At 39.8% G+C, this 118,732-nt stretch overlaps 3 protein-coding genes and 2 long non-coding RNA genes across 10 annotated transcripts; 4 read left to right on the top strand and 1 right to left on the bottom strand.

The window, feature by feature from the left end:
• Nucleotides 1-2,987: 2,987 nt before the first annotated feature.
• On the bottom strand, nt 2,988-56,361 carry IDE (insulin degrading enzyme). Of its 5 annotated transcripts, none has more exons than XM_068197688.1 (25): nt 56,247-56,361; nt 47,332-47,516; nt 45,747-45,954; nt 44,755-44,924; nt 43,737-43,859; nt 42,205-42,317; nt 41,847-42,009; nt 41,139-41,231; nt 40,511-40,602; nt 38,834-38,914; nt 36,724-36,827; nt 30,020-30,122; nt 28,949-29,071; nt 28,235-28,317; nt 24,048-24,192; nt 21,458-21,568; nt 20,045-20,165; nt 18,443-18,534; nt 16,071-16,182; nt 14,841-15,008; nt 12,016-12,288; nt 10,042-10,103; nt 8,579-8,651; nt 6,847-6,914; nt 2,988-5,661 (listed from the first exon to the last, which is right to left on the bottom strand). In XM_068197688.1, the coding sequence occupies exons 2-25, from the start codon at nt 47,489-47,491 to the stop codon at nt 5,566-5,568; spliced, it is 2,937 nt and encodes a 978-aa protein (XP_068053789.1). In that variant the 5' UTR covers nt 47,492-47,516; nt 56,247-56,361; the 3' UTR covers nt 2,988-5,565. The 5 variants fall into 5 exon arrangements, with proteins under 5 accessions (XP_068053789.1, XP_068053786.1, XP_068053785.1 ...); XM_068197685.1 differs by lacking the exons at nt 24,048-24,192; nt 56,247-56,361 and adding exons at nt 23,381-23,525; nt 55,791-56,156; XM_068197684.1 differs by lacking the exon at nt 56,247-56,361 and adding an exon at nt 55,791-56,147.
• Nucleotides 24,933-53,322, top strand: LOC137478122 (uncharacterized). Its single transcript, XR_011001414.1, has 3 exons — nt 24,933-25,286; nt 32,759-32,848; nt 48,690-53,322. It is a non-coding gene; the product is annotated as an uncharacterized lncRNA (long non-coding RNA).
• Nucleotides 55,938-80,630, top strand: KIF11 (kinesin family member 11). 2 transcript variants are annotated; one of them, XM_068197683.1, is made up of 24 exons: nt 55,938-56,086; nt 56,688-56,844; nt 57,325-57,470; nt 66,517-66,649; nt 66,752-66,849; nt 66,931-67,009; nt 67,350-67,535; nt 67,616-67,740; nt 69,111-69,201; nt 69,459-69,701; nt 69,813-69,908; nt 70,544-70,632; nt 71,132-71,219; nt 71,994-72,182; nt 73,342-73,549; nt 73,798-73,970; nt 74,243-74,365; nt 75,359-75,517; nt 75,915-76,054; nt 76,696-76,975; nt 78,084-78,306; nt 78,529-78,683; nt 78,997-79,113; nt 79,791-80,630. In XM_068197683.1, the coding sequence occupies exons 3-24, from the start codon at nt 57,445-57,447 to the stop codon at nt 79,911-79,913; spliced, it is 3,144 nt and encodes a 1,047-aa protein (XP_068053784.1). In that variant the 5' UTR covers nt 55,938-56,086; nt 56,688-56,844; nt 57,325-57,444; the 3' UTR covers nt 79,914-80,630. The 2 variants fall into 2 exon arrangements, with proteins under 2 accessions (XP_068053784.1, XP_068053783.1); XM_068197682.1 differs by lacking the exons at nt 55,938-56,086; nt 56,688-56,844; nt 57,325-57,470 and adding an exon at nt 62,735-62,893.
• Nucleotides 58,250-60,570, top strand: LOC137478121 (uncharacterized). The gene is made up of 2 exons (XR_011001413.1): nt 58,250-59,897; nt 60,270-60,570. It is a non-coding gene; the product is annotated as an uncharacterized lncRNA (long non-coding RNA).
• An 18,235-nt stretch (nt 80,631-98,865) lies between the features above and the next one.
• Nucleotides 98,866-104,408, top strand: HHEX (hematopoietically expressed homeobox). Its single transcript, XM_068197681.1, has 4 exons — nt 98,866-99,521; nt 101,153-101,331; nt 101,559-101,609; nt 103,182-104,408. Exons 1-4 carry the CDS (start codon nt 99,143-99,145, stop codon nt 103,413-103,415), a joined length of 843 nt encoding a protein of 280 aa, XP_068053782.1. The 5' UTR covers nt 98,866-99,142; the 3' UTR covers nt 103,416-104,408.
• The last annotated feature ends 14,324 nt before the right edge of the window (nt 104,409-118,732 follow it).

Raw genomic sequence — 118,732 nt, 5'->3', positions numbered from 1 at the left:
TCTTATCTGGAAATAATCTGTGAACAGAATTATTTGCATAGATTTTTTTCAGACTCTTGAAACTTCCCCCTTAACATGTATGTGCCAGTGAATGATATGGGTATCTCCCAGTCAAAACAAATAACTTCACTTGGACTAATGGGTTTTAAGAAATTGGTTGTTAAAAACACTTCTATGCCTCTGGCCCTGCAGAACTGTTAGCAGGCTAAAAGTTACTGTAATGCCAGTGGGATAAAGTGAGGAGGTGCTGAACTTTTTGACAGCCGACTGACTCCAGAGCACTGATGGGCACTAAGCCTGTAAACTTCCCTGGCTTTCACATACAAGTACAAATAATCGTTTGGGTTGAAATCTGTCCTGCTAAACTGACTTCATTCCAAAGCCAGCTGTAAAGTTTAAAAAAGATTAGGTGGACCATTTTTGAGCACTATTACTGTGAAATGTTTACATATTTCTGGTGTTTTAAACTAGTTCCAACATTGCCCCGTCAAGTGCACCACTTTTAGTACTATTCAGGAAATTTCTAAGATCTCTGTACACTAAAAGGGATCACGCCTAAAATCTCATCTTCAAAGGGCTGCCTCAGTTTTCACTGACATTTGCACAACCAGATTTTCTACATTCAATACCCCACAATACCATTTTTGCACATGCTCTGAAATGACTCAGCCTTAACCATCTAAAATGCATTAGTATTGGTCTCCTACATCTGCCTGGAATTCACAAATAGCTCTTCTTCTTCTTTCTCTGCCATCACAGGAGTCCATCCTTTACAACAGACTCCATATTAAACATATGCTCTTCTATACACAACACAGTGGTTAGCTGAAGTTACCAAAACATCAACCTCATTTCCATTTTCTATTAGATTCTTCCCTAGCCTGTTCTTCCCATTTTCCAGGTTACTAAGATAGGCTGAGGACCTCCTCATTCCCCTCTGTGGAACCTGTGCTGATTCTGTAAGTGTTCCCCACCAGAGCAGATGTGTGTTTGAGCCTACAAGTACCACAGGACACCCAGTTCTGTGTACGGGTGGAGGGCAGGGCTGGAAAGGGTCCTGAGTTCCAGCTGCTGCTCCAGTGAAATTTTACATGCCCTTGGTAGTCACTGGACAAGTACCACAATTCCTTGCTTCCCTTTTTGAAAAGGAAGCTGAGCAGACAGTGAAAATCTGTAATAGAAATCCGATGCAGAAGGAAGCACATCTAACACCCAGTAAAGTGGTGGCAAATCCTCAGAAAGATGTAGCATTTAAACTTGGCTGCCTCTCTCTGGAGTTTCCTAAAGGCTAAGCCTGGTCACTTCCTTGCACTTGGAGCAATCCCATCCATTTTATCTTCCCCCATCCATTGCACAGTCAAGGAATTTTGCACTGTACTACTAAAGACAGCCTTAAAAATTAACAGTGCCAAATGCTCATTGCTATGATGTCTACATCTTTTAATGCTGCACGTGGGCTTAGAAATGTTAATTTAGAAAGCCATAAATATTTTTCTTAAATTCTGTTTAGATGCTTGAGTTCAAATAAGTTGATTTAATTGTGACAATCTCCTGGGCCTTAGGCCTTATACACTTTGATCCTTTGAACTGCAATTCAAATTTCACCCACTATTACCATTATATTCCACCCACATCACATACTGTAACTTATATTCTTTGAATGGTAAATAGAAACGTTTCAAATAAAAGCCTTTCAGTAGAATCTATATAGGCCAGGCTTCTTTTAAAATTCCAAGGTACCAAAGAGGCCTGACTTTCTGATCTCTTCTGGCTTTAAAATACCCAGACGTGCCTTGTATTAGCAACAATATTAAAAACTGACTTGCAAACCAAATATTTCAGAGCTGGATTTGAGTATCACGTTAGGTATGAGCTCAAGCAAAGGCCTCAGTGTCACTGTGGATGACCATGTCAGCTCAATGGTCACCTACTGAAAAAACATGGAAAAAATGTACAAAAATTTAAAAGTTTTTTCACTTTACAGCAGACCTACAGTAAAAGCACACTAACCAGTTAAGTAGGAGAGAAAAGGTAAAATTCTGCTGATCCTGTTTTAAAACAAGAGCTAGATAATAATAAATGAAGTTAAAAAGATGTATAACACTTTTGCAGATGCTATGATTACACTGTGGAACACATTATCAATAAGGGCTGCTCACATCCAAGAGCTTAAATAAACTGAACAAGCTCAAACATTCTTTTATGGCTAATAGTATTAAAATAGATTTGGACAACTTGAGTTTTTGTAAGACAGTAAAGTCAGTAAGTCAAGACTTACACCAACCCCTAACAACTGGGAGTGGACAAAGCCCTGGTGTTGGGGAAGTTATTTTCCAGGTGGGCTGTTGGAATTTCTTTCCCCCCTGAGAGTACCAGCCACTCTTCCCAGTGCCAAGGACAAAACCTGTCTCTCTTAAGGCTGCTCACTGTCATGTATTACTTCAAGGAGTCCCCTCAGAAGAGCAGGAGGGCCTGCTGACTTGTATCTTCATACTGTCAGAATTGACATTATTTACTACTTTAACAATCACACACTCCTAACCTTTTGAAACACAGTCTTTTGGTGTGCATAGAACAAAGAAAATGACCAGGCAAAGTAATTTCCTCCAAACCAACACTGTAAAGCTGCACTAGGCAAGATTCAGTCTGGCTGCAGCCATGCCCTAAATTTACAGTTTCAGATTTGATAATTAGAATTCTGTCTTGTGCAAATATTTCTACCTTTATATTACTAAGTTTTTCATACACTTAGAGGGCAGCAGAGGTGGATCTACCTAAGAGGTGTGGGATGCCACACCGGGAAGTCCTCTGAAACTCCCCGAGAAGTGCCTGGGAGCACTTCTGCAGCAATGCTATTTGGCTTAAACTAGTCCAGCTGGATAGCAGAAAGTCCCACTTAATGTCTAATAAAAAACATGCACAGACTGATAGATGTAACAGTACCAGTATGCAAAAATTAAAATGAAACAAATTAAGAACTCCAAACATTAAATTCAGATTGTTTATTGTAAACAGAATAACTCTAGCACTCTGTCATACTGGCTGTGTCACATGCACCCAATTCCACATCAACTGCTTAAAATAGCACTTGCAAAAATTACAGTTATGTAATAATAATTTATGGTTTCTTACATAAACTAATTAACAAGCACTAAAATTGAATTACAGTGTATTCTAGGTAGTTCTTTATTGCTTGTAGACACTGCAGCTTTGGATCCACTAGAATGAACCCATTAGTATGCCTGAGTTTATCAAAATTTACTGCTATATCAAACTCAGAAACTGTAAAATGCTGGAGAACACTTAAAAGCAATTAAGAGTTGCTGGAAAACTACATGGGTTTCCACATCCAGTCACAGAACTTTGAGGATATACATTTTTTCCTCTGGAAAACATGATTTGTGAGCTGAGTGTTAGATACACTTCTATTCCAATTTATTTATATAATCTGTTAAGAGTTGATAGTACTTCCATGAATATATATATATATGTATATATATTTATTTTTACACACAATAGGAGCCATTTCATTATATTCACCCTAAGAGTGGTATGTTTAAATACTAAATCCCAAAATATATATTTTTATAGTATGTTGTCAAAACTTTTATATATAATACAAATACTTTTACTAAAGGAAAACTATAAACAAAAGTGAAATGCAAGAGGGCAAAAATCCTCATGTGGAGGATCCATGAAAAATGTGAGCAGAGATATCTTTACTGGTTTTGTTTAGTCTGTATTTAATTTTTTCCTCTTCATCAGGCTAAAAAAGATGCTAGTGGCCTTCCTTGGCAACAGGTTACATCACAAATTCTCACCGAATTTATTAAAAAGATACCAAAACATGTACCATTAACCTTTAAAACAACTTTTAAATGCACCATATCTATTCAGTTAGAAGAGACTCTCAGATAAACCCAACTCAGGGCCCTTTCCCTGTCAAGCATTCATTTCATTTGGCCTCAGAGCCAATGTAAGAACCAACATTAATTCAATCACAGAACAGCCCTATTGACTCTACCAGGACTCTGATGTTTGACACACATGCCTGTCACATCAGGCCATTACTTTCAGGCTCTTTTAATAAGAAGCAAATTCTCACTAACACCTCTGATGAGCAGATTTTATACCTTCTGTATAAAACTCTCTCCTGTCTGAGTAAGTGACACCTCTCTTATGTATTACAGAGGTAGGAGAACTTCATGCTCCTTGCCTTTTCCTATTTGGGTGCTGTCCCACGCACAAGACTACTCTGCAGAAGTCAGTAAAGTTGGTGAGACACCTTATACTGTTTTATCATTTTGCTATGTTATGGAATATCTATCTATCTATATATATAAACATTATTTCAGCATCATTCTTGATCCTTCTGAGTTCTGTACAGCCTTCTTCCCAGAAGCAGGAGCAAATCCTTTGTGATGTACCCTGAAGCACAGGATGTGCTGTAGCACCACTACCCCAGCACTGCACTGTCACAAACACCTTCCTGAAGGACAACAAGGACCCATACAGGTATCAAAATAATGATGTATCTGACTCATTAGAGTGCCTCTATTTGACATGCAGCTGTTCTTGACTAAAGAACTCGTGTGTTTTTGAAGTTATTTGCACTACTGAGTGCTTTGCTGGACTGAGACCCAACAAAACAGCTGAGGCAAAAAACAGACTGAGTTCTCCATCAGCACATATGCAACTGAAAACAAAAAATGACACCAAAACAAGTATTCAAGATACCAAATGGACAGTTCACAGTAATGCTGTAAAACTGAACAGGATGTTGACAGTATCACGAGACTGGGACAACACTGTTGTTAACAAAAGTAAGATGCACTAATAAAGTGTTTCCAGCATTTTACTAGTTTTAATATAAAATGTCCCCAAATTTGTATAGAAAGATTAAAATCATGCCCTTATCTTCAATTATTCTCATTAAGACAATTCTCTCACCTATTATTGTGTTGTCAAATTTCCTTTATTTCAGTCCCACTGGTCTTCATAAAACTTAAATAGAAAATATGTTGGTTGCATTAAGGATCAATTAAAAAAGTATCATTCAACACGTCACTTCAAAAAAATGTGAAAGTCTCTATTTTTAAGAAAAATTGTTGACCCCATCCCAAAAAGGACTTACTTATCTCACCCCCTCCAAATCCCAATAAGATAATTATTGGGATACTAAACGGTGTTTTTCAGGAGTAACAAGCACATTTCAAGCAACTTCGTTTGCTCTGGAGGGTTATTTCATCAAAATGAAATTCTGAAGGGATATGTTATCTTAAAAATATACTGCATCTACAAGTTTTTTATTATTATTGTTGTTTCAGTTGATTTTGGTTTTTAACAGGTTGTCTGTAATATAAATGACACATGACCACAACTGATTTTTATATACCCTCTATCCCTAACACACAGCTAATGTCAAATGAACCAAGAAGGAATTCGGGACTTTCACAATGAACAGAACCATTTATCCCAATGATCTTTAATAATTTTGTTCATCACGAAGTCCCCTGAAACCATGTCAGTACTGATCATTTGCATGTCTTCATCCATTGGGGCTCTTCACAGTTTTGCAGCCATGAAATTGATATGTGGTTTCACCAGTGGGAAGAGCGGCAGACTGCGCTTGAATTCTGTCATATTTTCAATCACACTTGGCTGCAAAGAAGTGCATGCAAGAAAAAGTCTGCTCAGAATCTTTTATCAGAAAAGTGGCAAATTCCTTGCTTTTCATTTTAACTGCTGCTACAGCTACATATAAATATACCTGTCTTGCTCTTTTCTACAATATTAGTGATTCATACTTCATTACTACATTACAGGAGCCTCCAAAACACGATGTTATTTCTTATTAAACAACTGGTTTGATATTTATACCATTTCAAACAGCTATAATGCAGTAACTGCATTGCTAATAACATCAGAATCTCCAACAAATGCAAAGCTGATCTTTTCATTTTCATTCTACTTCAGAGCACCCCACCTGTCCTTTGAACATCAGAGTAAGATCATAACCACAATAGCTATTCTATGCACTATTACTTTTAGATGTAGTAACAAAGTAAGCTAATATTTCAGTCATAATGGCTAATATATCCTCATACTATTCATACAGTAATTTCTGCTCATGGCAATTATTTCACCTGTAAGGTCTGATGAAGAACACAGACCTACCACACTGTGAAAAGTTAATCACCTTGGGACAAACACTGCCATCCTTCAAGACAAGTCACTGAAGGTCCAATAAGGGCCCAGTGCTGTCCTATCCAACCACAGAGAAATCTAATACTGTATGAACAGAATTTGCCAAATTGTTTCCTCCACAATTAAACACATTGACAGGAATGTGCATTAATATTTTAGGCTTTAAGAAAATGACCAAGTAGTTGGTTTTGCTGTTGCTTTGGGGTCGGTGAGTTGTTTGGGTTTTTTAAACAAAGATGATAAATTTGTTGATGCATATGCGTCTCTATCTTGACACCTGATTCATCTGATCATATACAATCAGTGTTTTCAGACAATAATCATCTGGATTTAATCCACAGTGCAGATACCCAGTGCAGTTTACTACAACTATTAGCTTTTGTTTCAGAGGACTAAAGAGAATCAAGGAAAATGGTCAAATTGATAAAAAGAAAAATCAGGAAAATCCCCGTTATTAGCGAGGACAAAAATGACTGTAGAAAAGAGCTAAAACATCAGCCCCATGACAGCAGCAATTTCCAGAGGTCTGTTTCTCCCTATAAATTCTTATTTAATGATACAAAAGATTCAGATTAAGAATCTAGATTCTCTAGATTAAGAATGTAGGCTAGGAATTTTTTTGTGTGCTGTTTCTTTTACCTGCGGTAGTGGTGGTGCTGGTGCCAGGTTCACATCATTTTGGCATGGAAATTCTCCAACAACAGGGCCTATTTAACATCAGCAAAATTAATTTGGGACCATAATTTAATGACTGTCTTTTACATAATTGCTAAATTGTTTTCTCTTATAAGACAGGTATCTAAATAAAGCACCTTTATTTAAGTATTTAAAGTAAAAAAATAAATATTTAAATTTTGAAGTATCACTAAATAAGGTTTTATAAACATTTTGCTTTTATATTACAAGTCTCTTTAGAAATACAGGTATTAATCAATTATTTTATCTGTACACATGAGATGAGGCTTTTATTCATTTTACTTACACAAAATGACAATGCAGAAATAAAAATTGCCAATCTGTTGATCAGTCAATACTTAAAACTGCTTCTCAATACAAATTATGAGAACAGTAGCAAATGCCAGTGGTACGTACAAGAGCAGTGCAAGAACAGCACATCATTTGATAAGGACATGCCTACAGAAGTGCACAGGTTTCTCCAGGTACCAAAAATCTGGAAAGCAAACCCAAGTATTCCCTGCCTATAACCATGTACGTCCTATTCCAATTACCCCAAAACTTATTTCTGCATTTCTAGTATCTCTTTTTTTTCATGGCATAAGAGAGGCTAAATGCCAGATTAAAAGATTTAGGACTGGGGAGTTGTTTTAGGACTTGTTATAATTTCTGTAAGTAACCACTTGTCAGGTTGTCTTGCAAGCTCACCATTTTCTTGGGAAGGTACCATTCCAAGCAAGTAATACCCAATCTGGCAATGCAATTACTACACTTCAAGAAGTCTCCTCTAGATAGGAAAAGTTTTAGAACTATTTCTATTTAGCAATTACCAGTCATGAAAACTGGAAAGGTGCTTTGAAGCAAGTCTTCCTTACTCAGCTGCAAAGCTGTAATTTCTACACTACCATAAAAACCAATCCTTCTGAGGCAAAAGGGAGTTTTCATGACACACACACAGTATCTGCTTCTCTCTGTACTACAGACAAGCTTTTAATATTTTTGACTTTGCAAACAAATGCACGTTGGAATTTAAGTCCAGTATAAAATGGTGAAAGATTTGCAAACAAAACCATAGAAGTTTTTCCTCTCAGTTTATTCAAATTAACCAGAAACACTTCTAGCCTTTTCCTTCTTGAATTCTAAAACTGAACAATACAGTTTAGAATGCACAACCAATCTATACTACTTCAAAATAAAACCTAAATAAAAGTTGACCTTCTTAAGTTTAAATAAAATGTTTTACATTCCCAGTGGTTTTGGTTTTTGTTTGTTTTCCCCTCTGAGGGTGCTTGAATACTATTGTGGACATTCATTGCTAGTTTGGCAAAAAAAATGCTCACACTGGATTGATAACTGCACGATGTAATTTTGGGCTTGTTGGGGGTTTTTCTCCCCTGCAGGACTATTACAAAGTTTAATGTTTGTTTTAAAATATCTGCTTGAAAACAGAAGTGTTATTTTAGGACATATTGTTTTATTATCAATATACTTCAAAATATTGGTAAGCTGAACAACTTGTCTAAAAAATGAACAAAAAATCTCAAGCACCCATGTGAAGTACACCTTCTTCCCCTAAAGAGTATAGCATCTCCAAAGCTGAGTTTCTCTTACAGTGGATTTGTATGATATGGCTATCTGTAACTATGACTTGCAGGAACAGAAATTGATTAAATATTATATTCAGCACAGTACTTACAGGAATCCATTTCCCTTGCAAGGACATGTACTGATACCTTGTGTCTTCTGGGAGCATCTATTGCCAACAGCACCTACAGTAAAAAATATCAAGTCCTTCAGGTGTAGAAAGTATTCCTTAGACATTATAAAATAGTAAAAAGAACAAGAGCATTTAAGTTTTAAGTTAAGCCTTAAAATGGGGGATGAATTTTGGGATGTACCTTCAAGTATTATTAAAAGTCATCCATACAGTACTCCTGAATCATTTTACAATCAAGTTAAGCAATTCATGTACTGCTTTGGAACTCAGAAAAACTGTAAGTAATAGAAATTCAGCCATTAACTATCATAGTACCAGGAATGCAACCTAAAATCTCTGCAGAACTTTCAATCCCTAGCAGCCTCATGGAAGCACATCACCCTGAACATAACCATTAAATTCAGCTGGACTAGCCCACCAATCAAGCCTGTTATTTCTGCTCTGGAATGCTGGATAATCGTGTATTGAGCATTTGTGTAAGCAAAATAGTATAGATTCCTACAAACCCAGAATATGCATACTCATCCAATAGTTCTCATTTATTAAACAACAGGTACTGAAATTCCATTTGCTAACTTTGCATTTGTTGCATGACTTCAGGTATGCTACTGTACTATTAAAAAAATTAAAAGTAAAGAAACCCCTCTGCCCAGCAGAGGAAAAAAGAAGACAGAGACACACATGCCCATGCTTCTTCACGGGCAGAAATTTTTCCATCCAATAATAAATTCTGAAGACATTAAGTCGATCTTATTTTCCAGAGAACTCTCCAAGCTACCAGCTACTCCATAAGTAATAAAACTCCATGAACACTTTGCAATATAGTGAAATACCGTTGTCTACTACACATAAAAATCCAGAAAGAATGAGGTCCAAATTTTTTTAATAATGGCCGGGGGGTGACAGGGCCAGGACAGGGACAACTTTGAATCACTTATACTGGATATCCATCTGAGTTAAAATGTACAATTACTGCATCATTATGCTGTTCCTTTGCTCTGCCTAACCATTAGAGGAACAAAAAACCCTACTGATTTACATTTACAGTGAACAAAGCTTTAAAAATATCTGTTTCATTCACAATTCATGCCTGTAAAATAAGCTGAATCACTGACTGGTTGAAGAAAAAGATAAAAGAAAAATTTTTGCAATTTTGTCCAGGCTTGGTCATAGAGCAGCACATTTTATATCCATAAAGAAAAGATAAATGAAACTAGAATAAGAGCCAGCAAGGAAAAAACCACAACAAAACCCTATCATTCTGTGCAATTTTTACAGCTGCTACTAAACTAAGTAATATTCAGGAAATAAAAGATACCTGCATTCATTTTATCATCTACCTAAAACAGGTGTCAGTATATACCTTCAGAGCATGCACAAATAAGATCCAGTTGTACCTCCATCTCATTCTAAGGAGCACTTTAGCTGCATGACTAACTTACCTTGTAGAACTGTATAATGTCATCCTTGGTCAGGGTCTTCAGATAAGCCACTTCAATGTTATCTGCACAACAATACTACAAATTAGAGTAAGCCTGCAGATCACAGCTGCTTATTAGCACACTGCTTATACAAAGTATACTTCTTTCAAATTCAGATGCTGTAATTGACTGCAAGTGAAAAGCTTTTCATTGTTATCTTTCAAGTTAATACTTGCTTCACTAAAAGTGTCAGTAGAACCTTGGCAGAAAATTATACTTCAATAAGTCTATTTGATTTGACTTACTGAAAAATGCACATTTGAAGAATACTGATTGCACTGTGGGATATTCAGTAGCTAAAATAGATATGCCTACTCTTGTATATTATCTTCAAATCAGTTACACATTTCTAATGGAGACTGCTTATAGATGGCTTTTATTCACAGTTAGGAAACAGGATGGTAGGACGTGCTTTTACAGAAATGTAAAGGAATGGTGCCTACATACCCCTTAAGAAGTAGTCACACCTTTAAGATATCTGGGGACAATGTGTTTCAGTTGCTACATTCCTTCATATTTAATTAAACTGTCATGGACTAATCACCTAATATCATTGCTGCTTAAGCAAAAAGGTTTCCTGTAGGCGTGCTTGCTTTTCTTAGGATTAGCAAGAAGATCAAGGAAGAAACACGTGCAGGAGAACAGAGAGCGAACAAGCCTGTAATGCAGGCTGTAAGTAATATGAAGTTCTATATGGAGGAAATAAAAAAATCAACAATACAGTTTGGAAAACTAAGTAATATTTGGGAGAAAACAGTAAAAGTAGTAATATTTAAAATGTACGAACAATAAAATCCTTCCACTTCTTAAGGTTGGAATACGAATTTCGGATTTTGACAATCCTAGTCATATTAAAATCATTAATGGTATAAAATTTCTCGTGGGCAGAGGGGAATTAAAGATATAAAGTCAAGGGAAATAATAAGTGGGATTTAGGTATTAAAAAATATGGCTACACTTAGCAGTAAGAAATTCCAGAGAGATACTACTGATCCAATTATGGTATAAACAGAAACACTTAAGGCTGAGAAATACCACACTATTTCATGAGACACAAAAAAAAGTACGTGGATAATAAGTTTCCATTTCACTTCTTATGCTCAGGCATGAAACTTTTCAGTAGTTCTTATTCTCTCTACACCAAGTTAGATGACGAGTCAAAACTCTTCATTATTAAACAGCTCAGTGAGTCATCGTGAAGCAAAAAGACTGTATTTGCTATCATGGAAAGGCAATATGGTACACATAAAGCAGAAGAGAAGTCACAGAATACAGAATGAGTTTTATGGAGGAAGCATATTATGCATGAAGACAGAAAATTACAGCTGTGATTAAGAGTCGAGACATTAAACTGTCAGGAAAAACTGATCTGTACCTAAACTGATCTTTTTTTTAATGTTAGAAACTGTATTACTAGTGTGTCTAACAGTATTAGTAATGTAGCTCAGTATTTAAAAAAAAAATAAAATAAATTTTAAAAGTATCTAAACAAATACAACTTAAATACTATGTAGGACCACACAGTAAATAAATGTCAGTCTATTTTCAGTAATAATACTAGAGGCTGGATCTCATTTGGTCTCCTACAAACCTATAACCTTCAAAGCACCATAGATCAAAAAAACCAAAAGAAATTAGTGTTTCTTCAAATCCACTCTAAGCTGAGAAAGACTACATGTTAGTTAAGATACCTGCTGTTGCCTCTGTCAGCACTCCCTCAAAACAACTGCACAGTGCAAAGAGAAACAGGTTTCATACGAATGTGTGTACTGTCAGGAATGTCAGTGTGTATCTGACTGCACCACAGGAAATGGACAGTAAATTATGTATAGGCTGTATAAAAGTTTAAGTTGTTCCCAAATGAATGACACTCAACAGTCACAAATGCAGCCAGACTGGAGCATTCAGTTATAAAGGAATTACCATTTGTCTTACCTCTGTCAAAGTTATACTGCTGGGAAATGATTTCTCCCCAGTATTTAGCACATTCTGCAGACAGCTTCTTTGGTTTGTCTAGACGACGAATTGCTAAAGCTTGGATGTGTTTTTGGAAGGCCTCTTCTGTCATGTCTTCTATGCATTTCTCCATAGTTTTTAGGAACGCTTCAACTCTGCTCTCTAAATAGTGTGGTGGCTTTTCAGATTGGATAATAAATCGCAGTCCTTGGATGCCATTTGCCCGACGTGGGCCACTGAACACAATGTAACCTTGCCAAAACAAGAACAGCCACAAATGAAAAGAAATCCTTTGTCACAGCCTTAAATTTGCCAAATGCAGCATGTTTGGCAAGAAGGCAATGCTGTGCTAACTTAATACTGTGTTATAAATAAAATAATGCAGGTTTTCAAAACATGCCACTGAATTTTTTTAGAACATCTTTATTTCACTGAGGTCAATATCAATTTAGGGAGGGGCAAGGAGGAGACAAGGCACACTTAAACAAAACAAAAGCAATTCTGCCGTCTGGATCAGGTTACAGTCTTCGTCTACCCTTTTAATAACAAATCTATCGCATTTCAGTCTTTTAAATGCTGTTTTATAGTTTTCTTACAGTTTCCTGATGCTCATGTCAAAACTGGTTACAGTATTTCAAAGTTTTTACCTCAACTAGTTAGGAGTATTACTGTGAGTACATCTTGAATGCTTCCATTTATACATCCCAGCATTTTACAAAGCAGCATGACACTGCTGATTTATGTCCTACTTCTGATCCACTGTACCCTGCAGAGTTTTCTACAAAATTGCTACCTAGCCAGTTGCTTTCTGGCTTGTATCTGTGCCATTGGTTGTTCCTGCCAAACTGTTCCTAACAAATTGCATCTTGTCTTCATTCAAGTCATATTTCCAAAATGTCAAACTAATTTTAAATTCTAACTCTAACTTCCCACACACTTGCAGCCTCTCCCAAATTAGTATTATCTGAAGATTCAGTGAATACCCTCACTCTTCTGTCATACTGAATTTTGATGAATATAGCATGGAACACTGGATCACAACACAGCTCTGTAGAACATAATTTTCCAAATTAACTATTCTCTATTCTTCAGTCATGACCTTCTATGTACCCAAATGTGTAGTTCTTCGACCTAGGTACTTCAGTAACAGTCTCCCAGTTACATTCTATGAAATTAGAACTAGCTTGAAAATTTATTCCATGTTTTCTTGGAATTTGAATTAAACTGATTGATCTATAATTTCCCTGCTTTTTCTCTTTCCTTTTTTTTTTTTAAAGGCAACATGTAGCATTTAGCTGTGTCTATCTTTCTAACACCTTATCATCCACAAATTTTCCATTATAAGACTTTTAATTCCAGGATTTCCTAATTTCATTCTTTAGAATAGAATGCAAAGTTCATCACACCTTGAACTTTTTTAAAGCTTCTAATTTAATCTGATTAATCTGTTATTTTCCCATTCAAAAGTAAGACATGAACTATGATTCCCAGTGTTTATTTTGGAAGTCATCTGGCCACAGCTGATAAATTTTAAGTGTAAACTAACTAAGCCATCCTGAATTTTCTGATGATTTGAACATTTTGATTTTAATTATTTCAACACTTTTTTTCCATCATTGCCAACTTTTCTCCCCCACTTTCTCATACTCATTAACCATTTATTGAAAGAATTCTTGTTACTACTCCTACTGTTTAGTAAACTTCTAACTCTAACTTCTTTTTCCCTAAGCTTTCTCAGAAATCTTACTAAGAATTCCATGAAATTTACTGCATTTTGATGGTATTTCTACTGTCTCCTCTCCTAAGTCTCGTGAGCTCTTTTATTTGGCAAATATGAAGTGCTGGACTAAACTAGTTCTTCCTCAGTTCCCCCCCCTTCTTTAGCTGTTACTGCCAACTTCTATAAAAAACTTGCCACCAGCACATTTCAAAAACCTGTTAAATAACCTAGGTTCTATACTATTTACAGCAGGTATATAGGCAGTTGAAACTCCTATGATGAATATTGTATGGCTGGTTCTGCTAGTAGCTCACGAAAAGCCTAATCTTGCCTGACATCTCTGGCAGTCATCACACTGAAATATTTGTCTGCTTCTCACCTTTGGAAAACCTGTACTCCTCCTCACCAGTATTACAATCACATGAGCTGTCATGCAAAGTCTCTGTCTCTCCTTCTTACTCTGTTTGGAATAATCTCCCCAGTTCTCAGCCTTACTGGTTCAGGTGACAATTATTTGTACTTACTGGTGAACAGCTGTAGTCTTAAAAAGCCTGAAACGTATTTAGGTTTTCACCAATACAGTAGTTTACCATTACCCACACAGCAGTATTTCCAAGACAGCGCTTACAATTTAACAGTTGGACTCAGTGATCTTAGATATCTTTTCCAACCTAAATGAAGCTGTGATTCTATGAATCATGAAATGCACCTAGAAGTAGGGTCACAAGAAGGAAACATCAAACTACTATCGATTCTTTAAGAAGATCTAGAAATTTAGGGGACTGATCCTCCTTTTGGTGAATTCTAACATGAAGTTTTCTGTACAGAGATCGCACTTTTTTGAGTTGGAGCTGATTTCAGGTATTTCAGACATCTTAAAAATCATGCCTGCTTGTTCTTATTTTAGACTATGCGCAGTAGAATTTCTTTGAGTCATGAGCAGTTAAGATGATTTACATTTACCAAGTGCCCTTTAAATGGCATTCACTAAGCAGGGAGAGAACACCTCCTCCTCAGGTCTCGTGTGAGCGCGTGACTGGGACAGCTCGTGTGCACACAGACACCACCACTCCTGAGAACTCACCTAACTGCTCCTGGGTGCGCAGCGTATTGAAGCACGGCTCTGAGATAATCTGGCAAAAGAGCTCCAAAAACATATTCTCAGAAGTACTCTGCATGTCTGTCTGGTAATATATTTCAATGCCACAGTTGTTATGAACCTCATTTCTCTGCTGATATACAAACCAACCTCCTAAAAGACAGAGTTAAAACATTGAAGTTCATGAAAGTGTACATTCCTACTGCTGACAATTAAAAATATAATGGTCTAAGGTTCGTGGATTAATATTAAGTGGTTTAGGACTGTTAAAGCAGGATTTCCACTAGGAGCATACATTTCATGAGAGAAGAAAACAATGTATCGTTTTGCCATCAAAATGTTGCCACTTGGAAATATTAGAAGGTAAACTGAAACTCGCTGCTTCTCTTCAAGCGAGTATTTTTGGAACTGCAGTGAAATTCTACATTGGCGCTACTGTGTAAACAGTTTCTAAAGACAATCTGCCAGAAATTATTATTAACATTAAAAATAATTCAGCATTTTAATACCAACAACTTCGTTTGTATATGGTAGCTTCCACAGACAATCAGCTAGGGGTAATTTATCTTGCCTGTACAGCTACATATGCCACCACTCTGAGCAATAGCTTGAACCTCCTTTTTACAAAAGACTTTTTTCACCATGGAAGTAAAAGCATACAAGCACTACATGACCAAAAGAATTTGTGTAAGGAAAAAAAAAGTTATTTGTGTAAGAGCTTTTGGTTTTTGCAAAGAGTCATTATATGCAATTCTTAATGGTCAATTAATACTCAGAAATGCTCAAAGAATGGTGTTTACTCCAATGCATATACTCTGTGTAGCAGAGACTGGGATAGGGCTCTTATTTCCACGAATTATAACAAGTGACTTGGAACTGAAGTGCAGAATTGTATGATTGTAGAAGGGCTTTGGATTGACAGTCACCAAAAAATCGTCCACGTCATCCCAAGAAGTCCAATTTACATACACGAATTAAAAATGAAATCAAAGTAATTGTCAAGTATACTAGAAAGGTCATGTATTAGTACATAAATTTATCAGTAAAGCCACACCCTAACTGTATTTCTGAATTTTAAGTTTAGAGTAACTTGAAGTAAGTTTGACTTCAAAACACACTCCTAGCAGCACAGTAATATGCATTTTAAAATGCTGTGAGCAAGGGAAATCTCAATTTAATGTGACTTAAATATCATGAATCAATCACTTAACTTACTGTCAGGAAGCTGCACTTCTCTGTACCTCACTAGCTGACTGGGAAGGAGTGGCTTTGTATGAGCATGCTCAATGAGAGTGTCCTCAACCATCTGCATAATTCCTAATGCAGCCTGGAAAAGAAAACATAAGAGGATTTTTAATGATCATTAGTTATTCTGTATTTAACAGCAGCATAAGACTTTCCAATTACTGATGGTGCTGTGAGAGAAAATAAAAAAAAAATCAGAAATAGAAAGTAGGGATACTGTAATTCAATACAAATACAGTAGAAGTTAAGTAGACGAGAGGAAGTGGGAGTGTGGAGGGCAAGAGGTTTTTTTGTGTCTTCTTTATGTTTAAATTGTCTACACATTTAACTACTCCTACTTCTCCCCAGTGCTTCTGAAATTAAAGCTGAATGGGGTCATTTTTTTTTCACTTTCCCTCCATCACTTGATGTGCTCTTTCAAAGTGAAAATGAGATATCTCAAATGTATGTCTGAAAGCAAATGGCATTTCAGTAGATGAAAATTTTAAGGAAACAAATGGTTAAGGTCAAGGATGCATTTAATTGATGTGTTGGTGGTGTTAAGACTCATTGCCCAAATATTTTCTTTTATTTGATGGATTACAGTAATAATTAAAAAAATACATAAGGAGTGAAAAAAATCCGAAGTCATTACTTTCATTCAAGGATTTAGCCTCAATAGCTTCATCTCTTAAGGGTTATGTGTTCTTCTAGCCTGCATACTGGAAATTACAGGAACTTGCTACACAGTAGCTTTGGCTGAAAGCTAAAATATCTAATTCTGCATTGCCATAAACTCACAACACAAGTGATTAAAAAAAAATGAAAAAGGTTTGAAAACTTAATAAAAATACACCCTACCAACACCTCCAAAAGCCCCATGCAGTATCAAAGACAGAAGATTGAGGTCTAAAAAACAACAGTTTAAAATTTAGAGAAAAAGACTATTTATTCTTTCAGTCATCATATTAAATTATTGACAACATGACTGCTCAGACATGTTCTGAACAGGATTACTTTACTTTTCATCCACTTACAGCAAATAAATAAAAGAAATTGTCAAGAAAACCCAAGTATCAGAATGAAAATAAAGAAAAAATAGGAATTTTAAGCAGCTAGATAAATCTCATTTTTCAAGTCCAGATTCACGGAAAAATTTTTTCATGACTGAAAGGTGTCACAAGACAACGTAAATTTTGATTTAATTTAGTTGGAAAAAATTCTAAGGTCCAGGTTAAAATTGCTGAGTTTTACCAGTGATTATCACATCATGGGTACTGAAGGACAGACAATTTTTTCTACTTTCTGTTCAGAGAGGTTTGCAGATAATTTCTAAACATTACACAGCTATTGGTATACCAGGACATCCTTCCCAGTTCTTTAGCTGTAGGACTTTCGATAGCCACCCATTATGCCAAGTAAAGAATACACTTCTCTGACATAACTGCACCCTCATGGATATCTAAAAAAATCTGGGCATTCAGTTCTCTTTCCAGAAGCAACTGACTTTTGTATACAAACAAGTAAGAAATAAGGAAGGGAAAAGAGACTATTTTGAAATTTCTCTGCAAGAATAATACCCTCTAAAAATGTTTAACAAGTACTTTAGAGACATTCTTGACAAAGAAAAGTTTGTCTCTCCAAGGTATTAGCTCCTTCCTATCTTACTTTTTCCTTTACAAATTAACTTTCTCCTCCATACATCCATCAGTCACAAGCAGTGTCTATAACAGCTCTTGCTAGTAAACTATCCCAGAGCTGTTCTGACACAAAATATTGTAAACCTTATGAAAAAAAGAATGCAAAAACATAGAAAAAAGTACTAAAATTTGTATTGATACACATATTAAAGTATTTCTTATGACTTCATATGCAAATGCAAACTGAAGACAAAACAAATGGTTTCTGAGTTTTACTCCCCTGAGAGCTGACACTTGGCTTTTTCATGGTTCGCCATTCCTGTTTAGCTATGTGCAAACTACTTCATTTGGAAGGATACTGGATTCTTAAAACTTTGCTAGTTATTCTGAAGGTTTTCAGTGGAAAAAAGCAAGATCTGCAGCACATTATTCCTTCTGCAGCTTGACCACAGTAATGACATACAACACAGACTTTCAAATACATAGATCCTAAGTTGTCTTTATTAAGTTTCCAAGAGCAATATAGAGGCAGCACTTAGCCTAATAAAGCTAAAGTGGAAAAAATTATGCTGTCATACTCTTATAAAGATAAAAAAGTACAAAGTTAAATTATGAAATGACATTTGGCATAACTGCTTCAAGATCTGCAAAGATTAAACCAGTGCTCCATTTTTATGCTGCTTTTAAGTAAATAATGTTTTATTAAGAAAGTATCAAACTAACCTGTTTTGTTATATTGCCATGGAGAAGAGCTTCAATGTGTAACCGTGACAACAGCTGTGCTATGAAGGCCTTGAGACGGGGAAGGGTGACATCTACAATACATATTTAGACAGTTAAATCACTCAAATGCATTTTTAAATTATGAAGGACCTAGGCCTAAATCATCATTCGATACAGTGCATTTCTCAGAGGAAGAGAAATCTGTCATTATGAAGAAGTGAAATCTCTCCTTAAAAATGCAACAATGGAATGCTTCCAGCTCTAAACAGCGGCACTCATCATATAGTTTATTTCACTTAGAATTCACATGCTGTCTTGACCCAGATTCAAAAAAAAAAAAAAAGTAAAAAAAAGCTGCCTTTCCAATCACGCTGAACAAACACTCATTCTCCAGAGAAAACACTTGCAATCATTCAGGTGGTGTTCCAAGGAAAAGCCTTAGTTATTTACTAAACAAGCAGCATGTAGTTGATAATGCTCAAGAAAGACTCTGTGCATTTACCATCCAGACTAAAAAAAGAACCTCAACTCAAATACAGTGTTTTGATATTAACTCTGGAACAAAGGCTACAGAACAAAAATATTTTGGCAATATATCCTAGAGGACACATGCACAACACATACACACACATTCCATCCAGTCTGTCCTTGCAAAGCAGTTTTCATATATAGTGCAAAATATAGTTTAACATATAGAATCAATGGAGTAAGAGGAAGGATGGTTGGATGGGGTATTCATGAATGTGTGTTCTGAATCAAACCCCTCAAATAAATACAAAAGTCAGGTATTCTTCTTGAAAAGAATGTTAGTGTATTTCAAGAAGATATTACAAGACATTTTGCAAACTGTCCCAGAAACAGCCTTTTAATACAACACAGTAAAATACAGGTGGGGAAAAGTTCTTCAGCTATCACTACAAACACAGAATTACCACTGAATGGCATGGGTTGAAAGGGACCTTAAAGACCATGTAGTTCTGACACCCCCGCCATGGGCAGGGACACTGTCCACTAGGCTCATTGCTCAGAATTCCATTCCATCTGGACTTGAAAAATCATTTCAATCTCTTAATTGGAAATTTCTTCTTCCTTCAAGTATACTGGGGCACCTACTTTGTGTGAGCCACAATGTTCTTTATTATTGTTGTCATTATCTACAGAAAGTACGTATTTTTTCTTTATTTACTACAGCTCTTTATTATCTACAGAAATATAAGCTAGGATTCCCCAAACATGGAAAAAACAAAGTAGTTTGCACATTGGGAAGCAGAATGCAGATACACTCCAGTGTGCCTGTAAGATGTCAACTAGAGCCAAATAATTTTACCAATGTTGATTAAATACTGGATTCACCATATCCAGGTTCATGTACCCCTGATGTTAGTAAAGTTTTGCCTGAACTTTTATCTGCAAGTTTTGCCATTTGAGGCTTTTTCCATGAACTACTCTACTTCCTTGAAACTGGAGGGCAAGAGCAGCACGGCCAGCATCAGCTCAGGCCTAGCACTGCAGGGGCTTCCCTTGAATAGTGAGCAGAGTTCAAAACAGGTACTCTTAATAGTTAAGTAATATAAGAAAAAAAATTAAGTGGCAGAACATTACCATCTAGAGCTTCTTTTAATTCATCTTTGGTCCAAGCAACTTCGGTCATCAGGAGTCGGAGATAATACATTGCATGCTGGTGAGGCTGTTCAGCCCTGAAGTTGTTAAGCGATCTCATGTACTAAACCAGAAAAATCAGGCTCAAGTTAGAAATTCAGAAATAGAGTTCTAAACATATAAATATTGTACTCTCAACTCTGTTTCAAAAAGATACAGTTCAAATATTGAGAACATTCCCCTGCTTGTTAGAACTCTTAAAAGAATTGTGTTATATCACCTTACTAATAATGTGGGCTTCTGAGCCTTTGGAGTAAGCAGAAACCATTAAGATGGTTGAAATGTGCATGAAATCACACTTGTCCATAAAATTAATGCCTAGAAATTAAATTATTTCAGTAAACAAGAATTTAGATCAAATTTCCTGGGTAGTTGTTCTACCCAGGAAATTTGCCTTCTATGATGATTGACCAGAGGGTGGGGGAACACTGCTAATAGAAAATGTATTTTTCTCCCTGTCACCTACTTTGGCTGACTTGTTTACACAAAATCTGGAGCATGTGGGAAATTCTCTGCATGTTTTGCATGGATAAAGGATGTTTGAGAGAAGAACCAGAGAGCTTCTGCAAAAAAACTCCTTTCTAGTCCAGCTGCGCTTTTACAAAGTAAGCAAAACCTTTTTCCTCTACCAGAGAAACTGGAAAGTGCAAACTAATAGTTTTGGCAAGCTGCAAGCATTTCCAGCGCAGGAAAAAAAGTAACCCATTTCAGGGCACAAGTGAGCAACAGCACGCCTCAGGTTGCTGAGGATGTATCCTTCTGTCTGCTCCAAACAGAAGCCAGAAGTTGGTATCTCCCTTATCTGTTTGGCATAGACATGGGGAGAAAACTGCAATCTCCCCAGCTGATGCTACTTCTAGAAATCAGCATGTACTAAACCAGGTGGTTACACTACACCAAAGGATCAAGGCCCAGGAGCCAAGATAAATCCAGGGAAAAGAAATGTTGCAAACTTTTTCAACGCTTCCTTTCCTCCTTCACCTATTTCCCACTTCTTTTATGGCTAGGTCCTACTGCAGCCTTTCCAAATTGCAAAACAGGATTTAAAGCTAAGATTTTCCCCTCCATCCCCCTACTTAGATTTCTATTCCTACCACAGCAAGCTGTGCTTCCTTGATACATCATAAGAAAGACTGACTAAAAAAAGATTCCAGGACCAGTTATTTTTAACCAAAGAATGTTACATACACAACTCTGAGAAGCTCACAGCCACAAAAAAGAAAAAACCCATCTGAAGTCCCACTAACGCAGAATTTCACTCTCTACTTCCACAGATTGTCAGCCCTCAGATCTCCTATCAGGGCAATGCATTCAATTTTCAATTACTCCAAAATGTGAAATTCTCATGCAGCTTACCGCTTCCTTGATAATTTCAAATCGCTTTTCATCGATCTCAAAAGTAGCCATTTTCTCAATGATCTTCTTGAGCAAGATGTGTTGCTTGTCGTTATAACCTTTTACAGAGAGCTATGGAAAAAGTGCATAAGTTGCTTTAAATGTGGACGATAAAAGAACAAAACCCTTACCAAGTCTTGTACAATGCACTGAACAATGCACTTCTCAATACTTACGCTAAATTCACCGCTATGGAACATTTAATCATTCTAAACTTAAATCCCTTTATCCATCAAAAGGTAACTAACTGACAGAGTATTGCATATTTGCACAGGAGTCCTAAATGCACAGAATTAATGTAATTTCATGTTGGTGTAAGTAAACTGTACTCAGAATACAGATTTTTAATGATTACACTGCTGAGTCTTGGAGTACAGAAATGGTTTTAATGTAGGTTTCTCACTTTAGTAATGAAGTCTGGATTCACAACCTTCTAAAATATTCTCTCCAATTTACTTTAACCCTGGGTTCATAGCTATGTTGTCGATCAAAGAATATTTAAAGGGAAGTAAGCAATACTACAAAAAAGGGGTGCTATAAACAGCAGCACACCTTATAACCAGGATGCTGCTGAGCTAAAACATCAAGGTAGTCATCCTGGAATTGTAATGACACATTGATCTGATCATACGTATTTCTGACAGTATAAATTAAACAGGCTTGCTCATTTAAAAAATAACATAAAACTTTAAAATTACTATATGATTTCATCAAGCTACAGAAAATTTCTCTCACAAAAAGGCATTAAAAGTTCTTTTTTTGCAAGGAAAAACTTCAAAATTTGGTATCTTGAACCAGGAATTTTGATTTGTGCAGTTTAATTAGGAGTAAAACTAAACTTTAGAACACAAACCAACATACACAATTCCTGCTTTTCAGCAGGAAGAATTTTTTTGTTCTATAGTTGTTGAAACATAGCTGAACAATGAATTTGAAGAAAAAGTTATCATAATTAGATTTATGACAAAAGCTGGTATCCTAAATTAGCATAGGAACCCAAAGAGTTCAACAATCACCATAGGTGACTTCTCAGAGTACCATCTGCCCTTGCTCAAAGCATCAATATAGTCATTAGTAAGTTACACTTATTAATTATAAAACTTCTTACAATACTGAGGATAACCTAATGTTTGCAGTAAGTCAGGTGAATGAAACAAGAAGATTATATTTGTGTTTGATTTTATAAAAATGCAGCACTCTCTCACATAGAAAATGTAAAGACAATATACAAAATGCTTTGGAAAATAACACTTCTACAAGAAATTTCAAAACACATTCTGGCATATAACAGTGGTTAACAAAAGCTTTTAACAAAACTTCAAGAAAGACTACTAAAATCTCCTATCATAAATCTCATAGGAGAAGCTGAATAAGAAATAAGAATTTATCATAATATCAGTATTTATCAAGTAATGTCAGTGTTTTATAACAGATTATAAAACGTGATAAAAACAGAAGAAAAAGCCATAAATATCCAGCATTGCATTCTAATGAACACATGCACAATCCATCTCCACAGCTCACTACAGTAGAATTAGAGAATTATAAAGAAATCTGTAAAGCTGAGGATTCATTCAACAGAAAAGTTAATATTTTTATACAGAAACCAGCAATACTACTTTCCAAATTATCATGCAAGCAAGTAAAAATGTGAACCAGAATGCAACAATTGCACTACACACATGTTCACAAGACACTGCAATCTTAAACAGGTCACTCAGCACTGATTAAAATACAGTCTTGCATTGCCTTCAATTCATGAGATATATGCAAGGAAAAAGAAACATTAACCATCTCATATAGAAATGCAGAAGTCCAATGTTTTCTCCAAGCTCAACAACTCCCAAGCTGTTTCATTTCCTCCTATGTTCTTTTCTTACTTACAAGTATTGCATTCATTCCTGATGCAATGCCATAGACCAAACCTGAGAGGCGTGCTGCATATGTATACTCTTTTAAATCATCCTTCAATAACCTGATAAACAGGTATGTCATGTTGCAATGGAGAGGATCAGCATAAATGTAGCGACTAACAAAAAGAAAAACAAAAGAAATGCTTTGATACCTCAGGCAGTGACAAGGTAATGGATGAAGAAACATGACTGAAGAGTATGTATATGCAGCCTCATGATCAGTAGTTCTTGAATAGGAAAGCAGAAGTATACTATTTATTTAATAGCATGAAAAGGGGGTCTTTTACCCCATCAGTCAGAAAGTTTTTAGTAGACATCTGACCAACAAATATATAAGCTTGGATTAGGGTTGTGGTTTTTTTTAATGGAGGAAGAAATCTTACAAACTAATTAATTTCATGAATGATATAGAAATAAAGAAGAAAATTTGTTTAATGTGAACTAAAAGACTGTTGAAGACTTTAAACAAAATTCAACTTAAAATTCAAATCAAAGAAAGGATGGCTAATAACCAAGATCAAAAGGACTAACAGCCTTTATTTTTTTATTTAAAAGTCCTTCCAACAAATCAATATAAAATTGTTGATGAGTGGAAGTAGTTTTTAGGCTCTAAGCTTTTCCTTGACTTGGGTACTTACATACATCCCATAGATGGTATTTTGGAGATCATAGTTCAAGCCAGCTAGTTCTGCTGCATATGCATACTCGTTGAGGGAGTCTTTGAGTAGTTCAAGGTACAAATAGGCCATGTTACAATGCAAGGGATCCACGTAAGCAAATGGGCTGGAAGAAAATGTTGAAAGTAAAATATGCAGTTTAAAATTATTTCTCTGTTTCTTTTGGCCTTTTAAGTTTGATCTGAAGGAAACAGTATTTTCTGTGTGTTTCTGGTGATGGATCCCATTCTGAAGGACTCCTATTTCAAAGCCAAATAGGAACACATCTGAAAAGAGTTACTTAGCTTGCATATGGTTTGATGACTAAATACCCTCAAGACATATTCTATTTATGCTCATAAATCAAGACATGTTTTATTTACTTGGCTGCACAGTCAGAATTCACCAGGAGTAAAAGAAACTAAATATACCAACATAATTTAACAGACCAAAATGAAAGTCCATGTACTGAACATTAATTAATTAATACTCATACACTATCAATTTCTATTACAAAAATTAGGATATCAACAATTTTTGGTATGACAATATGCAGTACATGCCAAGGTCAGCTCAGAAGAGAAGTCTGGTGTATCCGCTTTCTTACTACTGTTATTTTTTTAATGGCAACAACTCTCCAAAATCTACTGATGCATTAGAAGCAGATGATCACATACAGCACTGTTGTAAATTTCTTAAAAAGAGAAATGCAACTCAAGGATTCAAGTCATGCTTCAGCTGTGCTGTTAAACACCTGTCTGTTTCAAAGATTTGAGAAGACAAGTTTTTTGTACTGTATGCATTGCTAAAATCTCTGAAGTGCACGTAAATTCATTATCAATGTCACAAAAATGATCACCAGTATCTGAAGCATTTGCTAACAGGAGGATATGGCTTACAATTCAAACCTGACTTTTTCCTTAAACAGCCATATATTCAGGCTGTTATATATGTTTACACCTAAACAGCAGTGTATTTCACTGCGTATATCAACACTAATGTAGCAAAACAAGACGGCAACACACAAACTGATAACTAAAGCACATGGCAAAGGTATTTTTAAGAAGGTTCCTTGTAGCTTTTAACTTCTCCTTCCTTTAAGGTTAAGAAAATGAAGTACAGGAAGATATTTTAACAAACTAAAGTAATAATTTCAAATATGTACATTTGAGAAGCAGAGTCTGCTACAGTCTGAAATCTTAGCCCAAATTTAACAAACAGGTCAGTAAAAAAGACAAAATAACTGGTATTTGCATTTCTCCCTACAATGAGAATTTCCCAAAACTGAGCAATTTCAATATGCCAAATGATATAAATCCAATTACTACTGAATTTTTTAATTAAGACCAAATTCAAAGTGAGATGTAGGTCAATTCTATAAACCTTCCTTCAGACTCATTATATTCTTTCCCATTTTGATACTAGAATACAGACTTAATGAGTTTGAGTGATTACTATGTCTGTATCAGTTTAAATTCTGTATTCTCGCTTAGCTGGCAAAGGCCAACTGGGAATTTTGAAAAAAATCACAACTACTAGATCATTAATCCTCAAGTGAAAAATAACAGAAAACAATTATTACAACACTGCTCTGGGAGTTGCTTCCTCTTATTGACAGTTTTGTAAACAAATGCTTATTTGTTTACATGCTAGTTCACCCTTTTTTTACTAGACTAAAAGAAGTAGAACAATTCAATCAGTAATGGTGCATTAAAAAAATGAAATCTAGTCCTTTCCCCTTTCAAAGAGCTGTGACATATCTGGAATCAACACTGAAGTGCTGAGTTGCTAACTACCTTTAAAAGAATTTTCAAAGCATCACCACATCACATGGATGTTTTACTTCCTTTTAAAAAAGGACACTTATTCAGTTCTTATGTTGCAATTCATACAAATGCAAAAGCTTATCATCCTCTTTTAGGCTGGACAATATGTCAGATGTTTTTACTGCAATGCTTCTTTAACAAAAGGATGACTGTAAGGATTTTCAGTTTTGGAACAAGGTGATTTCAAGAGGCTCATACACATATTGTTCCTGTGCAATCTGTATATTTAAGGGAGAAACCAACCTCATCAACCTCCTCTTAATTTATCTACACAGCAATTGCTGCTAAAACATCTGGACCGGGATTCTTTCTTTGCTTCATGTTGATCAGGGCTGCAGGCAGAAAAAATCCTCCTAGTTTTTTTAATCAAATCAAAGCAGTCTCTAGTGTGAACAAACTCTTGTAGTCTACTACAAGGCAGCACAGACTTCATATTCTGATCGAGAACTGAGGCTTAGACTTTTTATGAAAACTTATGTCATAAAGGTGGCTTTATTCACTAGCTAACTTGGTCCCATGAGATATGAGTGATTCCATCACGTCTCATGAATAAACACTTTACATTTCACCATTTCCTTCAATGACCATCAGCATGACCACAGAGAGACAGATTCTCCAAGAACCTTTTTTAAGTATAAAACTAGACAAACCTGCTTACAACATCTTTTAGAGGTGATGCACCCAGTATTGTCAAAATCTCCTCGCTCCTGCTCATGTACAATTACCATCTCATTTTTAAGGAAAAGGGAAGAACCCTTGCTCCCAACCCTAAGAAAAAAAGCCAGCTCTCAACTGGAACTGTTCCTAGGAGGAAAGAGGCAAATCATTCCATTACAATGGTCAGCAAAGCTCAAGTAACTCTGGCTTTTTATAAGAGCTCACTGAGACGAAAGCACAAAGCTAACTGGGAAATACCATCTCCACAGGTCTAGATAAGATATCTTTGCTTGCTGCAGGAGGGCTGGACTAGACCTTTAAAGGTCACTTCCAACACAAACGACTCTAAGATATTGTGTGTATTGCATACACTTATACCTTTGTGTGCTTTACATAAACCCAATTATTATCTTTTATTCATTCACAGATTGTTAGATATTATAGTTCACGGGAATGGATTTAAAAAACCACCACAACTGTAAACTCAGTGTCCATCAGTAAAATCCCATTTTGGATTTTGGCCAAACATAGCACAAGGGAAAGCCACCAAGAATTAAAAGGAAGGCAAAGCATGCAGCTGCAATTGCTGATTTTTAAATAAGAGATGGGGAGTTCCCATTTTGATCCTCCATTTCCTGACACTTGGAAGTTGAAACAGTTGTAACATCTGGCCTGTGGTTTCAAAAAGCAAAAAGAGAAAATGCCCAGGCAACCTATTTTCCCCAATTAGTATGAAAACCAGTACCAAGACATGATACACACTGAAAAAAACCTCTGTATAATATCCTGCAAGAAAAATTTCAAGTGGTCTCTCAAAACAAGAATTCAACAGTGTATCTATGGGAACCCCCACAATGGCCCTTTCACCAATATCACCAAATAACTTCATTAGGCAAAAGGAGAGTCCCTGAAATTTTTCTAGCTTTCAGTAGCTCAACACAGAAACAGCTGCACTTTTAAAACAGCAGTATTTTTTTAATTCAGAAGTTAGAAATTTATTTCTTGAAAGGAACATTAAGAAAGTCCATCATTGTCATGCTCACTTAAAAAAGATTATCTTCCTATGATGAAAGTCATGCAAGAGCAGAATTAATATTACATCATTTTATCATACATCTTGAGGTCAGAATCAAACATTCATTGGTAATATAGACAATGCTCTTCTAGAAAAAAAGTACAATCAGTTATGGGTGTCAGTTAAGTAAAATCCCAAAATTTTAAACACGTTTTAAACTGATTTGCATTATGCCAATGAAAATAGAATTTGAGCCTGAAACTATTATCAGAATAGCATTTCATAAAGAAAACACATGTTAAAATAGCTGTGATTTAGTAATTAATTTAAAAATACACGATTATTTTTAAAGAGGGATATTGCAATATATGGTGGGTTCTACTGGCAGGTATATTTCAAGTATAGCAAATAAAATAAAAAAATTTGGTTTAAAAGTATTTTTAGGTAAACTTTTCCTTTTAATATACAAGGAGCACATAAAATTTCTTGCTATGCAAATACTGCATATCTTAGATGTGCCTTCCTGCATCTAAGCCTTATTACATATTCAAAGTAAGGACAAAGACTCTAAAGTCTCAACACATGCAAGAAAGTGTTTGCTGCACAAATGCAGATTCCCAATAAACAAACTTTTAGAGACAACTTTATGCAATATACTTAACATTGCATACCTGAAAAATTCAAAGTTGAGACAAGCTTTTGGCAAAAAAAATTTGTCATCTTGCTTGAACCATAGTTTGCTCATAGCAGTGTCCTGTGTCAAGAAAAGAGGTTTTGTTAAGTCATTTGACTTTTAACTGCAATATATGCCACTACTTTAAAAAAAGTCTCTTCACCACTTCAAATCGCCATTTAGAATTATGCCTAAAATTCAAATTACTTGAATTGCTATATTCAATATATATAGTGAATACAGATAGATTCAATATATTGAATATATATTAACTGTATTTTGAGATCACTAAATGATACTTCTCTCATTTTTCCATGCAATCACAGTCGTTTTCTGTACATAGTTACAAAACAATAGCCTTCCCTACATCCTCAACTTACTCAACATTGGTCAAAAAAATATAAGAGCAACAATGACCCTTCTGCTGAATAAACAGCTCTATTGCTATTTTTATCAATTGTTGACACACTTTCAAGAGGGGAGAGAGAGTTCAAGCTGTATCTAGATTCCCTTTCCTAGGAACACAAATTGCGACAGTCCAAAGTTCAGCAAGAATGAACCTTCTACTGTCGTTGTAGCAAAATATTCAAGTTTTGTACTGTTTTGTTTTCTATACTTTGGAATACGAGATGATCTGTATTTTAAAAAACAGAGGAATTAAATTCTAACTTCCCAGGTTAGGCAGTAAACAGGACAAATATAGACAGTTTACCTTGACAAGGGCAGGGTACTGCGTTGCATCTTTTTCCAATGGCAAAATCTCAAAGTTTGTAGGAATAAACTCGTTCTTCATTGGAAGCTTGAATTTCCCATTCAGGTCAGCATTTTGCCATTTCTAGATCAATAGGAGAAACAATGAAGCTATGACAATTTCTGCTTAATTAAAGCATATATGGGCTTATTTATTTTACGCTAGAACAAAAGATATAAAAATGTATTCCAGTACCTTCTGTGTAAATATTATTAAGATAACAGGAAAAGAGAGAAATAGCTGGGAAAAAAATAGTTGGAGTAGGCTATCAGCAGGATGAACTGCTCTTAGAAGGTGGATGACAGATAAATAATTTTGAAAAGTTTACAGTAGAGAGAAAGGCGGGTTTATATCTTATATTTTCAGTTACTGTGAACCGTAAATGAAGATAGTAAACTAAGCATTTAACCAAGAATTCTAATCAAGAACACAGGTATGGTCAAGCTCAAGGAACTGATCCAATGCATTGTCTGTTCAGAGCACACCAGAAGGTCCAATTCAGCCCTAAGGTAAATTTTACAGCCATCTCTTCTTAGAAGATCAGAACAATAACAAGTTTCAACAAGGATCTGCCCATCTCCTTTTTTGAGTTTTGATTTTAACAATCTCATTTAACTGGCAAAACATACTTACTTTCTATGTTGCAAAAATCAACTTCAGAAACAGTTACATAGAACAGTTTTTAAAAATTCCTTTTTTAAGTACTAATCAGTTCATTAACATATAATAAAGAGTTTTAAGTTTTTAAAAGTTAATGCTTACATTTTTACTCAGCCACTGCATAATAGGGATCTTCTACATTCCCTGCACTTAACATGGTTTATAACCATTAAATATATCCCTTCTATATAATAAATATTTGAAAATACAACATTCTTACTTCCTTTAACATTAAACAGACTCACTGTATGATTTCATGCTATGAAAAGCAGTGGATTTACGTTCCCCCTTCAACTACATGGAAAATTGGACAAAGACTTTACCACTGACTTTTCATTTGCAGATATTAGAACGTTACAAATTTTAACATGCCTTAATAACTTCATCGGAAATTGCTTCTTGCTTGTACTGTGTTCCATACCACTCTTCCGTTCGATCAGTTTTTCCTTCAAAAGACTTGGAAACTATTGCAACTCTGAAAACAAAGAGACACTTTGGCATGAATGTGTCTGAGAAAAGACTGAGACATTATTCCAAGCACTGTTTCTGCTCCATCACCAGAACACCTTTTTTTCTGCAAACATTCCATAGACAATTACAGGGCAGAAGAGCAAGTGTAAGTATACTGAACTTCATGCTAAGGTTAACCATGAAATCAGGTTACCACAGTCATTGAATGTCACTGTTTTTCTGAAGTGTTACAACCTGGGGTTACACATCGGTAGTGCTGCATGCAATTTCTATTTTTAAAATTCTGTTGTTGTTACAGAGAACAAAGCAGTTCTTGCAGTCTTCTAGAAAACTGATGAAGTGATTACATTTTCTAAACCACCTATGTGAACATACAAGTATGTGAAAATACTGATTACAGAAATTTTATTCCAGTCCTAGTGCCATAGCATTGTTGATAACCTCACACTGAAAGGGATTCATACGGATCACCTCACGTTCAACTCCCTGCTTCTTGCAAGACTACCTAAAACTAAAACATGTGACTAAGAGCATCATCCAGGTGCTGACTGAACTAAAGAACACACCTAAAGAAGAAGAAATACAGAATAAAGAATATTACAAACTTATCAGTATTTTGTTAATAGCCTACATGATAGGTATCAAGAAAATTCCTTCAATTCTATTGGACAATGTACACCACAAAAGACTATTAAATGGAAGTGGCTAGCTTCAAGAGGAAATAGATGTTTCTAAGAAATTTGAAATGGTCAAAAAAGGTAGCACAATTCTGTATCTCAAGCCACGAGTTTTCCAGCTTTTACCCTTGCAATTCTCTCCCTGATCCCACTGGTAGCTGGGTGAGCAAGCGGCTGTGTGGGGCTTGGCTGCTGACTGGGGTTAAACCACAACACAGGTACAAAGTTGTTAAGAGATTACAAAAACTATAAAGTCTCTTAGAATTTCAGAGCAACCTGCCTACCAAATCTTTTTGTGCAGTAAATAAATAAAAAGAAGAAGTAAGAGTCCTAAGTGAAAAAATTATCCTAATAAAATTCCAATAATCATATGGCTAGAGCAGCAAGACAAAGATGTTTAATGTTAGAATATACTGTTAGAATATGTCTGTTATTCACCATTTCCTCCTCCTACCCTTCTCCAATATACTGACGCTCAAGCAGTAGTGACAATCCAAGCACCCATACATTTCCTACAGGAGCATACTAAAATTCAAGAACTAAAAATAATTGTCTACTCACTGTACTGAAAACAAAATTGTGTAAACCAACACTGTAATTCTTCAAGCAGTTCTGCTTCAACATATCCTCCTGCCTTCCCTTTATCCCAAATCACTATTGGAATGATTAGTGACATTTTGAGTTGTCAGAAACATACCCACAACAACTGAAACAAATCAAAAGGCATTTTGTCTGCCCAAGAATTACAACTTAAGACCAAGAGGAACGAAGATCAGGACACAAAAAGAGGGGAAGAGAAGCACAGCAGGTAGAAATACTATGCCATGCAGGTATTTCAATATATTGTAATCCATCTCTAAAGTCACCAGTTATGTAACATTACTTTTGTTTTTCATTTCTCTGTTGTGCTGTATAGCATTATGAACATCCCTGTTTTAGGACAGTGTGTAAATGCACTAGGAAATCAAGACAGGCAATCAGGTAATCTTCAATAGGACCTGTTTAAGTAAATTCGGGCTTGAGCCATTAATGGATAGGGAACACAATAAACTATAAATGTATTTACTTCTCTATATACATTCCTGTACATGCATACTGTAGTACTCAATTTCGGAAACACTCACAGTTTCTAGAATGTGATACATATTTACTAAATACTATCCTGTTTTTCACCCTCCTGAAATCTAAATTGAAGCTACAGGTGAGAAGTCCACAGGACAGTGTTACTTGGGAAGAGAATGTGTTCTGTAAAATGAACGTACATCCACAAAAGATTATCAATTATTATACTCCAGATTTACATAATGAAACTCAAGCTTCAAAAGGTGGAAAAGTAATAGACTTAGAATACTTTGTCAGTATTTGTGACATTAGTAACAAATGTGTCAAAGCAAATCTATTCTTATAAAGGATTAATTTTTTTTGGACCTAATTTAAACTTTGTCTTCCAAACTGTGATACTGTCAAACAATGGGAGAAATTACTTTTCTCTCATTCAAACACATAACACAACATGACTGAAACAAAAATAACAAAAGCCTACATTTGTTCCTAAGTTCCCTCAGAACCATCAGTAAAACTGATGTGAGGCAACACATGCTACTCAAAGGCCCTCTCATATAAATCTCCTCAGAAACCAGAGTAAGGGGAAACTGCACACAGAGCTGCTGCTGCGGTGCAGCACTCTGACCTGCTGAAGCACAAGTTATTTCTTAGTGGTCAGTAACACTAAGTTGCTACCAAGGATTTGTGGGGGGAAATAAGTGAACAGATTGTGATTTTCAAAATGGATGCTCAGATCCAATGCAATTAAAAACAATCAGATACATTTCTAGCATGTTTACCTTCAGAGTGAGCATCACCAACTACACTGAGGTAACTCTGCTGAGAGTCTGTGAAATTCAGTAGTTAGATATTTCTCTGTCAACACTTTTGGCTGTCATTTTATTTTTCTTCCCTCTAGGACAGTACTAGTGCTGCATTTCTGCTATCAATAGAGGAAAAAAAGACCACTTACTATCCAGGGTAAAATGTTCTTCAGCTGCTTAAAATGGTGAGTCACTATCTTCTTAAATTTTAATAAGAGCATTTATTCTGCAGATGTTGAAGGGAAAAAATGCCTTGGAAATGATAGGAAAATTACATTTTTCAGCTAAGATGCCAAGACACATGCCAAGTCTATTCCCTTATCTTCACAGATGGCTGGTAAAACCCAATACAGTTGGAACAAGTAAAAATAATACTTACATTTTAAAGTTTCTGTCTTGGGGAAATTAAGGCAGTAAATGCAACAAGTAGTGTGTGGAGGTGGGAGGAGAATACGAACACTTTCTGTTATGGGTCAGTCAAATGGAAGCACATGCATACTTATATGCATACCATCTGTGAGTATGATTTTTTTTTCATACTTTTTAAACTCAAAGTTTGTTAAGAAAATAGTAGTTGAAAAGCTGTACTTTTGAAAAAGACACTGAATGCAGTTACTGCAATATAGCTATGCCAAGTGGCATATAGGTGAATGAAATAGAAATTATAAGTAAGAAATATAGGTGAATGAAAAAGAAATTATAAATAAGACCACAATACAAAGAAAGAATTCAAATCAGTCCCAACTAAAGCACCTCAAGACAGACTGTATGCAAGACATAAAAAGAAAAAAAAAATAAAAACAGGAAAACAATGCCAAATGACAGGCAAAGTTAGGATGTGGCACATAATAATTATTTCATAAAAAGGGAGAAGAGAAAGGTAAATATAAGCATACATATCAGTAAATGGTAGATAACCAAACAATATAGATATTGAAAGCAGATGTGCACAAGTTTTTCTGTAAGCATATAAAATTGCTCAAGAAAGACAAAAGAAGGGAGCAGGCTATTGAATTGGTAATTAATTGTATTCATATAGATACAAATGTAATTTTTAAAAAGTGTATCACGAACAGACCCTTTTATTAACATCTGTAATCTCAACTCATTCTTTTAAGAGAGCCCACTAAAAATAAATCCACAGTGGCTTTTTTGAATCTTCATCATTTACCATGTAATCACTTTTAGTGATACTTAAGTAAATTTCCCCTCACCCAAAATAATGCGTCTTGCCAGCAATTTAAAATAAAAGATACTATAAAATTATATTCCCTGTTATATTATATTATACTTTGAAGGATCTTAGTTAAATAAAAGATTTTTTTAAATTGCAGTGCATTTCATTCTACTTCTAATTTCACAGGGTAAGTGCTTAAAATATATCTAAAAGGAATATATATACAAGTTAGTATTTTCTTTCATTCAAATGAAAGTAGGAAAGTCTGATTAGCTCAGAACATTAAACATCTGATACCCCAAATAAATTTAATTCCCACTGAAATTGACTTATAATTTTAAATCCAACAAAAATCAGCTTCTAGTATTATTACAGAAGCTACACAGAAGCGTAACCATAACTTTTTCGTCTACACTGAAAAGAAATGTATCATCTAGGGCAGCAAGAAAAAGCAACATGACACTTGGGAATCCTAAATCTGGGTTGATGTTGTGCATTTCTTGAGAATACAAATAGTCTGAACATGGAGAGAACTAAGATGTGGATGTACAGCTGTTGTGGCAAACACAAACCAACCCAGTCTTAGTCCACACGCAATAAGCAACACAGTTACCATTACTGTGACCATCCACCACTCCAACTCAGAGCATGCCTGCTGCCACATCCTTACAGACCTCCTCCTGCAGGCCTCATTCCATCCTTGATAGAATTGCACTGCTCTGCTGAATCTGGCTGCTAGAACTGCGTTTAATCAGTCTCTGGACAGACTCTAGTTTGTACATATTTATATTTAAGCTTTAGTGGGACAGCTGTCAGCATAGCTGTGGGCACTTAAACTTCAGAGAAGTAACCCACTTGTATTTATTATCTTCAAGCCCTACTAAAATCCCTGCAACAAAGACAATACATAATATCTTTAACAGTTAACTGAAGAGGCCATAAAAACAGGTTTATTCCAGTTCTGAAAGTCCTTTTTTTATCCCAATATTTAGCACCTTTTTTATACAAAATTTTAAAATTACACTTTTCTTCATCTATTAAATGACATCTGTTTCTTAAGTCAGGTAAAGTGAAGAGACAACATAATAAGTCCTGAAGGAAGATTAAACATAACATACAGTACCAAAAAGCACCAGCTAGAAGAAAGGAAGGTGAGACACACGACATTTGAAGCCCACAATTACAGAGACCAACAGAAGTTACTGACCAGTGACCAATTCTGAAACACCTATCTCCATTATCTGAAGAATCAAACTATTATTAGTTGCTTAATATACTAAAGTTCATCTTCAGTTCATACTTTTTCTAGATATGTTCCATCTTGAAAAAAAATCTAATTTTTATTTAAAATTAATCCACAATTACGAAGTGTGGAGAAAATGTCCCTTTACCGTAAGTCACTTCATCAAATGGGAGAAGACTGATGTAACCCTACAAAAGTACTATAGGAAGATACATACCATGCTAAGCTGTTATCTTCTTTGCTTACTAATGTTTCAATCATGCTCCACCCAAATTCTGCATCTTTTAAGAATTACTTTTTCATTTCTAATTAGATTCTTGCTCATCTTGTGCTCTTCTTGTCCAAGCCCCCTTTATTTCAGCAATGGACAAAGAAGAATGCAGAACTACAAAGTGCAGATACGGGCCTACATTACCTACAGCAAGAATACATTGTGAAATAGATGTTTGCTATGTCAGTGAAAAAACCACACCACATTCTTCTAAACACCATCACCACTATTCTTATGCTTCCCTCTACTGGGATCCTCTACACTTTCCTTTCTCACACTAACAGCTTTTGAACTAGGTTCATTATGGCTGTCTTATGCTGAAGTACTGACAGCAGGAAAGACTGTCAGAAGACTGGCACAGCCAGCAACAGGAGTAACACAGAAAAGTGGTGAGTGGTCTGTAGCATGCAACAGCATCTGACCAACTAAAGAATCTATCTATGTATGTACCTGTACTAATTTCCTCCAGCCATTTTCCAGTGTTTAAGTAGGAAGATGCTTTGGAAGTCCTCTGGGTAGTAACAAAGATCCAAATTACATTATGAATCAGATAATATTGACTATTTTCTTGCAATGTTAAGAGCTACACATCAAAGCTATGTGAAGCTATAATAAACATCAGATCTCATTAACACCTGCAGCTTCTTTACTACATCGGCATCAGCTCAGGTTTACCTATTGCTTGTAAGCAATCCTAAAACCAATTAAAAGTTCCCATTCATGTGGAATTTGGTTAAGTTTTCTACAGAGAGCAAATAATTACATGTTCTCCATGTTCACTACTAAAAACAGTAGTGATATACAATATATGTTAGAGGTATCAAATTTTCAAGAACCTGGGTGGTAGAGTAAGATGAAAATACATTCAAAACAGAGAAGTATTAAATACTTTGGGAAAGAGAACTGGAGATTTTAATTAAAGTATTGTTTGTTCAGAATATGATCTTTCAACACAGTCAAGCTTCAGCTGAAGTATCCCACACACATTACACAGAGATGCACACCCACACACAAAGATACAGGCCCTTCTTCAAAGGGCATTAATTACTATGGCAACTACTGTTGCTGATATAGGCAACTCCAATTATTCTATCATTACTTGCATATCCCCAGAAACACCACAACCCCATGACATTTGCAAATACAGTTCATAATTCAAGTTTATCTGACTTTACACAGTAATTATTTGAAATACATCAACCTTTGAAAATAAATTAACATATATCTAAGACCTTCTCATATAAAGAAAAATAGTGAAGATTTTTCCGTCCCATTTACTTTGGAGCTGCAAGAGACACCTAAGATTTTGTGTTTCCATTAGTTCATCTGCTTTCTTATGATGTTTGTGTTAAAATACAGTTTAACTTACCGAACATTTTCTGGTCTCAATTTATCCAGTACCATCTCTATTAAATCAGGCCTGAATTCTTCAAGCAAATACTCGGCAGCCAATACTTCTTCTATAGGATAATACTAAAAAACAAAACCGAGGAATATGTAGATGAATTTAACAAAACTAAGCATGAAAAAGCTATGATTCAGTAGAGGAAACAAAAGCAAACACTTCTGGTCACTAAAGCTGTATTACCTTGCTAATTTCAAATTAGGAATGTGTAGGATGTTTAAAAATCTCCCTCAAAACTAAACAAGAGGGAGTAGCATTCTAACTATGCAATCATATTTCTCAAGTATTAGGCAATTTTACATAATTTATATTTATTCTTCTCTCTTAGAATATTTAATGTCTCAATATAAAAGTCACCCACCTTTAAATGTTATTTTGATTAAAGTAAAAATAACATGGTAAATGCTGACCCCTGCAGGATATTTCCTAACATAGAAGAAAACCAAGTACTCACTAGAGTGCATTTGGGGAAAACAAAACATAAACAAGTAAAATAAAACAAAGAAACAAAAAACCTAGGTTTTTTTTAGGACACTCGAAAAGTTCAATTCTTATTTACAGTAATTTAAAGCAAATTATATTTCAATATCTAAAAGTGTAATAAAAATTTACACATTTAATTCTAACATTTTTTATTTAAAGTCAAACTGAAAATCTCTTAAGGTACATGGCAACTTAAGAAGAAAAAAAAAAGCTAAAACTCATCTGAAAATGATTAATGTGGTTGACAGGAAAAAGTTCTTGATAAACACCTGTTTACCAAGGGAAAATTACCAGGTGACATAAATGCTGAGTTCTTGCACTTTGCCATACCAGTGTACTTTTTTCCACCACAATTATTATAAAATAGCTTTCTGAATTATATATTATATAAAAAATTACAGTGGAATGACTTCCAGAACTGAGAGTTAAGTCACAAAAAGGATTCTGGAAAAGAGAAAGGGTGGTGGGGGGTGGAGATCAAGGACAATGAACCAAACCTGTGTTATTAAAAATTCAAGTGTGAATGCTAAAGATTCAGAATTTGATGGTTATTTAACTACTAAAGCAGAACAAAAATTACCATTCACACTGCAGAGCAAAGCAAAGGAAAGACAGTTTAAAAAAAATAGTCCTGATTCAATACCCTGCTCTTTGGAACACGGCTGGCAACTTCCTGGCCTGATTTTTGGAGACAGCAATTGTAAGCAGAAATAATCCAACAAATACTGAAAGACTGTTTCAGAAGTCAGAAGTCCATTTGTTAGAGATTTTAGGCATTGGACAGAACAAAAGCAAGAGACAGCATGCCATGCAGGAGCTCTTTAAATATCCATTTATATGTTTTCAGCCAAGTCTAATGCTTTTTAGCGTAGAGAAAGAAAATTTGAAAATTAAACATCATTATTTTAGACTTTACAGATTAAAGGTCTACAACCAATAAAAGTAATTCCTGCAAAGAAACCAAAAATTTCTCTGAATAGATGCAGACATTAGCTATGCAATGAAGAATGGCTGCACTGTATAAAAGTTGCGTAATTTCACTAGACAAAAAAAAACAGAGCAAACCCCCCAAAATCTTCCATTAGCACAAAATGAGGGAATTTTGCAAGAAGCAAAGACCAAGTAAAAGCTACATGATTCTTTCAGTACCAATATACAATCACATCTATGAAGTCAAGCACTTGTAATTTGCAATCTTAATACAAACATTTCTGCTTACTGCAGTATTTCAACACTGTGAACTAAGGAACACAGAGTTATGATAAAATATTCTTTGTCTAATATTTCCCTAGAGAACACTTAGCTACTAGGCAAATGCAATGGCAAGGTACATATGTCTTTAGAAACACTGAAACAGATCAAATCGCACCTCCAGTTACTGTATAATCAGTTCTAGCAAGTACAGAAGTATAAAATGGTAGACTGAACAGAATGTGACTTATCAACTGCCAAAACAAAGGGCTATGCAGCATACAAGAAGTGCAAGGAACCTTCACAGATGCCTGTATTTATTAAGTACATAATCAAACACGCTGCTTATATTATTATTAGAAAAAACAATAACCAAACAAAAACGACCCCCTCCACTTACATGCAACATTCCTCCAAGCTTTGATGTGTAACCTCGTGGTCGTTCCTTATCTTTAAATCTGAATGCCACAGCATTTAGATCCTAGAAAACAATGTATGAATGATTAAAGATCGTAAATTAAAGGCTATTTTAAGAATAATTACTGGCTCCATAATTCCTTTTCATAATGAAAGAAAAGGAAGCACTTTTGCTGTATCCATGCTATAGCAGACAAGTATCTAACGTAAGTTTTCAGTAATAGTCAAGTTGCATCAAACTCACAAGCAATTTGTGACAGTCTCATAATGTGAAGCATTACCCAAGACTTTTAAGTCCTTTTCATACTAAGAGATCTGCTTCATCTCTCATATATTTAAATTTCCTGATAATGTGAAAACACACCAACTCTGATCCAACCAGTACACAGTGTTCCAGTGCAATTTGTCATATATTAACGAACTGAAGCCACTCTCTCTCTTCCCTTTCTCTTCCTTTTGTTCAGTCAGCCAAGAGTAAGTTTAGAGACAGAAAATGTGTGGGTTTTTTTGCTGTCTCAGCCACAGAAATAGAACACATAATTCTTAGGATACAATGGCAAGGGTGAATTAAAGAGATCTAAGACTTTAAAGCCAGTGAAAAGGATAGTCTATCCTTCCATGAAAGCATGCAGAGAGACTGATTAACTCAACAATTCAGCTGAAAGTAAACTCAAAGGTTCTTTTCATACTAGTTTGCCAGCTCTCTGATTCACCCCACAGTCTCAGGAGTTCTGGGACTGAGAGAAGAGAGGGAAGGAAAAGGCACAGGGATGAAACAGAAGGATAGAACTACTTTTTCCAAACCTTGTATCTGCTTACTCTGTCAGTGAAACAAATCCACTGGGACTTTTAGCAGAGGATAACAAGACATGAGACTACTTTCAGAGGTATATAGTGTCCAAGTGCACGAAACAAAGCTAACCCAGCTGCAGAATTTCTACTTTCAGAGAGACTCAACAGTTTGGATCAAAGCTGAGATGGGAAAAGAAATCCTTACCCAAGCATACGTACTGAACCAAGGAGACTATAAATATATATGTAAATAAAACTGGGTTTGTTTCACACTGACACTGAGAAGAGCAGTGCTGTCGAATAGGACACTACATTTTTGCTCTGTGCATACAGAACTATCCAGACCTGCAAGAAGCATGAACAGTTCAGCAAAGATTGACATGTACTGCCAAAGTACTTTATGAAAAGCCTTCAGCTGACTTTTCAAAAAGATGAGGGGAACAAACAGTAGATTCAATGTCCTATTGCCTTTACAATCTCAACTATACAATTTGACACATGAAAGAAGGGAGGGGTAGAATAGCAGCCATTTCAACTTCCAGTTCCATGTTACTCCTCACAGTAAATGTCTGCCCCCTTCTCCAGTGAAGACTATGCAAAGTTATGTAAAATCCTTGTGGACAGAGCAAGACCTTCCTCCATCTCCATTATGCCATTGTAACTCCCAGCTCTATAAGAGCATTCCACACCTACGTTAAGACAACGTATTCTGAATGTACTTGTCATTTGTGTCATGTTGCATCTTAAAAATTAATAAACTTAATTACCATGTGATTATTAAATGGTAGTTACAAAGTCAAATAATCTAATAATAAAAAAAGTTTGTAAAAAGATCACCACCACATATGGTACAACCCCAATTACTTACCTTGCACTCTTGGAAAACCCATTCTTGAGGTCCTTCTGTCCGTAGTTTTTGAATATATTGAAACATGTGCAAAATAATATCTTCAACATGCACTGAAAAGAAAAAAATACTTAATAATTCACTCAGTTCTGCACAGAGAAGAAATTTAATGAACACAAATATAGTTTTATTTTAATTACACTTTGATACATCAAGATCTTTAAGTACATCTGCAATCCCACCAACGAAGTTAACTTGCTTTTCTCAGACATGAATTTAAGGTGCTTATGTCCCCAGCTAATTCCAAGAACTGCACTGAACATGTCTTTATGTGAAATACTGATTTACAATGTAATTTAACTCAGGTCTAAATAGTATGAAAAAGTAGCACACAAAGGTATTAAAAGTTCTTCTTTTAAAGAAGTTTATTTAAAGAATTTAATTAACTAATATAAGCTTAAATAAGTTAATTTCTTGTGTTAGGTGAAGTGTGTTAGCATACTTAGAGGAACTAAACACAGAATAATAACAACTTAATTAAAATACACTGGCTTTCAAGCTATAACAACAAGTAGTCTCTTCAGATACAACACAAAACCATTACATCAGCAATAACATGGAATACAGACAGACACAGTGCTTCACTTACAAAGTCCTTCTTCTGTCAAGTCCACATTAATGATGAAAAACATGAAACCTCTAGCACCTTCCTTCTGGCCTCCAACAAGAGTATTTACCCATCCTACGTCATTAAAAAGAAACTATATTACATAAACAAATCTATAACAATTTATGCAACTTTTTGCATGCTTCAGCAACATTAAAACCTATTTTGATTCATTTACATGTTTTTCTTTATTTCATTAATGCCTACAGCAACAGTGCAAGTTAAACATAACCCAAGTCAGCTCCATCTGATTTTGTACCCAGACTGATATGACAAACTCAGGATCACTTGATTACTGGATAATTTACTTCTGTTTGGAACAGAATGACGTAAAGTAAAATAGCAAAAGATACACCATTATAATCTTCCAGACATTAAGGGACCTGACAGTAACCTCAAAGTTAGTGACAGAATAGAGACAAGATCATTATGCTGAAGTTCAAAAAACTCTCTAACAAGGCACATAAAGGGGAATCAAAGAAATAATAGCCTCAGCAGCCTGAGTGACTGTTATCTATTTATTCCTACCTGGTGCAGAAACAAAAATAAAGCACAAAATTACTTTGAGTTCAAATTACTCACACAGATAAAGGCTTTAACATATAGAGGTCTATTTTAAGTGAGACATAGTTAAACTTTAAAAACTGTGTGATCAAATATTTTTCAATTCTCTACCCTTGAAGGACTTACCTTTGGCTTTAAGCTCTGACAGAAGACTCCCCGGGCCTTCATGCCCAATCAGATGGCCAAGGTAATGGCCAGGGTTTGATTTATAGTACTTCTGAAGGTCTGGTATAGGAAATGTGACATAAAGATTTCTAATGTCCTTAATGGGTACCACTTTATAAAGTTGCTGAGGAGAGAAACAAGCAAGGAGACCCATAAACAAAGGGAAACTCATTTACTGTACTCATCTCAGGAGCATGTATCATGGAATTTAACAGGGACATTGATAAAAGAGTAGTGAAGTGCACAATGTATTACTGAAACATAAAAAAATCACATTTAAAATATATACTTTGGATGGAAGACGTATCTCTATACGTACCCGGAGATGCTCTTCTTGGAAAGGGTGTTCAGGAAACTCTGGTATAGGGACATTTTTATTCTCTACTTCTGAAAATAACTTTACCACTAAGCAAGTGAGCTCATCCAAGGATTCTAGAATAAAGAAACATTAGGAAAAACACAGTTATTATATAAGGATTCCAACAAACTTTTTTTTTTTTTTTATTGTTTGGGAGAGTCATGAATTATACAGAAAAGTAGTGTTAATGTTGTTATGATTTTTAATTTCAGAAAGAAAACAAATATTCATCTTTAAATTTTGAACTGTAACATGCTAGAAGCACCATGCTTATTAAAGGAAGGCTTCAATCATGAATAAAATAAATCCTGTAACTGAAAATGTATCTTTACAGTTTGCTATTTTGCTATTTTACAGATTAAACAAAGCTAGAACTGAAAGCTACATCAGATACTGAACAGCTACAAAAAGAAACATTCCACAAAATTTTAAGAGACATGGAATTACACTCGCAAATCTTCTAGAGCGAAAGTAGCTTTGCCAAAACTTGAATTTTCTTGAGCCTCAGCTCATGTCCAGTACTTCAAGTACACTGTGAGCCAGGTCTGTCCTTAGCACCCAAAACACACACACCTGTGACCTTTTTAAGCACTTCTAATTTTCCATCCATTCTAATTTCAGTCTGTGAGTGCAGTACTTTGCAAGAATGAGAGAAGACCTTTTGCAGAAAGAATATGATGATGTGCATTAACTCACCTAAACTGACCTAGACAATTTCTGTTGAAATTCTGCCTTCAAAATTGCTTTCTGCCTCAAGAAATGCATTTTGGAGCACTTCCCACAGTGAGCATAAGATAAAAAAGAGTCTTCTCACAATTTTTTAGGGGAGGACTTCCAAGGGTGGACATTGGAAGAAACAAAATATCAATTGCTTGGATGTCTCAAAGTATAACCTTAAACCTTGAAAGACTTCTAAAGTCTTGCTATCCAAACAATCCCAGTTAGACTGAGAAAGTACAATCTTTCCTGCCCAATATATGCATGCTCCTACACTACACTACCAGAACTGCGCCAGGGAAAAAAACATACTAACAGTGTAAACAGAGAGGGTTCACTAGATACTAAAATTTTGTGAACTGCATGTTATTCTATTAAAAGCCACCAATTTTTATGCATATCAGCAAAATAAACATTCATTTAATCTTGCAGGGACGGTTTTCTTCAGTACAGATTTACAATTGCCAATGTGATTCTTACTGAAAAAGTTTCCATGTAAAATTCCTCAGTGAACTTGCTCTTGATCAGATAAAAAGCTCACTTTCTCCCATTCGTACTCACCATCAAAGCATTACTGTGAAACACCAAACAAATACTAGTCTGCCAGCACATTTTCAAAAAGCAAACAGCTTGTTGAAAACTGTGTGTGTTATTAAGCTTTTGGCAAACCTATGTAAAATATCATCTCAGCTGCAGAAGGTTCTAAGCAGTTGGAACCCCCATTTTTTTTTCAAGTATACACATAAAGTCTTACTCGACTAAGAAAACAAACTCACCTCTTCCTAACACACAAATAGCCATTAAATTTGATGAATAATAAGTAGAATGGAACTTCAGTAGCTCTTGCCTGACATCTATTCCTTCTTGGGTTGGTCTAGTTTCCAGAGTGAATTTGTTCCCTGTAACAAAAACAATTAACAGTATGTGATGTTTAACAATATTTAATATTATGAACTTACAGATCAAAAAGAAATACATAATCAGTTTGCTTTCCTTTGGATAGATATTCATTTTTAAAATAATCAATATGCATTATAAGAAAACTGGCTCAATACCGTCTTGTGTTTTAAATATTTTGTCTATATTCCTCACCATATGCAGGCAAATGGTGAAGTTCTAGACACCCTACTCTGTTTACTCCCACAGCATCAATACATAAAATAAAGTAACATTGTTAATGCTTCAGTCAGTAACTGTGCTGTTACAGTACTGGAGGACATTAGGAAGCAACAGTCAGAAGACACCTTGCAGCTGTAGGAAAATGGACACTGGCCAGTACAGAAGTACCTGGACACTGAGGGTAATGATGGAGAAGAATCACCATCACAAGCATTAATTCAGGGAGATCAGTGAAGGATATCTGGGGAAAAATGCACACCCTTAAAAAGAAAATGGGAAGATGCATTTGTCCATCCTTTCTATGGACAGACAAGGAATAATAGAAGATTTGCTGACCAAACACGGTGCACAGCAATGAGGAGTAACCTGAAGCATCAAATGCAGTAATTCCCATACTCTGCTAGATTAACATAATCTCATCTGGTCAAAGGGAAACACTCTCTGCAGTAATTATCAGAATCATAAAGGTTGCTTCATCACTGTACTCCAAGTCTTGGATCACTCTTTTTCCTATGCTATTGTCCAGTTCTGTTTGGTCTATGATGTGAAAAATGCCATAAAGCACCATAATAAACATTTATGGAGAGGATAAATAAGAGAATTGTTACAGTCTGTCTTTAGCAATTTTATATAAATTGCTAAAGACACAGAATGCCACTGGATATTCTGACAAACCTGTTCCAAATTTACTGAAGGGATGGTTGGGGTTTCCAGTAGCCTTCTCCAATTGAAACAACCTCCAGGCATCATTCATCAGATTCTTCTCATGCTCAGAATCAACAGCATTCACTTCCCTATCTTTGCAACTTTCGTCAAACAGGGGACACAGGAAAAACTGGGCAAATCTAAAGAGAAAAAAATTAGTTCAAGTCAAGAGTACTGTACATAAATTGTAACAGAAAAGTATAAAGCTTGGTTCCCCCTGAAAACAGATGAATACATTATTTTTTAATGCAGAACTTATGAATTCTTTAACAGTTTTGACACTGATTTAGTACCCTTATTTCTCAATTTCTTTCTTTATAAATGCAGACAACAACATGTTCATCATGTAAGGTAGTCCAAGAATCAATGGCCTTACATCACAATTCCCACAGTGAAAATTTCTCCTATTCTGAGGTTTAGCTGCAAGAGGCTCTTAATTTCACCAAGCAAGTAAGTCTTCTCAGACATCCAGGGAGAAGCCAAAGACAAAACTCACTCTTCCTCACTGACTACATACCTTTCAATTTCTGTCCCCTCCCACAAAACACTGAGATTTCAGCAAGTTCCCTCTACTAAGAGCATCCTTAAATATTTCTAGACTTCACCCTTGTTTTGTCGTCAACAAGGATCCCATGGGAAGCACAGTATTTGATTGCACCATCCCAGTATTTGCACAATGTGTAAATTCATGATCATACTCTGTGCCCTGCATTTCCAAAAATATTCAGTGTAAACACAACATTTAAATTTCAAAAATTTTGCCTCGATTAAGAACTCTCCTAGATGAAAAAAATCTGAGTAAGACTTTCAAACTGAAAAATATCTGGTTATCAACTTCAACAAAAGATTTTCTTTACCTTTTTTTAATATCACAATGATAGAACTATCAAAAAACTTTTACACTAATAAATTCAAGTAGAACCTCTGTAACAAAAAAATTAAATACTAAAAAATGTGTTTACCTGTCCAGTGCACCTTCTAGATGTTCATGTGACACATCAAAGTAATAGTTGGTATGTTCACCACTGGTGAAAGCATTTGAGCTCCCAGCATGCTCACTTAGAAACTGGCTGTACTCATTCTCTTTTGGGTATTTCTTGGTTCCCAGAAACAACATATGCTCACAAAAATGACTAAGCCCAGCAATGTTGGGGGGATCAGACAAGGATCCTGCAAGAGAAAAAATTTCATGTAGCCATTCATAAAAAGTAATACTAAAACATTAAGTCTTTTAAAGTACTCTATATTATGTTGCTTCGGGCAATTATATCAATTCTGTGGCTGTAAGAAGACATTTGTACACCTACAGTCAACTAAAATTAATCTTTAAAAAAATATTTTAAAATTTAGAATTAGTAACTGAACCAATTAGTGTCTCAAATTGCCTCTCCAGATCAGCTTGCACTTCCTTATAGAGATGATTTTAAATTGAAGTCCATTACTCATAATCTGTAAAGACCTGGCAAATCACACTGTTCTGAAATCTATACTTTGACTTTAATAAATGCATTGTGTTAAGAGGCAGCAATTGCCAATCATAATTAAAGAGGTATTTATCCTGTGGTTTATAGGATGAGTGATAACCTGTAATTGCCTGAACACACACAGCTATGGATGACCAGCTAGTAGGTGTGAAGGCAAACAGATTAAAGGACAACAATGATATGGAAGAATGGAAAACAGAAAGGCAGAAGTCTGAGTGGCAGTCCCGCCCCTGAGTGTGCAGCAATGTACAGTGGGAGAGTGGAGGTGAAGGCAACAGATCCATCTCCTCCAGAACATGTGCAGGAACTGGACAGGACCTAAACAAAACCACAGGACCTAAACAAAACCACATTTGGGATGAAGTAGATAATGATCTGGGACAGCCATCCTTTTAACAAAAAAGTACAGAAGTTTTACAAATCCCTCTATTACTTCTGTCCTAATACAAAGAGCAGCAAGAGCTCCCAACTACAGACGTAGCAAGAGGGTGTTTAGGTTATGCACACATTACATCTTACTTTCCAATCCACTGAAGAACTACACAAGCTTGAGATATACCTCAGATATAAGAAAAGGCTTCCATTATTCCAAAAGTCAAAGCAATTGCCTTCCCCTTCTATTTCCCATATTTCTGTTTGCACACATAAGCACCACTGAAGTTAGGGAGTGCCTCTCCAACTTCTCTAGCACTACAGCATTTTCTCACCTCTACACATCAACAACTTAGCATGGAAAAAAAAGTCTGACATGACAGATGGAGCTGTCTGAAATAATTGCACTTGCACCCAACCCCTTTTCTGCTTACAAAAGATCTTTCATAACATAAAACTTAATGGTTAAAAGCAGTCTTTCAACTGATTGAGCTACACTTGAGTAAACATAAGAGTACAGTAAGAGCATTTAATAATTTTGAACTTGATGTGTCAAATAATTGAATAAACTATAAATTACATTAAAAGGCTAGGCTGCCAACTGCATACCACTCCTGTCAGTTTGCATCAAGATACCAGAACTTGAAGCATTTTTATTAATGACATAATTAACACAATATGAATTGAATACCTATGTGGACATCAAGTGCTGCTGAGGACTTATCTGTGGTGGGGTCACTAATGAGAAGAGCTTTGATGCCATTTGCTAATTCCAGTCCACGATATTCCCGTTTATCCTCAGGTGATTTAATAATTTCATTTGTTATTCTCTTAATAGCTGGATTGTTCATTTTGTTGGTTGACTCCTTCTGAAACCTTAAAGAAAATAGAAGAAATTTCTCATTATTTTCCCTTAAGCCTTGCTAATTTTTTAATATTATGTTAGACAATACAGGGTAATACCAACAGCCAGAAGTTCTATTACATGCAAAATTCACTGAACTTGTCTAAAATTCAGATCCTGAAAGATACTCCTGCTAAAACAAAAAAGAAACGTTGAAGACCAAGAAACACAATAAAGACGTAGATCACTTAATTGAATGCTTCAAGTATCACATTAACTGTAATTGAAACAACCCAAACTTAATGAATTTCAACCCCTTATTAGATTATGATAAAAATTAAATCAAATTAAGCATATACTGCTAGCTCAAGGATACTTTCAAACTTCAGGAAAGCATTTCATGTATCTGAATTGTTGATTATATTACGAGTGTTGTAACTCTGATTGTCAAATAAACAAAACTGTACTAATAGACCACTGGATTTGTACACTCAAGCAAGAAACAGTAACACTGTTTGCAATACTGCCATAAAAATACAAAGACTGCAGAATTGCTATGATAAATAGGAATAGATTGTCTCACCTATTTAAACTTCTACCATTAGTTTAACAGATGCTGGAAGATACCCTTCTTTAAAGGCATAATTCTGAAATGCTAAGAAACTAAGTGCAACTGATTCAGAAACTGAATGTCTCCACGCAAAAGCTATAAACAATAGCAAGTAACTTTTTAAAATGTGCGGTTCAATGCATTTTAGAAGGAAACATATAAACTAGTAAAACATGGTTCTCTCACTATTAAATACTTTAAAAAACAAAAGTGCAGTCAAATGTAATCACTAAACAGTAGCTGAAATGCTGAATTTAAATTTAAATGTGTACACTCTCATGTCATTTATCCAGTAGTTTAATCCTGTGCTCAGGCTAATCCTGCTTGGAATGTCTATGGGCCTTCTTCCATTGGAAAAATGCATATACCATTGAAATACAAAGATTATTCCAAGTACCACATCTCTATTTCTCTGCATCAACAGCACTGATACAAGCCAGGCTAACAATTAAAAGATGCCTCCATGTTCAGAATTTTAAGAAATACTCTACTAAACTTAAGGTACTGTGTAAAATTTTTGAAGTGAGTGTAGATACTTTTCGAATATGAAAATCAGTAACTAAACTGCTCCTAGTTGTTTTTCACTTGCATACAGGTTAGATTGACAGATCTACATATGCAGGAGAACAAGGACGTCCCTTAAGCTCCTGATTCCATACCTGCCAATGAACACCTATACCTTGGTGATCAGCTACAATATTCTATCTCATTAAGACACTAGCTGCCTGTCAGAAGACACATATATACGATAAACTACTCGAGTTGTGGGGTTTTTTAAAATGTTCTACAATTTCCTTATCATCTGATATCTCCTTGTTATTTCTATACCACATCACTAAGGCACAGAACTTTACTGTTTGTTCAGATGACTCATCTTTCCAATGTGATTCATCAAACTACACAGCTGTGAAACCGTATGAGATTTCAACTGGTGTCTCGTGAAGCTGTACACCTCCACTTCACTTTATTATGATTCCCTACTTCTGCCTCCTTCATAGGCTACTTCCAGCTTGGTAGTGAAATTCCAGTACAGGAAAAAGCTACAACTTTCAAAAGGACAACATCAGTAATTAAGCCTTCAAACCAAGGACTGAAATTTGTATCTCCACCTTCACTGTTATTTCAGTGGGAATTGTGAATACAACATTCTCTAACTTCAAATGGGTTTGCATGATTACCTACGATTATTTTGCTGCAAAGTGAATCATAGTACCAGACAACTCAAATAAAAGCAAGGGCTGATCAACTATGCAATACTTCTGGAAGGCAAATACGTTAAGAGGACAAGAACAACACCTTCCTGCTTACGTATTGTACCTCCTGCTGATATGTTACTACAGTACAAAAGTGAGAAGAAAAAATTTCACTTTAGAGAGAACTTTTATACCATTACATTTTCTTAAGGAGTAAACTGTAAGACCCATTACTAAACATTCCCTCCTCATATTACTGTTTTCCTGTGCAGCTTTTAAGTAAGTGCAATTGCCTTATAAAATACCACACTCCATTATTTCACACCAGAATCCTAAAACTCTATAAATCACTTTTTGACAATAGAACTGCTTTTAACCACAGGAAAAAAAAAAAAAAAAGAAAAAAAAGAAAACCAGAAATCCTGTACTTATTGAGAAGTAGCTTAATTTCTAAGGCCATGTTCAGAAGCTGTCCTGAAGTCCATGTGCTACAGCTACTTGCTGTACTGTCATTACAGCGAGCAGTAGCAAAACGATTCTTCCACAAAAGAGGTGCTATGTTTATTGCAGAGCTAATAGCCTAACAAAAACATTAAAAGAAATATTGCCTTACTACTTTCACAAAGCGGAAGCAACAGAGACAGTTCCGATAAAGCCAAGACAGCAGGAACCATACGAAGCATTACTGTGGCAGTGGAAATTCTTCCACTGGCTCAAAAAATTACAGGTGGAAAGATTACAAAGGTAGAAAGAAAACAAGAATAGGGATGTCTGAGCTGAGAACAGTGTCCCTATTCAATGAATAGGAAATATTCTTCCTCCTCATCAAAACTACTTCACTTTCACAAGAAAAGTATCAGTTAAAACCAACACTGAATTTTCAATTACAGCACTTATAGTGAAATTATATTCTATTCTTTGAGGTTCCATTTTTGTAATAATTTCTAGGCAGGCAGTCCCTTGGAAGCAGCAAGGCTCTCCGGGGGATGCCAGGTTTCACCTGCAAACAGAGTATTACAGAGTGGGATTAAGTGATATATGATTCTGCTTCACTATTTTAATCTCTCAGAGTTATTTTAGCAAAGTTTCTTTAATTAAAAATTAGCCTGTGTAGTCAAATCTAAGTCCAATGTTTGAACAATTAAAGGACCATATTTGAAAACCAATTAACAGAAACTCCTGAGGGTTGCTTCAATGCAAGAATGTGACTAGCTAATAAAAATATGAGCCCCAAGGCATAAACTCCAAAGTGCTTCTCAAGTTTTTTTTGTCATGACAGCATGCACATACAGAAGTAAAGTACTAGGTACACAGGTCTGCTCCAGATGAAAGGCAAGTTACCATCTCAGCAGGTTTTGATGCTTGCTTTCTATCAGTTCCCTTAAAATTCACGCTTGCTTGAAGTTTTTATGCAACTAATTGCTTGCCATTTACCAGAGTGAAGTGAAACCTTCATTGAGTGAGAACTCTGTTCTGTCCTGCAAGGGAGTTACCATTGGTAACATGTTCTCTGTGCTTTTTACTAATCCATCTTGGTTTACATGAAGACTTCTCCAGCTGCCAATGCATGGAGTGAAAGAAGTGCTGAGTGCTTTGGCAGGAGGCCCGGTGCTGCAGAACTACCAGCCAGAGTTTTCTCACCTCTTACAAGGATGACAGCACCATACTGAGCACTCTGGAGGAGTCCATGAACTTCTTCAGTCGCAAGCTCATGGCTTTGCAACAGCCAAGTAAATCTGCATTCTTGCACAGGTCTGCACCCCTCTTCTTAGTCTCTTGCACCTACTTCTGATCATGACAGCAGTAGAATTATGTTACCCGTAAAACAATCAAGAATCTACCTACTCTCTTAACATTTCCATTCACCTGTATGTTATAATAATTTTTTTAGACTAAACTGTAGTCAAGAAAGTGAAATCAATTCATGCTGAACATTACCAAAAGGGATTCTTCAGGAGACTATACTCTTTCAGGTTACATGTTCATCAATCGTTCTTCAGACACTTAGAGATTAAAATACCTCATGATTCAACATCCATAAAGCATTACTCTTGTGTGAATTTGCTTGCCATGAAGCTAGAGAATGTACTGATATCCCAAAACATTCCTGATACTGATCTAAATAATTCTGATTGCATGCACAGGCAGACAGACTGTGTAAGTAGATAAACTGCTCAAAACACTAACATGTTTTATCACTTTTAAACTCATCAGGAATTCAGCATACTACTTCATACACAAAAGGTCCAACTACAAAGCCCCACAATGATTTCATCAATGTTCCCAAGTTATTAAGAACAACTAATCATGCCAAATCAGGCAAGTCTGAAGATGATGAATATTTATAAGGTTTTGTTATGTAGTTCATTTTGAAGAAATTCTAAAGTCTTGCTACAATTAAAGCATTTTCAGAACCTCAGTCTGAAGCTTTTTGCCAAGTCTGTAATTGACTCAGAAAATTCCCTCCTAATGATGGTGGCCAGGGCAGATGCCTGCCATGCTCTTGTTTCCCAGAGTCCAAGTCTACAACTTCTAGATCACAGCAATAAAACTTGGTCTGCCACAGGCTGCACTGCCAACGTGACAGCAGAAACACTGGTGTGTAACACCGGTGTACAGGAATTACCAGTAGCATTAATGAGACCACACCACGTGTGACCTTGGCAAAAACAAGGGCCCTGGTAGTTTCACATGTGAGATCAGGCCCCAGCTGAGCAACTGGCCTGATAATTACAATGATGTGCTGGCCAAACGAGATGGGATATACAATCAGACACCATAAAGCTAGTTTACTGCCCTAAACCTACAGTCCTTAACTTGACCACTCCACAGTTTCCAAAGCACTGGGTAAAAAAAGTCAAACAAAAAGGGAGGACCTTATACAATTTGATGTTACACAGAGCAATAAAGGATAACAAGGTTTTTTTAATCTCTAGATTACTTGAGCTTACTTTCCTTATGTCCTCAAAAATTGCCCCAAACAAGTCATCCAAACCTCCAAAGTAAACAACCTCTAACCACATTCACCAGAAACAGAACAATTAATCTTTCCCTAACAATTCTCTGCTTCAATAGTTTACAAAATTCCAAAAGTGTTTTGAAGCGTTTGATTATTTGGAAGATGTGGGAGGCAAGGGGGTAAGTAAAATTATCTGGTTTTAATCTTTAGATGTCATTAAAATATAGTACCATTAAAATTTTCAAAGATCTGGCATAGTAATTTGGCTTACATCAGTATTTTCAAATTGCATGTTAAGAACATGAGTGATCAGACTAGTTTCTGTGCTATGTGACCAACTGCTTCAAAGCGTATTTTACAGGTTTTCCTAAAAAAATGTACTCATTAATTCAATCAATTGCTTCATTCACTGAATACTTGCAGAGCAGGGGTTCTCATTCTCTCTTCCTCCCCGTAACATTTGTCTTCCATCACCCTACAGTTGCAGGGCTTGCCTCACAACCCCAGGACTGTGCTGGTGCCTACTGCGTGGCCCTGCACACACAGTGGGAAATGTTAAACTGGATGCTACAGGAGAGATCTCTGTGCTTTATTCTGTGTTCTGATGTGTATTGCATAGATTTTATGTTCAAGTAGCACATCAGATTGCCCAAAACTCTCTGTAAAGCCAACTCACTTAATGTTTTATGCTACCATCTGTCTTATACCCTCAAAAAGAAAAACTTTTGAGATTTGAATTAAAAAAAAAATCAAACAAAAAACAAGATGAGACTACAACTTCAGTTGTACTGCATAACAACAAGAAATTCACAGAAAGATGAGAGAACTGGTAAGAAAATCTGATCTAGCAACAAAAACAGAGAGAATTCAGAAATCTGAATCATTAAAAGCAACTGTTTATCTAACACTAGAGCTTTGACATGAGCAACAAACCCGTAACAATGAGCAGTTTACAAGAGTCAGCGGTGTGTTTCAACAAATGAAGTCCTGGCTGTTCACCTATTCTGTCATTTAGTTTTTACATTTGGACAATTCTAGTTCTACTGTTAAAATTATAAATAAACTCTGAGCTCTACAGCATTCTTTTCCATATCAATTGTTCAGGCAAGCTATAGTTCTTACTCATTCTAAAAACAAGCAGCAGAAGGTAAGATTTTAATAGAAAGCTGTAGTGAAGCAACTTTCAAATAGGATCCATCAAAAATCACATTATATACATACAGTACTATCTGATAACATTTTAGCAACTTACAGGCATCATAAAAGGTGAAAGCAAAGATACTCACTGACAGATCATGCATATACAAATACACAACCAGACACAAAACTGATTAAACCATTTCTCTAGATTTTTATTACGAACTTTTTTATTTCTATGCTGTTAGAAAGACTGGACAGCAAAGTTACTATGAAAGCATCAAATACAATAGAATGAATATATTAAAAGTATCAATCCCACATGCCATTTTTCAAGCGGTCTAACTGTATTTTTTAGTAAATTATTTCTACAAAAACCAGCAGTGACCCTTACAGCTAGGAGCCTAATACCTTCCAGTACAGTGAAACACCAGAGGTAATGAACTTCTTGTCCCTTCCCTCTTTCTTCTGGATCTAACAGGGGAGGGGAGTGCTTCTGCATTCACGTGCAAAATAAATTGACACTTCAATCAATTCCCAAAGGTGCTATTTCATCCAAGGGATTAGACCACAGCCTTATACTGACTGAAGACAAAAAGCAAGCAAAAAAAGCAGGCAAACATAGAAATAAGAATCCTTCTAGGGACTTCCCAAATAGAATAGATCATTTTAATGCTGTACATCAGATGAAAAGGATGTCAGTTGTAACTGAGAAATTATCTTGCTATTTGACGTAGAGATGAAGGTTAAACGTGTTACAAAAAGGAAAAGTTCAAGCATGAACAAAACATAGAGATGGTAACAGGGAACATGTAACTGAAAAAAAAAGATTCTTAAATTTTCACATCTCAAAAAAATTATTGCATGAAAGAACTATGCCTGTTCTCATTTCATTATCCTTTATGTAAATCCTAATTCACAATTAAAATTAAATGGATGATTAAATCATGGTTGTAGGCAGTATGAAAACATAACAGGCCTACTCACATAAAGTTAAGTCCAAATACTGCATATATTCACATGCATAAAGAGGAGTAATCTAGCAAGACAAACTACAGCCTGAGAAAGCATTGGCTCCAAATCCACACTGTGGATTACCTTTACAATTCTGAAGCATAAATAGCAATAATGAACAGTAACAGTGCATCTGAATTTTGACACACGAGCGCCGACAGTATGAGTCATCATAACTCACTTTTTTCCCCGGAAAGATGCTACTTTTGACGTCTCTAACTCATGCAGTATTAAAAATAGGTTTGGCTACTAAGGTAACAGATACAGTGTTAACTAAAGAAAAAAAAACAACCTAGCCTTTGTCCCTGACGCTAGCTCCCTTCCCGGACAAACTTTGCCGAGTTGTTATGCAGTTTAAATTGCCCCTGCAGTGAGCTGTGCCCAGCCTCCCGCCCGCCCCTCCCTCGATCGCGGTGAGTCGCGCTCTCTCCAGCGGAGCTGGTGACACTGCTAACACAAACACGCAACAACAAGCCCCGCACAATGCCACTGCCAGATAACTCGTCAAGAGGCCGCTCCCACCAAGTTTAGGTAACTGGGAGTAGTCTAGCAGTCTCTTCTTAAAGACTTTAAACTTTTTTTCTTTTTTTTTTAATATAATTATGCCTTAGGAAGACATGGGAAGTCCATAAGTAACACGACAATTCACGGAGGTTTTTTGAGAGGGAAGAAGAACAAAGCAAGCCCCCGGGCAACGAAAGCCACACGGCTGATGACCAAGCCTGCTTTGTCAAAGGAGGTGCAGCCGCAAACACCGGAGCACGTCAGTCCGGGCTCTCCCGGGCAGCAGAGCAGGACACAAGGCAAGGCTCAGGCCTCCTCGGCACACGCGGCCCCGCCGCCCCCATCTCGCCCACCGCCTCCCCGGAAGGCTCCGGCGCCAGCTCCGCTCGGCGGCCCGAGCTCCCCCGGCTCCCCGCCGCACTCGGGGCAGGGCGGGCGCTCCCCTGGACTCACAAGGTGCCCCCGCCCGGCCGCGCCGCCGCCTCTTACACAACACCGCGGGGGCTCTCCGGCTTCACGGCCCCGGTCACACGGCCCCGGGACCCGCGGCCCTGTCCCGGCCCCGCCGCACTCGCACCGTACCCGAGAGAGCTCCGCCGCCAGCCCTGAGGGAAAGAGCGCGAGACCGGGGCGGCCCGGGGGCGCGTCCAGCCCGGCAGAGCCCGGCTCAGCACAGGGAACAGACGCTGCCGCATATCCCTGGCGGCCCCGCCGCCAGCACCGGCCTTTCCCCGCCGCCGCCGCCGCCCGGCCCGGCTCCGCTCGCCTCAGCACGCGCCGCTCCCCGGCGCCATGTTCTCCGCCCGCCTCCCCTCCCGCCCGGCCAATCCCTCCGGGCGCCCGCGGGGTCCCGTCCGCCCTCCGCGCCCGGGCCTGGCGGGACCCGTACCTGGGAGTGCCGGGAGCTGCCGCCTCTGCCGCCGGGAGGGCCGGGGCTGCGGCTGGGGAGGGGGCTGGGGGCCTCTGGGAGGAGGCGGAGGCGGTGGAGGGGGTGGGTGGCTGGGCGGGGAGCCGGGGCGACACTCGCCGCGGCGGGGGGGCCGCGCCCGGCGGAGGCGGACGGGGTTGCGGCGCGAAGGGCGGCGGGGCGGCCCCGGGCTGCATCCGCGGAGGGACCGTGTCGCGGCCCGCTCGCTTCCTGGTGGCCGCGCTCCGCGTCCCTGGCGGCGTCTGCCAAGACAAAAGGTAATTAGACGCCTCGTAATTTGAGCACCGTGGGTGCAGTGCCGTCCTGAGAGGCAGAGATTTCGGGTGTCAAAATCCCCCGTCCCCCAGGGAGAGGTCACCCTCCGGCAGCTCTCCCTGCTTCGGGCGCTCCCCTTGGAGCCCGCTGGCCGCCGCTCACCTGCCGTGGAGCTCTGCGGCCCCGCTGCGCTGGACACAGGACTCGCCTCGCAGGATGCGTGTACGAGGCGTAAACGCTGGATAAGGATGAACCTCTGTTACAATATCGTAAATTTGGGGTTCTAGGGCGACTTTTTTTTTCCTTAGTAGATTTCCTTATGGGAAAGTCGTGGATGTGGCTGGTTGCTTTAATTCCTTTCTAGGAAAAACAAACCCCCCCAAAAAAAAAAAATCCAAAACAAACACCAAAAAAAAAAAAAAAACCACAAAAAAAAAAACCCTCAAAAAATACCACAAAACCAACCAACCAACAAGTCTGCCCCCCCCCCCCCCCAAAAAAAAAAAAACAAAAAAAACCAACCAAATAAAACAACCCACTGTTTGAAGTTCTGGTAATATTCTTTCTTCACATGTCTTTGTTTTTCTGTGTCTTATTTTTCAGAGTTATGAGGGGGAAAAGAGGTAAGACAAAAAAAAAAGCCTGATTTTAGCTTCTCCGCTGTTTGCCTTCTATAAAAGGTGGTATCTTACAGCTGGAAATTCACAGAATCCTCCTATCATAAAAATGTAGGAAGACTTGGCCAGACGAGTTACCTAAGGTAACTTCAATTGCATCTTTCTGTACCCAAAGATGCAATTGAAGAGGTATCAAAAGTAACTTTAAACTAGTCAGCTTTGGTTAAAATTGCTGTTAAGAAGTGACAGCAGACTGTTTCATATGGTCAGCAGAATCAACCAGGAATCACCGAAATCTATCAGGGAATTTGGGTAGACATTCATCTGCTGGTTTCCAGGGAGGTCTGTGCTGCTATAGAGATGCTCTTACCCCTACCTGAAGCTACCCAGTTTAAAACATTTGTGCCTACATCAAGTACACCCACACTTCTGGCCTCAGTTTAGACACGGAACTGTCTCTCAAGTTAACTCATCCTGGTTGGAGCAAGGCATTTGGTAGTTTTCACCTCAATCAACTGTTTGGATTTAGAACTGTGTGGGTGCCTAATTTTAACACAGTATGTTAACTCCTGTGAAAATGTCCTCATGAGATTCTAGTTTGAGGCAGTCTGGGTTTTTTCCAGTCCCTAGTGCATGTAAAAGTGAAGACCAAGCTGGACAGAAAGAGGACAGGATAAATGGTGAGCTGTTAAATCTGAATTCCACCCTGTTGCTATTGCCAGTGCGTCAGAGAGGCTCATCCCATGGTGTCTGACAGAAAGACTGCAGGGTGAGTGCCCCTTCACAATCTGTCTCATCCCTTTCAAGAGCAGCTGGGGATTAAGAGGTTGAGAGTTGGAGTCATTCTGTTAAATTGAATGTACAGTAGAAATACTTCTGCCTTTAGCTTTAATACAGTTGTCATGTAGGGGTGAATGCTATAGAATTATACAGTTTCAGGCAATTTACTCTTTTTGGGTCCCGACAGCGAGTTTGTTAGCCTAATGTAGTATATATTTAGCTAATGCTGGCCTGATCTATATTTAGCTGCTCTAATAAATCCTGCCTTTTCCTATAAATCTTGCCTAGTATATACAGGGGCAATCCTGGGGAGGCAAGGTAGACTGTGCCAGCAAAACTCTGGTGGTCGGCTAAAACATGAATCTAAAGCATTTCTGCTTCTGTGGTCTGATGAAAGATCACACCTCCTCATGCATCAAACATAGCTAGTGCAGCAGAGGTATGCAATAGAGGTCACACCTACTGTACCTTACACCTATTTTATCCATTGTAAGCTTATTTAGCAGCTGTTCAAAGTCACTGGTGTGTCCTGGTTTAACCCCAGCAACTAAGGACCCAGCAGCTGTTTCCTCCCTTCCACCCATCCTGGTGTAATGGGGAGGAGAATCAAAAGTACAACTTGATGGTTGAAATAAGAACAATTTAGTAACTGAAATAAAATAAATTATAATAATAATGATGATCGTAAATAATGATAGTAATGGTGATAAAAAGAAAAACATAAGTGATGCACAATACAATTGCTCACCACCTGCTAACCAAGCCAGACCCTGCCCCCAGGCCCGATCAGGCCCCTCTGGGTAACTGGTAATATAAATCCCCAGTTTATATTCTGGGAATGACATTTTATGGTGTTGAATATCCCTTTGGCCAGTTCAAGTCACCTGTCCTGGCTATGCTCCCTCCCAGCTTTTTTTTTTTTCCCCTGCACCTCTTCACTGGCAGACAATGAGACACAAGAAAATCCCTGATGCAGGATAAACACTACTTGGCAACAACCAAGACATGAGTGTGTTACCAACATTATTCTTATGTTGACAATCCACAACACAGCACTGTGCCAGCTACTGAGAAGAAATTAACGATATTCCAGCCAAAACCAGGACACACTGGTGTTTATTCAAATTAGATTGTATTCTTATACTCTGACCCCTCTCTATGTCCATTTATACTAGCCAAAATTACAGTCATACACTGTTTTGGATATCTTTTCAGTGTATTAAATATATTTTTAATAGAACACCCTCAGCAAAAGTAAAGAGAACTTTCAGTGAAATTCCTTTCTCAGTCTTGTCCTACAACTAAGATTTCTTCCTCATGAAACTTCAATTGCTCATAGACAATTGGTGTTTTTGGTCCTGCCATCTTCATCTGCCCTAGTAGAAAAATAGGTGTTGCCTAAAAGACCAAATGAGCCTAAGCATAATTTAGAGTAAGTGTGGAAATTATTCAAATACTTCCATGAAAAAAAGCCTTATGAAGTAGCAGTATAGAGATCCCTCTTCAGGATATGTGGCATAAATGTACAGCGAGGGAAAGTGACCTTCTAAGTAGGTAGGTTAAAAATAATTTAGAATAAAACAGTATTTTATGTATGGCCTGAAAGCTGAGAGATAGTAAGTGTGAAACTCTTAAGTACAGTCTTGTTAGGCTTCTAATAGAAGCATGTCTTTTCCACATAGATAAAATTCTGGACTACATTCAAATTGTAATTGTACATAATAGAGCTTTGTAGCAAACTGGCCTTGGGCTGAAAAAAAAGCATAACTTACGATTGTTATTTCTACTCCAAAATAAATAGTGTCAGTTTCATGACAAGACATATATGAAAAAAGGATTGTCCATTGGCTGTTCCCAGTATAAAAATACTGAATGAATAAAATTAAATTAATAAAATAATTCAGTTAGAAGATAATGAGGCAAAAGAGACATTTCCTGTTGACTTCAGTCAGTGCTGTCAAGTCTGTGTTTCCAATTTTCCCATTCATAGTTTCTTCTTTTGTTATGTAAAGGATGTCATCCAGCTGCACATCTTAACTGAAAATAGGTAACTGTGTGGAAAATTACTAACTTAACTCTGAGCTAATCACACACATGCATACATCCCCCTATGTTACTGCTATTTTTTTATTACAGTGCCTATAAAAAGATATAGAAGTGCTACTGTGTGTGTTGGACAGTGATCTGGCACACATGCCTAAAAAAAAGGAACTCTTTTATTTTGTGTATTTTCTTGGTTAGTTGAAGCCAGTTCTGTTTTTCATCCTGTTATATGCATTGAGTCCTTAATTTTTAACAATAAGGTAGTTATTTTGTTGCATTTTCTCTGTTCTTTTAACAGTGACATAGTTACCCTGTTACCTTGAATGAAGGGGAACCCTGTCCTCAGCTGAGAATATACCAGCACTCTCTGAGAGTAAGTCCTTGTTGTTTAACTTGCTGTATGTGGACAACACAGAATTTAGAATATTACTGGCCAACTGATCAGGCTGTTCAAAGGCTAGAATTTGCTTTATGTTTATCTGAGGTGCAGGTGACTTCCCGTTTAATGTGAATATGCAATTAATCAGCAATTTTTTAACTATGTCGCTGATAGTATTAAATATTAAACTCTCCACATGCTCAATGCAGTTGATACCTTGTGTAGCATGTTGGCAATCAAATCAGGTGTTACTAAGCCTTGAAGAAGTCTCACCCAACCTTATAATTTGTATTAATTATATCTCTCCATTATTATGCCTTATATCTCTCCATTATTATACCTTATAAAACCTTTCTTCATTCGTAGGTAATCATGTTCCATGTAAACAATTTCACTGCTTTTCAAACCTCCATACCTACAATTCCCCAGGTGGTCTGATACAGGCCCTAGGAAAACAGTGTTTGTTTTGTCTGTGAATATCACTGCAATTCAGTGACTTTTTGTTTGCAAGCCTTAGTTTAAAATTGTCCTTCTTGATCCATTTGTGGGGATTAATAACCTCTTCTGAAATCGCTACATTTGCTGTTGTGTGTATTACTATATAATTTAGGTTTCTGTAATGGTTTTGTCTCCCTTTAAACAAAATAAAACATTTGTCACAGATGAAGTACCTGTCTTCTTAAAGGTCATTCTCCCAACGACTGTTAAGACTGTGGCCTAAATATTCTTGTTTCCTTTTTCTCATATTTATTTTTATTGCTTGTGAAATACTAGCTCCCTGTTACTCAGTTTGTTTTTATAGTGTATTAGTATCATTAGGCTCTACCTAGTCTAAGAAAATGTACAACTGATGCTAAAAACTGACCTTGTAAAACAGACTTGCAGCCATTAAACTGTATGCTTTTTTAAGCATACTTGATTACCAGAAATACATATTTTCCACTTACCGTAGCTATAGCAAAGGTAGCTATTGGCCAAATTGAACTTTCAGTAATCAAATAAATTCTTATTGTTTTAATGCAGATTTGAATGATCTCTTCTGTGTCTGAGAGATGTTATGTTTTGAGGAAAAATATGGCTTTCATACTAGAAAAGAATAAACAAGCAGAAGTTGGAAGAATTCTTGTGTTTCAGTGCTGCCTTTTGTGTGATCCATATGAAGGAGTATAGAGCAAAAGTTAATATTTAGATTATTTGCATACCTGCATTTGACTTTTCAGTCTAGTAGTAGCAAATACACAACTGTCAGTACAAGTGATTTTTGCTGTTAGCATAGATGGCATACAGAAAAGCAAATAATGAAGGTAGTCTCAATATGTTTGCCGTGGATTATATTTATTTTCCTGCTTGGTTAAATCTTTACTTAGCTGAAGCAAAATGTGTTATTGTGATTTTTAGTGTTTATTGTTTGTTCTTCACACCTAATGTAAGATTGATTGTTTCTGACATTGTTCTAGCTCTTCAGATAAACGGTAGAGGAGCATAATGGGGTATTGTTTCATATCACTGTCAGGAAAATTACCGCAAGCCTTATGGGTTAGGATTAATTTGTTATTAATTTTAAGAACTCATGGAGGAGAGAAGTATAATAAGATTCAAAGCAGCTAACTTTAGGGGAAAAAAAAGGATTCGAGATACCTGCAAAATTATATAGATGGACAATCTAAATTTCAGAAATTGTGAAGACCCTAGAAAAGGAGCAACGTACTGTAGCTCTGCAGGCCATAGCAGGTAGATGACAGTTTGTAGGAGCCAGTAGAGATTTAACAAAAAAAGCACATCAGACGAGTTGAATCTCCTCTAACATCTGCTTCTTCCCCTCTACCCAGAAAACTTGTTATCTTGTCATAGATCTCCACCTAGCACAGCATTTAATAGTGCCTCAGAGGAAGCTCTCACAGGGAAACCAGGGTGACATAAATGGCAAAGTGGTTCACATGATGTAGTTTTAAAGGATGGATGTGGTGCACCGTGGTGCTGTGTCCTGAGCCTGTAACTACTTATTGTCATTCTTACATAGGATTTCCTCACTACTCGATAAGGCAATACCAACCTGTAAACACGTGGAAAGTTAGGTGTGGAATTCAGAGCGACACAGACGAGTTGTGCTGGAGACCTGCCTGAGCCGAAGCATGCGCAAGGCAGAGGGACCAGAGCAGAGCTCTGCAGCATGGCCCGAAGTGCACAGCTGGGGTAGGGTCTGCCTGGCGACCTGCACTGGGGCACCTCCGGCCGGGGGGACAGCCGGGCTCCTGCTGGGAATGGTGAGCGCTGTGCCCCACTGGGGAAATAGAAACCTGGGCATTGTTTTAAACAGGGCAAGAAACCTTACAGTCCCACAGGGCATTGGCAAGGTGTGCTTATTTGTTGGGATCTTTAAGGAACTCGTAGGCCAGCTGGAGAGCTAGGGGGACAAAAGAACGGATGGCTAGACCCTCCCTAGGGCTAACCCTTGAGAAAGGGTTATATGGATTATGTGACTGTAGAAGATTCGTGGCAGGCGAGGAGTTTGGCTGCCCTCAGACCCGTGGATGTCAGCGGAGCCGCTGAGAAGGCCAGATATTGTCCTGCTGGCCCGTCGCGGTACTGGCGGCGCAGACGAGCCGTACGGCAGGTACGGGCGGCTATCACGTCGCCCGTCACGGTTCAGCGGAACCGGCAGCACGGGGGCTCGGGGAGCGCGGCCCGGTCTAAGCCACGGCCTCACAGCGCCGCCGGCAGGGCGGGGCGGCGCCGCCGCTGCGGTGCGCGCCACCCGCAGGATTTGAAATCCCGTCCCGTGGTGCCCCGGGGCCGCCGCCGATTGGCCGGGCCGGGCCGTGCGCCGTTCAAAGTGGCGTTGGCGGGGCGCGCGCGGCCGGACCGAGTCTCAGCTCCGCGGTAGCGCTTGTGTCCCGTCTCCGTCCCGCTATGGCTTCCTTCAGCTCCCAGGGCGGCGGCACCAAGAAAGAGGAGAAGGGCAAGAACATCCAGGTGGTGGTGCGGTGCAGGTGAGCGCGGCGGCTCTTCTCTGGGCGAGCGCTGGGGGCCGGTCCGCGGGCCAGCCCCGGGGGGGGGGGGTCCCGCGTTGGTGCCTCCGGGACTCGGGTCCAGGCGTTCTCTGCCCAGTGCCCCGGGCAGCGCGCGGGGCCGGCTGGCCGAGGCCGCCGCCGTATGACGGGCACTGTGCAGCTGTGGCTCTGGGGGAGCGCTGTGTCCGGCTGCGGATACCTGCTCTGGGGGATCGCTGTGTCCGGCTGCGGATACCTGCTCTGGGGGATCGCTGTGTCCGGCTGCGGATACCTGCTCTGGGGGATCGCTGTGTCCGGCTGCGGATACCTGCTCTGGGGGAGCGCTGTGTGTGGCTGCGGATACCTGCTCTGGGAGAGCGCTGTGTGCGGCTGCGGATACCTGCTCTGGGGGATCGCTGTGTCCGGCTGCGGATACCTGCTCTGGGGGATCGCTGTGTCCGGCTGCGGATACCTGCTCTGGGGGAGCGCTGTGTCCGGCTGCGGATACCTGCTCTGGGGGAGCGCTGTGTGTGGCTGCGGATACCTGCTCTGGGAGAGCGCTGTGTGCGGCTGCGGATACCTGCTCTGGGGGATCGCTGTGTCCGGCTGCGGATACCTGCTCTGGGGGAGCGCTGTGTCCGGCTGCGGATACCTGCTCTGGGGGAGCGCTGTGTCCGGCTGCGGATACCTGCTCTGGGGGAGCGCTGTGTCCGGCTGCGGATACCTGCTCTGGGGGATCGCTGTGTCCGGCTGCGGATACCTGCTCTGGGGGAGCGCTGTGTCCGGCTGCGGATACCTGCTCTGGGGGAGCGCTGTGTCCGCCCGGAGCGGTCGCTGCGAGGGGGCCGCCCCCGTTCCCCGGAGCGGCCTCGGCGCCGCGCTGCGAGCTGCCTGTCCGGTGCCGGTGTGCGTTTGAGGCGGCCCCGTGTGCCCCGCGGGGAAGAGGCGCTTCCGCAGAAGTAAGGCTTATGAGCGACTTTTTTATAGCTTAAAAAGGCAAAAAGCTGCAGTTTCCGATCTTCATTCAGTGCACACCCAGTATGAAACTGCGTTGGAAGCTCAGGAAGAGCTACGCAGTATGATGTTCGAGACACACAGAAACCCAGGCTTTATTTTGCCCTTCTGTGAGCTCTTGTGGGAAGTCACTAAGCTTTAACAGCTAGAATTGTTGCTACTCCCACTGTGGTAGAGCTGTCGCATTACTTCATTGATGCAGGCTTTCCAGGGGACGAGTAATGGGATGGGAGTCTACTGCTGAAGTAAAAATGACCAAATGTCTTGGTTGATGAGATTAATTTGCTTTTTGGTATGGAGTGATAAATTTCATGTACCATAAAATTCGGTTCTCGTTGTAATTCTGAGGTGGCTTTAAATAATTGTTTACTAATAGTAGAACATAAATAATCTTAAATTGTATGTTAAAACTGTAATATTGATAATGTATTATGTATAGTGTTTGAATCACCTATAGACGTTGGGGTGTTTTTTTGAGCTAGACCAGCAAATATTAGTTTACGTATTACGATTTAATGTTTTTTCAGTCATATTCACAAGCTTGCAACTTCTGCTTTTACAGATGCACAATGAATATAGAAGTTAAAATCAATTTAGCCTTATCTTTGTAATTCAACTATAAAGCTTCTGAAACAAATGTGGGATTGGTGAAAGTGTTGATGTGACTCAAGGCTATTGCAAAAGAATAAGTTTATTGAAGCAATTGGATTTGAAATGCTGTCAAGAGCAGCTGTTTTCTTTTTATCCTTCTTAATTGTTCTGGAATAGCTTTATCAAGTATTAATATCTATTTTAACTAAATATAATGCTCACTGTGAAAGTAGCATTAGGACTGTCCATGGTGGAGTGTTCTGCTTTTGTTCTAGCTCACAGACTAATTGTTATGTCAAGAGTTAGTTTCTAACCTCTTAAAAGTTCCTTGCCTACCCTTGCTCTTGCCCTTTGCAAAGCTTTTTTTTTTTTTTTTTTAATAGCTTCAGTTTATTTGAACTAAAGTGTTTCTTCCACTTTTCTTTTTCTTCTGCAACAAGCCAGATTTTCCTTATCTTACAGTTGTGAAGGTAGATGCAACTGTGTTCTTCGGTGTCCTGATTTGTTCCAAAAACCTGATCGGTCTGAACATATAACAAATCTTTTCAAGCGGCATGTTTACTGAGCTTTGGTAAAATATGGATTTGGAAACTCAAAATGCATGCATTAGCATTGTTAATATGCATAATGTGCTCCATACCTAGGGAGATGAACCTGAGATCAAATGTCTCCATGGCACACCAGGCAGCTGCTTGTGTAGTGGTGATGGTGATGATCTGCACTCCTGCTTCAGCCCAGCTCAATTGTTCCCCCAATATCACAGCTGTGGGCTCTTGCACCTCCTGCCATGGACTGGTTCAGTGTTTCATGGTTACACAGCAAATTATGTCCACTGCTCTGTTAGTTTCAAAGTCATGAGCCTGAAGCTTTAACTTGCTCCTCTGCACAAGATTTTAGTGATCTTCTGTTGTCATCAGTCAATATTCCACCCAAGTGTCCCGTGGTCTGTTTAGAATCTGACACTTCAGCCTCAGTGATGTATTGAGGGAGAAATGTTAGCCACAAGGTTCAGAAAACTCAAGTTGCTGTGTGCTTGTGGTTTCTTGTCTTTTGTTTTTCTTCTTTAACATTATAATTGAAAGAGCATCTGAAATGTCTCTAGTGTCAAGATATTTTAAAGAGTACAAGACTGTAGAAGTTATATTTCCAAGCTGACCGCTCATGTCACCTATATAGGTAGCAAAGGCATTCAGTGCAGTAGCACTACTAAATAGAGACTAAAATAGGATTTCATGCTTTTTAGGGCATTTCTATGCATTTCAGGAGAAATAGTGGCAAATGTCCTTTTAAGGAAAATGATGTGCACCAAATTTGAATTAACTTAGTGGTGAAACAAGATGCTTACCATAAAATTAAAAAAATTTATTCTCTCCATTAAACCTTTTACTATTACTTTTTACTAATCCACTTTAAATTAATATGGATTTCCCCCCCCTCAAATCTGATGTTTTTTCTGTCTTATTAAATGCTATTCAGGTGCATCAGTATTACAAAGGTTCTGGTGTTGCTGCTTACTGTCCTGCAATTAGTAGGGTCTGTTGGTATTTTTAATGATTTAGAGTGTTGTGTCATCAGCATTTGATTCACTATTGCATTAACTTGCATATAATATAATAAGTGTGGGGTTTTTTTGGAAGGCTCTTACTTAGACAGTTGTTTGCTATGTTCAACCTTCTACCCCCTGCAATTGAACGTGTTCTGATGCCTGTTAGCTGTGTGTGCATCTATATGATCTTGAAAGTGGTTATAGGACTGTTAAAAATATGTATGTACCAAACAAAAAGCTATGGATGCCTGAGTTGTCTCACAGTGGAAAAAAGGAGAAACAGGGTCTGTAAACTGCCAAATTGCAGCCTTTTTTCTTAAACAGTTATTAAACAGATAAAGTTAAACGCTTTGTTCTTTTTGCCCAGATATACTATTCCAGATCCTTAAACCGAGTGACATTACTGCTTCATCTATTTGTGTTCTTGTTAGCAATGATTTCAATCTGATATTTCTGACTCCTCTCCTTTTAGGCCTTTTAATGCCTCGGAACTTAAAGTGAGCTCCTACGCTGTTGTAGACTGTGATCAAGCAAGAAAGGAAGTCAGTGTCCGTACTGGAGGAATGACAGATAAGTCATCAAGAAAGACTTACACATTTGATATGGTTAGTAATGGCTTGTCCAGTTGGGGACTTGTAGAAATAAGCTAGTGTGATGTTATACATTATTGTGTGGATAAATGGGATGCGTTGTCTTTGTGTCAATAGGTTTTTGGAGCTCAGGCAAAGCAGATTGATGTATACCGGAGTGTTGTGTGTCCCATTTTGGATGAAGTTATTATGGGTTACAACTGTACAGTGTTTGCGTAAGTAAGCCAATAATTAGTGTTAGGAAATTTTATTTGTGTTTTCATTTCTTGTTTACATTTTTATTTTTATTCTCACAGTTATGGCCAAACTGGTACTGGTAAGACCTTCACAATGGAAGGGGAGCGGTCACCCAATGAAGAATATACTTGGGAAGAGGTATATTATTTCTGAGATTTCTCTTCTGAAATTTCTCTTGTCTGTACTGTAGTTCAAAGCTGGAAACTACAGAAGACTAAAGAAAACCAAAAGTTGATGCCTTTCAAATTCTGAAGCTGACTTTCCTTAAATGTTTGTAGATTAACAAATAATTTCCTTCATTTATATGAAAAGGACAATTTAACATCTTTAATATATTGCATTCAACTCTTGGCGACGTTTATATGGAAGGTCATCTCTATTGTTTGTATCCAGTCAAACTGTTTTAGTTGAAACTTTATCCCCTAGCTTCAAATCATTCAGTACATTTATAAATGAAATATTTCTTTTTAATTTATAGGATCCCCTAGCAGGTATCATACCCCGTACATTGCATCAAATATTTGAAAAACTCACAGAGAATGGTACTGAATTTTCAGTGAAAGTCTCTCTTTTGGAAATCTATAATGAGGAGCTTTTTGATCTTCTGAATCCTACTCCTGATGTTGGAGAAAGACTGCAGATGTTTGATGATCCTCGAAACAAGGTTAGTGCTACAAATTTGTTGTCTTGAGGCTTTCAGAATTGTTGAGAGATGTATAATAAGCATGTATTAATTTCTGACAGAGGGGTGTAATTATTAAAGGCTTGGAAGAAGTAACTGTACACAACAAAGATCAAGTTTACCAAATCCTGGAAAGGGGTGCAGCCAAAAGAACAACTGCAGCTACTTGCATGAATGCATATTCCAGGTAAAAATCTTCCCCATTTCAGAAACCTTGTTTTGTTCTTTCTTAAACAGAATCTTACTGAAGAAGTAAGCAGCTAGTGCAAACATGACATCATGTCTGCCACAGTGCAGACTGTCAAACGTGGGTTAGAAAGCCAGAGTTGCAATTTCTTCTTTACCACGTGCTGGGGTGATTGCAATAGGTGTATGAAGGGGTGTCATGGTTTAACCCCAGCCAGCTTCTGTAAAATTTGCAAACTAGGCTGTGGATGTTTGGGATAAGATTCTATGGCAATAAGGGCTGCTTCATATGGTTGCAGGTCATAGAATGTCATAGGGGCACCTGGGTCAGAAATAGCATTCTTTGTATTACTGCTTTCACATTCTTGAGCTGAAGGTGTGAAATCTGTATCACTGTGAACAAGTAGTGATCCAGTGCTGCAGAAGTAAGGAATGTATCCTGTCTGTATTGTATTTTAATTTCAAGATATACTGAGCATGTCTGTCTACTGGTGGAAGGAAATGGGTATTTTCTACCACTGACTGGAACACAGAACCCATTTTGTCAGAGATTCCAGGGAATTCTGAGAATTTATTGTGCCTAAGGTGTTGTTTTATGTAACTTGACATCTATGGCTTTCCATATATGTCAGCTTCCTGTAGTAAAAACTTATTAAAGGAATAAACTCAGCCTAAAATCATGCTTACTATGAGAGTGGTGAAACACTGGAACATGTTGCCCAGAGTAATTGTGAGTGCTCCATCCCTAGAAGTATCCAAGGCCATGTTGGATGGGGCTTTGAGCAGCCTGGTCTAGTGGAAGGTGTCCTTGCCCATGGTAGGGTTAGGGTAGGGGGGTTGGAGCTAGATGAAACCATTCCATGATTCTGTGATCTTAAACTGTATTACTATTTTTGATTGAAAGATTAATTGAATGTCTAAATTTTTAATATTGGATTCAGCTAATTGCTGGATTTTCTTAGCTTACATAAAGAAAGCTATGTTCCTTAATCTCACATTCTGTGAAACTGTTCTTAGCATAAGGACAGAAAAAGAAATCTGCAAGTAAGTTTTCATGTGATGCTTGTGAGTTGAGAATACTCAAATGTAAGCAAAACCAAGGCATTTCTCTTGATTTTCCTTGGAATAAGAGGAAATCTATAGGATTGAATGAGTCAAATGTCAACCAGTTGCTTCATTGCTGGTTTTAAATACATATTCATATATACACACAAAAAATTATACTTAGCAGAATAACTTTGTGTATTGAAAATGTAACTTGTAGTTCATGGGCTAAATGTATTCTCTATAAAGAGCACAGAACTTGCAGTAGTCATATAACAACTAGATATTTGGCTTTCATGGAACATCTGAAACTGGTTTCTTTTGCAGCCGTTCCCACTCTGTGTTTTCAATCACCATCCATATGAAAGAAACAACAGTGGATGGAGAAGAACTTGTTAAAATTGGAAAGCTAAACTTGGTAAGTATTTGAACTAAGTGTCATTGATAGAATTTTTAGCCATGTGCTAGAGTTTATTAGAGTTTTTTTCCTGATATGGGGAAAATGATTATTCTCATAAAGTGATATGAAGTATGTTTGGCACCCTGAAAAATATCAGTCCCATTTGTCACCCCAGTGTCTCCTGAAAAACTGGTAATCTCTTTCATGTGTTCTTGAAGACTTTGGGGCAAGTATTCTTCAGAGTGATTGAGACAGAAACATAACCTACCTTTCAGGTTGATCTTGCAGGAAGTGAAAACATTGGTCGATCTGGGGCTGTTGACAAAAGAGCTCGTGAAGCTGGAAATATCAACCAATCTCTGCTGACCCTAGGAAGAGTTATTACTGCTCTAGTGGAAAGAGCCCCTCATATTCCGTATAGGGAATCTAAACTCACAAGAATCCTTCAAGACTCTCTTGGAGGACGGACAAAAACATCCATAATTGCCACAATTTCGCCTGCATCTGTAAATCTTGAGGTAAATTTAAAGTCTGAGAACCTATTCCTAAAATAAGTAGTATATTTTGCTAATGATACAAAAATGAGTTAATTCCTCAGCTTGACCTAGTGTTACATCTGTTTTTCATAGGAGACATTGAGTACACTGGAATATGCCCACAGAGCAAAGAACATCATGAACAAGCCTGAAGTTAATCAGAAACTAACCAAAAAAGCTCTTATTAAGGTAACTAGACATATATCTTAAAAAATGAAGCTACAGGTTTAGGCATGACTTCTTGTTAATGTAGCCTTTGCTGTGCAGGAGTTTGAGTATGGGAGAAGGTGTAACACAGAAAGCAGTGCTTTTCTGAAGTGATTTTAATTACTGAACTGATGCTTTTAAACTAGAGCTGCATTGATATAGCAATGGTCCCTGCAGAGACTGGAACTGTTAATAAGACTGAAGTTGAACAGAGGGCTGTTGCTACTAGCTATGACTGTGGGTATTTCATGTTTGCAATTTTGCCCTTTCTCTAGAAAGTGCCTGAACTAAAGGGAACTTGTCAGCAAGTACAAGTGAAGAACCAATGTAGAGTAGCTCTACCCCTAAGGAAGCTGTGATTCCCATTGTAAGCTGCTAAATGCAACTAAGTATGACCTTCAAGTGGAAGATTTCAATGCTCTACATATAGCCAATATATAGCCAATGATATGAATTTAAATGGTGCTATACTGAACTTAGAACAGAGGTGAAGTGCTTTGCTTTTGTGCTTATGCAAGACTTCTGTAGAGCACTACCTTTGTGAAGTATCTGTTAAGCTGAATATCAAAACCAAAATAGAAATGTTCATGTTTACATGTGATTGTTTCCTTATGCAGGAATACACTGAAGAGATTGAGCGTCTGAAGCGAGACCTTGCTGCTGCTCGAGAAAAGAATGGAATCTATATTTCTGTTGAAAACTATGAGTATGTCTACAAAATTTCTCTAAAATAATTAGCAACAAATCTCAGATACTGGTACCTATCCTTATAAAGAAATACTTTTAGATGTATTTTTAATCCAGGAAGTTGAAGATTCTTAGGAAAACTTACCTGTTTGGTCAACTTGTTCTTTCAAAATTAATGATTATACAGATAAAATCTAATAGGCTTGCACTGAGGAGTTAATGTCTGTGGAGAACTTACTATAAGCATTAGCCAGCATGCAGATTTACACATGCAGCCTTTTTTTTTGCCAGTGGAAGCTCATATGGGAAAGTAAACTTGATATACTTAACTTCACTTTTAATAGGGCTAGTTTGCACAGAAAGTTTACAATGGGAAATTGTCTTTAATCTTCTCTGCCTTAAGTGAAAATTACTTGCTACTTATATAGCATTTTCCAAAATTACTGAAAATGTAGTGTAAATCTTGAAATTACCTCTTACTTGACTAATTTGTTTGTTTATTTTAATCCTTGCTTGAGAGCCCTTAATGGAAAGCTGACAGTTCAGGAAGAACAAATTACAGAGTATATTGACAAAATCAGTGTCATGGAAGAAGAAATGAAAAGGGTAAGTGATGTTTTTCAACTGTGGCTTAAATCTGCCAAAAAAGGAAGAAATTCATTCCTCCTGTCAAAAGGAGGAAAGTTGGAAGAAAGAACAGTCAGAAGATTATTGTTGTTGATTTTAAAGTTCCCCAATTAGTCAAGAATGGAAGCTTCCTAGTCCTTGAAGTAAGGAATTTGAAATAATGTATATCAAATTGCAGGTTGCAGTACTTATTTTTAAAGTGTTTTCGTGTCTACTACTATAAGTTTCTTTGCTGAATTTTCAGGAAAAAAACTTGCTTGTAAAACCATATCTCAGTTGACAGGTATCCATCTGCTTAGGAACAAAGAATGAGGGTAGAGAGGTCATGAGCTTCCTTTTAACAAATTACACAAAAATTGGAACTCCTTGTTTAAGAGAAATGTAGATATTAATTTGCTGGTGTATGTAACTCCTCTATGTAATCAGCTTTACTGGCTCTTCTCAGTCTATCTGGTTATGTGTGTTCAGTGGGATTCTTTTCCTTGTGCTGTAATGGTAGTTTGCTCTAATATTGTGAGAGGGGAAGCAAGTGATTATTACAGTGAGAATGGTGTTGGCTTGATATTTTCAATGATTACAAAGACTCTACAAAGGTGTAGTTTAGGTTTAAGACCTGAGTCCTACAGCTGAAATTACATTGCTAGATGACAATTTGCCTTCTGTCATTGTCACGTAATTTGGGAGATGTCAAAATGAGATTGTCACATTTTTAAAAAGTGATGTTGCCTTTTTAATTATTGTCTTCCTGTTTAGGTCACTGAACTATTCAGAGTCAGTAAAAATGAACTTGAACAGTGTAAAACAGATTTGCAGATCAAGGAGAAAGAACTGGAAGAAACACAAAAAGATCTGCAAGAAACCAAGGTTCAGCTGGCTGAAGAGGAATATGTGGTTTCGGTTTTGGAAAATACTGAACAAAAGCTTCATGGCGCAGCCAGCAAGGTTGTCACAGTTCTTATACCTACTGTAAAACACCTTCCTATTTTTGGGAGTTTCATGGGCTATTGAAGAAAACCAGTTGTTGCTAAAGCATGATGTGAGTAAGACAAGACCTGAGTTTAAGATGGAAAACTAGGATTAGATTGCTGGACTTTCTCTGTGGTAGTATTGGCAGTTGACTGCTAAACACTCTGGTTCATCCAGAACAAACTTTGCCTCAGGCCAGTTTGTCATGGGAGTTCCAGTGCTTTGCAGTATCTATTATTGTGAGGTTTTTTGCAGAATAAGTAGTTTTCTTTCCAAATCTTATGACTGCAAAACAGTAAGTTACACATACCTGAAGGACCTGGTCTAGTGGAACATGTCCCTGCCCATGGCAGGAGGCTTAGAACTAAATAGTCTTTAATGTCCCTACCAACCCAAACCATTCTGTGAACTGAGATAGGAAAACAGAAAAAAGCTTTGAATAATGTCCTGTCACCTCTATGTTTTAGGGTATGGCTTTGATGTGTTTGTAGATTAGTTGTAGTTATCAAAACAGACTTGAGGTAGGGAGCATGAGTGTGTCCTGCTATTTAAACTGCAAAGTGATGAAACTTGTGTCTTCAAGCACCGTGACAATTTCTTGCTGTCTGTATCCTGTAAGAAAAGGAGGGAATGCCTGGTTTTTACATGTGTGTTGTGGAGTGTTTGAGACAAATAGGTACAGAAATCACATATGCTCAGTACAAACCAGAACTCCACTATTTGTATGAATTCTAAATTATTTATCACAGGACTAGTGATAAAAACCTCTGGCTTTAGTACTATATTAAAGAATATATTTACTGTCAGATTGTTTAGAAAAAAGTTGAAGTGCTCAGGTATTTTTAAGTTACTATTCTAGGATAAATTATACCTTTATTCCTTAAATACTGAGGAAGTCATTTATTAAAGCTTTGATTTTAAAGCGGAACAAATGGTCTCTAGTAGGTAACTATTTCCCATGTTCTAACAGCATAAATGACAAAACACCAGGGTCCAGAACAGATGATGTAAAGGGAAATACCTGTCTTCCTAGAGAGATAACTTCTTTAACTCAGAACTGTTGTTGCTTTTCCTTATATAATATGTGCTGGACTTCTTGTTTAAAGACTTAATGAAATAACTTTAATAATTCTAGTTACTAAGTACAGTTGAAGAAACTACAAGAGATGTGTCTGGGCTCCATGCGAAACTGGACCGTAAGAAGGCTGTTGATCAGCACAATGCTGTTGTCCAAAATACATTTGCAGGACAAATGAATGCTTCATTCAGCAAAATACAAGATTCAATTACTGAAAACAGTTTGAAGCAGCAACAGATGTTGACATATTACACAAATTTTATAGGTAAGTGTAATACCTGTATTAGTAGTCATTCTATAGTAATCTCAAAGACCACGTCTTAAAATGTATCTGTTTCAGGAAAGATGTGGCTTTATTTAAGTGACATAATGATTACAGTTGCACCAGGAAAAATGTGTCAGGGATGATCCACAGCCTTCCTGTAAGGGGCAATAAGGTGATGAGTAACAGAAAGAGTTCCTGTCTTATAGGGGAATTTTTAAAAAGTTTGTAACTCTGGATTTCTTTTGTAGGTGACCTCCTGTCTACCAGTTCTTCTACAGCAGATATTCTTGCATCAGTTGTATCAGCATCTTTTGCCTCTCTTAAAGAATTGGTGTCTACTGAAGTTTCTCACATGTCTGAAAAAATAACACAGCATGAGAATCTATCGCTTGATTGTAAAGCGGAGCTGCTGAGATTAATTGTTAGTACATTTGCGTACTCCTACTTAAATGTTTGAAACTGGTTTTGATCAAAAGGGGTTCTGTAAATGTATAGCTTTTTTTTTATGCTCTTTACCTGTGTCTGCTTTACCACCTGACCATGATTGTCCTTCCCATGTCACCCCCACAAGCTGTAATGTACTAAATAGCATATACTGCCATAATAGAGCACATGGATATGTACAGAGTAACTTCTTACAAATGTGGATGAAGGAACAGCCATGTTCTGGGTTAATTTTTTTTCTCTTCCTAGGAGGAGCATGAAACTGGATTAGGAAAAGCAATAAATAGCTTGACACCAATGGTAGAATTTGTCTTGGGGTTAAACTGTCAGTTCCAGAGTAACATGAAGAAATATTCTGCTGTGGCTGACCAGGTAATGCACATAACCTGCCTCTTTACCTTCTACTCTTCTATTTTTATTTAATTTACAGATAATATGCTCTTTGGTTTTCTGCAGTATGTCCGAGTGTTTTTACCTCTTGTCTGGCCTATTCCCCTTTATCTTGTCCCATGAGTTCTGTCTTTTAACTTTCTTTCAGACTTTTTTTTCTCTCCTGAGAGTGGTAAATTTGCTTGTTCTCTATATTGGCACAACTGCTTGCCTAAGTGCCACAGTAGAATGGTAAAACATGGATGCTTAAATCTTTATGTAACAAGTATTTGATGATACATTTAATATACTCTTCCCTTGTATTTTAGAAATCTGAAAAAAAAGTCAACTTCGGCAAGTCTTAACTCCAAAAATTTTCTGCCTTCATACCAAATTTTTTCCATAGTCCCTTTGATTCTGGGGAATGTGATGCTTTATCTTGTTAACAACCATAAGTGCAAACAATACTGCACTTATTGAAATCCTTTGCTTCAAGTTAGAGTTCTAGTCTATCTCATGATACTTGTGTAGAGCTTGGCCTCTTGTGTGGCTTTTTTTTTTTTTTTTTTTCCTCAGAAACAAGTCTGTGTTTCTGATGACCTGTTTCTTTTACTGAAACATTTTCCTCTCCTGTCAATTATAGCTCATAAGAAATCAACTCCCCTGGTCTGGAAGCTTTTTATTGGTTTTCAGACTTATACAGCAGATAGTCCATGGCTTATGAGCTCTTGCTGTTCCTTGTCTACTTTTCTGGTTTGTTTACCTTGCATGTCAAATTTTGTGTTTGGAATAGCCCCCACACGAAGTTCTAGTCTCAAACTTTAGATTGTTCCAAGTGTGACTTTCTGCCTTTTATGCACAATACTTTATTAATGCCTTTTGACAATTTCCTTGGGGTAGAGTTTGTTTCTATGTTACTTATGCTATGGAAAAATATCAGTTTCTTAAGATATAAAAACATAACTGTAAGTAAAACTTTTTTTTTTTTTTTTTAAGATGGAGGGCCATAAACAGGAAATGGATACCTTCTTTGGAGATCTTTTACTCACTCTGAAAAAAATACAGGAACAAACAGCTGCTGGCTTTGCTCAGCTCCAGCACAATTGTGACAGTTTAAAAGAAGAAGTGGAAATGATGAGGTTGGCACATAGAAAGGTATCCTTAGAGTAAGAAAACGTCCTAACACCAAGTGTGATTGCTTGCTTTGATTTAAACTCTAATGTGGTAGTAAACCATTGTACTTGCTTCAGAAAAAATGTTAGGAGGACAGTAACTTGATCCTAAATCTATTCAGCTTTTGTTAGGCTGCTTTAAGTAGTTTATGTAGGAATGTAGCAAAAACCCCTTTCCCCTTGCATTATGTCCAGTACATGTGCATTTACATATGTCTCCAAAAGCAAAGTGTTTGTATCTTCACTACACAAAAATTGTACCTTATGCTTTAGAATTGCAGAACTCTGCATTTTCTGCATTTTTAATTCAGGCATTCAAGTACCCTTTAAGACTGTTAAGTGCAGAATAACCGCAAAACTTGTGGTAATTTTCTTGATAGAGTGCAGCTGAATTGATGTCTTCACTGCAAAGCCAGCTTGACCTTTTTACTCAGGAGACTCAGAAAAACTTAACTGATGTACTCACAAGAAATGGAAGCCTGAAGACCACCATCACTGCTATGCAAGAAAATGTTCACCTGTAAGGAGCACGTTCTTTTTGCTGTACACTTATGCAAGATAAAATGTACATGAAGAGAACTTCAGAATTGGATGCTCTCCATATATATGTGCTTATAAAGCCTGCTGGGCATGGCCTGTATGTTAGAGCTGGGTTCTGCCGCAGAATGTAGATCATAGCTGGCCTTTCCCCAGAGTAAACAGTACTTCTAAAAGGCTTGCCCTTGAACTTGTCTCCTGAGCAAGTTGTGATAAGAAAGTATCATTTTGGGAGCAATATGCAAAGGAGTGTCCCTCAGTGTCTGGACTTCAGAACATATTATAAAGGTTTAGCTTGAAGCATAATAATGTATCTGTTGCAGTATGTTTCATTCAGTTGCAGACTGAATAACTAAGGTCTTGCTGAAGTTGGTTTTAGTTTGTGGTTAGGGTCTTTTTGTTCTCTTTTGGGTTTTCTTGATTGGTGGGGGTTTTTTTTGGTTTTTTTAGCAAACCTACTGCTGCAAGTGCTGCGAATTTACTAAGTAGAAGAACAATATTTTAATTAACTGGTTTGATAGAACTGTGCTATTTCACTGGCTCTGTTTTCATATTTCTAATAGTATACTGTGTTAAAATCATACCTTTCAAAATCTCTAAACTCTTACAAATATGTTGTTGCAGGAGAACTACAGACTTAGTCAGCAGTACAAATTCCAATCACAGCAAATTTACTGCATCTCTGGATAATTCCTCTCAAGAGCTCAGGAGCATAAATGCTGAAAACAAGGCAATGCTGGAAGAATCCAATGACCACTGTCAACATCTTCTCAGCAATCTCAAAAATGTGTCTCAACATACCAGTACATGGGGTGAATTTACAACTGCTCAGATGGTCAACTTTACTAATCAGCACCTGTTGTCATTCAGGGATGAGAAACAGCAATTTCAGTATTTACAAAAGGTACTTATAGTCATTTGTAGTCTAATGTAACATCCTAAGACAAACTTTACTGCAGAATTTGTAGAGGGGAGAATAAAGTTCTAGTCAAAACAAAACTATGATTTTTTTTTTGATAGCAGACTCATGTTGCTGAGTTTAAGAAGATGTAATTAGAGGAAATCAGAAGCCTAAATTAAGAGGAAGTCTTTGAACTTCAAGTGCCCATAACCTCAAAAAATGGTGTCATGGCTAATGCCATACAGCAAATTTGTACGTGTAATCTGAGTGTTTTATATCATCTTGGTGGTGTATAATTCTAAAACTGTACTGTCCTTGGGAGATACACAGTGATCAAATGCAGGCTATTTTCTGGAGGATGCATATGGCTTTATTGGTCAGATTGAATCAATATGGGAGAAAATATTCCATTTAAGTATATACAAATTCTGGCCTCTTATCTAAAAGTTTCTCTCTCATGTTTTTGGGGTTTTTTAATTTCATCACAAATTTCATATCCACCCTGGTTTTGTTGTTGTAATGGGCAATAAAATAGGCAAATCCAATATTTTGCAAACTTTCAGAAGGAAAAACTCAACTAGAAACTTCCTTCACACAGAATATTCTAAGTTGGAAGGGATCTTCAAGGATCAAGTCCAACTCTAAACTAAAAGCATTTGTAGTCTCAAGACCTCTCTGTATCTGTTGTACCTGCTGAACACTTCAGGAGGTTCATTTCAATGGGAATGCCTGAAAACACAATTTCCTTTTCCCCTACAAATGCACAAAGGTTCTAGTGCTTGTAGGATTTTCATGTTCATGTGAATATCCTAATTCTGTGCAGGGTTTGTGCATAGAAGCATGAGGAGTCTGGTCTGAGATAGATGGCATCATCTTTACTCTTGTGACTAGCTTTCTAAAGTGATCATACTTTCTAAGAAACTGACTCTTTTCTGAAGATAGCTCTCAAATCGAGAGTGTAAAACTGGCACAGAAATGTCTCAGTTTGAGGTCTAAGTTGTTTCGTTTCAGGTCACGTCACTAATCATGCACCACATCTTAGAAAAGAGGCCATAGTCTTACCTTTCCTGTTAACTTGGTGTTTTTAGTTGTTTTTTTGTTTCATTTTCAGAAAAATGAAGAAAACTGTGATAAAGCAATAGCTGAAATTGCCGACCACATTGGCAGACAAAAGGCTGCTGAGGGGAAAGTGCTAAATGGCCTTTTGGATCAGATAAAGGTGGATCAGGAGATACTTGTGGAGCAGAAGCTGGCACTTCAGGAAGAAGTACAGCATGGGCTAACTCAAGTTAATGGTTTCCTGCAAGAGGATCTCAAAGTGGATGTTCCAACAGGTATTTAATCAGGTCGGGGCAGAACGGTCTTACAGAAAACAATTTGAGTTCCCGAATTCATAGGTGAAGGTTAATGGGGACATAACCTGGCTACTTCCACCTTTTTTAAGATGTATCCAAAGAATGGTGTGTGAACAAAGCATGATTTCTGTAAAGACTTGATGTAAAATTGAGGATCTGAAATTAAAGCAAACACTGAAAAGTGCATCATCTTCATTAAAGGGACAACTCCACAGAGAAAGGACTACTTCTACCCTGTCACACTTGTGAGGACAGAGCCCCGGGAACTACTTCTGGAGCAATTAAGGCAAAAGCAACCAAATCTTGATGCTATGCTAAGCAGTGTGGTAAAGGAGATGGAGGATAATGCAGGTCAGGTATGTATATAAATGGCAAATCAGGCCCTTAAATGAATATTTCACATCTTTGAGGTTTTTCGCTTTTGGAGAGTTGACTGGACCCCCAGGGCTGTTGTAGCCTTTGTGTTTTACAGTGTACTTGAACTCAAGTATGCTGAGCTTTTGACAAAATGATCTCTTGAAAAATAAGTAATGCTATTAATAACTTAGATTTCATTCTTGATATTCAAAAATAGAAGTTCCTTGTCTTTTATAGACAGGATCATGCTTAATACATTCATTGAGGAAATTCAGACATTAAATACATCTTTCTGGAAAACTTCTGTTTTAGGATGTGCTGGAAGAGGAAGGAGGTTTGCAAGAACCCAGTGAAAGCCTTGCTTGTGACAAATACTTAATGGATACAAATGTATATTGCCACACAAATGGTGGCATTCCTTTTTTCCAGGTAACTTCCCCAGATAAGCAAAACAGCTGTGTATTTGAGAAGAAATGTTATTGTTCCATAACAGTGCTGTAGTTTCAAGTCACTTCCTACATTTTAGGGTAGTCTCACAACTTGTTCAAATCCTGTAGATAATGCTTTGTCAACCTTGTGCTAAAGTAACAGCAGATTCTGATAGCAGTTAATAGTGGATAAAATAATGCTGATTTCTGACAAGCTGGACAGACAGTTGAAAGCTCCTCAGCAAATAATCCTCCATAAAGAAAATTTTCATAATTCGCTAGACATGTTAATGGAAGAGTTGAAAGTACATGGAGTATTTTCTTAGAGGCCTGGCAGAAATATTTGCTTTCTTAAGTCTTCATGGGGTTGGCTTTTTTTACTTACTTGATTATGACCCTTCTGCTCTACCAATGTATCAGTGTAAACTTCTTGATATATTATTGTAGGGGGTTTTTTGCTGGGGAGAGCATATTCTTGTTGTGGTCCCTTTAAAAATAGCTGCTGAGCTTCTGTATGTCTACAGTCAATCTCTTGAGTAAATGCAATATATTAGGAACCTTTTTCAGGAGTTATGTCAACTTTTTTCCTCAGAACACTATGTACTGCATTGCACATGAGCAATAAGTCTTTGATTTCTTTGTATTCTTTTAACATTGGGTATTTTCTTTAAATCCCAGCACAAAAGGAGTCTCAAAAAAGGTAAAGAGAACAAATCTGCTGCTCCAGTGGAGAACAAAATGGAGGATATGACAGAAGAGTTTCTTCAGAAATCTAAGCATCCTTTAAGATTGCTGAACTAAGATATATCCTCTGCAGATCACTGTTTTCAGATATTTCTATCTTACTGTCTTACTGAGCCACACCTTTTTTTGGTATTCTCAGTGTCTCTGTGTAGTGATATAGTGATGCAAAGTTGAATCAAAATATTTACCTACACAATCTCATGCCTTGGTTCCATTTTTATATGTTGCAGCTTGTGAAGTTTTAAGGAAAAAAATCCTGCAGATTATGGTGCTGTTATGTTAAATATATATATATGTGGTCAAGTAAGAAATTTTCTGTTTCTCAGTAGATCTAAAATACCAGAAAGCAATGTGGCAATATGCTTTGTCAGCATTATGCGTTACCATTTTATGTATTAATTAACTGTAAATAAGTGTTTTGATTTTATACCTGCTTTTTATTCCAGTTTCTGTTTTTACTGTAGTACTTCAAATAAATTAATACATGGAAAACAAAAGTACAAGCACCTAACTCAGAATAAAATCTTACCTAATTTTCTTATTGTGTGAGGTCTAATTTCGCTAAAACATGATCAGCTATGTCATCAGTCTTGTGCTGTCAGAAGAGGATGGTTCTCTCCCTTGTTTCACAAAAGACAATAGCTTTATTTCAGTGCCTCTTCATTTTGTGAAGTCTTACTGCTGGGTCTTGGGCTTTTTGTTTGTTTGAACCCCACTGTTCTTCCTCTTAACTTGCAGATGCAAATTCTGGCACCTAAAACTTAATGGGCTTAATTCTCCAGTCTCGAGGTTCCATTTTCTTGCACTATGTGCCTGTTAACTCTGACTAGATATTAGCATAATCTTCCACAGTGGTTCAAGAAATCCTTTATTAACTAAAAATCAGCCCTAAAGGTTGATCCCACAGCTGTATTGCATAGTCTAAGCAAAGTGGGAGAGGCTTGCAAGAGCCTTTCATCGTACTTCATTTTCCCTGTGGAGTTGATAGGATTAGGATGAGCAAACAAACTGGAACAGCCAGTAACAGCAGGCTTGCATCCACAAAATCATGCCATATTTTGTGTTCCCTATCTATCCTCTTTGAAACTCTCTGCCTTGACTGTTTGCTTCCTGCTGCATGGGGACAGCCTTTTTTCCTTAGCAGCTGTATAAATTTCAGTGGCTGCTTCATGCTTTCTCTAAAGTAGCCCTCCAACTCGTGTTGTCCTCTGTTTGCAATGCTGGCAGTGATCTGCTGATCATTGTTCAGTTGGCTCAGGTATCTGGAGGCCACACCAAAGCTGAATAGGATGAAAAATCGGGATGCAGGTCCTGGCCTCCCTGTCTGTGCCTCCTCTCCCACTAGATGGCCCTAACACTAAGGGTTGTTCTGAGCTCAGGTACTGACTGCTAAACAGGACTTGGAAATACAGGTTTTGCCAAGCTTTTCCTCAAGCATCTGTCAAAAAAAGTTTCAAAATCTAATACTGAATTTATGCTTCCATACAGAGAATTCTATACTCAAGCTTCAGTAGGGGGTTGCTTTATGAGGAGCTACATTGTGTAAAAGATGGTCTGGTGCACGTCTGCGTCACTGCAGGGCTGCTAGACCCTCTCACTTAACCAAATTCTTGTCCTGGCCTGCTCTCTGTTTCCCACCACATGGCCATTGCCCAAAGCAGAAAGCAGCACTAATTTGTTTTGGGGTGTTGTATGATGTATGACAAGGAGAAAAGAAGGGAAAGAAAAACAAAGCAACAGTTGTTTCTTGTGCACTCCTTGTAATCACATATCTAACCCAGAGGGAAGAAATGGCACTGTCCAGACTACCTTCTTGGTGTTTTGATTTTATCCTGTACAAGAAGGGTACAAAGCCATTTCCACAGAATAATTAGCCAGGTCACACCCACACGGACTCAAGCCAGATGAGCATGAGGGAGAGTTGTAGTGACTGGGGCCATAGTGTATGGCCATGTTCTAATCAATCTAATGAGTACTGTTCGGATTCTAGATTCACAGTTAAGTGAGACAGCTCTTGATTTAACAACAAACAGATACAGTGTGGGGAAGTGAAATAAGGAAAAATAAGTTTAAATGCATGTGAAGGGTGAAATGCAGACAACAATAATAGGGCCACAAAAAGCGCAGACAACTGAGAGTCATCCCAGCTTCCTTTTCAAGTGAAAAATGAGCGGCCAGGAGGAAAGCGAGGAAAGGAAACTTCCTGCTTCCTCCTGGAAATCAGGGAGCTGCAGCACTTGCTGCATCAGACTTGTTGGGGGATGCAATGTTTATTTGAAGAGAGAAAAGACTAAACTGACTGGCTGCTATTGATGACTGCCTTTATTTTGAGTATCAAACAATTGCATGGGGCTAGGGAGGAGTGAGGAGAAGGCGCAGAGTTGCTAGACTGCTTTTCTTTTTTCTGTTAGGTGTCAGTCAGCATTGCAATTAGCTGTTAAAAGGGTAGAGGACACAAGAGGAAGCCTTTAACTCTTTAGAGTGATAAAAGAAAAATGAATCCAGGAAGAATTGGAAAAATAAAGTTAACATTCATTTTTCATAAAAAAGAGATTTAAGGGGGAAAAAGAAAGTTCTAATGTTTGAGAGCATTAAAAACAGGAAAATAAGTATATTCACTAACTATGTATTTTTAAATTTATGCATTTTAAACAAGTGTTTATAACCATTTGACTACTAATTTTTTTCGTTCCCTGTTACAAACTACTTTTTATGGTAGAGGGCAATGCTCTATAAACTGCATGCCCACCCATGCAGTTACTTTATAAAGTGAAACACCAATAAATCATGCTATGCTTTGCATTCATAAGCTTTAAGTGACAGGGTTCTGCAGGTGAGATGCAGACCACCTAGCAAAGCAGGCTGTCCTTGGAGGGTGAGCACAAGCTCAATTCAAGCAGCATTGCTGTGCTCAGTCTTGAAATCGTTAAAAGTAGGAGCACAGTGAATGCAGTGAAGTGAATGTTTACCTTTCTATGTTTCTGTTATATTTCTATATTGCTAATATATTCTTTGGCTCCCTAGAAAAGGGGCTAGCTACCAATAGGAGGGCATGGTTAGAGAGCTACGCAAGTGCTCTTCAGACAGATATCAAGGAGCAAATGCTTGGTCTAGCATTCTCTCATCAGGGAAGAGGTTAGAAATAAGCTGCCTCTTTTATATTAGGTCTGAAAATGGTACCATTTTTCCAGCTTTCTACAGCTTTATGAGATGATTGTCAGGTTCCAGGTGGCACAAAGTTAATTTTTGTAAAATAATGGAAGTTAACTGAATTGCTTTCTTTTTTTCCAAAATATTAAACATATATAAATATTCCCTTGAATTCCTTAGTTATACTTGAAATGCTTTTGTCACTCTTGGTCTGTTTATAACCTAATCATTGTACTTCGGAGAGTGAAGCACAATGACCCAAACTTTAAACTTGATAAGTGCATTTCCTTTATTAAAAATTATCAAATAAAGGAATGAAATAAACAGAAATATCACATAAAAATACACTCGGATTTTTCAGAGCTTCTCAGTTCTTCTCAACATATATATATATGTATATAGCATTTTATTCTGAGAATGTCCAGAGCACTAAAGCTACTTTTTTATGTGATAAAGAATTTTCTTTTTATGGCAATAAAGATGTTAATTTAAAGATTTTTCCCCCTAATTAACATGGAAGTTTTGTGAAGAAAAATATGACAACTAGGAACTAATATATTCTAATGATAACTAATATATGCTAATATATGCTCCTTTTTTAGCATTTTTAAAACAGATTAAATACACAGTAAGATACTTCTCTTTCTCTGTTCAGGTAATAATAATGACTGGTGCTTCTCCAAGGACTGATTTCCCACTGTACAAGTCCAGTCTCGCTAATTCTGCTGCAATCACTTGACTTACAGTAAAGTAGTAAGATGAAGGATCAGAATCTCTGTTTTCCAAAGTACACGCTGAGAGTGAAAATGATGCCTAAAACCCCACAAAATTGTCATGGCCCAGTTAGGTCTCTATGGCCAAAAGATTCCATGGTACTTGTAAGGGTTTTTCTGGGCAAGGGGGAAGTAGTTTTCATGCCTAGTTCTGTATGCTCTTTTACAGGTGCTTCAAGCATATCTACTTCTCCTACTTTGTAAAATGAATCTGCGATCTTTCAGGATTGTTGTGAAGTTATTGTTCTGCTCTTAAGATCTAGACCCAAATTCAACTGAAGCTTAGCACTGCCTGCAGTGGCCACTGTACCCCACCAGTCCTTAGGCAAAGTGTGTATCACAGGGAGGGCAGAGATGTCCTCTGGCTTACGGTGCATAACTTCATGCTGAATCTGAGCACCACTGCTCCCACTTCGGAAGCAGACATTTGTGAACGTGTTTCTAAGGGAGTAAATTCCAAATAGGGCGCTTTTTGGGTGTTGGGGGGTTTTTGAGTTTGGTGGCTGGGGTTTTTTTGGTGTTGTTTTTTGCTGGCTGGTTGGTTTTGGGAGGGGTGGATTGTTTTGTTTTGTTGGTGGTTTGGGGGTATTTTTGGTGACACAGAAGAGCTTTAGTAATCCCTGTCATATGTAAAGATTGTTTTGGGAAATTGGCTTTTCACATTTCAATTAGCTTCCTCTAACGCTCAAGCTAAAACCTAAGCCACATTATCATTATGTTCAGAAGGTAAAGGAAACAAAGAAGTGAATCACTTATCATTTGCTATAGCCACCATCTTCTCTGACTTAATTAAAATATGACATTAATTTGGAAACCATTCAGTTACAGATATATATTTAAATGGTTATAATATAATAATGATAGGTGCCAAAATTTTGTTCATTCACTCTAACAGTTTATTTTAGGAAACTCAGTCCAGCAGGATGAACCTTGAATATACAAATTATTGCAAGGAAGAAAATTTTATGATGTCTGTTGGTTAATACAGAAGCCAATCTTATTAATCATGGATTTACAGAGGGCTGTTTTATTAGATGTTAACCATAGCTTATGTTGACAATTGATTTTCATTGTAGGACAACTAAATTTATTATTTGTAAAAAGATAAAGATAATTAAATTGACTTTATAAAGGTTACTATAATAAATGTTAGTACCTGACAATAGCAAACATTAAACTGCCTTAGCAGCAAAAATTCAGTTAAGTGATAGGTGGTATTTTTCCATTACATTTAATAGTCCCTGAACATTTTTAGCCTTCATGTTATTTCCCAGAGTTTATGTCTACTGCTGTGAAAAACTGTTTAGGTTGAAGCCTCATTTTTAGTTTATTTTCTTTCCAATAAAACAGGGTCAAAACATTTTTAAAGTTGTAGAAATAAAATAAAACAAATTAAATCTTTAAGTACAAATGTATGATGTCATCCTGTCATTTCTCATTTTTGTCATGAAATTATTCAGACTCTGTTGAAAAAGATGTTGGATCTACAATAAAATTGTACACCTAGGGGGTTTAAGAATGAAAAATAGTATTACTAAGGAAGTTAATTTGGACCTTTGTTTCTTGCTCTAAGGGAAAGTACAAATCTTGCACGGCCAGGATCCAAGTATTACAGAGAAATTCCTCCTCTCTGTGGCATTCCTGCTGTGTGAGCAGCCCCTGACAAGTGAGTACCCACTCTTGGTGAAAGTGAGGAGAGTGAGAACACAGGAGTGATGGCAATTCATGCTGCCATGCTTTGAGAGCTGCCTCCCTGGCCTGCCAGCAAAAGCTGCTGTCAAAGCACAGCCCATGTTCCTCTTCCCATGCCACCACAGTGTGGTCTTGTATTCATGGAGCTGCAAGCATTTCCACTTGCTGTGCTGAGGGGCCCAATCTTAAACCCATAGGGAGTTTGGTGTGACAGAGGATCCAGTCCTCACCACCTCTTCAACAGCTGTGGTTCATTTTGATGGAGCTCAGCAGTCCAGGTGAAGCTTTGTTGGACATTGTCCTCTTGTGCTCACGCCATCTCTTGGTCCCCAGTTCCCCCCCCAGAGCAGGGTATGGCCTGAATTCAGCCTTTCTATGTTCATTTAGGCTCTGGTATGGAGGTGCCCAAGTCAGAACCTTCGATACCCTGATCTCTCCAGCCAGGGGAGGCAGACAGGAACCTCATGGGATGATTCATTGCTAGGTGCCCTGTGTGCATCTCATCAACTACATGGGAACCTAAGGAGGCAGTGGTTTTAACTTGGATGCTACAAGTGCATTGCTGAATCTGGGATAAGCATCACTTCCCTTAAATTTTCCTAATGTGATTTTTTTCAATGGTAAAAGCATTTATTGAAACATGAAATACAGATGTCTTGGCTGAATTTTAACTCTTCACAGCTACCTCACACTGTTAGCCACCTTCAGGTCGTTATAAATAGCACTTTCTGATTCTCTGTGTGCACATTTGCAGTGAAGGTGCTGAAGCCATTGCAAGAAACTGATATTGTCTGGTTTTAATACATTACTTAATCTGCTCAGGACTAAGCCAAGACAGACTTACTCTTCAGGCAGTTTCCATTTTGATGCAGTATTTACTTTAAATGAAAGGCCATGATCCTTTTCAAAGACATGATTTCCCCTCTCTCCTCTGCTGTCATTAGAGTCAGATAACAGGAAGAGACAGTAAGATAACTGCCACTTATTTAGATTTCACTGAAGCTTTCAGGCAGAAACAGGGACGCCAGCCAGAGCCAAATCAATTCATTTGAATGATTTGCTGATTATCCATGTTAGTTATTCCCTGATTATCTTGCCTGTTGTCCAGGACAAGCTCTTTGCCTTTGGGCTTGGGTTGGCTGTTTATTTTAACCTATTATTTCTAAGGAATATTCTGCAGCATGAGCAGTGCACCCCAGTCTGCAGATACCAGAATAATTGGCACTGGAAAAACTGAGGATTGGAATTTTAATAACTGATTGACAGAAATAAAGCTTGATCATAGTTTTTCTTGGGGGCATATTAACTTGTTAGCGAAGCAGGATTCATAAATACTTTAGTTGTTTTTTTCAAGACTTTGGCCTGAACATTTAGATCACTGCTTTTGTGTTTTAATTAATGCTTAAATTATGGACATTCCAAGAGCTTCCCGTCAAGATACACTGGATGTTGATCATACCTGTAAAAGAATTTAGTCTAAAAGTTGGGGAGCAGGTGAACATGCACAAACAGGCATGGATGTGGTGACATGAACTCCAGCAGCATAATGTGACAAAGATTGGTGTCCAGGCCCCCAGTTTCCAATCCAGAGCTGCTGAACCACAGTTCTCTTCCTCTCACTTGGCAGCACAGTGCTGCTGGAGTCACTGCTGCATCTCTCCAGGGAGCTCATGCTCTCTATCCCGGTACCACTCAGACAAAAAAAGAGAATCAGTGCTGCTCCTAAGACTTTGCTTGAATGTAAGCTTTCTTTCCATAAAGTCTGCAAGTTCATACTTCCAGGAGTCATACAAGATGAACTATAGCAAAGTTTAGGAAATTGGAGTCAATAACATTGAGATGTTAAAATACTATGGGATGGAGCTACAGCAGCAGGTGGCTAATTCAGTCAGATTGTGCAGTCTGACCTCCTTCCTGCAACCAAAGGATCTGAAATATTCTACAAAATCAAAGGCAATGTTTTGTATTTTGGGGCTTCTAGTGAAAAAGAGAAAATTAAGCCTCTGAATTTTATTATCTTACATTGTCGTTACTTTCCAAGTGAGGCAGGCCCTCGGCCAACAGACTGTTTTCTGGCTTTTAACCATGTGCATTTTGACAACACAATGTAGATAAACACATACAGTTTTCTCAACAATAGAAATAAATCACTTCAGTCTATTCATTACCATGCCAAAGTGAATTTTTCTGCAGTAACTAAGGCAGTTACACATAGTCTGAGATAATGCAGGCGACATTTGGAAACAAGGCTGTGACCAAAATGAGATATTGCCATTCTAAATGATGAAAGAAAGACACCTCCATGACAAAGCAATACAGATTAAATCGGACAACATGTTTTGCAGCCAAACACAGAAGAAATTAAAGCAACTCACAATGATATCAAAATTAGGGCCAGTTTTCCTCCCTCATGGACTGGTGCGGCAGGTGCAGCCTGTGGGGTGAGGCTCTTTGCCCAGACAAGGGTGGCAGCCAAAGGGCCAGGGCTCATTCCCTGTCTCACCAGCCTGCCCTGCTCTCCCTCCTCACCAGCCTGCCTTCCTGTCCTTCCTGTGCGTGCACACACAGCTCTGTTCGTTTTGCTTGTCAGTCAGGACAAACTGAGAAGTCTGAGGAGGGACTGATAAAGCAGCAATTACAGAGCAAAGTCAACAAGAAGAGATGGCACCACAATGGGCAGTGGGAGCATTTGTTCAGTGAGAGAGAGCTCCAGGAGCAGGTACAACTTTCACAGCACAGATAACAGGTTGCCTCTTGACATCAGTCCCCAGTGAAGTTGATCCAACCTATATCTGCAAAATCTAACTTTTGGCTGGGCCAATAAATCTATCCATTCTGAAACCTTAAAATTCCCCATTTCAGTCATATGCTTTGCTGTAAACAGCATGTATTAAAGTTAGCTCAATCAGATCTGATAAAAACATTGAAAGAGAAGTAAATTTTTGGCTTAAAGATTGTCTTTTTTAAACGTGCAGGTTTCTGTGTGTCTCGTTAGGAGAGGAGCACTAGAGCTGCTTTACTAAGTCCATTAACTCCAATGTCTTCTTCCTGCCAGTGACCAGAAGAGGCTACTATGGGGAGTTGTGGGAGAAATAGGCACCAGCAGAAAAATCCTTTCCTGCTTTCATCAAACAGCTCTGAAAGGGCTTCCTGAGCCAAACACAGTGAGCAAGGTACTATGTTTAATACTCATCAATGTACCTATCCTCCGTTAATTTCTCTTCTCTTTTTCTGAACCCATTTAGACTTTTGGCATCCAGCGCTTCCCATGGCAACAAGTTTCATAATTTAATTATGCGTTGTGTGAAAAAGTACTTCCTTTTGTTTGTTTTAACCTACTAAAAGAGAATTACAGGATGCACAACAGAATTGCATGAGCAGACTTAAATGGGAAGATAATGTGGAACGACAATGGAAAATCAGTCTCAGTGCAGAGAACTGGAAACCAGCTTTGTTTTTGCTTTACTCTGACCACCAGTACAGGGTTAGTTAATACTTCCTATTGTTCCTCTCCCTGTCATAAATAAGCCAATTCACGTGATTAGTGTGAAAAGTTAGAAAACAATCTGAGGTTTCTACAGAAACAGTAATGTTTGTTAGAAAGATGAGGTCTTCCTTTTCTCTTAGGGAAGACAAGATATGGTTACTGCTGTGCTGAGCAAGGAGGGCCTCTGAATTTGCATTTGAATTTTCTAGGTGATGCGACAGTTAGAAACATCAATATGATTTGGGGCTCTTGTGGAGACACACCACAGGGAAAGAGCAAGTGAGTCTCTCTTCTTGGAACTGACATGCGATAGCATCTGGAAAAGGTGAGTGCAGTTCTCTGCACCTCGTTACTGGGAAGCCAGGCTGGAGGAAGTTCAGAGAAGAAGAGCCAACTGTAGCTATATGCTTGGAAGAACTGCAAAAGTACAAAGAGCTGACAGCATAGTGCTAACCAACACTTAGGGAATAAGATGACATAATAACTGTCAAGTAATGTTTTAATTGTAAACCTGCAGGAATGAGAGGAACTAGGTTAGTGTGGGACAAGAGACTAGCATAGGTAGTGACAAACATAACAGAAAGAAAATGTAATAATAAGGCTTTATCATCCCTGGCCTTGCCCCATGTGTGGGCTTGACCTGGGTGTCCCTGGTCTCAGTATGTAATGTTTGCCAGGAGCACACACATTGTGATGCTCTTGCCCAGCAGAGAGAACTGTGGCCACAAACTCAGCAGTGCCATTGCCCACACTGTTAAGAGGGGCCCAAGTGTTGCTTGCATGTCCCAAAAGCAACAGAAGCACAGTTCATGTCCCCTTTGCATTACTGTCTCTGGCAATGCTGGCAGAACTTTGGTTCATGTGTTGTCTGGTGGAAGCAGCTCCCTGGATCTGTGCTTGGATCTAAGTTAGGGTATAGGCAGACATGGAAAGACTGATCCTGCTTGGGCTTTATTGATAGTCCCTAAGAAACTGTTCACATCATGAAACCTCCAGACAGTGAGACTTAAGTATTCAAAGCCCATACGTGAACTAAATATGAAGAAAACTGTAGAAAATGCAACAGGCAAAATTGAAAGTGCATTGTATTGCAACAGTTTCAATTGCAGCAGGGTTTGAAGAGTGTGCACTGCGGGTGACATGACTTCCTTCTGCTGCTTTCTGTGATTTAATGGTTACCTACAGCATCCTGACTCTTTAGGAATTTACCCTTCAGTGATACAGACAGAGGCTGTGCTGCTCTCTCCCAAACAAACCCATTTATCTGTAGAACACACTTATCCTGGCTAACTGACTTTAACACACATTCTTACAGTTTAATATTTTACAGGTGTCAGATGGGAGCTATGAAGGCTACATACGAGCAATGTCATGTGTACCAATAGATTCAGTCCTGTGGGGAAATGTAACATGATGTGGAAGAGACAAAAACAGTAGAAAAACAGCTTGGCAAGCTACAGAAATTAAATGATACAGAGGACTTAGTTTAGACACCTTTTAATATTAAATTACTTATTTATCTCCAAAAGTAGAGTACTCTGACTTGATTCTGTAATCATGGTCCAATTAAACCTGCCTTTATTTATGGCCAATACATTTGAGACTGAAGATCTCTTTTCTTCAAGAACAAATCTCTTAGAAGGTAATATAATGGCAAAAGTCAGAAAGAGCTCACACTGTTCCTCCCAGGCTGGTGGATGTTCTTCAAAGGACAGATGTGAGCTACCCTTACCTTCAGTTTTAATTGGTTATATCATGTTAATTAATCCCAAAACTTTAATTTGCACTACCTTCTTAAGAAAATCACTGAAAAATGCACAGATTTCCCAAAGATTACACAAAATCAAAATGCACAGCTACACAGAGAGCAATGTGGAATCTGTTCTTCTAAATGAAGATATTTCTCCCGTTAATTTCTAGTATGTGTTGGTAATATTATAATATACAAGGAATAATTTTGGTCAATTATGATGCTGTAATTAGTGGGCCTCTCCCACTATCTACAGGATCTCTCAAGTCTGTCCTGGTGAGCAGTCTGCTTTCTGCATCTCCTCTCCAAATGTTCTATGAGTCTGAACAGATTTTTAAAAGCCCATTTTTGTACAGATTATATCTTTGGCTGTACCTTGACATGTGAAGAACTGTGTGGATTGGCATGTGCCCCATATGCACAACATTTCTCATTGCTCTCATTGAGTGTGAATGACACTCACAACCCTGCTGTCTGTGGCTGCCTTGGAGACCTTGGAAGCAGACATGCTTTGGAATGGTGGGGATTCAGACAGTGCTGGGGAAGGGGATCCCCAGTGTAGTGCAGGATCCTCCTCCAGGCATTTCCTGCATGTGTCTGCTCCAGCAGACTTAGGTGCAGAAGTGTGGACTGTAGATCTGCCTCTGAATTACTGAATTACAGCTGAGCTTCACAGGTACAAGCGGTCCCTTTGAGGATGTAGCACTAAGCTCTGGGTTGAAGTGCAGCTGCCTCTTCTCAGCAGCTGTGTGTCACCTGTGTGTCTGCTGAGGATACTATTCAGACATCTATTTATATCTTTTCATATTAGTTATGCTGTAACATTTTAAAGTAAGCATTTTCAAATAAACAGAGTATGGTTAGAGATCAAGATTTCAATCAGCATCTGTAACAGGTTTGACTCTGGTGTCATGGTTTGACTTCAAGAGAACATCTGGGCTATGGTTTAGATTCTACTCAACCCTAAAAACTTCTATGTCTACACCTACAACTTCTAACCCCAGTAATGAGATGAGGTAAATTTATGAGATGGACAAACTAAGGAAGGATTAAGAAAGAGCAGCTGTTCCAAAAAGTTAGTCAAGTTCAATACTTAAAGTATTTGGAAGGTACTGCAATACTTTGAATACATATTTATGAAAATAAATATGCCAATGTAAAATCTGTATATATCTAAAATATACAGATTTTATATTGGCATATTTATTTTCATGTCAAGCATAACTTATTTTTTCTTGGCTTTTATGAGAAGCAGTATAATAAGTGGAAGTTGTGTTGTCTAACTCTCCTGACACCTCTGGCATGAACTAACAGTGTAACTGAAATGATGAGGTCTCTGGACTCAGAGACTCGAGGCTGGGTACTGTGTGCGGCTGATGCTGCTGTGTTTTGTCAGTTGATTCTGGACTAAGCAGTTTCCCTTACAGGGAGACCTCAGCTCAGGGGCAGGAGCAAGAAGGGGAGACATCTGCCTTAGGGAAACATTATCCTTCCCTTCCCTTCCCTTCCCTTCCCTTCCCTTCCCTTCCCTTCCCTTCCCTTCCCTTCCCTTCCCTTCCCTTCCCTTCCCTCCCCTTCCCTTCCCTTCCCTCCCCTTCCCTCCCCTCCCCTCCCCTCCCCTCCCCTCCCCTCCCCTCCCCTCCCCTCCCCTCCCCTCCCCTCCCCTCCCCTCCCCTCCCCTCCCCTCCCCTCCCCTCCCCTCCCCTCCCCTCCCCTCCCCTCTCCTCTCCTCTCCTCTCCTCTCCTCTCCTCTCCTCTCCTCTCCTCTCCTCTCCTCTCCTCTCCTCTCCTCTCCTCTCCTCTCCTCTCCTCTCCTCTCCTCTCCTCTCCTCTCCTTAATATTATACTTTATGTGATATTTCCATTTGCAACCATCAAGGCAGATTCTCTCAGCCTGTTATGAAAAAGAATTTATTTGCCTATGAAAATCATCAGCTTCAATGGACTCCAAATCCACTGCACAAGTTCTGAATTTGTCTCTAAGGCAATTCCTCCAGCTTTCTAGAGCCAATTCCACCCAAGTATTATGGCTTCTACCTGTGAAAATGAAGGCTTTTGAGGAGTTTCTGCCCCTGAGAGTCTACCAATCTATTTTTCAGATGAGGACAGATTTCAGATCCATCCTTCTAACCCCACTGTTAAACAACCATTAATAGTTAGCTAGACGGTTACTGTAAGCTTCTGTATTTGACTGTTAACCACATCTGCATGTGTGTCTCTGCTCCATATAGAACAAACCTATCTAGGGATTGATTTTATGATGCCAAAATGATAAAGTTTGCTAAAAAATGTAGAGTGAATGTGTAAGCTCTGGAAAACATTAACAAAAATAACTAAGTAACACTCCCTATTCATACCTAATTCCTACTGACATCAAATTTAGCTGTGTGTACTTTGGACTCATTGGAACTGTTACCATGAAAAATCTTGCTGCACAAGTCCTCTTTGAAACATACAATATTTGTGTTCCAATTGCTCTGTTAAAAAAAAAAAAAAAAGTTTTGTCATCACTGTAGTTTAGGCAGATTCTCCATTGTCTGGTGTCTTGTTATAGTCATTTATATCAACACAGAGTGGGTGTACAGTAGCCAGCAGTCTGTGTTAGCAGCATTTTAGATTCAGTTTGCACTTACGTAAATGATTGTGCAAGATGTGAGAGGCAGTCTAGCCCCTGGGAATTATATACGGTTTTGGGCGTAATCTTTGTGTGTGTAGCCAACACATAAAAATATAGAGAAGTTTTAACATGTTACTGTTGCCATCACCCCAAATAAATATAATTAAACAAGCAGCTATCAGTTGCACTTAGAGGCAGGATCCAGAATAGCTCATGTTTTTGGTGGCAGATATATAAGAAATATGAGCCTATAAGGAAAAATATATTGCTTTGTTTTTCATAGCATTGTTCACCACATTTTCATAATGGTCAGATAAGAAAGTTTTCAGACCAAGGAAGGGTTAGAAAAGTGCATTTCAAAAACCATTACAATTTATGTAGTTTAATAGGATGCCTCTTTGCAATTCAGAAAAAAAAAAAAAAAAACTATGGTGAATTGTGTCACATTTCAGCTGAATTAAACTGGTTTAGAGATACTGTGTCACAAGACAGCCCAGTCCAGAATGAAAGTGGTATTAACTATGTTTATAATGAGGGGCCATGTGTTCCTTCCTATTTCCACAGAGCTATAAATGTTGCATATTCCACTTTGCAAGTCAAGGTATCCCAGAAGAGATATTAATGATATTGGGGGCTACAGGAAATGGAAGCACCTTAACAATCTGTTCCCCTGGGGGTCTGGCATGTGCTGCCTTGGAAATCCTTGACAAGACTCAAAAGCACCATTAAAGCTTTTCTGCTTTTCTTTTTTTTTTTTTTTTCCCCATCAGAGCTTGTGACAGCATAGGTGAAAAACACCCTTGCTGGTGGCAGCACATCTCTCATACCCACAAATATTCAATTAACATTAATGAATTGTTTAAACATTCCTGAGGTCCCTGTGTCTCTCTGCAGATATTTGGGGTCTTTATTTTGCCCGACTCTAAACCACAACCCCAAGTAAAAGAGCAAAGGAGGAACTGAAGAGACACCTCCTGGTTGACTTTTTGCCAGTTGCTTTCATCTCTTGAAGTTTTCCCTGTGATGGGGCTCTGCAGGTTTTCAGGGCAAGGCAAAGATGTCTAAATGCCAGGGAAAAATTTTTCTTTCCTCTAACCCAATGCTCAGAAACAGCTGAACCCATTTTGCTGAAACCTTAAAGGTACTTAGCATGATGGAGATTCCCTCACAACAGAATTTTTTTTTCACTTGGATGATTTAAATTTAGCAAAATCATAGCAATGTAGAACAAAAACCGATAAGCTCCTGCTAGCTCTGCCTAGAATAATATTTTATATGTTGTCCACCCCTTTTTAGACCAAGATTTGTCTCGTTCTGCTATATCTAATGAATGCCTTTAAGACTAACTTGCCCTAATGTTTATTACAGTTGTAACTCATTTATTAAATCAAATCATGATGGTGAGGAGGAAGCTGTAAGAAGTGAATATCTAACAGATGAGTTATCTGGAAGAAGGCAGCACCTACTGACATCACCCTGCAATGTGCAGTGCCTCTGTCTGGAGCAATCTGGCTTCCATGATGCTAGAGAAAATCAGAGAGGTGAACTCCCTCCTATTTCCTCCTTGGAAGGTGTTCAAGGCTGTGGCCTCACCTCTCTTGGAAGAGTCTTGAAATATTTTCAATAATGGGAAGGGGTGGGATGGCTGTGGGCTGGATCCTCTTGGAAAGCTGTAGCATTAGGGAATGATGCTGCTGGTAGCCCGCTCCAGCTGTTAAAAAGATGGAGTTTTGCTGATTTGTTCACTAATTCTGTACAGCCAAATGCAGTTACTGCAGCTGGGAATGATCCATCTCTGGTGTAACTCTGCCGAAGCCTGTAGTGTCACAGAGGGTGCGACTGTGGGTGAAAATCCCAGTTTGGAGAGCAGAAACCGGCTAGGTACATGTTAGTGACAACAATCCGTGAGGCAAAATAAAGTGTTCTGTGATTCCAGACACGCTCACCTATAAATTGCTGACCGGCTTATGTATTGCCCCATATAACCACCCCAGAAATCAGGAATATTCTGTTTATCGGGGCGTTTATCACAGATAATCATAGGTGTGGTGGAAATACCGCCTGGCGTGTGTCGCTGGATTTGGAAACTTTCATTTCCTGATTTTCTGACAGTGTGGGGGGGGTTGAGGTTTTGATTTTTTAAAATTATTCTTATTTTATTTTAATGCACCGGCCTGAGGACAGGCCAGCACAGCTCAGCGCCCTCCGCCACAGCCGCCCGCGCCCGCCCCGCCGTGCGCGCCCGCGGTGCCGCCGTCCAGGTGTTTCGCGTTACCGCCGCCCCGTAAAAGCCGCTCACGAACACGGTGACACATAAACGCTAAATTAAAGCGGTGCTACGCCCCCGCCCCGGGGCGGGGGCAGAGGCAGATCCGACCACCCGCAGCCGGGCCGCCGAGCGGGCCCCGGCCCCGGCCCCGGCCCCGGCCCCGGCCCCGGCGCCGCGGGTTTGCCGACTCCCCGCAGCACCGGGACGGCGGCGGCGGCCGGCGGGAGGCTCCAGAGCCCCGCCGGAGCCCGCGGGTGCCGCTTCCTCCGGCTAAGGGAGGCAAAGTCTTCCCTCATCGCCACTCGAGGCACCTGTGGAGCCTTGGGGAAAGCTGTCCGGGGCTCCACGCAGGACAAGGGCTGGAAGGGGAGGGAAATCGCCTCAGAGCAGCCGATGAGCGAGGCTGGGCCAGGCTTGCAGCGCAGCCCCGGGTGCGAGGCCAGCGCGGCAACATCACTCATGGGGGGGCAGGCAGCACCCCGCTGCTTCCCCCGGGGAGCCCGTCCGACCCCTCCCCGCCAGCCCCCGACCCGAGGGGACACACGAAGCAGCACTTTCTGGCTGGCTTCCTCCGGCCGGAGCCGCTCTTTCTGTCCGCCCCGCGAGGAGCGCGCCCGGGCGGCAGCGGCGGAGCCCGGGTCCCGGCCGGCTCCGCCGTCGCGGCTGGCAGCGGCGCCGCCTGCAGCAAGTGGGGGCCTTGATTTTATTATTATTTTTTCCTTGAGCTCAGAACTCCTCGAAGGCGGGTGATTTCACGGAAAGTGAAGGGGAAGACAGGGCCCCGAAGTTATTACACAAAATAATGAGTTCTCCAGCCGATTCCTCCGGGCTGAGACCGTGCCAGTGCGGGGATGCACGCATCTCGCCCCGCCGTCCTCCAGAAATCCCCAGATTAGCAGAAAAACTTGGTGGTGTTTCAAGTGAATACCAAGAAAATTAATGTGAAAGCATTCCTCTTTTAATCGAGAAAGGCGTATATTTTCTCTCTCTCCCAAGGCTTCTCTCTCTATCCCCCCCACTTCCCCCCCGCTCAGGGTTTTCCAGATAAATTGGAGAGATTTCCAGAGGGAATCTGGAGAAGAAATAATAGAACTATTCAAGCACTGTCTTGGTTGCCCCGATCTGCAGTACCTTTCTTTAAATGCCCGTTAGACTGTAAAATCCGGTCAAAACTGTATTCATTGCGACAATATTGGTAATAAAGTATTTTGTCTGATGTTGCATTGTCTCCCTCACGACAGAAACTACAAACAAAATGTATGTTACAAGCTAAAAGGAAAAGGTTTTATTTAATCTAGAAAATAATTAAAATCTCATGTATTTTTATTGGTTTTAGTATCCAGCAGAGTGAAAATATTGAAACTCCGAGACCCCTTGCATTAAAAAGTCACAACTGTTCTATTTTATTAGTTCTGACTGTGTGAAAAAAATTATAAGGACAACATTGAAAAAATCCGGGTTTTAGAGCCCCGAATGGCCATAAAAACAATAAAATCAACTATAAAACCTGCACTAGTGATATTAAAAAATTATGTAGTTCAATAAATTTGACATTTCATGAATGTGGGTTTAATAGTCTCCAACCCGTGGAAAGAGGAAGGCTGAGGTCTAACAATTGAATTTGAAAGGGGCGGTTCTGTAGAACTGCAAAATTAAGTGCTTCATTTTTCTTGTTAGGGATTATGCAGTGGTAGTGGAATGTAATAACGGTGTCATTAAAACTTCCTTTTAACAAGGCCTATTGCTTGTATAAAAGTCAGAAAAGAATAATCTCTTCCTCTATTTATTTGTTTTCCAATAATACAGCAAAATATTTTTTTTCTTTTTGCATAAACTTGTTCTCAAGATTTTGAATCGACAGCTTGTAAAATATTGTGGGGGCCCTCCATTCTGCTGCCTCATATCATTCACGTCGTTATTCCAGAGGGCAACAGGTCATCGGTTTACTGTACATTTATTAAGTAAATCAAGCTGCAAATCCAACACTTCCAGATGAAAACATTAACTAAACCCCTTGGAAAGAGCAATGCCTGGGAGACTGAACACAGAGAAAAAATAATCAAAACTGTCAGCTCGCTTTACGTGTACCTGATATTTACAAGACACAAGACCACGCTTTAAAGGTGAGTTTTGGCATTTGTTAACAATGTGAAGTAAAAGAAAACCCAACCTCTCTGTATTATTAAAATAGATATATTTTTTTTTGTTGTTTTTCATTTCACCAACACCCTTTCGTCTTGCTCTGAGCCTCTTAGTTATTAAGATCTTCGTGGGTTTGAACTGGAGACCTTTCTCTTTTTTTTTTCCTCTCTTTTTTTTTAAGCAGAGTTATACCAGCACCTGCTATTCCTTAACAGCTTTCCGTGCTCGCTGTCAGCACGGGGGGGTGTGAGGGAGACGGGACACGGCGGGGTCCGCGGACACGCAGGGTGCACCTGTCGTCTCCGCTCGCACGGACAGGGAGAAGGAGAGGCTGTGCCAGCCGCTGCCGCCGGGGCGAGGCCCCGGGTGCCTGAGGGGTGCGGGCAGAGCGGGGGTCGCTGCCCGTTCCTCACACCTCCCACCACTCCTCGCCCAAGTCTGGCCGACAGCGGTGCTGGCGAGGGGCGGCCCTGCGGAGCGGAGTCGGCGACGCCCGGACAGAGCGCGTGTCACCCGCTGGGGGCTGCGGGGCAGGGGGCATCACCCGGCGGGATCTTAAAAATCTAATAGATGGAGCCCAGGTGGCGCTGCTCGGGCCGTCATGCCGCTTTCCCAGCCCGGGCTGTCGGGCACTGGGTCCCCAGTCCCGCGCGGCCCTCGGCCGCCTCATCGCCCCCCAGTATGCCGCCCGGTGCCGGCCGTCGGTGCCAGGCGGGACGCGAGCAGCGCGGCGCCACTTCCTGCTTCGCCACGCCGTGCTCTCGGCTCTGTCCTGAGCAGCCTGAGGAGCCGGTGCGGCCCCGCCGCCCACGCACTCCCCCCACTCGTTCCCGGTCCACGCAGTCAGGCCGGGCGTGCGCGCGGACTTTTCCAAGAGAGAGGTCCCCGGACCGGGTCGGGGGTGGCCGTCCGCTTCTTGCCTCCTCCCTCGGTCCGCGCCGGGGCCACGCTGCAGGGGTCAGCGCGCATCCCCACGGGGAAGCCCGAGCACCGGCTGACGCTGTGCCGTGTGCCAGCAGAGAGCGGGAACCGCTGCGGGAAGCGCCGGGGCTCCTGTACCGTCGGGGCCCGGCGGGCGACAGATCGCGCCCCGCTGCCCTGGGTTCCCCCGGCCTGCGGCGGTGGTTGATTGGCGCCGCGGGGAGTTCGCTCGAGGAGGCGGGAGAGTTTGCCGGCGGGGGGTGGTTTCCCCCTTCCCTGGCCGGGCTCATTGGCCAGACGGCGCCGTGGCAGGAAGGGGACAGAGACCACGCGGGCTCCGCCCCGCGCCAATAGAAACCTATCGAAGGGTAACCCGAGCCCAGAGAAACCCGCGGCGGCGGTGCCAGCACCCAGCTGCCGCGGTCGGGGCCGGCTTTCCGCAGGGGCGGCCGGGGGCGCGGGGGTGCGCGGGCGGCGACCGCGCCATGCAGTACCAGCCGCCGGGCGCGGCGCCGGCGGCCCTGGGCGTCGGCGTCCCGCTGTACGCGCCCACGCCGCTGCTCCAGCCCGCGCACCCCACGCCCTTCTACATCGAGGACATCCTGGGCCGCGGCCCCGCCGCCGCCCCGGCCCCCCACTCCCTGCCCGCCCCGCCGCCGCCGACGCTGCCGTCGCCCAACTCCTCCTTCACCAGCCTGGTGTCCCCGTACCGGACCCCCATCTACGAGCCGACCCCCGTCCATCCGGCCTTCTCCCACCACCTCGCCGCCACCTATGGCACCGGCGCCTACGCCGGGCCCCTCTACTCCTTCCCCCGCGCCGTCGGCGACTACGCGCACGCCCTGATCCGGCAGGACCCCCTGGGTAAGCCATGTGCCCCCCTCCGCCCTCCCCGGTTGCGGCGCAGCTCTCGTCCCGTCCCCATCCCGCCGTCGGGGCAGGGATAAATGGAAAGTGCCCGAAAGCGGTCCCCTTTCCCGCCCGCCCTGCCGCTTCTCTCTATTCCCCCGGCTCTCTCCGGTCCCCGTCTGATTTACAGTAAATTAGAGACGTGCCTTGCTCCGGGTCTGACAGCGAGACCACAGTACGCGGCCGCGGTGACTCAGATTTGTTTTCCTTCAAACCAAGTGACTCTGAGAGTGTCCTTAGTAATGTCGCGTGTGGTTTTGGTGGGGAGTTTTAATTGTGCTTGGAGATCGCATGGCAGATCTCAGTCTTTCCTGCCGGATGACTTGAAAAACAGCCGGGAGGCCGGCTCCACTCGCTGGGGCCCCCGAGGTTCCTCTGCGGGTCGGCTCGGGCCGGGCCGGGCCGGGTCGGGGGCCCCGGCGACTACTTCTCGCCTTTGGCCGGGGGAAGCGACCCCTCTGCGGGGGCTGAGCCCCGTGCCCGGGCTGCAGCACTTGTTCTTAGTGATTGCAAAACTGGACCTGACTCACCACATTTGTGCAGTGAAAGAGGCTGACCCTTTCCGTTCATACAGGAAACCTTGAGCTCTCGATAGGAGTAAATCTGGTTTCAGAAGCTGTTAAGTGTTTTCCTGGCCGCCTGAAGCAGGCTCTTCCCCGGGAGTCGTGCACATTGCTGATTACTTTATCGACATCCTCAATACAGACAAATTCAGGAAACACTCGACTTCTGATAGCCGGGATCCGTTTTTCTGATATTGTTCATTTCCTCTGTGTGGGATGTGACTTTATGACAGCTAAAATAACCAGTTGCTTCCTATTTTTTGAGTCTGTTTTGCACCAGAATTACTAAAGCCTGACGCAAGCAAAATCTCGAAAAACAATGCAGCAAATTGCAAAGGGTGCAGGCAGAAAGACAAACAGCGTGACTCAGTAGCACTGGACGGAGCCTCCTGCCCCGGGACGCGGCCGTGGCTCCGCAGCGGGGCCGGTTCCCCGGCGTGTCGCTGCCTGCACCGCCTCGCCCCTCATCCGGCCCCGGGTCAGCCTGGCGGGCACCCCGCGGCCTCTGGCGGGCAAACCCCAGCCGAGGGTGGCGGACCTGCGGGCTCTTCTTCCTAGAAGCCCAGTGCCCTCCTATTGGCGCATCACCCCACCCCGGCCCAGCCCCGCGATGTCCCCGCTGTCCGCAGAGACCCGGGCATTGGCTCAGAGAAAGGGAGACGGTTTCTTTAGGGCATCGCAGAGAAAGAGCAGAAGGAAGCAAAGGTCTTTTTTTTTTTTTTTTTTTTTTTTTTTTTGTCTCTTTCTTTGCGAGATAGACCAACAGGAAACACATTGACGGAAACGTTGCCAAAGCCCGTAAAGTGACTTTAACTGGTCTCTCCGTTTGGCGGAGGGGAAAAAATCAGAGAGGGGAAAGATCAGAGTAGGAACTGAGAGAAATAAAATCAGGCGAAGGAAATTAGCGAGCCCTGGACCCGGTGCGCTACCAGGCCTGGGCCCGGGCGGGGCAGGGGCTCCCCAGTCACGCGTGTCCTGTCCGCGGCCGGCCAGTGACCCTCGGCGCTGTGCCTCTGTTTGTAGGGAAGCCGCTGCTGTGGAGCCCCTTCATCCAGCGGCCGCTGCACAAGAGGAAGGGGGGGCAGGTCCGCTTCTCCAACGACCAGACCATCGAGTTGGAGAAGAAGTTCGAGACGCAGAAATACCTCTCCCCGCCGGAGAGGAAGCGCCTGGCCAAGATGCTGCAGCTCAGCGAGAGGCAGGTGAGGCCGTGCCCCCGCCCCGGGGAACCGCACCCCCTTCCCGCTCGCTCCAGGCCCCGCCGCCGTGCAGCTGCTGTCGTGCATCGCTCTCGGGCACCCGCCCGACTCGGGGTCGGCGGGATGGGGTTTTTGGCAGGTTCTTGCTTTTTGCTTGTGGCTTGGGTAAGGCTCCGGGCACTAACTGGCTCCAAGACTACCGCGCACCTTTTCTCATTGTCGTTGCTCAGGTCAAAACCTGGTTTCAGAATCGCAGAGCCAAATGGAGGCGTCTAAAGCAGGTACGTAGATGTTTCTGTTTCTATAGAAATAAGTATTTTAATTGTCTTATCTTACGCCGTGCTCGCCTATTCCAGGTTGTATGCAGAAGTCATCTGAAAGGCAGTTTAACCTCTTCACCTTGATTAAAAAGACAAATAGTCATGCTGGAATCCATGAGGGCTCGTTCAGGCAGCACTAATGTTAAAAGCTTCTAATGCAGTTCCTATATCAATTAAGCCCGAGTTTCACACACCACCTATTAAAACTCCACGGTAATTGTTTTGTAAACCCATATGTTGTTTAGCCAATTAATGTGGAGAAGATAAGTAATTGTCAGTAAATTACTTAGGCACTTTTTTTTTGAGAATATTAACCGGTGTTTTAAAATGCCCTCTCTTAATAAACACAGGTTGATGTATTTTGCTAACATTGGGAGAAAGCAGGTACAACTACCTTGTTTGTTTTGAGGAGCCACATGGAAAATTGAGTAGTTTTTAACCTTCCTTTCACAAGCAGTTACAGTGTAGGAGTGTAAGAAGTTAAAGCAGTTTCCCTTCCCTTAGAAATCATGCTCAAGCAGATAATTATTTAGGGGGTTTTATGGCACATAGGGACTCAGCAAAAGTGAGGTCCCTTGGCTCAAATATTTTTGAAAAATTCCAACATTTTGGCCTGAGTCTGGCTTCAGTGAGTGTGACATGGATGCACATTTTACTGGCAAATTCGCCTTTAATATCAAAGTAAAAAGAAAAGAAAACTAATCACAGTACCATGCTCTAGATAAGTCTTTTCTGTGACCTTTGCCTGAGTTTAACTCAATCTTCATTTGATTTTTTAATAAAGTCCTATTATTCTGGCAAGAGGCCGCCTAGGGCCCAGCCCATGCCACAGTGTCCAGAGAGCTCGCTTGGGATCTCGGCCATTTTAAGTCATTTCCTCCTTTTCATTCAGTCACATCCATTTCTCCAAGCCCGCTTATATCATGGGTACATGTCTCTGCCTGCTTTTTCTTTCACGTAGCATTTCATGCCCCCTTAGGGGACTGGGCTCTCCGGACAGGTGCCAACACAGGGCTACTCTTGCCTTCACAAACAGGGGTTTGGTTTGGTTTTAGTGGTGAGTGTTTTAAAGTTGAGTTTTAGCTTAATTAGTAATTTTTTTCCATTTGCTTTTGGACCACTGATGGATTCAACCTCCCTCCTCTTGCTGTCGGGCGTAATTAAAGAAAGATCAGGGCAGGAGGAAGCGGTGTGTCGGTGTTTGTAGACTCATAATAAACATTTGCTTTGCTAAAGACAAAAGTTCAGAGGTTCCTGGGCTCCAGCAGCTCCTGACTCTTTTGAAGTGGCTGCGATAACCATCGCCAAGGAGCCTTATTCATGGCAGCAGTCCCTGTGGCTGTGAGGGAGTGGGATCAGAGCCCTCACCCGGCCCTGTCCCTCTTGGGAAGCTTTATAGGCAGGAGGCCAGGGAGGTAGCAGGACACCTGCCTTTTTCTGCAAGGTGGTTTTCCTACCAGCACAGCTGGAATTCCTGGGCCTCCTGTCTCTGTGGCCTGTAGTTCTGTACCAAGCAGGATTGTTTCATTGCAGGAGAACCCCCAGGCCACCAAAAAGGAAGAAGTAGAAGGTGCTGACAGTCACAGTGACCAAAGGCCGGAGAGCTGCCAGAGCCCCGAGCAGAAGGGTAAGGAGGTCTCTCTGGATGGCTCACAGTACACCCCCTCACCAGCCTCACAGGAGGACCTGGAGTCAGATGTCTCTGATGACTCTGACCAAGAAGTGGACATTGAAGGCGATAAAGGCTATTACACAGCTGCCCACTAACAGTCCCATGCAGAGAGCGGACCTAACTCGGCTTGCACTTTACCAGGGGCTGGTTTGAAAGAATATTGTGCTGCAGGAGAAAACTTTCACCGTTGCATTGAAAGAAAAAAGCATCACCAAATAGACTAATTTTATAACAAGCAGAGAAAGAAAGACGTATTTTCTGCAAAAAGTTCAGTTTTGGCATCTCTAATTTGGTTAAAGGACCATGGTTTGTATTTAATTTTTTCTAAGATATGTTTGTACAATAATCACTGTTCTAACTGGAATATAATCCTGCACCGTGTTCTTACTTATGGTGGTGGAGAGGGTCTGAATCAGCTGCTGTCAGTGATCAGGCAAAACTCTTATCTAGTATGGAAGTGAGTATGGATTGCAGGACTAAGTCCTTTATACGTGTAAACAAATGTACTTCAAATAGATTAATTTAAACGCCCTTTGTAAGCAGAGAATCATGTTCTGTGAAATAGGGAGGGATTTGACAATCCCAAGAAGTGCCTTATACTCACACGCTTTTATGTGCTCTCTACTGAGACATCCTTCTGTTTGTCAGGTAGAGTTGTCAGACAGATTCCTTTTTCTTCTTGTGTGAGATGAAATGTGCCTTCTCAGATTTTTGAGATTTTTGCCTCACAGTTTGGATGGTTCTATTTGCAGAAAAAAAATATTTTTCTCCTTTAAAATCTCTAGCACTGTTTTTTATGGATTTCATATTTGAGAAGAAAATGCAGGGAGTGATAGGGCCCTGCTGCATGACAGAAACTGGCATCAGCTGCAGGGCATAAGTGAGGCACACAGCCATGGGAAGATAATGCCTATCGTACGCGTATCTGCTTCTGTACATACTAGTTTTCTTTAAAAGTCTTGTGGTTTTATACCTCACATTGTTCATATTTTGTACATATTTGTTCAGTGTTAAAAAAAAAAGGCAAAACTTGGTATTTAATTTTTGATGGACATATCTGTGAAATAAACCTAAACTCTGCAACACTCGCCACTCTGGCCGTCCAGTTACTGGCAGGGGAAAACCCAAACCTCTCCTCTGCCAGGTGTGTTGTAAGCAGCTTTTCCCTCGGTACTGTGCCAGCCATCAGCCACCCCGCAGCTTTCTGGGCACCCTCGGCTGCAGGAGTCTTGTGTGGGCTCTCTGCTATATTTGTTTTCTGTGTTTCAGCCTCCCACCCCCCATTTCAGTTTTGCCTGTGCCTGTGCCCACACAGGAACGGGCTCTGTGGCTGGAGGAGGAAAACCTGGCTGGCAAGCCCAGGCTGGAAGCGTGGGTGTTTACCCCCGAGTCGCCCTGACCTTGGGAGCCGGAGAGGTGTTCGGGCTGGAGGAGGAGCGGAGCCGGCAGGGTTTGCTCGGGGCCGGGCATCGACCCCATCCGGGGCAGACGCTGACCCACCTGAGTCAACAGTGGTTATTCATCGGCCTTTCTCTGAAATGACTACGTTAACTCGGGGAAGGAGCACGGAGCCGGGATACGAGAATTGCTCCCAGGAGTGGGCATCCAGGGTGGGCACCCGCGTGGGTATTCAGCCCCTCCAGGTGCCACAGTGAGCACCCAGGGACCAGGGATTTACACCTGGCCAAGTGTCACAGGGGCTTTTAGTGCCAAGAAATGCTTTTAGTTAGCAACAAGTGACTATTGCGACTGGCAAGGGAAGATGGCCCTTAGAACAGACAAGCTGTTGCTTCTGAGTTAATTATTTCAGAAGCATTAGCTGAGTTTTCTGAATAAGTGGCTATAACTTTGGTTTATCCAAAAACCGCGCTTGTGAAAGGGGCCCGAAAAGACGAAGTGATCGGGAGGTTCTGTGCCCCCTGCCCGTGCACGCCGTGCACAGGCTCTGGCCGTCCCCGAGCTGCTCCGCTCGGGGCCGCGGCAGGGCCGGGCGGCCCCGGGGACGCGGGCACCGGCCCCTGGTTTGACGTGACAAGGGGAGCTTCGGGGCGTCCCTGGGGCTCCTCTCCGCCTTTGCGCCGGGATCGAGCCCCAGCGCGGTGCGCGCCATATGCGAGGAGTCGCTGAGGGCGCAGACAGCTCTTAGCGGGGCTGCGCTGAGGAGGAGGTTCCTTCTCCATCCTTCGGCTTTCCCTCGCTCGGGTTGCCGTCCCGGGTCTCAGCGCGGGTCCCGACGAGGACGGGGACAGCCCACCGTGAGTCCCGGGAGCTGCGGGGGGAGGGTGATGAGGTTGCGAGGGCCGGTGCAGAGCAGGGGGCACTCGGGAAGACGCCGTCCGCTTCTGCTCTTCTTTATCTGTTTACCTGTCCCGACCGATATCAAGGTGCACGAAACTGGCGTCACCTCTTCAACGCGACTTCGTGTTATGGTTGTACTTTGGCATGGGGATGAGAACACGCGTGGAACAGAGCGGCCGTGCGGGTGGGCAGCCGCCGGCGGCCCGTGAGAGTGGACGCCGGGCAAGCCCCATTCCCACGAGGGCTGATGCCGGTGTTCCCCGGCCGGGACAAGCCGGGAGCCAGCCGGGCCCGATGCGATGGGCGGGGCGGGAGGTCTGCCCGAGGAATTGCGCGGGGTCGCGTCCCGGGAGATGTAATGGGGTCCAGGGAAGCCGGGCTCGCCAACCCAGGCGCTTTCCCCGCCGTGGCAGGGATTTGACGGCTCCCTGCAGGTGAGGAGCGCAGATGCGCCGTCTGCAGCCGCCTGGCCAGGGATGTGGATTTCCAGGGTGTCGCGACAAGTGACAAACAGCGCTGTAACCCAGGCTGGGCAGTCGATATGTCCTTGCTCACCCGCCCACCCGGGGAGGTGGGCTGAGGGAGGTAAAACACACCGGCGGGGCCGGCCGAGCTGCCCGTCGGAAGTAATCCCCCAGCAGCTGTCCCTAATTCCTCCAGCTCGTTTCCACGCGGGGAAGACCCACGTGGGGATGACCACAGTAGGGCGGACGAGTGTCCCTCCAAGGGCAGTCTCTTTGGCAAGAGAAAAACAGCCAAAGCACTTTACACCGTTCGGGAAAACCTTCGAGCCCCTTCCGTGCCACCCTGCTCTGTCCTGTTTATTTGCCCGTTGGCTATTCCATGCCTAACTGGCACGTATGACCTTTCCAGCACAACTCCCGTCTTGTTTTTGACTTTTTTATCAGCCGATTCAACTTGAAAATGGTTATCATTTAGCAGAAAAACAAACAGAAAAGCACATTTTTGTAAGCAAAACGTTAATGATTGGAAGAATTGCACCAATTCCAGCTTGACAGTGTGTGATTAATCCTCCGGGTCAGGTACTTATATTTTTAGTCATTAGGTTCGTCGGCCTTTGATATGCAGAACTGTTTCTAGCCTAATAGGCTATCGACCGAGCCGCTGTGTACTTTGACTCCGTGTGCAGCGCGGTCCCCGGGCCCGCGGCGGGCGCAGCGCGGGATGCGCGGGCAGCGCCGGCCGGGCGGGGCGCGTCCCGCAGGGGCCGGCCGGGGCAGCCGTGGCAGCGGCCGGAGCCGCCCGACCCGCGCAGCTGGCCCACGGGCGGGACAGCCGAGCCCGTCCCGCGGCCGGGACACGCGTGGGGCTGCGCGTTCGCGCCCGCCGCCAGTGCTGCCGCGGGGGCGGGGAGAGGAGGAAGGCGGATACGCGATGTTTGCAAAGCAGGTCACTTTAATCCTTCACACTGAAATGTCCAGAGCCTCTTCTGTTGCACAATAATAGGAAATAATAACTCAGGGCTGCTAATTGTTTGCTTTTGTTGAAAAGGACCTTCCTCTGGTCGTATCGGATAAAAGGAGTTTTATCCATCCACTCAGTTTAGTGGATGACAAGAAATGTTATTAGGCCTGGAAGACATCTGCTTTTAAATGTCTCCTCAGAGGACAAAAAAGAAAAAAAAATCCCAAACAACAAGAACACCAAAAAACCACACACGAAAAATCCCACCAGTCAAACAATAACATTTGTGCATGGGTATTATTGTCTTTTAGCTATGTATGTATATGTATACATATATGTATACATATATATGCAAAATGTTAGTTTTTGAAGACATTATTTTAGCACGTGAGGAAGTATCAAGACAGACAGAGCTGAAAACCTGAAAGAAGCATGAACAGCAGGTCAGAGCATGTTGATCTGATTCAGATCAACTTCTCATTAACGTTTAGCAGTGGTTTGGGCTTAGTAAAGACTTTGTCCAGGTGACAACAACTTACCAAAAAGCCTTTGCTGACAGTTGAGTCTCTGTCTTATTTTGAATCATGGACTGGCTCCAGGCCACCTGAGCATAGGAGGTTTGCTTATTCCTATTTATCCAAAACAGGAAATCAATGTGTATTTCTAAAATATTTCAGATGGTGCATGTCAAGGCCAAAAAAACTTTACACAATCATGTAAAAGCCTTATCATGTTAACTTAAGTGGCTCCGTTTCACGACTCCATTGTCTGAGAGCTATTGACAAATGACTACTAAACCCCGGGATCTCCAGCACATCCAGACTGTGTTACTTTGGTCACTTCAAGTTATACCAGCAAATTATTATTTGGTGGAGTCTTTCAATTGAGTTGGTGACTAGTGAATTTCTCCCTGAATGTTAGATACCCACCCATGTTATAAAGACATAATCTCTAATGGGACTAATTTAGAGGTAGATCTTTTTTCCTAACAAATTGATACCCACCTATGTCATTAAGCCTTAATAATAAATAGAACTAATAGGTTTGTTGTTTTTTTTTGCTTTTTTAATTGGTTTTGTTTCTCTTTGTTTCAATTTGTTGTCATTGTGGAGTTGTTTTTTTTTTTTACATAGCAAAACAGAGCCTGATATTAAACAGTCTGAGAGGCTGTGCTTATGCTTGTTTTATACTTGTCATAGTGACTTTTTCATTTTTCATTCTTTTTTTTGTCTTTCCTGAAAGTATTGTTCAAGGTGTCAAAGATACTAGCACAATTTTGGGAAGGAGATGTTCCAATTTTTTCACTCTCCAGTAAGCTTGGTAGGAGCAAACCAGTGTAAGGATATGTATTAATGACTAAGAATTTATATCTGCTGACTTTTTACAAGACAATTGTTAGAGTGGGAATGTATGCAAGCATGTGGCCTAGACATTTTCAAGTAGCTGTTCAAAGGAGCAGATTTTTCAAGGGTTTTGTCTGAGTACATTTCGGTGAAAACAAAGTCAAAGTCAAAATGAATTGCTGTGGTGGCCTGTAGGAAATGAATCGGTGCTCACAGTCAGCTGGAAATACTGACGCTAAAGACAAACCACATTTGTTGTACAGTTTAGGCAAATAATTTGGGTTAAAAGATTGAATGGGCATGAAAAATGAGCTGCCATCTCATCAGCCTTAGGGAAGGGGCCATTTCCAGGAGGCCTAATTCAATCAAGCTTATTTAAGGACTAAAATTCCCATCTGACAGACACATAGACCTCAAAACTTTTAACATGATTTTAGCAGGCTGTGTTGCAGTCAGTAAGGAGCCCAGAATATGACCTGCTAAAACTTGGCAGATTATATCAGTAGACTCTTAGCAGGTCTTGCTTTTGAAAAAAGAGTTCCTGACTGAACTAAATCTACTGAAAAAAAGATCCTTTTTCACTTGTTGTCTAGACAGACCCTTCAGGGTTTCCCTGCACTTCAATCTGTACCATTGCTTTGGAGAAAATTCTTGCTGATCCTTTCCTATGCTATTATACTCCTTGGCTGTTGCAGTGGGCATGCCATTGTAAGGAGTATTCTGTCATTGTCTAGACAAGTATAAAAGCGGTATTTTTAGAATGACTTAACAAACACTTTCAAACACCTTTTAGCATTTGACTTGTCCTGTCTATGCAAGGCTTCAAATCATGGTAGTCAAACCTTGTTAGCTAGTATCTTTAAAAACACAACTTTTATCCTAGTCTAGACATACTGAGAGTTCTTGTCCTGGAATACACCCACATGAGGGCACAGCCGTTTTAAAATGAGTCAGGACTGCCCACTACCCTGCAATTGTATCTCAGTGACTTACTGCAGCTATCAGGATAAAAATCACAGGTTAAAAAGGGAAGAAGTAACTTTATTTTATACACATCAGTTCTTCCACTTCCTTCTCTGTGTAATAAGGAACCCTCTTACACAGCCAAAAACCTTATCTAGCACACAAAGTCAATCAGAGAGACCTGTTGTAGTCCTAAGGTATAGAAGGATCCAGTTCTGCAAAAGGATGGACCAGTGGCTGAAGTTACTTTCCAGGGACTTACCCTGGAAGTTCTTCCCAAAGGTACCTTGGAACTAGCCCAAGTTGCTGTAAGGAGTTTAGAGACAATAATGCTTTAAGGAAAAGGTCTGCACTACTTTGGTTCATTTTGGCTGATGGGTGTTGCAGCCCTGCCAGTGCTTCAGAGAAAGCTTGGCTCATTGAGGGCATTTCGTTGGTTGATTCTGGGCTCCATGGCAGTAAGACACCAGATTAAATTTATCTCTGAGCATGTCAGTGCCAGTTAGATGTGGGCAGGAACTGCGAATGAGTTGCTCTGTTGGCTGAAAACAAACACAGGGCTGTATAAGTCAGGTTGAGGACAGCCAAGGGAGTTGAGGTGTAGTAGTAGAGGCTTCAGGGGCTCAGAGGCAAAAATGATGGGATGGGACAGTAGCTCTGCAGCCCCATGGCATCCTGATGCAGGCAGTGGAGAAAACCAAAAATTTCTTCTGAAGTTTGTCAGGTAATGGAAAATTATTGGTTTGGGTAAAGGGCAGAGACTGATCTGACAGTCTGTCAGGGACCAGACTGAAGTTTTCCATTCAAGTAAGATTTTGGTCAGTACAATCCCTAGGAGATGGATCGGGTCTGCCCTGCAGAGCTAAACCCTTTCCTGTGGCTTTGGCCCTGGAGGCTCATGCAGACATTGGCTTGGTCAACAGTAATGCACCTAGTATAATATTGTCTCCGTGGTGCAATACCCCCTGCAACTTCATGAGCATTTTACTCCAAGTGAAGCAGCCTAATTTGATTCAGTGGAATAACAGCAACAGTGGCAGCAGCAAAGATGGCAGCACCTGAACCCACCTCTGTTAACAGGCAGAAGATGTACAGCACTTCCCCAAAATCATTTCTCTTTATGGTAACTCTGCTTTAGGGAGGACTGAACCCCATCAGATCACTAGTTGCTCTAGAAAAGCTCAGTCAGAAATGTATGCAGATAGTCTTTGTGTTCACCACTTCCCATACTGTGGTACGGGAAGAGAATGCTGATGCTGCAATAGCTGAATAAAAGACACCCATTTTCTGCCCGTGTTACTCTCATAATGAATATTGTTCTTGCTTTGTGCTGGTTTGCTCCACCAGCTACCCCTACCCCACAGCCTTTGGGTGTGTCTGAGCTGTCAGGGTATACTCACAGAAAGTGCAGATGGTGAATATCAGTATGCTTTAAAATATATTTATATCTTAATGAAAAAAACTTACATGGAAAATACAGTTTTTTCTCCCTTTTTAACTTTCTCCTGATATTTTTGCTGTAGCAAAATATATGCTACCTACAAATGGAAACAAATGCTTTTTCTAGGGAAGAGAATTATGCCACAGAGGCCTGTGGATGGCATGACACCAGAACTCCTCTGAAAGTCGTGTGTGGTAGGATGCAACCGGTCAACTTCAGAGTCTTTTGCAAGACAGCAGAAGTTCCCTGCGCTTGGAGTAATAAGCATCTTGAATGCACAGTTGTGGTTGGAGAGGGCAGTTTATATTGATTCATCATCAACCACTCCAAAATGAGATTGCTGTGTTGTTATATAACCTTTGGAAGTGTTTTCCTGACAAAATTATTTTCTGTTATTTTGTATTTTTTTCCAAGTTGATACTTTTGCCTCATGACTGTCTCCTGAGCTATCAAAGAATTCATTAACACAACCTGTACAATTTTATTTCCTGTATATATGAGGAATAATCTAGTACTGGCAAATGAGGCACACATGATGATACTTAAAAATGTATGTAAAGTATTAAGTTATTTGTTGGTTGCACCAGAACAAATGTAGGATAAATAATGTCATTAAATAACAAATTGATTAAGGCCTTATTTTTTCTTAGTTGATTATGGAATCTGCATTACTACATACTTTCCATTATTTGCAAATTACACCAGACAGATTGAATAAATGCTTTAAAATGGGTCCTGAACACTGGTTTAGAAACACAGAGGAAGTGGTTTCTTAGACAACTGCTACCCACATATTGATTTAATAACAGAGAGGTGGAGGGGCAAAGATGATTATGTTGATGTACTGAACTGTTGATTGTTTAATTGAAGGTAAAATTTTTAGCTTCACTAGTCAATTACCTGATCTCATTAAGTTCTTAAAAATCACTAAAATACCGTTCTGGCTGAAGCAGCTGCACTTTGCTACTATATTGTCTCAAGCATTAGGAAAATCATTTGCTAATGGCGATTTACAAGTGTAAACATGTGATATTTTTAGCATCTGAATAAGCTTTCTCCATGTGACAGATTTTGAACTACTACCATGCACCAGGTATGTAAGGGCAAAGAAGGATATGAAATATGTTTTTATGTTTGCTTAAATGAACCTTAAACTTCTAAATATTTTAAGGTTTCTTCTATTCGAAACTTATCAGCTGGGTGGAAAATAGAAGTAGGAAATAATGACTTTTTAAAGCTTAAAAATAAAAATTTAAATCTGTTTCAAATATAAATGCAAGAAATTTTTCAGTGCCTGTCACGTAACAGAGGTTGTTTTAAGAATAAATATAAACTAAGAGAGCATTTGGCATCCCTGTGGAGGAAGAAGCCCCATGCTGTGAAAATGCTGAAGATGCCAGCCTGGCAGTACAAGGAGGACTCCAGAGCAGCAAGGACAACTCATCCTGGGCCTCCTCTTGTTACTTTGGAAGTTGCTGGTAGAGGACTTTGCATAGCACCTCCTGGATTCTATATGCCAGTGTGCACAGTACAGACGTGATCACTGCTAGCAATGAGTGGCATTTTTTGTATTTCCAAACATCATAGGAAGACATTCTTTCAGGTTAACACATTTTCATTTTGCAGGATGCCTGTCCCAGAAAAGGTAAGTGGTCAGTCAGTAGTCATACAGTTATGTAGGAAGCCTTCTTCAAAACCTGTGTGGTGAGGGTTCTGTCCTCATGTACTTAGTTTGGTTTTTAAATCAGTTCAGAGAAAGACAGCTGCTTTCCATGCAGAAGGAATCTGGGATGAATTTCTTCATTCCTGCAAGCAATGTGACTTCAGTCACATGAACCTGATGAACTCTCAGAAAGGAGCTCGACATGTTTTTCTCTCAGTGCAAAGATGTAATGAGTTTATGAACAAGTCCCGGAATGAGAAAGAGGGAAGACCCAAATTTGAGGACATTCACATGGAGTCTTCCTTAACATTAGGTAGATGCCAGAAAGTATTTTGTGTTGTAACACAAGACAGTGGGCATGAAAACGACAAAAAACAGTTTTAAAGAAAACAGCATCGATTTAAGTCTTTCAGAGGGCAAAACTACTCAGGGTCTGAAGTTTGGATTTGTTTTCCATTTTTTTGGGTATTGCCTTTTTAGGGTGTAGGGAGGGGGATGTTTTGGCCCTGCACTGTTGTTTATTGACTGTGGAATTGTGCAGAAAGAGTAGAAGCTGTGTAGAGCTGTTCCAAGGTGCGCTCATATTGTCAAGTCAGAGAGGTTTGTTGTGCCAGTGTTATTGTGTCTGTCCAAAATGCAGCCTTTCTCAGGTTAAAATGGCACAAACTCATTTTTGGACAGGGTAGAGCCTGTGTGACTTGGTTCACAGCTGCAGTTTTTGGAATGATAGCAAATTTGACTGTGACTTTTTTACAGGAACAATTAAAACATTTAAAGCACTGATTCAAAGGTAATTCTTGGTGATAGCTGATATCAACAGTGGGTTGACTTCCTACTTGGTAAGTGGGCCAGAAAAGCCATCCTGGGGGAAAGGAGAGCCTGGAAGGTTTCCTGTGAGCAGAGCCCTGTGCACCGGGAGATCCTGCAGGGAGAAGCTATAGAGTAGCCTGCTCAGGAAAGTGCCTGGGGCCAAACATTTGCAGAACTGTTCTGAACTATCGTTCTGCTTAGGGTCTTTGTGGTTTTGAGATAAGAAAATGAGGAAACTGAATAAAAACATCTACCGACCAAAAGGGTGACTTGTATGAGGGTATCACTTCTGTACACCGTCTCCTCCCCCTTGCAGACCTGTGCACTGGCAGAGGCTGCCTTGCTACTCTTGGTAAACAACTTTTGAGGTGTTTGACTGGCATTAAAGTTCGTGCAGCTTCTTAGATGCCAAATATCTTGCAACCTGCACCCTGAAGATAAAACATTGATACACAGACATCCATTTAATAATCCATTTAATTTCTATTTTTGAAGTAAAACAGAAGAATCAAGGTGTAATTTTCTTAATTCTGAAGTCCTTTTAAGATCCTTAGGGATTTTTTTGTGTTTGTGTGTTTATTTTTTTTATTATTCTGTTCTTATTTCCAGTGATTTTTCATGTTCTTCAGAGTAGGAAGAACTATTTTTCTGGTAGCATGAGCTATACCAAATCCTGCAGGTTGCACTTGATGCTGATTTATGGGTCAAACTTAGCAAGGAGAGTCAGCCTTGAGAGACCTTTTCCCTAACAAATAAATCAGCATATTTCCTAAAATGAAGCTTCTTTTGTGTTTTTCATTCGTTTTTCAGTTGATTTGAGCTTATGCCAGCTTATACAGCACTAGATTGCATTTAAGTTTTCTAAAACATATTCTCTAGAAAAGGAGCAATTACAGTGCAATGTTTTCTGAAACTACAAGAGTCTGAGGTCATAATACTTGTTTATAAAACACATTTCTCAAACTTCTGTCTTCTGAGAATCAGCTAAAGCACAATGCTGGGAATAGAATGTGTAATGAATAAAGATATTTCAGTGATTCGTGAGGATTTGTCTCATTCTATTTCTAGATATCAGTAGGTCATTAACTAGCCTATACATATGTATACATTTAAAAGCAGAATTTTCCCTTGCCCACTACGATCAGTAGTATATGATACAAAACACTGAAATGTTTCATCATATCTCAGCAGTAATCTTTTCTCTAACTTTGTACATCTTATTCTCAAGACAATAAACTTTCTGAAAAACCTTTCCATGTGATCACTCACAAATACTAAGGCTTTTAATAATCACATCATGCAATGCTTATATTGCCTAGCCAACATTTATTGTGAATCTATTGATGCCCTGCTTTTAATTCCTAATGATACTAAAATTAAATTAGCTATGAACTCCCTTACAACGTCTGTCTCCTGATCTGGAAGACTGTTTATACAAGCAATCAGGGAAGTTAGCTGCTCACTGGCAGGGCAAGTGTCTGCAAATAGTCTCTGCAATAACATATTAGCCACTGCAAATGGAAGAATATGAATTAAGCATATAGATTTTGCACTTGTTTCCTTTGTGCCTCCCCTCTTTCCTTGACATGTTTACTAACACATTTATAATGTAAGAAAGAGCTCTGAATGTTGAGCATTAATTACATGTGGGAACTGAAGCATAAAATAACATCTACATTTTATCCTTTTTAATCAAGAGGAAATGCTCTAATGCTGGATTTAGATTTAATGCAAAACTAAATATTTGACTCACTATATATTATGTCAGTAGATTGGCTGGTATTTATCACACTTTTCAAAACTAGAGTTTTAATGCCTCATTTGACATGATTTTGTCAGTCCCTGACAGAAAGCTGATAAAATGTCCATTTATGCCATTACAGCTGCCTCTTGTAGCACTTGTGCTGCTGTGGAGAGGGATCAGTTGTCTTTTGCCTAAAACCTTTGGTTTTGATAATTTTATAACAGGTTGATCTCTAAAGTTCATTTAGCCCTCTTACAGTAGATAAGTTTTAGACTATAAATCAGGTTTTAATGGTATAAAAATAGCTTAAATTGACTAGGTGGCCAAAAGTTATCTAAATACTGCATTCTTTCTGTCAAGGTAGCTGAAACTGGAGTTAAAACGACCACTTTTTTCCATTTCTTCCCTTATTTTTAGTGTCTGCTTCATAGGACCTTTTTTCCCCCTTGCTTGGGCATTTAAAAAAATTTCCTTTATGCACTGGTAGTAAGAAAAAAAGTTTTCCACAAAAAATGGCAAAACTGAAATGGCCCAAATTATATGGTCCTTGCTGTCCCCCAGACAAGATGATTCCAGAGAATTCTCTAGTTCTACACCCCCCTCCAGGTGTGTGCTTTTACCCAGGCAGGGCTGTCAGAATGGACAACACATTCCCTGCACCCCAGCTCTTATATATGCCAGTGCCAGGTACCTTGTGCTCAAAAGACCTGCATTGGGAATATCTTGTTAATAATGCAGAAGCATTTAACACTTATTTCTAATCCACCTTCATCGTTCGTGGGTTCAGAAGTGGTGCTGTGTCACCCATCTGCTGACTGGGCTGCAGCACTGCTGGGACAGCTGGGACAGCCTGAGGAGCTAAAAACAAGACAGGGAGTTCTGTTCCTGCCCTGCTACCTTCCATTTCATCAGGCTCTGCTCACAGAATTAGAACTTTACTAGTCCTTTCAAAATCAGTAAAATAATAATAAAGAAACCAAGTGTGACACCAGCAAGAAGTGCTACTCAAACAAGCAGTGCTTGCTCCCTCACCTGCACTGGCAGGGAATGGCTTCCTGCAGGAGTGGCTGAAGCCCTCTTGGATAATTAGTGAGTGAGCTGCACAACAGCCTCTGTGTCCAGTGTAGTAATACCATTAGAAATATGATACGTGTGTCTGTTTAGGAAGACTGGCACATTTTTTCAATTATCTAAACAAAATGAATTGCAGAATTTCAGGTCAAGCCTGAACTTTGCCCTGTCTCCTGAAGTGCAAGGACAGTCAAGTCGCTGACTTGTAAAGAGTACAACTCATTCTGCACTTTTTCTTTCCTTTTTTTTCTGATTGATCCCATTGAAGCCAATGCCAGCATCTACACGAGCTAAACGAGCATTTACCTTTGGTGGCTGGATTTTGGTAAGGAAAATATGTGCAGTCAGCTACTCAGGATGCTGAAAACAGTGCTTTTCAATGTACGGGCATAAATTAATTTTTTCCCCACCTAAACAGAAGGAAAATAGTTCCAGCACTGACAGCTTATACTCTGTGGAGATGTCAGAAATCTGAGGACACAACCTGTTTCAAGAAATTCAGGTGCCACTTCTCTTTGTTCCTGGCCTGTCCTTGCTGATAGTGTTCAGCCATGACCAGCCAAGGGTATGACAATCCTCCCCTGCGACCAGTGGCGATTTGGACGACATGGCTTCAGTTTCTCCCTCTGCTTTGGGAAGGGCAGCAGATGGGGAATTAAAACAATTTCTCCAGTAAGACCCACTAGAAGGTGGGAGGAGAGTCATGCATATTTGTGCATACTTGCAGTCCACCCACTCCTTCCTTCCCTGGGCTCACCCTTCCGCCCTCTGCGCTGTCCCCAGGGGCGCAGTGGCTCTGCCTTTGCTGGAAGCTGTGGCAACATAGGAGGCTGTCAGAGAGCCTGTCCTCCCTGCAGGGCCTAGGAGGAGGGGCAAAGATGCTCTGGGAGCCAGGAGTCCTCCTCCAGCTAGGAAATGGAGTCATCTGTGTAGCTAAAAGTGATATAAAGAGCTCCCTTCTACCAACAGCAACTCACAGGATATGTGTTTGGCAAGCCCAGGTAGCTGCTTTCCTCTTGTTCTCCAGGCCCAACTGGAGCTACAAATTCTCTAATATAACATATGTTTCTGGGTCATCATCAAGACAAAATTATCTGTGTTGTAGGTTGAGGTCAGCACTTGTGCTAGTGTGGAGATTGACGTTCTCATGGGAACCTGCAGAGGTGGCATCAGCCTCTGGGACCACTGGAAGAGCACCTTTTGTTTGCTGACCTGGTGGAAAGGCAGCTCTTCTGTGCTCAGCAGTGCCAGTCAGCAGAGGCCTCAGAGCTTGTGGGATCAGCACTTTATTCACATGAAAGACCTGATGCCTTTGATTCAGTACTTCTGTCTTTCCAGGATGATGACACCAAAGCAAAGGTCTCTGTGATCTCACTGTCTCAGCAGCTTTCACATGTGAGCTTGGTACACAGAGAGCTGCCCCTCTGGCATCTATTTACTCAGCGGAAAGGGAGCAAAAAGGCACAGGCTCGCCCAGGGTCACACAACAGAGGTGTCGCCAGCTCTTCGCAGTGCCCTCTTTATTGCACCAGGCTTTAGAGTTCATTTTCAGTCTCGTGTCTTGCTGTTGTGTGATAATCTGGTCTTTCATTTAAAAAATACCCAAAACAACCGAAGTGCAAAGACCCTGTAACACTGTCAAAGAGAAATCAGAAAATATACAGCTAGGGACTGAAAGTATCATAATGAAAATAAGAACCTATGTGATGTGAAAAACAAATATGCTTTTCTCAATTTTCTGACTTTTCTGGAACAGGGCAACTCACAGTTTTAACATTGTTACTGGAAATGGTGAATGTTATGCTTTGAAGTCCTTTAATGTGCTGAAGATGCTCCTGTTCACATGCACAGTTCTCAGGGTTGCCCTGCCCACAGCTTCAATGGGGCGATGAGATGATGTGGGTGGAGTCACAAAAACAAAAACAAAAACAAAACAAAAAAAAAATACACAAACCAAGGGCAAGAAGAACTCACACAACTTATTTTTTCACTTCTTGTCTCCTTTGATTTCCCACACGACCCCTGCTGCTGGTGCCATACCCGCTGGCTGATGAGCCAGCATGATGGCTGGCCAGTGTATTATTTACATAACCAACATTTGGATGGGGCAGGTGTAGTACCAAACCCCAAACCTCTGTGTACTCACCTAATAGAGCAAAACAGAGGATGGAATAGTCTGACTAGGATGAGATTTTCAAAAGTATTTGGTTTTAGCCTGACTGCCTCCACTGAATTTCTGAATAAAATCCCTCTCTGCCTATGTGGTGGACAAAGCCATCCTGGCTTCCTCCTGAAGATTTGACTGTCAGCAATGTCTCATCCCCATAATAACACAGCTTAGTCTTCCAGTCAGGAAACCAAAGGAAGAGACATTCTTAGGTTAAGATTTAGAATAAAATTATAAATATAGATAAAGGTTATAATCCCAATTATACTCAGAAAGAATAAAGGAGCAGTCATCAGGATGTTTTACAGACCTCAATTTGAAAAACACTTAGGTTTGTTCGTTTAATGCATAAGGTTTATTTTTACTTTGGTTCTCTAATTAAACCCTGAGAGACACTGTTCCTCACATGCCTCAATCTTTTAAATGCTTACTGTTTACCCAGGCTACTGGCAGGTTGGAGAAACAGATATAATTATGTCCTTGCCAT

Source organism: Anomalospiza imberbis, chromosome 8 (genome assembly GCF_031753505.1).
Source record: "Anomalospiza imberbis isolate Cuckoo-Finch-1a 21T00152 chromosome 8, ASM3175350v1, whole genome shotgun sequence".
Taxonomy (NCBI): domain Eukaryota; kingdom Metazoa; phylum Chordata; class Aves; order Passeriformes; family Viduidae; genus Anomalospiza; species Anomalospiza imberbis.
The sequence above is the reverse complement of the archived record's forward strand: the minus strand, read 5'-3'. Positions and strand labels throughout refer to the sequence as shown.

What these genes read in the sequence shown, in the direction of transcription:
- HHEX (XM_068197681.1), top strand. Translation starts at nt 99,143, where the DNA reads ATGCAGTACCAGCCGCCGGGCGCGGCGCCGGCGGCCCTGGGCGTCGGC. An exon ending in GATCCGGCAGGACCCCCTGG is followed by an intron (nt 99,522 to 101,152) that starts GTAAGCCATGTG and finishes CTCTGTTTGTAG; the next exon opens with GGAAGCCGCTGCTGTGGAGC. An exon ending in AATGGAGGCGTCTAAAGCAG is followed by an intron (nt 101,610 to 103,181) that starts GTACGTAGATGT and finishes GTTTCATTGCAG; the next exon opens with GAGAACCCCCAGGCCACCAA.
- IDE (XM_068197685.1), bottom strand. Translation starts at nt 56,005, where the DNA reads ATGCAGCCCGGGGCCGCCCCGCCGCCCTTCGCGCCGCAACCCCGTCCG. An exon ending in GTCAGAGCTTAAAGCCAAAG is followed by an intron (nt 41,232 to 41,846) that starts GTAAGTCCTTCA and finishes TTAATGACGTAG; the next exon opens with GATGGGTAAATACTCTTGTT. An exon ending in GCAGTATAACTTTGACAGAG is followed by an intron (nt 10,104 to 12,015) that starts GTAAGACAAATG and finishes ATTGTTGTGCAG; the next exon opens with ATAACATTGAAGTGGCTTAT.
- KIF11 (XM_068197682.1), top strand. Translation starts at nt 62,814, where the DNA reads ATGGCTTCCTTCAGCTCCCAGGGCGGCGGCACCAAGAAAGAGGAGAAG. An exon ending in CAAAGTGGATGTTCCAACAG is followed by an intron (nt 78,307 to 78,528) that starts GTATTTAATCAG and finishes TCTTCATTAAAG; the next exon opens with GGACAACTCCACAGAGAAAG. An exon ending in GTGGCATTCCTTTTTTCCAG is followed by an intron (nt 79,114 to 79,790) that starts GTAACTTCCCCA and finishes TTTAAATCCCAG; the next exon opens with CACAAAAGGAGTCTCAAAAA.